This window comes from Mustela nigripes, chromosome 17 (genome assembly GCF_022355385.1).
Source record: "Mustela nigripes isolate SB6536 chromosome 17, MUSNIG.SB6536, whole genome shotgun sequence".
Taxonomy (NCBI): Eukaryota; Metazoa; Chordata; class Mammalia; order Carnivora; family Mustelidae; genus Mustela; species Mustela nigripes.
Window position 1 is genome coordinate 11499500 of NC_081573.1, and position 144179 is coordinate 11643678.

At 45.5% G+C, this 144179-nt stretch overlaps 3 protein-coding genes and 1 non-coding gene across 7 annotated transcripts in view; 1 reads left to right on the plus strand and 3 right to left on the minus strand.

The window, feature by feature from the left end:
• The window catches only part of ZIM2 (zinc finger imprinted 2), a 14797-nt gene extending 13724 nt beyond the window's left edge, over window positions 1-1073 (minus strand). The window contains 1 exon segment of the mRNA XM_059383435.1: window positions 1005-1073. Within this exon segment, the coding sequence (XP_059239418.1) occupies window positions 1005-1073 (69 nt within the window).
• Window positions 1074-3873: 2800 nt separating this feature from the next.
• Window positions 3874-3980, plus strand: LOC132006281 (U6 spliceosomal RNA). The gene has a single exon (XR_009401047.1). It is a non-coding gene; the product is annotated as a U6 spliceosomal RNA (small nuclear RNA).
• An 11733-nt stretch (window positions 3981-15713) lies between these two features.
• On the minus strand, window positions 15714-23947 carry LOC132005922 (zinc finger protein 383-like). Its single transcript, XM_059383436.1, has 4 exons — window positions 23941-23947; window positions 23313-23486; window positions 21817-21948; window positions 15714-19348 (listed from the first exon to the last, which is right to left on the minus strand). Exons 1-4 carry the CDS (start codon window positions 23945-23947, stop codon window positions 18042-18044), a joined length of 1620 nt encoding a protein of 539 aa, XP_059239419.1. The 3' UTR covers window positions 15714-18041.
• A 23876-nt stretch (window positions 23948-47823) lies between these two features.
• On the minus strand, window positions 47824-97871 carry PEG3 (paternally expressed 3). Of its 4 annotated transcripts, XM_059383132.1 has the most exons (11): window positions 97553-97871; window positions 93933-94028; window positions 76715-76801; window positions 65746-65822; window positions 62907-63386; window positions 62200-62289; window positions 61046-61201; window positions 60855-60964; window positions 56584-56686; window positions 55695-55787; window positions 47824-55519 (listed from the first exon to the last, which is right to left on the minus strand). In XM_059383132.1, the coding sequence occupies exons 5-11, from the start codon at window positions 63298-63300 to the stop codon at window positions 51348-51350; spliced, it is 5118 nt and encodes a 1705-aa protein (XP_059239115.1). In that variant the 5' UTR covers window positions 63301-63386; window positions 65746-65822; window positions 76715-76801; window positions 93933-94028; window positions 97553-97871; the 3' UTR covers window positions 47824-51347. The 4 variants fall into 4 exon arrangements, with proteins under 4 accessions (XP_059239115.1, XP_059239116.1, XP_059239117.1 ...); XM_059383133.1 differs by lacking the exon at window positions 93933-94028; XM_059383134.1 differs by lacking the exons at window positions 93933-94028; window positions 97553-97871 and adding an exon at window positions 92293-92367.
• Between the last annotated feature and the right edge of the window lie 46308 nt (window positions 97872-144179).

The window sequence follows — 144179 nt, forward strand, 5'->3', positions numbered from 1 at the left end:
TATTTGAACGTGCAATGTATCACTATCCATTCAGAAATAAGTTAAATATGCAATCACATTTTATTACTGCTTTACCTAAACACTTCACTTCGTCCTGGGTCGGGGGATTTACGGTGGAAGGAGGAAGTAGGGACTGAAGGGGACAGGTGGAAGAGTGGTGGCGAGGCAAGAGAAACGGAGCAGAACAAGGTAAGGCACAGAGCTGGGCCGAGCTGGAGGGGGAATGGGGCAAGATGAAGAAGAGCAGACAGGAGGGGCTGGGCTGGGCAATGGGGGACGTGACCTGGGCAGGGAAGAGACACTGACAGCGCAGGCGGACCTGGGGACGTCGGGAGCTCAAGAGCGGAGAGCCAGGAGCAGTCCAGAGCGACAGAGGCCCAGGGGCCGGGCTGGGGAGAAGAAAGTCGGTGCAGGGGCCTTGGTGGGTGTGGCCCAGGGCCGGGAGGGGCGGGGCTGAAGCTCAAGGCCGGACTCCGGATAACGGTGAAGTAAGAGACGAGGGTCTTGGGGGGCCGAAGCCTAGGGTCGGCAGGGGTGGGGCTTAGGCTGGAGACGGGGTCTGGGGCGGGGCCTGGCTTGGCGGCGGGGCCGAGGCCGGTGGTCCAGGGAGGACGTTGGCCTGAAGGCTGGGAGGACAGCCAACCGAGGAGGCCAAGAAACTGAGGCGCAGACAGGAGCGCCGAGGGCGGGGGAGGCCACTCCTGCACTGGTGTTCCTCAGCTTCCGGGTCTCCACAGACCCCACGTCCGACGTGGGCCCCTTCCCTACAAGGGTCACTATGTCCCGTAGTCTCTTCGCGCGGAGGCACCTCCCAACCCCCACCCAGCCTCGACCGCGCCGGCATAGCCCCTGAAGGACGCCCACGCCGCCTCCCTGGGCTCCTCACGCCCTCAGGCGTGCCTGCCCCTCGCCCTCGCGTCTCCTCCGACCACGTTCGGCCCTGGAATGCCCGCGCCCCCCCCCCACGTGCTCGCCCCCACATCCGCGCGCGCGCCTGCGCTCACCTCGCCCACCGGGCGCCTCGCCTGACTGAACGGCTCGTGCTGGGACTTCACGCCCAAGCCGCGGCGCATGCGTCCTGCTGCGCCTCTGCGCGTGCGCTCTGCCGGGCTGTGGGAGCGGGCGTGTCAAAATCCCGGCCGCTGGTCGCTGGACGGCCGTGGCTGGACAGGGAAGAGCAAAGAGGGAAGAAGGCCCTGGCGCCGGCGTGGCCTTCCTCCCTGAGATGCTCTTATTCGCTGTTGGAAGAGTTAATACACGGTTTACATATTGTTAAGTAAATAGTGTGCGTTGAAAAGTCTTCCTCCCGCAGTGTGGGCACCACCACCAATTTTTTATGTCCATGAACTACACGGTAACCACAGCAATTAGTTTGTGTCCTTCCACGGGTTCTTCATGTGTGTATCTGCATATATCCATAAGTAGTATACACACACGTGTGCAGAGTGTACACACATGATATATTTTATACACCTATGTTCTCACACCTGTTTACATACCTCCAGAATAAATGAATCGTTTAAGACATAAAATTAATATTTTTATAAATACATATTAAATATAATATAAACATGAAATATGTGTAATCGAAATATATAATTCTGTAATTATGCATTGTTATAATACATAAGTTCACTATTGGACATAATTATATATTTGTATAAATGTAAGATGTAAGTTTAGGCCTGTGTGAATATTTGTATTCACATGTCCTCCCATTTTTAGACAAAAGGTGGCACACTTTACACACTGTTCCATGTTCTGGTTTCTTTTTACTTACTTGCATACCTTGGAGAGCTTTCCATAACACTATATAGGGAGAGTTTCCTCAGTTTTTGAACAGCTGTTTGGATGATCTTCTATGGCGCTGACCTCACTTATTTAATCAGTTCCTGACTGCAGGGGGCTGAATTGTGTCCAGTCCTTTTTCACTGAGCGCATACCCTTGACCATCAACAATTGTGCTGGCATGTAAATCTATAGGTGAGATAAATCCCCTGACAAAGAATTGCTGAAGAAAAACACATATTGTAAGGGCCTATTTAGCTAGTGACTCCATCTTGGTTAAAAGCCATTTTGTTGTTTGTGCAGTAAAACTTAAACTGATCCTGTCTCCCCTCCCCCCCCATCCCTCCAGAGAAACTTACTTAGAAGCAAGTCTGGGAAACCAGTAAAATATGGTCAGCCAGTTCCTGATGACAGAGCCCAGAATACAAGGATGAGTCAGGCCAGGTGGAGACATCCAATCAGTAAAAGTACACATACTGTCTCCCTAACCACCAAAAAATGTAAACTCCGCCCTTTGGGCGCCAAACTTGAGGGCCAATTCTGACCAGAGTAATAGGTTAGTTCAAACAGCTACTATAAGGTAAACTGTAATTCAATTGGCCACCTGCATGTGACCTAACATGACTATACAATGTTATAATCTCATTGGCCACCTATGTGTGGCCAGGATTTTGCTCTATAAAAGTTAGTCTGTGAGGCTGGGAGGGGTCACTGTCTTCGGAGGCGGCCCTGACCAGTCCGTTGATTCTTGAGTCTGTAAACTGGGGTTGGTCGCTCTCTTCAGAGATGGCCCTGGCTCATCAGTCTAACTTCTAATACTGATCATAAAATAAAGCTTTAAATAACTTTCACTTTGTCTCAGTCTCGTTTCATTTAATAACGGACCTAAGAGAAGAGAAGAGAGAGAATGGAGAGAGAGAGAGAATCCCAACCAGGGTCCATGCCCAACATGTAGGGCTTGCTCTCACAACCCCAAGATCATGACCTGAGCCAAAATCAAGAGTTGGATGCTTAATCAACTGAGCCACCCAGGTGCAGTAAGGCTTTATTTTTACATAATCTCTACACCCAACATGGGGTTCCAACTTACAATTCTGAGAACAAGAGTTGTGTGCCCCACTGACTGTGCCAGCCAGGTGCCCCTTGCACTTGTCTTTTTTTTTTTCCAATTTTATTGTATCTGGAAAAAATCCTAGGAAATCTACAAAATACTTTGAGGGGCACCTGGGTGGCTCAGTAGGTTAAGCTTCTACTTTCGGCTCAGGTCGTGATCTTGGGATCCTGGGATTGAGCCCTGCATTGGGCTCTCTGCTCAGTAGAGAGCCTGCTTCCCCCTGCCTCTCTGCCTACTTGTGATCTCTCTGTCAAATAAATAAATAAAATCTTAAAAAAAAAAAAAAGGAAACCAAAATACTTTGATAAATAATTGAGCTTTTAACTTTCTTTTTCTTTAATTTAATTTTATTTTTTCAGTGTCATTTTGATAGAGATTTCTAAGTTGCCTTTCATTAGCACTACTGCATCTTAGACCCCCTCCACCCTACGTGAGCATGTCTATTCAGGGCTCTGCTCAGGTGAGAGAGGGAAGCTCTGGCTGAACCAAGGCTGAGACAGAGCCCTGCCTTGCCCAGGAAGGCCAGAATGTCATGACCAGGCTGCATTTCCACAGGCCTAGAGGAACCAAGGAACTGATGGGTCTAGTGATTATTTTAAATACCTCATTGACTTTGTGGATATCAGGAAACTGACACTAAAGTTTATATGAGAGGCAAAAGATCCAGAATGACCAATAAAATATTGAAAGAGAAAAACAAGGGTGCCTGGATGGCTCAGTGGGTTCAGCATGGCTCAGTGGGTTCAGCATCTGCCTTCAGCTCAGGTCATGATCTTAGATCCTGGGATCAAGCCCCGCATTGGGATCTCTGCTCAGCGGGGAGCTTGTTTCTCCCCCTCCCCATTCTCCATTTCATGCTCTCTCTTTCTCTCTCATAAATAAATAAATAATCTTAAAAATGAAAAAAAGAAGAACAGAGTCAGAGGATTTCAGGACTTAACACTAGCTGACTTTCAAAACTTAACAGGTGGGTGCTCACTTTGGCAGCACGTATACTAAAATTGGAATGATACAGAGAAGATCAGCATAGCCCCTGTGCAAGAATGAAATGCAAATTCATGAAATGGTACATATTTTTCAGAGGACCTCCTTCAAAAATCAATAAAAATAGGTCAATATTTTGTGAATTATATGTCAATATGACATATAATAGTGAAAATCTCAAACGTTAGAGACAAAGAGAAAATCCTGAAAGCAGCTCAGGGATAAGAGGTCTGTATCCTACAGTGGTAGAAACATTAGATTGGCAGAAGACCTATCCACAGAGATCTGGTAGGCCAGAAAGGATAGGCACCATATATTTAGGGTGCTAAATGAGAAAAATATACAGCCAAGAATACTTATCCAGCTAGGATATCATTCAAAATGAAGGCGAGATGAAAAGTTTCCAGGACAAACAGAACATACAAGAATTTGTGATAACCAAACCAGCCCAAAAAGAAATATTAAAAGGGACCCTTTAAGCAAAAAGAGAGCCCCAAAGTAATATAGACCATAAAGGAACAGAGACAATATACAGAAACAGTGACTTTACAGGTAATACAATGGCAATGAATTAATATTGTTCAATAGTTACTAGGAATGTAAATGGGCCAATGCTCCAATCAAAAGACACAGGGTATCAGACTGGAAAAAAAAACAACAAAAAAACAAGACCCATCAGCATGCTGTCTGCAAGAGACTCGTTTTAGACCCAAAGACCCCTCCATATTGAAAGGGAGGGGGTGAAAAACAATTTACCATGCTAATGGACATCAAAAGAAAGCTGGGGTGGCAATCCTTATATCAGACAAATTAGATTTTATTTATTTATTTATTTTTAAAGATTTTTATTTATTTATCAGAGAGAGAGAGGGGGAGAGAGCGAGCACAGGCAGACAGAATGGCAGGCAGAGGCAGAGGGAGAAGCAGGCTCCCCGCCGAGCAAGGAGCCTGATGTGGGACTCGATCCCAGGACGCTGGGATCATGACCTGAGCTGAAGGCAGCTGCTTAACCAACTGAGCCACCCAGGCATCCCGACAAATTAGATTTTAAACCAGAAACTGTAATAAGAGATGAGGAAGAGCACTATATCATAATTTAAGGTCTATTCAACAAGAAGACCTAACAACTGTGAATATTTATACCCCTAACATGGGAGCAGCCAATTACGTAAGATGACAAAAGATAACAAAATTAAAGAAACGCATTGATAATAATAATAGTAGGGGACTTTAACATCCCACTCACTGCAATTGACAGATCACCTAAGCAGAAGATCAACAAGGAAACAAGGGCTTTGAATTATGCAATGGACCAGATGGATTTTATATTATATACTCAGAACATTCCATCCCAAAGCAACAGAATACATATTCTTCAGTACTACATAGAATATTCTCCAGAATAGATTACATCCTGGGTCACAAATAGTCTCCACTAGTACTAAAAGACTGGTATCATTCCCTGCATATTTTCAGACCACAGTGCTTTGAAATTGGAACTCAATCACAAGAGAAAAGTTGGAAAGAACCCAAATACATGGACGGTAAAGAGCACCCTACTAAAGAATGAATGGATCTATCAGGAAATTAAAGAAAAAAAATAATCATGGAAACAAATGAAAATGAAAACACAACTGTTTAAAATCTTTGGAATGAAGGAAACGTGGTCCTAAGAGGGAAGTATATAGCAGCACAAGCCTTTCTCAAGAAACAAGAAAGGTCTCCAGTACACAACCTAACCTTACATCTAAAAGAGTTGGAAAAAGAAGAGCAAATACAGCCCACACCCAGCAGGAGAAGAGAAATGATAAAGATTAGAGCAGAAATCAATGAAACAGAAACCAAAAGAACAGTAGAACAGATCAATGGAACATGGAGCAGCTGGTTCTTTGAAAAAAATTAATAAGCCTGTTAAACACCTGGCCAGACTTAGCAAAAAAGGAAAGGACCCAAATAAATAAAATCGTGAATGAAAGAGGAAAGATCACAACCAACACCAAAGAAATACAAACAATTATAAGAATATATTATGAGCAACTATACGCCAGCAAATTAGGCAATCTGGAAGAAATGGATGCATTCCTAGAGAAGTATAAATTACGAAAACTGAAACAAGAAGAAATTGAAAACATGAGCAAACCCAAAACCAGCGAGGAAATTGAAGCAATCATCAAAAATCTCCCAACAAGTAAGAGCCCAGGGCTGGGTGGCTTCCCAGGAGAATTCTACTAAACATTTAAAGAAGAATTAATACCCATTCTTCTGAAGCTGTTTAAAAAAAAAATCAAAATGGAAGGAAACTTCCAAACTCTATTAGGTCAGCATTACCTTGATCCCAAGACTAGACAAAGAATCCACCAAAAAGAATTACAGACCAATATCCCTGATAAACACAGATGCCAAAATTCTCACCAAAATGCTAGCCAATAGGATCCAACAGTACACTGAAAGAATTATTCACCAGGACCAAATGGGATTTATTTCTAGGATGCAAGAGTGATTCAACATCCACAAATCAATCAAAGTGATACACTACATAAATAAAAGAAAGAACAAGAACCATATGATCCTCTCAACAGCTGCAGAAAAAGCACTTGACAAAGTACAGCATCCTTTCTTGATTAAAACTCCTCACAGTGTACGGATAGAGGGAACATAATTCAATATCATCAAAGTCATCTATGAAAAGCCCACAACAAATATCATTCTCAATGGGATAAAACTGAGAGCTTTTTCCCTGAAGTCAGGAACATGACAAGGATGTCCACTATCACCACTGCTGTTCAACATAGTACTAGAAGTCCTAGCCTCAGCAATCAGACAACAAAAAGAAATAAAAGGCATCCAAATCAAGAAAGGAAGTCAAACTGTCACTCTTTGCAGATGACATGATACTTTATGTAGAAAACCCAAAAAACTCCACTCCAAAATGGCTAGAATTCATACAGGAATTCAGCAAAGTGAAGGATACAAAATCAATGCACAGAAATCAGTTGCATTTCTATACACTAACAATGAGACAGAAGAAAGAGAAATTAAGGACTTGGTCCCATTTACAATTGTACCCCAAACCATAAAATACCTTGAAATAAACCTAACCAAGGAGACAAAGTATCTGTACTCAGAAGACTATAGAACATGCATGGAAGAAATTGAGGAAGACACGAAGAAATGGAAAAACATTCTGTACTCATGGATTGGAAGGACAAATGTTAAAATGTCCATGTTACCTAGAGCAATCTATATATTCAATGCAATCTCTATCAACTTTTTTCAGAGCTGGAGTAAATAATCCTAAAATTTTATGGGACCAGAAAAGACCCCAAATAGCCAAAGGAATGTTGAAAAAGAAAACCAAAGCTGGGGGTACCACAATGCCTGAGTTTAAGCTCTATCGCAAAGCTGTCATCATGAAGACAGCTTGGTACTGGCACAAAAACAGACACATAGATCAGTGAACAGAATAGAAAGCCCAGAAATGGACCCACAACTCTATGGTCAACTAATCTTTGACAAAACAAGAAAGAATATCCAGTGGAAAAACCCATCTCTTCAACAAGTGGTGTTCGAAAATTAGACAGCCACATGTAGAATGAAATTGGGCCACTCTCTTACATTTTAATATACAAAAAGAGACTGAAAATGGATGAAAGACCTAAATGTGAAGCAGGAATCCATCAAAATCCTAGAGGTGGACAAGAGCAGCAACCTCTGTGACCTTGGCTGCTGCAGGTTCTGGCTAGACAGGTCTCCAAAGGCAAGGAAACAAAGGCAAAAGTGAACTATTGGGACTTCATCAAGATAAAAGCCTTTGCACAGCAAAGGAAATAGTCAACAAAACCAAAAGACAGCTGACAGAATGGGAGAAGATATTTGCAAATGATGTATCAGATAAAGGACTAATATCCAAAATCTATAAATAACTTATCAAACTCAGCACCCAGGAACAAATAATTCAATCAAGAAATGGGCAGAAGGGCACCTGGGTGGCTCAGTTGTTAAGCCTCTGCCTTCTGCTTAGGTCATGATCCCAGGGTCCTGGGACCAAGCCCCACATTGGGCTCCCTGCTCAGGGGGAGGCCTGCTTCTCCCTCTCACACTACCCCTGCTTGTGTTCACTCCTTCACTGTCTCTCTCTCTCTGTGTCAAATAAATACATAAGATCTTAAAAAAAAAAAAAAAAAGAAAGGAAAGAAAAGAAACGGGCAGACTATGTGAAATACGTGAACAGACATTTCTTCAGAGAAGATAAGCAAATGGCCAATAGACACATGCAAAACTGCTCCACATCACTCATCATCAGGGAAATACAAATCAAAACCACAGTGAGATACCACCTCAGATACACCAGTCAGAATGGCTAAAACTATCAAGGCAGGAAATGACAGATGCTGTCGAGGATGAGGATAAAGGGAAACCCTCCTACACTGTTGGTGGGAATGCAAGCTGGTGCGGCCACTCTGGAAAACAGCATGGAGGTTCCTCAAAAAGTTGAAAATAGAGCTACACTACAACCCAGCAATTGCACTACTGGGTATTTACCCTAAAGATACAAATGTAGTGATCTGAAGGGACACGTGCATCCCTGTGTTTATAGCAACAATGTCCACAATAGCCAAACTATGGAAAGAGCCCAGATGTCCACCAAAAAATGAATGGATAAAGATGTAGTGTGTAGATACAATGGAATGCTACTCAGGTATCAACAACAACAACACAAATTTGAAACTTTGCCATTTACAACGACATGGTTGGAACTAGAGGGTATTATGCTGAGTAAAATAAGTCAATCAGAGAAAGACAATTTTCATATGACCTCTCTGGTATGAGGAATTTAAGAAACAAAACAGGATCATAGGGAAGGGAAGGAAGAATGATGGAATGAGCACTGGGTGTTACATGAGACTGATGAATCGCTGACCTCTACCTCTGAAATCAATAATACATTATATGTTAATTAATTGAATTTAAATTTTTAAAAGATTAATAAAAAACAAAAATTAAAAAAAAAAAAAAACCAAACTTAACTGGTGAGAAAATTAATGCAGGGAAACCTCACTAAAATGGAGCTGGGAGACCACAAGGGGGTGCTCTCACTCCGTACCAGTCTAAATCAAGATTCCTCAGTGATGGAAGCCCTGGAAGAAAGCAGCACAGGGGAAGAATCAATTACAGACCAGAACAGGAAAAGATGGAAGCCGCATCTTCTAGAAGAAACTGACCACCCCTGCAACCCAGCCAGTGAAAAACCAACACCACCCTGAAACCCTGCTTTTTACTAATGGACTTTCATTCTAAACAATCCCTCCCAAATTCTCCTTCTCCATTAAAAAAAAAGTTCCTCTCCTTTGTTTTTTGGACCAGCCTAGGCTTTTTGAAGCATCTTGCTGGTCCCAAAATGCTATTCTCTGTTATTCCCAAATCAGAAAGAACTTTTCAGCCAGTAAAAGGACACTAAGTTATTAAATATAGGGATTACCTAGATTAAAAAGTTCTCCTTGACCCTCTCATGATCGCAGCTGGGGCTGGACATTTAAACCAACAAAGACAGATTCACCGAAGACCTTACAAGTGCAATGTAAGTTTGACGTGACCTGAGAAACTTCATGAGAAAACGAACCCTGAAAGAGACAGACTTGAGTATTCTTTGCTACGTTTGGTGAAGAGTGGACGCTACTGGGTAAGGAGTAGGAGGGAATTGTAATAAACCATAGCAACCCCTGCTTGTTGAATTCTTCTTGAAGTCTCTGTGTCTTCGGAGATAAAGATGCTCCTTCCCTCCTGGTATATGGAGGGCAACGCTCACATGACAGTTTTATAACATGTTTCAGGGAAGAGGTGGGGGATGTTACAGTGACCCTGCTTCCAGTGTTTTCTCACACTCTCTGAGCTCCAATATGCCAAAGGGTCATATTTAGGAGTATGTTATCCTGTACCCCATGACATAACAAGTGATTAAATAGTGTTTAACCTCCCCACCACAGGGACGTTATGTGCTGCCTACAATTTTACCGTTGTTTGTGGATAAGGATCAGAAAGGTCTTTCTCCACCTCCTTTCCTGAACCCCAGCTATCCTGGATCATTGTGCCTGTGGCTGGGTCTTCATCTACCCTCAGATATCAGGTTTCTTGACTTAGTGCGCCTCCACCATGATTCCCACCCCTGGCCTCAGCCAGGACTTATGAAAACAGGTATATTATGGTTGAAGGGAACATAAGATCAGAGAACTTCAAACTTCAGAGCAGCAGAGACACAGAAGCCTAGATTGCTGGTTTGGGGTGGCTGGTGGTAGAGCTGAGCGACACATGGTCATCACTCATATAATTTGTGACCCTCAGGCTCCAAGAGACCTTCCTCCCACTATGAAGAATTCAAATTTAAAAAAAAAAAACAATAACATAACTGCTAAGGTCAAGAAATAGTGGGGCATCTGAGTGCCTCAGTTGGTTAAGCGAATGCCTTCAACTCAGGTCACAATCCTACAGTCCCGGGGTTGAGCCCCACATCAGGCTCCTTGCTCAATGGGGAGCCTTCTTCTCCCTCTCCCACTCCCCCAGCCTGTGCTCTCTCTCTCTCTCTGTGTCAAATAAATACAAAAAATCTTAAAAATAAGAAAAGGATAACAGAATAGTGAATTAAACTTGACAGGGAATATCATTTCAAGACATATGCTATATAAAACCTATTGTACATTTTAAAATGTACAATTTTTTTCACCAATGACACTTCAAAAGATGAAATAAGTTAAATTTGTTTGAGCTTGGTGTAGACAAGAAGGCACACACCACACCCACCATTGCCACACCCTGACCCACCAAACAGGAAGACACCTTTAGGAACAACCAAACACAGACTCATACCTAGGATGGATTAAAAATGGAGACCTGGGGTGTCTGGGAGGCTCAGTCCACTGGACATCTGAGTTCAGCTCAGGTTAAGATCTCGGGGTTCTGTGTTGGAAACCCTCATCCTGCTGAGAGAAGCAAGAGGACTGCTTCTCCCTCTCCCTACCTCTCTACTCTTTCCCCTGCAAGTGCTCTTTCTCTCTCAAATAAATTATTTTCCTGCACACCAGGAAAAAACAACAAAAACAATGACTATTAAAAAAAAAACATAATCTGTTGAACCCTGAGGACACCCACACCCCTCAGCCACAAAGCCGGCCACAGACACACTGTGGGAAACTCGCAGACACGCAATACACTCAGGCCAGCAGGTGTCTCTGGGAGCCCGGGACACCCTCCTCGCACACGCAGCACGGACAAGCATGCGCACACCACCGGGGACCCATACATCTGCAGACACAAAGCCAGGACACTCCAGGTCACCCTGCGGACGCGCACACGGCCTCTGCGTGACACCCAGGGCCCATGCTCAGCCCCATGGGTGGACTCGCCCCCGCCAGGGTCCCCTCCTGGATGCACACACCGGCCATGCTCCCATCCCCCAGTCCCAGCCGAGCAAGCGCACTCAGACTCGCGGGCGGTTCCTTTGCAAGCGTCCTTCTCGACCCCGAAAGTTCAGACGAGTCCATGTCAGGAGCCCCCACCCTGCCTGGCCTCTCTGTCCGAGGCTTCCTGGGGACGGGGTGTCTTTGAGGACCCCGTCCAGGAGATGCCACCCTCTGCCCCAGTCTGACTTCAGGGCGCTCCCAGATTCCTTCTCCTGTGTCCCAGCTGGCCAAGTGGGCCACTGACTCCGCTGCTCCCCAGTTGACCTGTCCACAGTCCCGGAGGGCCCCGAAGAGCCTCCACCTCCGCCATCAGACTGCCATGAGCCCTGGGCTGACCCTCCCGCCTCTAGGAGCCCTCGGCACCTGTCCCCAGGTGCCCAGGCCCTCAGGCCCGTCCTGGAGCGAGCCTGGAGGGTCCCCTCTCCTGGGCCAGCCCCATCCTCCCCTGTCCCCTGCAGTCTGTTTCCCTGCACACGGCCTGGACAAATCCTGGGAGCTGGAGTAGCTAAGCTGTTCACGGGTGTTCAGAGAAGGGCTGCCCGCCGGCACAGGCGACACCCGGCGTCGTGGGCGGGACTCTGAGGCACGTGTGCAACCTGGTCTCAGCTTCGCCTCAGCACTGCCTCTTGTCCCTGCAGCCCCGAAGACCATCCCCTCCCTGCTCTGTCCTGGGGCCCATCTCCTGGGACCCTGCCTGTAGGGTCCCTGAGGTCCTACAGCCCCGACCCCTGAGGCAGGGCCCCACACCCCCATTAGCAGTGCCATGGGCCCTCTGGGAGTAGCAGGTGCTGGCCGAGCTCTGGGCTGGGTCTGATTTAGGGAACATTCCCGGCTGGCTGCTCTCCTCCACTCTGCTCTGCTCTCTGTCTTGCAGGGGCCAGGAGGGCTGGCTCAGGGCATCTCCCAGGAGCTGGGGCCCCGGCGGGCTCACCACCCGGGCCCAGGAAACCCGCTGCACAAAGACAACACCAAGGATGACACCTCACACACGCCTCTCTCCTCTCCCCACCCTGCACACGCACAGGCACACATCTAAGACACGACAATGGCGCAGGAGACAGCGTGTGAGCACAGGACCCAAGGACAGAGGACGCTCGCGTTCATCATTAAAGAGCCTGAGACAGAGTTTGGGAGGCTAAGGTGCCTACAACTTTATTGTTATTAGGGGCTGAGGGTGGTGGGTGGGGTGGCCTCTCCCTCCACCTTCTCTCTGGCCCCCAACTGCCCGGCCCATGGGCCCTGCTGCCGGGGTCACAGAGGACTCTCCCCTTCCCCCTACACCCAACCCCACACCCCTGAATCTGCCCCCATACTGCCCACACACCCAGGAAACCTGCAGCACAAGCCAGTCCTGGGCCCTGGCCAGGCCTTGCAAGGACAGCAGGCAAAGCTCTGTGGCCAGGGGATGTCTGTGGGCCACAGACATGGTGCTCCAGAACAACAGGGGTCCAGGCGCCTGGCTGCGGGGATCCTGGTGGCTAGGCTGTGGGGGTGGGGCACACACGGGAGCCACGGACTCACCACGACCCCCAGGTGTCCACCGAGCCCCTAAGGGACAGCCGCCTGTGCACACGCACGCAGGCACACGCACAGACACACGTGTTCCTGGTCAACTGGCCTGCTTTCCAGAACTCTGACCCACTCCCTCTGCCTGGGAGGCCTACCAGGCACATGGATACCCTCGGGTCAGCGCGCACACACACACACACACACACAGACCTGTGCATCTATGGACGCCCATCCCAAAATTCCAAGTTCCCCTCTGGGACACGCAGACGCCCTGCCCTCTCTCCCTGACACCCAGGGCCGATCCCCCACCTCCACCACCCCCCCCCTCCCCCCCCCCCGGAGCCCCTTCCTGGCTATGCACCCTGGGCTCTCTCCCAGCCCCCACACCAGGCAGGCAGGCCGCGCGCACAGACTCACTGGAGGCGCCAAGGCTGGGTTGCAGGTGACCTTCTCCTCCTCCAGTCTTCAGATGCATCCTCCTTGGATGCCCCCAAAGGCAGCATGCCCCCCCCTCCCCCACCCAGGCAGCCACTCCAGTCTCCAGTCTCACACCCCCGCCCCACCTCCACCTTTCCCCAGGACCCTCCTGGGCCCCAGCGGCCAAGTCTATCCCTTTCCCCCTGACGCCTCAGTGGCCTGTGTATCGTCCTGACCCCTCCAGGGGTGCCTTCCTCCCCCCTCACAGTAGCATGGAGGGTGTCCCCAGCCATCCTCTCTGGGCTGCTCTGGGTGCTGTGTCGCCTTGGTCTTCTCTCCTGCAGGTGGCAGGAGGAATCCACGCAGCTCAGGGTGGCAGGCAGCTGGGAAGTGGCAGGGAAGTGCCAGCTGTCCTGGGGATGAGTCTCTGGTCCTCCACAGGGCTCCAGGCCGCTGGCACCCAGGGCAGGTGCACCTGGGCAGCGGGCTGCTGTCCCCCACGCCCCCGAGAGCCGTGGCTGTGTTGTGCTGCCCGAATCCCTCCACCGCTGGGAGGGCAGCCCCTTCAGCCCTTCCCAAAGCGGCCTGGCAGTGCAGCTGATGGGATTCCTACGAGGATCCTGACCCCCACCCCACCCCCATCTGGGACCTGTCCAGATCCGGATCCCACCGCCACCCGGCCGGCCCCACACCCCCAGATCCGTGGCCCAGCCCTGAGCAGAGCGCAGGGGTCCTGTCAGAGCAGGACAGCAGCCACAGACTGTCCTTCCAAGTCCCAGTCCTGGGTCTGACTTGGCTCTTGCTCTCCCGCTGGGCAGGGGCGGGGCGGGGCGGGCTGGCTCAGAGCCTCTCTGGTTGCCTGCCCAGGGCCCCCTCAACACAGCCCCAGAGACTGCCCCGGACAAAGAGTGTGTGAGAACTGCTCTCCCACAGCTCAGGGACACTCTCCACCCCCACTGCCCCCATGTGCTCTCCCAGGGCCAGTGATCCAAACAGGGCCAGAGAAGGACCTGGGGCGGGCGCCCTGGCCCTGAGGCCAGTGTGCTTGTGTTCACAGTAGGAGGGGGCGGGCAGAGGCTGCTTCCACCACCTCCTCCCTGGCCCCCACCTTCCTGGGAGCGCTGGCCGGGTGGCCGGGGTCTTTTTAGGGCGCCAGAGTAGAGGGGCTCTCCCCCCACCCTTCCCCAAGACTCTGGCCCCCAGTCCTGGCAGGGACCTTCCAGACACAGGCCCATCCCTGCCCAGAAGGAAAAGCCAGGGTCACAGCCCTTGTGCCTGCCAGCTGCGCTCTGGGGAGGGCCCAACCGCGCCCTGCTCCCGCCCCTGGATGCTGGCGTCCAGGGCTGGCCGTGCTCCAGCATCGCACACGCGCTGACCCCAGCACAGGGAGACTCTCTCGGGCACTCACACACACACCAGCGCACCCTCAAAAGCTCAGAATCACCCCCTCGGGCTCACGGGCCTATATGTAAGAATGAAGACCCACAGTCATCCACACATGTGCGGGAACACAGCCCCTGCTCAGACTCAGACACACACACACACACACACACACACACACACACACACACACACACGACCTCCTTAGAAACACACGTGTTCAGATAAAGATGGAGGCCTCCCAGAAGGACGCGCTCAGTGCAGTGGACCTCAGAGACCCCCTCCCGCCCCCACCCCGCTCCCCGCCCAGGCTGGAAGGCCTATTTGTAAATAGATCAGCCTCCCTCACACACACATACCCCGTCCCCATCCCTGCATCCCCTACGGGGGCCCCTCCTGGATCTGCCAGGCTGGGTCCTGGCCCCTCACCTCCAGCCAGGCATCGCAGGTCACCATCATCTCCAGCTTTGGGGAGGGTCTAAGCCCTGACAGGTGTCTCTCTGCCTGTATTCATTCTCCCCTCCAGCCTGGGTGGTTGTTTATTCTTCCTTTATTGTCCTCTCAAAAGTGATAAAAGTGACACATCCTTACTACAATCACCCCAAGAAAAAATTGAAAAGAAGAATCGTTCTTTTAATGGCTCCACCAAATCACAGCAGCCTAACCGGCAAGTCTGTGGGAGAAACTCTCTCTCTGTCCTAGATTAGGACTCTGGGGCCTGGTAGCTGTGCCTCTGGGTTGGTAGAGGACGCTCCTATTTGCTAAAAGGACAAGGCAATGATTTGCAGAGAGGACCAGAAATGAGAGACTTGCTTGTGGTCCAGTCCACGTCATGTTCTCCATTCCAGTCGCTAAAGTTAAAGATAACTTCAAGCAAGGAAGCTTCCCTAGTGTATGAGCTAATACATTCCTTTGTTGATGTTGGTTTCACTTAAGCTTATGGAAGTTGGGTTCCTGTTACTTGCAACCAGGAATGTAGTGAGTATGTTGAGACACATTCTTCCCTTATCCAGGAGGAATCCTCTCTACTCCTCCCACCTCCACAGATGTCTCACTTATTGCCTAAGTGCCAATAAAACTTTATTTACAAACACATGCCACAGAAGACCTCCACAGACAAAAGCAACCACAAGAACGAGCGCCTGCCACAGGTACTCCTCCCCAAGCCACCTAGCCCTACTCCTGAGATAATTTCCAGGAGGATGCAGCCACACTCCTAAAGACGGCTCCCTCTTCCCCCCCACCCAAAGATTTTTGTTTATCTGAGAGAGAGCTAGAGAGACCAAAAGCGGGAAGGCGGTGGGGAGAGGAAGTGGGAAAAGCACACTCCCTGCTGAGGTGGGAGCCGAACCTGGGGCTCGATCCCTGGGTGCTGGGATCCAGGATCAGGACCTGAGTCCAAGGCAGACACTTACCGACGGAGTCACCCAGGCGCCCCAGATGATTCCTTCTTAAAACCCCACTAGAGTCCTTGGAGATCCCCATGCAGGCTCTCTCCATCCTCCCCCTTAGTCTAGTGCCGGGAAGGAAACATCCTGGGGGTTGTGAAAGCAATCCAGAGAACCTGGGTCTGTCTTTCCTCCAAGCTGCTCTGGGAGCAAGCACAAAGTCACGCTCTGAACACGGAGGCACTCTCCACCTTCCGCATTCTGACAAATTCTCCAGCGGTGATGCCAGCCACAGCCCCTCTTGAAGGCCTTCGAGTCCAGACCGCTCAAAAAGGAGGCGATATCTTACATTGTCCCACCACCAAGGCAAGGCTTCTCAAGCTGGGGGTTGTGCCATGTGTTGGTTAGCAAAATTGGTTTAGAAGGTTATGACTTTTTAAGCGAAAGAGAATCGGTGTGTACACACAATAAGGGTAGGTGGTGTGGCATTAAACGTGTCCTTCACATAGGCACAAACATGTGTTAAGGCATACGTAGAAAATACACACGTGTGTGTCTTACTGCAATACAGGGTATCTTTTATACCCTGGGTCATGGTCACAAAAGTTTGAGGGTTTCTCTTCCTTCCCTAACCACTCCCACAGTCCACCTTCATTTGTTTCAATTCGTCAGCTGTTCAGAGCAGGGATCGGTCAGCTTTCTTTGCCGAGGGTCTAAGAGCAAATATTTTAGGCTTTATGGAGCATCCGGTCTCTGTTGTGATCACTCGGCTTTGCACAGAAGTGGTCATAGAGGATAGTTGCCTAAGTGCCAATAAAACTTTATTTACAAACACAGGCCACGGGGTGGGCTGGCCCTGGTTTGCCCACCTCCAATCTAGAGTCTCATTCCGTGCCCGCTCTTGCCATAGGTAAAGCCAAGCTGCTCTCTGCCCAAAAGTGCAGTCCAAACAGAAATGTAAATACCTCTACTTTTTAAAGATATATTTCATGAAAATTTTAATGCTATGAATTTGAAAGCATAGAATATATAAAAAAAAATAGCAGTATTGTCTAGATTAATGTGCAAAACTTGAAAAATCTTTTAAAAAAATCTTTTCTGAGCCTCATTTTCTCAGCCATGACATGGGATGGCATCAGTTCCTATTTTATAAGGCTCCGGAGAGGATTCCAGGGGGCCAGGTAACGTAAAGTGCTCGGTGTCACACATGGCAGGTGAGGTGCTCAGGAAATGTCAGCATATATGAGTAGCATTATCAGTCACTGATTGGCTGTTCTGGCCCAGACAGAGGGGAGTGTCTTGTGGGCACGATGCTGGCCAGCCCTGAGACATCAGAACCATCTGTGGGGGCAGCAGTCTCAGAGCCCTTCGTGGAACACTACACTTGGCCATGCTGCCCTCTGTCTCTGGCTCACTTTCTCGGGGCTATGTTGCAGGAGGATTTTGATAAAAGATCCAAAACGGGGCCCACTCAGAACCTTCTGCAACAATGGGTATGTTCTCCACCCGCACCGTCCGATTTGGCAACGGCTGTCATGTTTGGCCACTGAATCCTGGCTGCGTGCAGCTAATGAAACACTGTACGTTTTATTTATGTTTATTCATTTAAATTTAAATCATGACACACTGTTTAGTGGTTACTGTAGTGGACTATTTCTGAAATCCTTCTTAAATCTAATTAATTATGGTGCTGCTCCTGATATCTGAGGTCAGAACATTCCTTGTAGATGGAGGTGACTGATGCGTCATATGGTTCGGAGGATTCTTTGCCTTTGTCTTTTCTCTGCCAGTGGCAGCAATAGGCTGGGACAACCAGAAATAGCCCTAGGCACTCCCCAAACATCTAGGGGAGCCACATAGCGCTGTCCCCTGAATGAAGACCGCTGGTCAGCTAGCGACCCGCCAGCAGGTGCAGTCCATCTCTGCTCACAAAGTTGACGTCATCGTGACTTCTCCGGGGATTAGGAAGGTGTGGGTCCAGACTGAAGGCTCCCCCACATGCGGAGCTCACTGTCTCTTTCTGGCGTGCACTTTCTGGTGGAGCACCAGGGACGAGAGCCGCCTGAAGGCCCTCCGGCATTTGGGGCACGGGTGCAGCTTCCCTGTGGTGTGGATTTTGCGGTGATTGATGAGTGTGGAGCTGTCAGTGAAAGCTTTCCCACACTCAGAGCACACATATGGCTTCTGGCCGGCATGCATCCTCTGGTGTCTCTCGATGCTCGACTTACAGCGGAAGGCCTTTCCGCACCCCTCACACTGGTAGGTGTGAGTCTCTCTGTGGCCCTTCTGATGCTTGAGAAGGGCTGCCTTGCGCCGGAAGGTTCTCCCACACTCCTGGCACCGCTCCGAGGGCCCCACCTGGTGAACCCTCCTGTGCTCTGACAGGTGGGAGCTATTTCGGAAGTACTTCCCACACTGGCCACACTGGTAGGACTTCTCCTCCTGATGAATCCGATGGTGTTCAAAAAGATGTGAGTTGCATCGGAAGGCTTTCCCACACACTTTGCAATGGTACGGCTTCTCCCCCGTGTGGATTCTCTTGTGCTCCGTCAAGGACGAGCTGCGGCCAAAGGATTTGTCACACTCACTGCACTGGTACGGCTTCTCCCCCGTGTGCACCCTCCGGTGACGAGTAAGCTTTGTGCTCTGCTTGAAGGTTTTCCCACACTCCTCACACTTGAAGGGCTTCTCTCCCGTGTGGGTCCTATAATGGCTGCTCAGCGTGGAACTGCTGTTGAAGGCTTTCCCACACTCCTTACACTTGTAGGGCCTCTCGCCGGTGTGAATCCTATAATGTGTGAAGAAGTAGGAGCTGTGCCGGAAGGACTTCCCACATTCATCACATTTGTGGGGTTTCTCTCCTGTGTGGATCCGCTCATGCTCAATGAGATGGAGGGTCTGGTTGAAAGTTTTCCCACATTCTTTACATTTAAAGTGTGGCTTTCCCCGTTGAATTTTTGGACGATTCTGCTTTGGGAAGCCTGGCACCTGGGTTTTCCCAAGAATATCTTTTTTTAGGGTCTTCTTTTCTGGAGGGGTGCTCCGTGATGTCGTTGCTGGTGGTGGATGGCTCAGACATCTCTTCACAGCCGTGGACTCGTGGTTTTGCTTTGTAGGGAGAACTTTTTTGTCTGAGTCTGCAGCCAGGCTGGGGCCAGATTTTTGTATGCTCCTGGGTGGCCTGTCCTCAGTTTCCGAAGTCCCTTCTGTTCTAGCATTCTTTTGGACCATTTCCTTTGCCTTCCCCAGGGTTGGCTTCGTAGAGATGTCTGGCTTTAGAAATGTCGTGTTCGGCATAAGCTGTGTCTTCTTGTCTGAAAGGGACTCAGAATGTAAATCTCTCTCTCTTTTTTAGCGCCATTGTCTATCTTTGGTTGAAAATGTTTTGTCCGAGTATAAAATACATACAAAAAAAGCTCACAAATATAAATGTTTGAAGTGATTAGAATTCACATCATGCCAGCCAAAAAAAAAAAAAAAAAAAAAAAAGGTGATTTTGCGAGGGGATGAAGGTATTCTCTAAACTTATTGCCATAATCATTTCATAATATATATACATACCACATTATCATGTTATGCACCTTAAGCCTATACGTTATATCACAATAAGCTCACACAACTCTATCCTAAGAAGGCTGGAAAAAGAAAAGACAGCCAGTTCAAATGAGGTGGAAATAAAGACGGGAAAAGAATCAATGAGAAAAGGAGTTGGCACAGTAAAGAGAAAAAAAGGGGCGCCTGGGTGGCTCAGTGGGTTAAAGCCTCTGCCTTCGGCTCAGGTCATGATCCCAGGGTCCTGGGATCGAGCCCCGCATCGGGCTCTCTGCTCAGCAGGGAACCTGCTTCCTCCTCTCTCTCTCTGCCTGCCTCTCTGCCTGCCTTTCTGCCTATGTGTAATCTCTGTCTGTCAAATAAAATAAATAAAATCTTTAAAAAAAAAAAAAAAAGAAAAGAGAAAAAAAAAGAGATCCTGTATCAGAATAATTACTTAAAGACAAAATTCAAGCAACACTCCAGAAATAAAACAAGAGCTGATCTCTGGATTGAAGGGACAGTGATACAGAATGTTCCATACTAAATGCAACTGTATTATAACCTGTTATTTATAGTCCATGAACCCTGTGCAAGTTGGAAGCATGGTCAGTTCTTAATGTTCCCTTATCACTAAAATAAAACTGTGTTTCTATCTGTAAGTAAGAGGAATAAAATTTTTTGGTGAAAATTCACAACGTGAGCACATTCATGAGTACAGTGCCAAGATTAAGATCAAGAAACAGAACCCTCGAAGCACTGTCCCTGACGCAAGCCCTCAGCCCACTCCCTCCAATGATCCTCTCCCTTTCGAAAAATCAAGATCCTGCCTTCCAATGGCATAGAATGGCTTTGGCTCTTTTTGTACATTATGTAAATGCAACCTTTTAGCATACACCCTTTCATCCTGGCTTCTTTCTTTCACTCAACTGTTCTATGAGATTCATCTGGATTATTGCTTGTAGTCACAAATCATTCATTTGCCTTGCTTATAGGGTTCCATAGCACGACTATGCCACAATGTGTTTATCTATTTCGTTGTTGATAGGCATTTAGGGAGTCCCCCCTTTGGGACTATTAAGAACTGAGTTGCTATTAACATCCTGTGCTCAGCGGGGAGTCTGGGTCTCCCTCTCCCTCTGCCTCCTGGTCCCCCTGCTTGTGCTCTCGCTCTGAAACTGCAGAGGTGACACTGGAATGAGGAAGAGGCTTACTGTTATTATGTTTTTTAATAAAAACACCTGGTTACTATTTGGGATTCTTTTCTTTTTTTAAGATTTTATTTATTTATTTGACAGAGGGAGAGAGAGAGCAAGGTGGGGGCGGAGCGGGGGAAGCAGAGGGAGAGGGAGAGAGAGAAGCAGGCTCCCGGCTGAGCAGGGAGCCACATACAGGCCTCGATCCCAAGACCCTGGGATCATGACCCCAGCTGAACACAGACGCCTAACTGACTGAGCCCACCTGATGCCCCTCTATTTGGGATTCTTACTAAATTCATGTATTGTCTTTATTTTTAAAGATCTGTTTATTTATGTTAGAGAGAGAGTGCTCCAGAGCACACTGAGGGGAGGGGCTGTGGGGGAAGGAGAGAGAAACTCTAAGCAGACTCTGAGTTCAGCATGAAGCTCAATCCCAGGACCAGAGACCATGACCTGAGCAAAACCAAAAGTCAGTTGCTTAACCGACTGAGCCACCCAGGCGCCCTTTAAATCCATGTATTTTCTTAAAGGAAAAGCTCTCTCGCTATTCTCCTATATTCTCCAGGTTCAGACGCTGATGGGGGATAGTTGTGCTGCCCCGGAAACATACTGTTGTTTCTCCAAGTCAACGGAGGGCTACTCAACGGTGACGATCTTAAGGATTTAAGTCACGTCCCAGACCAGTCTTTGCCAAAGAACTGCTATAAACATCTTTCTAACCATGAACACATCGATACACACATACAAGGAGGAAAGTGAACAGGTGCTCGCTGAAGCAGTCGGGAAGAGCACTGGGAGGGGACTGCTGGCAGAATTGCCAGATAGTGCAAAGGCCCTAAATTAGGGTGTCAGTGGCTGGCAGCCCAGCTCTGATACAGAGGATGTGGCCAAGGAGAGCTGGAATGAGATCCCAAGAGGCCAGAGGAATGGAAAAGCATTTCTGGAAAGCAACATGCCCTGCCAGGCTTCTCCCTTCTCCTCATACCCCTCAGCGTGCTGGGACTTCGGGGAGAATTTCTTGTGGAGATGCCATGGCATCTCCTCCTACTCACCAGTGGACACGGGGCTCTCGCTGATTCCAGCACTGCTCTGCTGGGGCTCTTGAGGGACGTCTCTCTCCTTGACACAGGGCTCATCTCCTTGCTCTAACCTGGTGATCAGCTTGGGTTTGAAGAACCGATACCCTGCTCCAGAGAAGGGGAGAAGTGCTGGAGGCCTCCCAGACTGCCATTCCAGGCCGATAAAGAAGTGTGTTTATGTTCTGCTCCCAGTTCCAGAATGCTGGTTTTCCCCTACCCCTGCCACAGCACACACAGAGCAATTCTCTCAAACACTGCTGGGGTCCTACAAGTCAGCTCAATTCTGATACCATCTACCTGGAGGTAGGCGTGCATCCCACGGTGGAGGGTTTAGTCCCAGGAGACTGACCAACCCCCAGTTCAGACACCAATCACGAATCCAAGTCGTCACCTGTGCCTCTGACTCACAGGCTATGGGTTGGAGGTTGCAACAACCCCCTTCTTGGGCTTGCTGAGTTTGCTAGACCAGCTCACGGAACTCCAAGAAACATTTTACCCACTAGATCACCAGTTTATTATAAAAGAATATAACTCAGGAACAGCAGGTAGAAGAGATGTATAGCTCCAGGTATGGAGAAAGGGTGTGGGGCATCCGTGCCCTCATACGCCACCCCTCCTCCACAGATCCCCACTTGCTCACCAGTCTGGAAGGTCTGCAAACACTGTCCTTTGGTGGGGGGGGTTGTGGAGGCTTAATTACACAGACAAAATTGATTAAATCACTGGCCATTAGTGACTAATTCAGCCTCCAGTCCCTTCCCTCTCCCTAGAGGTCAGGGGGTGAGACTGAAGGATGGTTCCCCTGGCAACCAGCCCTCCTCCTGAGGTGTTTCCCCAGTGTTACCTCATTAACAGCAAATGACACCTTCATTCCTCTCACTAGCTAAGACATTCAAAGGTGTTGGGAGTTCTGTTCTAGAAACAGGCGGGAGACCAAACAGGTGTTTCTCATCATGAATCACAAAATCGCAAAGACACGAAGGACCTTGTAAGAAGCACAGGGCCACCGCCTCGCCAGCCTCTTCCTCCCCACCGCACCAGCACGAAGGTCTGCGAGGGGGCCCCCCTCGAGGTTCCCAGAGAATGCAGCCCACCCTCAGAGAGCAGGACAGCCAGCCAGCCTCTCCCTGTTGCACTGGCCACTGCGATTGGCTCAACTGCTGTCCAGCCAGCCTCTCCCTGTTGCACCGGCCACTGCGATTGGCTCAGCTGCTGTCACATGACCAAAGCCAGCTCCAATCGGAGCAAAAGTCAGACTTTGGGAGAGAACACCTGGTCCCAAAGGGTCTACCATTTGGGTTGCAAGGGAATTACAATGCTGGTGCCTCCGCGCTGCCGGCGGCTGTCTCGAGACCGCAAAGCAGAGCCAGGCTTAGAAGGAAGCCGATACCACCAAACCTTAGTGCGTGAGACCAGTCCTAGCGCAGAGCTCATCCAAGTCCTCCGAACTGTGGGGACCTTGTCCTTACCCAAGGAGGCCAGGTTCCCATAGTTCTCCAGCATCACCTCTTTGTACAGGTCCTTCTGGGCGGGCTTCAGCAGCTGCCATTCCTTCTGGGTGAAGTACATGGCCACATCCCTGAAGATCACAGGTTCCTGTAACCCAAACCCCCATTCGTATTCACCCAGGGCCTGGTCCTGCACTTGGCCCAGGACAGCGGGTGGAAAGCCAACAGAAGTTGGGGACGTGTTCAGAGTTCTGTGCCGTGTCAGCTTGCAAATAAGGCCTGGGCTCCTTCACCCTGCCCCACATCCACACCCTTTGCTACATGGCTGTGCTGTGTGCTCCTGTTCACTTGGCCATAGAACTTGCTGGGGCCAGTGGGGTGTCGGCCAAGTGTGAGAGAAGCCTGAAAAATGCTTATGCAATCAGCACTGACTTCTCTCTTGGGCCTCCACCGCCTCCAGGAGGAAGCGCTGTCCAGGCTAGCCTCTGGGGATGAAAGACAGTAGAGCAGTGCCAAGTCACCCCAGTCCTCTGAGCAAAGTCACCTCAGGCAAGCTGACAAGGCAGAATCCATCCACCAGGCACATAAAGGAGCCTAGCAACACCCACAGAGGCACACAGCCAAACCCTTATTGCTATGTGCCCCTGACCTTCCATGGGGGTGGTGTTTACACAGCGTTATTGTACACACTCAGCGTGTTCATGGGCTTCATGAAGGGGTGAAGGAAGGGAGGCTATCTATGAATGTTGGAAGCGGCCCTTTCACTCACCAGTTGTACGGTCACCTGGGAATCTGTTTCCAATGAGGTAGATCGATACCTTGATGGTTAAGAGCAAAGGCTCCAGGGCCAGACTCCCTGAGTTCGAATCTTGACTACTTAGGATCTGTGTGACCTTAGGCAAGTGATGTGAGCTCTGTGCCTTCATTCTCTTAAAAATGGGAATAATACAGTACCATGTCCTGGAGCTGTGAGGATTAGGTTGATGAAAATAGGTAAAGAAGTTAGCTCTATGCCTTGTACATGCTCAGTGCTCAAGAAATGTCAATTATTTTAGGGTACCTGGGTGGCTCAATGGGTTAAACCTCTGCCTTTGTCCTGGGTCATGACCTCGGCATTGGTATAGGGCTCTCTGCTTAGCAGGGAGCCTGCTTCCCCCTTTCTCTCTGCCTGCCTCTCTGTACTTGTGATCTCTGTCAAATAAATAAATAAAATCTTAAAAAAAAAAAAAAGAAAAGAAAAGAAAGAAAGAAATGTCAATTATTCTAAATATTTGTTTAGAAGGGGAGAGGATTCTAGTCAATGTGATAGATTAACAAAGCAGAAAAGGTGAGTGCTGGACACAATACCCATTTTCCTTTGCCATAATAATGGAAGCTACAGGTGAGCCCGTGCTTGCACAGACCAAAGACTACATTCCCCAGCATCCCTTGCACTGGGGCAGCCATGTGACTACACTCGGGCCAATGAGGTGCGAGCAGAAGAGCTGCCTGTGTCTTCTGTGCTTTGGCCTTTGAGACTAAGCACCTGTTCCACTTGCAGTGCCCCAGAATGTGGACCGGCCACGCAGGGCCGAATCGCCCTCCTGGGCTGTCCACACACACTGTCACCGTGAGGAATAAGTAATGTCGTCTGAGCGAAGCAGCCATATTTTGGGATGTCGTATTATAGCAACCAGAATTATGTGGCTGGGGAGATCCAGCCCCGGGACAGGCAGGGGTGTGGAGGGTGACAGGTGCAGAGGGACGCAGGAGCACAGGTGCAGAAGGCGCAGATGCAGAAGGGCGCAGGTGCAGAAGGGCGCAGGGGCCGTGGCCACAGAGAACGCCCAGAAGGCCTGGAGTAAGAGCCCCAGCGCGCATTTCCTGAAATGCTAGGAAAGGCTGGAAAGGGAAGGCCCTGCAGAGCGTTGCCACGGAGGAGGAGCCGAAGCAAAGGGAGCGGCTGGAACGGGAGAGAGCAGAGCAGACAGGGAACGGTGTTCGCTCCCGGAGTGGGGTCCGCGCCCCTCAGTGTGAGGGCCGGGCACGGGGCTGGGCTGCCCGCCTGGCCGCGCGCCGCCTGGGGACTTGCCTTCCGGCGCCTCAGTCTCCGCATCTGTAAAATGGGAAGAATACAGAGTAGTGCTGCCTCCTGGCGGCGAGTGTGAGCATTCGACAGGACAGTCCAAGAACAGAATCCGCAACCGCGGGTCGCGCTTTAGTAAGAAAGGGCTGGAACCTCAGCTGCTCAACTCTGGCCTCAGCTGGTTTCTTCAAACTGTCTGCTTTCATACAAATGTAAACTGCTTTTCCAACGGGAACCACCCCACCCCCCACCTCCTCTCCACCCCCAACCCCTGCGCAGCTATGACGGTTTCTGGCAGGGCTGTGACCTCTAGCACTTTGCTCCTCTTTGGGACTAACATCATGGCCCCATTTCATCCTCACAAGGTAGCCTCCGTGCTTTCTGCATTCTACAGACAAGGAAATGGGGTAGGAAAGCACCAGTAACTTGCCCACTCATTACGATCAGATACAGGGGTGGGGGGGCTCTGGGGGCATCAAGTCGAGATGACAACATACCCTTCTTTGAGGGGGGGGTCAGGAATCTGCCACCATTCATGTTACAAACCTTACAGGTCAGATGCTGTCTGAAAACAGCATAGATGTGAGTTCATTTACTCTCCAGAATAACCCCTGGATGGCCCATGGAAAACATAGTAGCCCCATTTTACAGATGAGGAAATTGCAGTGGGCCTGAATTGTTCAGGAACAGACCCGGATCCCACAGCCATGAGTGGCTGAGGGGGGATTTGAATCCACAGTCAGACTCCAGAGCTTTCGCTTTGGGCTGTTCCAGGCTGACATTTGCAGTCATGAGGCACAAAAGGGCCATGGGGATGGCACCCCACATGCGATGCCCCTTTCTTTGCAAAAGCACCCCTTCCCTCTTCCGGGGTTTCTTGGCTCTACAGAGTGAGCCCATCTGGGGACCAGATCATTCCTTGCTGTGGCTTGCAGGCTGTTGAGCAGTGTCCCTGGCCTCTACCCACCCCTCCTGTGCTGACACCCAAACACTGTTTCAGCCACTGCCAGTGTCCTCTGGGGGAACGAACAGCCTCTGGCTGAGAATCATTGTCTTGTCCCAGCCTGCTATTCTCATGGTTGTATCACACAGTGATAACTACTCTGAAGAAAATTAAGCAAGGCATGACATTAGGGAGTGAAGAGGAGGAAGTGAGCAGGGAGGCTTCCTGGAGGAGACAACATTCCAGCCGGGGTAGAAATTAGGAAAGAGAAGAAGGAAGGAAAGAGGCCCAGGAAAACCATCCCCTCTGGGATGGGGCCATATCCTTTTGGGGTGAGGGACAAGGGGAGCCCTGCCATGCGAGGGTCTCCGCCAGCCAGAGAGGGTGGCAAATGCACCTGCCCTCTCCGAACTGAGGGGCCCTCTGGTCAAACGGAGAGGGCTTACCGTGCTCCAGGTGGGCCGGAATCTGACTGGTAGTCTTCCCTTCTTTTTGGAGAGGTTCTCTGAAGTAGGAACAGGGCTCTGAGAAAGCAGGTCTGGCAAGGAAGAAGGAGTAATGAGGTCATCCTGCCCTCTCTGGGTGGGGAAGCTCAATAAAATCCCAGTGATGAAACCCACAAGAGATGGATGAAGACTTGCTGTGTGCCACGCCATCTTCTAACTACTGTACAGGTATCACCGTATTTGGTTTTTCATAATAATGCTACAAGATAGCTACTATCATCATCCCACTTTACAGATGAGGACATGGGCACAAAGAGGTTAAGACACTCACTCAAGGTTGCACAGGGGTGCCTTAAGACATGCATTAAACTGCATCCCAAAGCTCAATGGGGAACAGGCAGGAAATGTCAGTGAGTGAAGGCGCTGGGGTTAGACAATGGCACCAGAGTCTGTGATGGACTATATGACACCCAGGATCTCAACTGCTCCCATCTGAGAGAGGCAAAGAGTCCAAGACCAAATTAATACACTTTAAAATACCAGAGAGTGACAGACATCATAACCAAAATAAGCTAGGTTGGAATGAAGGCAGATCCCTGGATGCTGCTTTAGTTAGGACAGTCAGGGCTGGCTTCTCTGAGGAGCTAAGACTTTGTTTTGACCTTCATTTTGAAAAAGAGATGGCCAAGTGAGCATATAAAGGAAGAGTGTTCTTGAGCAGCATGAACAAAGGCCCTGAGGTAGAATGTTAAAGGTGAAGCTAAGAGGCCAGGGGTGGCCGAAGCCTGCAGAACTGGAGAGGGAGAGATGGGAGTGGTGAAGTCAGGCCAGCAGGGTCCAGTCCCTCAGGGCCACTGGAGCCCCTGTATAGAATTTGTATCATTCTCCAGCTTGAGAGCTCCGACAGGACCTGATCCTCATTTTTTTGTAAGATGCCTTGGCCTACTGAACGGGGAACAGTCTGGAGGAGGCAAGAGTGGAAGCCAGGAGACCACTTGGCACAAGGAGACAGTAGTTTGTAGCTTCTTCCTGGATCAGAGTACATGGGTAATTTCCTGAGGATATGGGGGAAAGTGGTTTCTTAGATTTTAAGACACAGCATCCCAACTCATCTGGTTCGTCTGGCTGATCTATCAGTGAACAACTGCACTCCTGAGCACTTTTACCAGCGAAAGGAAATCACACATTTGTGCAAAAACCTCTGCTCGCGATAGCCAGCAACTGGAAACAATCCAGGTGTCCCTCCAGAAGTAGAGCCATGTCACGGAACCCCACTGAGCAATAAGGTGGGATGAAGCGTGGGTTCCCACAGAAGCCCGGATGGCTTTCCGGGGCACCGTGCCCAGTGGGAAGGAGCAAATCTCAGAAGGTCACCAGCTGCAGGGTTCTACTGATACAAGGTTCTCAAAATGAGAGAATCACAGAGATGGGGATGATTTGTCGGAGCCAGGGGCCAATCTCCAGGGTAAAACTTCCCACCATCGCTGGGCCCTAGAGGCCTGCCTCCCCCCCTCCTGCCCACAGTTTTCCACCCTGTGTTTCTCTTACCGCCTTTGTCAGATGGCTGGGTCTTCACCTCCATGGTCCCCTCCCTCCACGGTGCTGAGAGGCAGGACCCTGTGAGGTGCAGGACTCTGCTAGGGGCGGAGACCAGAGTAGTTAGGGTGTGGGCCATGGTGTCGGGAGCCCCAGTTCTAGTCCCAGCACCAGAGAAGCCATGTGGTCTGGGGCAGGTGATGCCACCTCCCCACCATTCTGTGTCCTCAACTGTGGAGGAGAGGTGTTAGCCACACTTTCTTCATAGAGTCACCTTCAAGGCCAACTGGGTAGTTTATGGACAGTGCTTGCCATGGTGCCTGGCAAGGCCAAGGCCAGGGCTCGTGCGGCCCTGACGGGGATGCTTGGTTACCCAGGCATACAGCAGGCCTCTGGTGCCGGGCATACAGCAGGCACTCAATACATATTGCTCATGGCCAGCCCTGGTGTTGCTGTCTTTCTGGCCCTGAAAGCTGTAAGTCAGCCTGATGTTCAGAGCTGGACCTTGCCTCGCCTGGCGAGTGCTTATACCCTCTTTCCTGGGACTGTGGTGAAGACCAGTCCTCAGGAGCCTGCACCACAGCCTTGCGGGGGAGGCCCGCTCTGCCACGGCGCTGCTGGGAGGGCCAGCCCTGGGATCCAGGGATCTGGGGACCCTGGTCTGACCCAGGCAGGAAGGCCCTGCAACAAGGCAGGACTGCAGGCCAGTCTGTCTGGCGGGTGGAGTGGGACTTCCAGTCTGATGGACACTGGCTGTGAAGCTGAAAGGATCAGGATGGCCTGATCCTTTACTAACAAAAAGCACACAGCAACCTGACACTTGAATTTTGAGATAAAAAATTGAATAATTTTTAGTGTAAGTATGTCCCAAACAATGCATGGGATACGTCTATATTAAAACTTTTCTTTTTACTTACTTATTTGAATAAATTCTTTTCTCTTTTTTTTAAGAAGTAAGCTCTGTATGCAACATGGGGCTGCGACCTCTGAGATCTGGAGTCAGGCTCAAGGAACTGAGCCACCCAGGCGCCCCCCTGAGTCAATTATTTTTAAGTATAACGTGGCAAGTTCCATGCAATAGTTGGAACATATTTATACTAAAATGTAATGCACATTTATGCGAAACTCAAATTTAAGTGGGTGTCGTATAGTTTTTAGGGGAGTCCTATTTGTTAACCGGCAACACACAATTTGGGAGTTTTTAGCCTCCTTGCTCCTTCAGCTTTGCCTGCCATAAAAATGAAGCCATTAAATGATGATATATGCAAACTGTGTGTGATTCAAATCTTGTCCAGCGATGATGCCCAAATGCCTCCTGAGGGGCTCCCTGCTTCTCCACTTTCCCCAAACTCCCCTCAGGACTGCCCCCCGCCCAGTTTTTCCATGCTGCAGCAGGCCAAGTCACTAACATAGCCTCCTGACCTCCATCTGTCTACTCTAACAACCCAGAGCTAACCTGAATTTCGCTGCCTCCCCCATCAAACTAGCATGCCTCAAGTCTGACCATCCTGCCTCCCACATGGACCCAGCCTCCCCAGCAGGTCCTGGAGTGAGTCCCCAGAGGAGCAGTTCCAGCATCGTCTTTCGCTTCATTTTTCTCCCCAACAATGACAGGAGGAACTTTGAGACCCAGGGGCACAGAAAGACCCGAAAATGACAGTGGCTCTGGGGGCTAATGCCTGGTCCTCAGCCTGGCTCTGAGGCATGGGGGCCTCACCAGTGGAGTTTGGGCATCAGAGTGCCCGGTGTCCCGAGGCCCGGATGGCTGACGGCCAGTGCGTAGCCTGAGGGTGCCTCCTCCCAGACCCAGGGTGGCAGGGCAGCAGGAGCCTATGATAGCAGGGTGTCCCTGGGCGCTTTGCCCCAGCACCGCCAGAGCACTGTTGCAGGGAAGCGACAGCCACGGGCTGTCCTCTCTGCCTGGAGTCTAAACCAACAAGGGCTTCCTCCAGGGCAGCCAGTCCTCCGGGCACGGGCTGGGTCCACTTGCCCTGAGTGTCTCCTTGGAGCCCGCGCGGGCGGCTCCGGAGATGCCCAGAGACCGCCCCGCGGGAACCAACAAACTTCTGCAATCAAACAGGTAGAAACACACAAACCCACTTTGGAGTACACACTCGCACAAGCACACACGCACACTCAGTCACAGATACAGATGAACACACTCACACACACCCATATTTAAACAAGACACACACTCAAATACACACACACACACCAGCACACACAGACTCAGATGCACACGAGCCCACTCAACGGTGGACACACTCAGAGTCGCACAAACGCCCACAGCGGCAGCCACACTTACACAAGCACACAGACAGTCTTCACCTGTGTGTTCCCCCCCACACGAGTTCACACAACCACACAGGTGCAGACACATCAGATACATCAGAAGGTACGCACAAACTCGTGCCAGCAGGCACAACGTCCCACGCACAATCATACACAGAGGGAGGCACACAACCAAACCGAGCCACACCCAGGAGTCAGACACGAACTCACACAGTCAGATACACACAGTCTCACAACTGCACAAAAAGTCATGACCCACCAGGATTCACAGACACACAAGCCCACACATTCGGCCACACTCACCGGCGGACTCAGGGTGACACAAACTGACACCCTCCCGCGAAGAAGACGACAGCTACCCCAACTCAGACGCCACAGGGGAGGCAGCTGCAGTGGGACACACTCAGATGCCCGCAGCCGCACAGCCCCGCAGCCGCCTGCACCGCCCGCGGTCGGAGAGATGCGGAGCCGCGGGCTGCGAGGTCCCGCAGGAGCTCCCGCTCTGGGACGGACGCCGCTCTACACGTGGCCACCCGTCCCGAGTCGGGGCCTCGCGCGCGGGCACCCTCAAAGCCACGCGCCCTCCCTCGCACACTCACCTGCGCGGAGCGGATCGCTACCTCGGAGCCCCCAACCCCACACACCCGCCGTCGTCCGCGGTCCAGCGGCACTGGAAGGGCGGACAGGACCGCTCCTCTCCTGCTAAGCGCGCAGCCCAGCCACCCCGCTTCCTCTGCCAGACCCCGAGCCCCCCAGACCCACACACGCTCCCTTCCCGTAGCTCCCCGGTCCTCTCCCGCCGCAAACTCACCGCCCCGCGCGCAGCCCGCGGTCTCCCCGAGCTGAATGAGGCTGAGCGGAATTCAAACCCCGTCCCAAGTGCGCGCCAGCGCCGCCCGCCAAACTACCAGTCCCAGAAGTCCCCGCGCCTCGCCGCTCCCGCCGCTCTGTGTCCGCTAAGGAGCCCAAAGCCAGGGTGGGGGCGCGAGGACCGCTGGGAAATGTAGTCCCTAGACCGAGGGGGGCGGCGCCGGGCGCTCCGCGCTTCAGGGGCGGTGGTGGCTGGGAGGTGGCAGGATGTCCCATTCCTCCCACCCGGCAGAAGGGAAGGTCTGGGTTCCCGCAGAGGGAAGGAGCTTTCGAGGAAGAGTGGACTTAAAGCTCTGCAGTCCTCCCTTTTACCTGGCAGTAGTGGCCCGTAGTGACCCCACCTCAAAATTTTCAGCATCCCTCCGCAGCCGCTGGAGGCCAAGATTCACTCAATGAAAAGGAAATCAAAACAGACAAACTCTACATTCAACAAGATCTCAAGTTTTTGTGACTTTTATATGAGAAGAAAATAAACTTTTAAAACCAGTTTGTTGTTTCTATTGGAGAAATCTGAGCGCTGAGTAGTTAATGATATTAAGAAACTATTTTCTGGGAGTGGCTCGGTGGGTTAAGCCTTTGCCTTGGGCTCAGGTCATGATCTCAGGATATGCGGATTGAGCCCCGTGAAGGGTTCTCTGCTCAGCAGGGAGCTTGCTTTTCCCCTTTCTGTCTGCCTACTTGTGATCTCTGTCAAATAAATAAAATAAAATCGTTTAAAAAAAGAAAAAGGAATTATTTTCTGGCACCTGGAGAACTTAATGGGCTGAGCACGAGCCTCTTGGTTTCAGCTCAGGCCTTGATCTCAGGGTCCTGAGATGGAGCTCACTTGGGGCTCCCAGCTCAGTGAGGAATCTACTTGAAGGCTCTCTTCCTCTGCACTCCGTCTCAAATAAATATATTTTTTAAATATTTTATTATTTATTTGACAGAGAGAGATCACAAGTAAGTAGGCAGAGAGGCAGGCAGAGAGAGAGAGAGAGAGAGAGAGGAGGAAGCAGGCTCCCTGCTGAGCAGAGAGCCCGATGCGGGACTCGATCCTAGGACCCTGAGATCATGACCTGAGCCGAAGGCAGTGGCTTAACCCACTGAGCCACCCAGGCGCCCTCAAATAAATACTGTTTAAAAATTTAAATGTGTGTGTGTGTGTGTGTGTGTGTGTGTGTGTGTGTGTACACACACACATATATATGTATTAGTCTAACAGTAGTATTTGGAAGATAGACTTTTTTCAGTATTTCTCTTTGGGAGATACATACTGGGACACAAGGATGGTTTAACATACACAAATCAATAAATGTGATACACAGCATTAATAGACTGAAAGTTAAAAACCACATGATCACCTTGATAGAGGCAGAAGAAGCATTTCACAAAATTCAATACCCTTTCATGATAAAAACTCTCAACAAGCTGGGTATAGAACCACAACATGATAGAGGCCATGTGCAGTAAGTCCACAGCTAACATCAGACATCAGCAGCAGAGGCTGAAGGCCTTCCCTCTAAGATCAGGATGGAGACATGAATGTCCACTCTTACCCATCCAATACAGTACTGAAAGCACTAGCCAGAGCAGTTAAGCAAGAACAAAATAACAAAAAGCATCCAAATCAGAAAGGAAGACGTAAAATTTTCTCTGTTTGCAGATGATGTGATCTTACATGGAAAATACTAAGGACTCCAGCCCCCACTAAAAAAAAAAAGTTAGAACTAATGCACAAATTTAATAAAGTTGCAGGATATAAAATCAGCATGCAAAAAATCAGTAGCATTTCCATATACTAATAAAGTACTATCCAATAAAAAATGAAGAAATAATTCCATTTGCAATACAATAAAAAATTAATACTGAGAAATAAGTTAAACAAAAGAAGCAAAAGATCTATACATTGAAACTATAAACACTAATGAGAGGAATTAATGACACAGAAAAATGGAAAGATATCCCCTGTTCATCGGTTGGAAGAATTAACAGAATCACCTTGACATTGGTCTTGGCAATGGTTTTTTGGATGTGACACCAAAAGCACAGGCAACAAGAGCAAAAATAAATAAGTGAGGGAAGTGGGGTTGCATCAAACTAAAATGTTGCTGAGAAAGTAAACGATCAGCAGAGTGGAGAGAACCTAAGGAATGGGAGGAGATACTACTGGTAAACCACACAGCTGACAAGGGCTAATATCGAAAATATAGAAGGGACTCATACAACTCAATGGTGAGAAAATAATCAATTTAAAAATGGCAGAAGATCTGAATACACATTTCTCCAAAGAAGCCATATGAATGGTCAATGGGTGTATGGAAAGGGCCTCAACATCATGAACTAGCAGGGAAATGCAAATGAGAACCACAGCAAGATGTCACCTCATGCTTGATTCTATGCCATTACCAAGAACACAAAAGATAACGAGGCTGCAGAGAAAGGAAACACTTTCACACTGCTTGTGGGAATACAAACTGACGCAGCCACTACGGAAAATAGAAAGGTGTTCAGCATCGCATGGTCTCACTTATCTGCGGACTCAAAGTCAAACTCTGAAGTAGAGAATAGAACGGTGTTTGCCAGTGGCTGGTGAGTAGGGGAAATGAGGAGGTGCTGGGCAAAGGGCACAAGTTTTTGGTTATGCAGGCTGAGTAAGTTCGGGAGCTCTAATGTATAGCCTGGGACCACAGTTAGTAATATGGCACTGTATACTGGAAATACGCTAAGAGGGCAGATCTTCAGTGATCTACCCTCTTAGATAATAAAATAAAATGATAGCCACGTGAGGTGATGGATATGTTACTTACCTTGATTGTGGTAATCATTTCACCACGTATATGAATATCAAAACATCACATCGTACACCTTAAAATAATCGATACAATTTTTATTTGTCAATCATCTCTCTTTAAAATCTGGAAACAAACCAAAGGAAACACACAGTGGGTGTCTGGGGGGGTGGTGGTGTTAAGAATTCTGTGGTAAGAATAGCAAAGGTAACTTAAGGAAGAGTAGCCAAGCTACATGTATTTCTGCTTTGAACCATGAAAACAAGCCCATTTTGCAAATGAGGAAGTTAAGGTCAAAAGTTAAAAAAAAAAGTTTAAAAATACATGCCCACCATACCATAGTGGACCAGTGACAAAATGGGGATCCAGTCCCAGGAATAATGGATCCAGAGCCCAAATACTGTTTCCTTGTGTAACTAACATTTGCTGAGAATCTATTATGTATGCCAGGTCTACTTACTGGTTAAGAGCTGGGTTAGAAGAGGAACTAATCCAGGTGCTGAGAATACAGTAGGGAAACAAGTAAGCATAGATCCCTGAATCTGTGGCATTTCCTTGTTAATGCAGGAGAGAGAAAATTAAACACTAAGTAAGGTAAGTAGTAAATCAGATGGTGGAAAGTAATATTACAGAGAAAAATCGAATGGGGGGATGTGGTGGGTGGGACATGTGCTTGGGAAGTGCTGCAATTTCAGGGTGGCCAAGGAAAGTATCCCCAAAGAGAAAACATTTGAACAGATCTGAAGGAGCCCAAGAAGTGAGATACATTGATACCTGAAGGAGATATCTTCCGGGCAAAGGGAACAGCTGATGCAAAGGCTAGAAATGGGCACATGTGTAGCGTGTTTGAAGAATAGTGGGGATGACACTGGCTGGAACTAAGGGCAGAAAACAGCTGACTCTAGGAGGCCTTTGGGGATTTGGTTCAGGAGGGTCCCTCCACCCCTTGTCCCAGATCTGAGGGACTGGGGGGAGGTGGGTATCCCTTCCCTTCTGGAGTTGCTGCCGCTGTCACCCAGGACCCGCCCAGAGTGGGGGCAGGGAAGGACTCCTGTCTCCGCTCTCACAGGTTGGTGGAATGATAGTTGCAGACCACTGGGACCCCCTGCCCCTGAGACAGTGGAGAGAGAGGAGGACCTTCGCCCAGGGCCCACTGTGTCACCAGCACCCCCAACCATGGCCAAGACCCAGAACATCCCCTTCCTGGGTGTCGGAGGTGGGATTGGAAATGTGTCCCTAGGTAAGTTTAATGCTCTCCGTGTTTGTCTGAAATTCTTAATTTTTAAAAATTTTTTAACATGGGCTCCCACATTTTAATTTTGCAATAGACCTCCCAAATTACATATCTGATCCTGGATAGATATTAGTTCTGATCTATAAGAAATGAAAGAACAGAGCTGTTAGAAAAAGCAACTAGGAAATGGGAAGCTGGGATTTGAAGCCAGAGTCAGCTTGGCTCAAGGGTCGCTTAACCACGGGTCAAAGCAACACCTGACATTAGTAGACCTTTTTAGTAGAAGGAAAGCTTCTCCCCTTCTCACTCCAGAAAAATAAAGCAGGCAACACCCTGTCCTTTCCCTCTTTTCCAAACTAAGGGAAGAAACTTTAGGTAGAATAATGGCTCCCCAAAGATGAAAGATGTCTGCACCCTAATCACCAGAACCTATATATTATCTTCTGTGATGGCACACGCACACACACACACACACACACACACTGAGAAACTTTCCTTCTTCCTTTCCAATTTGGATTCCTTTTATTTCTTTTTCTTGCTCGATTGCTCTGTCCAGGACTTCCAGTACTATGTTGAATAGAAGTGGTGAGAGTGTTCATCCTTGTCTTTTTCCAGATCTTAGAGGAAAATCTTTCAGCTTTTTTATCATTAAGTATGATGTGAACTGTGGGCTTGTCACATGTGGCCTACATTATTTTGGCACTGAATTATCCCTGTAACCCGTGGATGATCATGGTGTATGAACCTATTTGATCATGGTGTATGAACCTTGTAATGTGCTGTTGAATTCAGTTTGCTAGTATTTTGTTGAGGATTTTTGCATCTATGTTCATCAACAATACTGGCCTGTAGTTTTATTTTCTTGTCCTTGTTTGGCTTTGGTGTTGGGGTAGTGCTGAACTTGTAAAATGAGTTTGGAAGGGTATCTTCTAGTTCCTTATTATTTTTTATTTATTTTTTTCTAGTTCCTTATTATTTTTGGAGGGGGCCAGATTTCGGGAGTATTTGAAAAGGATTGGGGTGTCTGGGTGGCTCAGTGGGTTAAGGCCTCTGCCTTTGGCTCAGGTCATGGTCCCGGGGTTCTGGGATCGAGCCCTGCATTGGGCTCTCTGCTCAGCGGGGAGCCTGCTTCCTCCTCTCTCTGCCTCTCTGCCTGCTTGTGATCTCTGTCAGATAAATAAATAAAATCTTTAATAAAAAAAAAGGGTCAGTGATAATTCTTTGTTATATATTTGGTAGAATCATCAATGAAGCCATCTGGTCCTGGGTTTTTCTTTGTTAGGAAGCCTTTGATTATTGGTTTAATCTCCTTATTCACTATTGGCCTGTTCAAATGTTCTATTTCTTCATGATACAGTCTTCTGGTAAGTTGTGCATTTCTAAAAATGTATCCGTTTCTTCTAGGCTATCTAACTTATTAGCATGTAATTGTTCACAGAATTAGCATGTAATTGTTTATAGCAGTGTCATAATTTTCTTCTGTAATTCTGTGATTATCAGTTGTATCAATTTTTTTCATTTATAGTTTTGTTTAGTTGAGCCCCTTTTCCCCCCTCAGTCCAGCTAAGGTTTTGTCAATTTTGTTTTTATTTTTAAAAGCCAGCTCTTTGTTTCATTTGATCCTTTTCATTGTTTTGTATTGTGTTTGAAAAACATACTTAATGTGGTTTCCATATTCCTAAATTATTTTAGCCTTGTTTTGTGACCTAACATATCATGTATCTGAGGGAATGTTCTGTGTGCATTTGAGAAAAAGGTATTTCTGCTACCTATCTGTTGATGGAATGTTCTGTACATCTATAGGTCCATTTGATAGTGTTGATTCAATCTTCTGTTTCTTTATTTTCTGTCTGATCTATCCATTGTTGAAAGTGATGCACTAAAGTCTCCTACTTTTATTGTATTGCTGTCTTTTTCTTCTTTCATTTGTGTTAATATTTGTTTTGTGTGTTTAGGGACTCTGAAATTGGGTGCATATATAATTTTTATATTCTTTTGGTGAATTGATCCCTATACCATTCTATAATGACTATTTTGGACTCTTGTAACAGTTTTTGACCTAAGGTATAATTTATCTGATATAAAAATAGCCACCGCTCTTCTCTTTTGGTTACCATTTCATTTACATGAAATCTCTTTTTCCAACCCTTCACTTTCAGCTTATGTGTATCCTTAAAGCTAAAATATGTCTTTTGTAAACAGCATATATTTGGGTTATGGTTTTGTTTTGTTTTCATTTTTTACCTGCTCAGCTCTTCTATAGTCTTTTTTTTAAAGATTTTATTTATTTACTTGATAAAGATTACAAGTAGGCAGAGAGGCAGAGAGGCAGAGAGAAAGGGAAGCAGGCTTGCTGCTGAGCAGAGAGCCCGATGCAGGGCTTGATCCCAGGACCCTGAGATCATGACCTGAGCCCAGGCAGAGGCTTAACCCACTGAGCCACCCAGGCGCCCCTCTTCTATAGTCTTTTGATTGAGGGATTTAATCCATGTACACTTAAATCATTTACAGAGGAGCATCTGGGGGGGCTCCCTCCATTAAGCATCAGCTATCAGCTCAGTTCATGATCCAGAGTCCTGGGATCAAGCCCCAAGTTTGGCCCCCTGCTCAGCAGGAGCCTGCTTCTCCTTTCCTTCTGCCCCTCCCCTTACTCATTCATTCTCTTTCTCTTTCTCTCTCTCTCTCTCTCTCTCAAATAAATAAATAAAATATTTTTTAAAAAGCACTTACTGATAGGTTAGGGCATATTATTGTCATTTCCTTAACTGTTTTCTGACTTTTAATTTTTTTTAAAGATTTTTTATTTATTAATTTGACAGAGAGAGATGACAAGTAGACAGAGAGGCAGGCAGAGAGAGAGGAGGAAGCAGGCTCTCTGCTCAGCAGAGAGATGTGGGGCTCGGACCCAGGACCCTGGGATCATGACCTGAGCCAAAAGTAGCGGCTTAACCCACTGAGCCACCCAGGCGCCCCCTGACTTTTAATTTTTTAGTTAAAATATTTTTAATGTCACATTTCATTTTTAAAATTTTATATCTTCCTTTTATATTTAGCAATCTTCCCTGTTATTATTGGTGCCTAAGTTTTTTTAAAAAAGATTTTATTTATTTATTTGACAGAGAGATATCACAAGTAGGCAGAGAGGCAGGCAGATAGAGAGAGAGGAGGAAGCAGACTCCCTGCTGAGCAGAGAGCCCGATGCGGGACTCAATCCCAGGTCCCAGGACCCTGAGATCATGACCTGAGCCTAAGGCAGTGGCTTAACCCACTGAGCCACCCAGGCGCCCTGTAAGTCTCTCTTTAATAGCTACATATTTTCACAGCATGGGAGACTATCAAAATGTCTTCAACTCTTCATCTATTATTGGACAGTTTCATTTTAGTCTGTTTCTATTCATCACCAATAACTTTAATGCATATTTCTATACATAGATATTTATCTGTATTTAATAACTTTGCGTTTTATTGTTAGAAAGTCATATAATCTTTGTTTTGTTTTTTGTTCTTATTTAAATTCAATTAATTAACATGTAATGTATTATTTGTTTCAGGGGTACAGGTCTGTGATTCATCAGTCTTATATAACACCCAGTGCTCATTACAACACATACTATCCCCAACATCCACCACTCAGTTACCCCATTTCTCACCTCTCCCCTCCAGCAACCCTCTGTTTATTTCCTGTGATTAAGACTCTCTTATGGCTTGTCTTCCTCTCTGATTTCATCTTGTTTTTTTCTTCCCTCCCTTCCCCTGTGATCCTGTTTTGTTTTGTAATTTCCACATATCAGTCAGGTCATATAATTGTCTTTCTCTGACTGACCTATTTTGCTTAGCACAATAACCTCTAGTTCCATCCCCATCATTGTAAATGGCAAGATTTCAATTTTTTGGTGGCTTCAGAGTATTCCACTGTGTGTTTGTGTGCATTTGTGTGGGTATACACACCACATCTTCTTTATCCATTCATCTTTTGGTGGATGTGTGGGCTCTTTCTATAGTTGGCTATTGTGGACATTGCTGCTATGAACATTGGGGTGCATGTGACCCTTTGGATCACTGCATTTGTATCTTTGGGGTAAATAGCCAGTAGTGCAATTGCTGGGTCATAGGGTAGCTCTATTTTCAACTTTTTGATGAAAAAGTTGTTTTTCCTCAAAATACTGTTTTCCAGAGTGGTCAATCCAGCTTGCATTCCCACTAACTGTGTAAGAGCATTCCCCTTACTCTCATCCTTGCCAACATATGTCCTTTCCTGACTTGTTCAGTTTAGCCATTCTGACTGGTGTAAGGTGGTATCTCATTGTGGTTTTGATTTGTATTTCCCTAATGCCGGTGATGTTGAGCATTTTCTCATGTGTCTGTTGGCTATCTGGATGTCTTCTTTTCAGAAATGTCTGGTCATGTCTTCTGCCCATTTCTTGACTGGATTATTTGTTCTTTGGGTGTTGACTTTGATAAGTTCTTTACAGATTTTGGATACTAGCCCTTTATCTGATACGTCATTTGCAAACACCTTCTCCCATTCTTTCAGCTGTCTTTTGGGTTTTGTTGACTGTTTCCTTTGCTGTGCAAAAGCTTTTTATCTTGATGAAGTCCCAATAGTTCATTTTTGCCTTTGTTTCCCTTGCCTTTGGAGACGTGTCTAGCCAGAAGCTGCTGTGGTTGCTGCCTCTGTTCTCTAGGATTTTGATGGATTCTTGTCTCATATTTAGGTCTTTCATCCATTTTGAGTCTATTTTTGTGTATGGTTTAAGGAAATGGTCCAGTTTCATTCGTCTGTATATGGGTGTTCAATTTCCCGATACCATTTGTGAAGAGACTATCTTTTTTCCACTGGCTATTCTTTCCTGCTTTGTCAAAGATTAGTTGACCATAGAGTTGGGGGTCCATTTCTGGGTTCTCTATTCTGTTAATTGATCTATGTGTCTGTTTTTGTACCAGTATCATACTGTCTTGATGATGAAAGCTTTGTAACAGAGCTTGAAGTCTGGAATTGTGATGCCACCTGCTTTGGTTTTCTTTTTCAATATTCTTTTGGCTATTTGGAGTCTTTCTGGCTCCATACAAATTTTAGGATTTTTTGGTCCAGTTCTGTGAAAAAAATTGATGGTGTTTTGATAGGGATTACATTGAATATATATATCGCTCTAAGTAGCATAGACATATTAACAATATTTGTTAAATCCAATCCATGAGCATGGAATGTTTTTCCATTTCTATGTGCCTTCCTTAATTTCTTTCATGAGTGTTCTATAGTCTTCTGAGTACAGATACTTTGCCTCTTTGTTTAGGTTTATTCCTGCGTATCTTATGGTTTGGGGTACAATTATAAATGGGACCAACTCCTTAATTTCTCTTTCTTCTGTCTCTTTGTTAGTGTATAGAAATGCAGCTGATTTCTGTGCATTGATTTTATATCCTGTCACTTTGATGAATTCTTGTATGAGTTCTAGCCATTTTGGAGTGGAGTCTTTTGGGTTTTCCACATAGAGTATCATGTCATCTGCAAAGAATGACAGTTTGACTTCCTCTTTCTTAATTTGGATGCCTTTTAGTTCTTTTTGTTGTCTGATTGCTGAGGCTAGGATTTCTAGTACTATATTGAATAGCAGTGGTGATAGTGGACATCCTTGTTGTGTTCCTGACCTTAAGAGAAAAACTCTCAGTTTTTCCTCATTGAGAATGATATTTGCTGTGGGTTTTTCATAGATGGCTTTTATGATATTGAGATATATTCCTCTATCCCTGCACTGTGAAGAGTTTTAATCAAGAAAGGATGCTGTACTTTGTCAAGTGCTTTTTCTGCAGCTGTTGAGAGGATCGTATCATTCTTGTTCTTTTATTTACATAGTGTTATCACTTATTCATTTCTGGATGTTGAACCACCCTTGCATCCTAGAAATAAATTCCATTTGGTCCTGGTGAATAGTCCTTTCAATGTACTGTTGGATCCTATTGGCTAGCATTTTGGTGAGAATTTTGGCATCCATGTTCATCAGGGATATTGGTCTGTACTTCTTTTTGGTGGATTCTTTGTCTGGTTTTGGGATCAAGGTAATGCTGGCCTCATGGAAAAAAATTGGAAGTTTTCTTTCCATTTTGATTTTTTGAAACAGCTTCAGAAGAATAGGTATTAATTCTTTAAATGTTTGGTAGAATTCCCTGATAGAATCCATCTGGCCCTGGGCTCTTGTATGTTAGGAGATTTTTGATGACTGCTTCGATTTTCTTGCTGGTTATGAGACTATTCAGGTTTTCTATTTTTCCAGTTTCAGTTTTGGTAGTTTATTCATCTCTATGAATGCATTCATTTCTTCCAGATTGCCTAATTTGTTGGCATACAGTTGCTCATAATATGTTCTTATAACTGTTTGTATTTCTTTGGTGTTGATTGTAATCTCTCCTCTTTCATTCATGATTTTATTTATTTGGATACTTTCTCTGTTCTTTTTTGATAAGTCTGGCTGGGGGTTTATCAGTCTTATTAATTCTTTCAAAGGACCCGCTCCTTGTTCCACTGATATGTTCTACTGCTCTTTTGGTTTCTATTTCATTGATTTCTGCTCTAATCTTTATTATTTCTCTCCTCCTGCTGGGTTTAAGTTTTATTTGCTGTTCTTTCTCCAACTCTTTTAGATGTAAGGTTAGGTTGTATATTTAAGACCTTTCTTATTTCTTAAGAAAGGCTTGTGCTGCTATATACTTCCCTCTTAGGACCACGTTTCCTGCATTCCAAAGATTTTAAACAGTTGTGTTTTCATTTTCATTTGTTTCCACAAATTTTTAAAATTCTTTAATTTACTGACCATTCATTCTTTAGTAGGAAGCTCCTTAGCCTCCATGTATGTGAGTTCTTTCCAACTTTCCTCTAGTGACTGAGCTCCAGTTTCAAAGAATTGTGGTTCAAAAATATGCAGGGAATGATTCCAATCTTTGGTACCGGTTGAGACCTGATTCGTGACCCAGGATGTGATCTGTCCTTCAGAATGTTCCTTTGTTTCTTGCTATTTTCCTTTGTCATTTGATAATTTTATGTAGTGATATGCTTTGATTCATTTATTCTTTACGTTTTGTGTATCTGTTTTTTTAGAAGCATTGGATTTATTTTTGTCTTTATTTTATTAATTTTTAAGATTTTATTTAGTTATTTGATAGAGAGAGAGAGCCAGAGAGTATAAGCAGGGCGAATGGCAGAGGGAGAGGGAGAAGCAGGCTCCCCACTGAGCAAGAAGCCCAATGGGGGCTCAATCCCAGAACCCTGGGATCATGACTTGAGCCGAAGGCAGATGCTTAACCGACTGAGCCACCCAGGTATCCCTGTTGTGTTTTCAATGTTATTTATTTGACAGAGATAGTGATAGAACAGCAAGGGAGAGCATGAGTGGCAAGGAGAGGGAGCTGCAGGCTCCTGCTGAATAGGGAGCCCAACATGGGACTCAATCCCAGGACCCTGGGATCATGACCTGAGCTGAAGGCAGATGCTTTACTGACTGAGCCACCCAGGTTGCCCTTGTTTATCTATTAAAAAAAATTTTTTTTTATCAAGAAGCTTATATAAAACATCTTATAGTTTCAACAGTCTACTTTAAGCTGAGCACAACTTGACTTTGCACAGAAAAACTCTATACTTTTGCTCTTCCCCATGCATTTTGTGATTGATATTATCATTTACATCTTTTTATATGGACTAAGTTATTGTCATTATAATTATTTCTTAATGCTTTTGTCTTTTAACTTTTATACAAGAATTGACAGTGATTTATAAACCACCATAGCAGTATTAGAGTACTCTGTATTTAACTAATATACTTACCTTTACCAGTGAATGGTATGTTCATGTGTTTTCATACTGCTAATTTGTGTCTTTTTTCTTTTAGCTTGAAGAACTGTCTCTGGCATTTCTTGTAAGGCAGGTCTAGTGGTGAAGTAAGGCTTATCTTGGAAGGCCTTATCTTTCTTCACTTCTGAAGGACAGCTTTGTCAGGTATAGCAGTCTTGATTGGCAGTTTTTTCCTTTCAGCAATTTTGACTCTGTCATCCCATTTATTTCTGGCCTGCAAAGCTTCTGCAGAGAAATCTGGGATTATGTAGTTAATGGCAAGTCTCTTTTTCTTTGGCTTTGGAGAATATGATTATTTTGTGTCTTGGTGTAGGTCTTTTAAAATTCAACCTATTTGGAATTCTTTGAGCTTCATGAGTCTGGATGTTTATTTGCTTCCCCAGAATTAGGGAAATTTCAGCCACTTTTCCTTAAAATCGTTTTCTGCTTCTCTTCTTTCTCTCTCTTCCCTTCCCTTCCTTCCCATTATGTGTATATTTGTTCATTTTTGAAGTCCTATAAGCCCTTTAGGCTGTCTTCACTCTTTTTCATTCTTTTTATGCCTCTGAATGAATCATTTTGAATGACTTTATCTTCAGGTTTACTCATTTTTTTCTTCTGTTTTTATCAAGTCTGCTTTTGAACCCCACTCATGTATTTTTCAGTTCAGTTATTGTATTCTTCACATCCAGTGTTTGGATTTTGACTGTTTGTTTCTACGTCTTTGTTGAAATTGTTTGTTGTATCATTTTCCTGATTTCATTGCGCTATCTATGTTCTCTTCTCACTGAAAATTTTTTAAAGGTCATATATATATATATACATATATATAATATATCTTATATATTATAAAATATATAAAATATATAGAAATCATATATATTTGCAAATATATATATATATTTTCTTTTATTTTGTAAATATTTTATTTATTTGACAGAGAGAAAGCGATCACAAGTAGGCAGAGAGTCAGGTAGAGAGATGGGGGGAAGCAGGCTCCCCGCCTGCAGAGAGAGCCCGATGTGGGGCTTGATCCCAGGACCCTGAGACTGTGACCTGAGTGGAAGGCAGGGGCTTAACCCACTGAGCCACCCAGGTGCCCCTATACTTCTATTACCATAAGGAAGTAGTCCACTAGTTTTAGGAGGATAAGAAACATGTAGCTAAGGGCCTCCCACACCAACTATAACTAGCCTACATTAGCTGACAGCCAGCCAACCCCCAGGCATAAGAACAAGCCTAGCTAAGGTAAGAAGAGTCTCCTAGCCAATCTTGAGCTGATCCTAGATGTATGGGAAACAAATATTTATTGTGTGTTTTCAGGTTTGTGGTTGGTGATTATGCAGCATGATTGCAATCGATGACTACTACATATAGTACAAAAGTGGTGTTTAAAGCATGCAGCAAGCCCACAGATGTTAAGAGGTGGGTGGGCAGAGAAAGAAAAGTCTAAATCCAAAACAAGTTTCTATTCCATTAAGGATAAAACATTGCCTCTCAATGATAAAAGGGGCTCAGTGTGATGCACCTTCCCCCAGACTTCTGGTTGGTGTGGGGTGGATATAGAACCAGTCCTGGGTTCTTTCTCATTCATGCCTTCACGGGGGAGGACTGACTTAAACCAAGTGGAAGAGTTTGGAAGGTGTAACTAAGATGTGCAGAGCCCAGTTCTCAATAGCCGGCTTCCCCACAGACAGCATGTTGTATTTATAATTGTTCTTCAAGTCACCAATGTTCTGATCCCTAATAATTTGTTTAGGTGCAACATCCACTAGTCCTTGGAATTTTTCTTTGTCAACAAATGACTTATCTATGTAAAAGGCTGCAGGTCCCTTTGCTAGGTGGAAGGCAGAAGTATCAGACATAGCAGAGTCCTTCAAAGGTGTCTGGACTCTCCCTTAAGTGTTTACAAACTGACCCAAAAAAGTTCTGACTCCAGTAGGGTGGCCCTTGACCACCTCTTTTGAACCTACATTTTTGCTTATTTTGTTATATGAATTATTTGGGGAGCATCACACCCAATTTTGTGTGTCTACTCCCCCCAGGATCACATTATACCAGCCATCTTCCTATGGGAAGTGTCTCCCTTTTCAACACTCAGGGACCTCCCATCACTATGGAGATCGTAGAACATTTCAACTGCTGCCCCTCCCACAGGCACCCCCTCAACTTTCTTTTGTGTGGGAGGGAAGTGATAAAATGAGGCATGTTTCAAAGGGTTGGAGCTTCAGTTGTCTCAAGTCTTTCTAAGCCTCCTATGTACCATCACTACAACTGCCAAGATCCTGTTTCTCCAGGGCCACCCAAACTTTTCAGCCTTGCTCTATAAACAGAGCTAGGCTATCAATTTAACTGAATAAGTCAGTGACCTGCAGGATCAAGGTATATATAAAAATCCTTCCATACCTCTGATCTTGACACTCAAGTTTCTGAATTTGTCTATGATGATAGCTATTAAAGCCCTTCACCCCAAGGAGAGGTGAATCCAGAAGGCCAATCACAAGCAGTATTTAGATATTTTACTACCACATGCCTTGTTCTTCTAGTTTTCCACCCCAAGGCCCAAATTTGAATTCAAAGTATCTCATATTTCCCTCATGTTTATTATCTTCAACCCACTCTCTGGTATGAACTTCTCTATCAGTTAGGGCTCTTTTGGGTTGCAAATAACAAACATTGGCCAAGTAAAGCAAATAATGAGTAGATTGGGAGGGTACTGGGTAGCCCAGAAAATCAAAGGAAAAACTAAAGAGTTCTCAAGAAGGACAGTTACCAGAACAGCTCTATCCGTGCAGAAACAAATGAGTCAGTGCTACCACTGGAATGAGGCATGTTGTGTCCTTCTGCTCAGGGAGCCCAATAGACACCAGGCTTAGCCTTTAGTTGAGGTAGGGGCAGGGCACTATGGAGTAGTCTCCAGAAAGAGGAAGAGATTTTTGCTTGGTGAAAAGGGCAAAAACTGCCTCAATAACAAAGCTGCTTCATGTGAAAGGAAGGTTAAAGATACAGAAGTTCTTAGGAAACCCAAAAGGGGGCAGTTCAGCCAGAATCCACAAGGTACTGGGGTGAGTTAGGCACCAGGAGCCAAGCTTCCCTTCAGTTATATGGCCTAATTCCAGACTCGTTTGTTCATCAGCACACCCAGCCCCCAACCTGTGAGCTCTCAGGTAGCCCTTAGTCTGAGTCTGACTACACACTGGGAGCCAAAGGGCACCTATCAGCTGAGATCAGGGAGGAGTCAAATATCATGGAATAAATGTGGGGCTGGAGCATGGTTACTGCTACAACAGAAACACAGTGGAGGAATTCTGGAAGTGTGAAAGTGCTGGTCAGGCAACCCCAGATGACCTTCACTGAATTTCTTTTCTCTACTTCCTTTTGTAATATAAACTTCAGGAAATCAGTCTTAAGAGAACTGACCCTCTCACCCTGACCTATGCTGATTACCCCTCACCACAGAGGGGCCATCAAAGCTGTGACTGAGGAGTCAGAGTTCACAAGAGATAACCATAGTGTGGTGGGCTTTCATTTTAATATAAATAAGCTAATTTCTAATAAAATGAAAGAACCCAGGACTCTGCCACTGTCAAATTCCAGAGTAGTTAGAATTAAATGAAAATCACATTTTTATATCCTGAAGAGTAGAATCCAATCATGTGACATGCAGATTAGAAGGAGTCAAGTATATAAGCACCTCCTTTGTGTCATGGAGTCAAGGACACAGCAATTTCAAACTGGCTAAGATGCAAACCACAGTCCTAACCAACAGGGATCCAGCTAGCAACCTGGCCAAAAATCTCTGATCATAACAGAATTACAGGCATGTTTAAAAATTACCTCCCAATTTACCTGGGATGGTAACCCACCAAATTGCATGAGATCCTTGGGTGGTAAAATCAGGTTAAAATAAGAGAAATGACCCCCCTGAAGACTTTTAACTTCAAGGAAGAATTAGGAATAGACACTTTAAAGAGATTCTAGGGGACCCGGATGGCTCAGTCAGTTAAGCATCTGCTTTCTGCTCAGGTCATGATCTCCAGGTGCTGGTATTGAGTCCCACATGGCGCTCCCTGCTCAGCAGGGGGCCTGCTTCTTCCTCCCTCTGCCTATGCCTGCTGCTCCCTCTGCTTGTGCTGTCAAATAAAATCTTAAATAATGATAATAATAATAATAAAGAGATTCTAAACCATAGTACTAACATTTTTATGTTAAGGCATTACTCGTTTGTAGTTTTGCTTGAAAGAATCTCATATTTGAGATTAAAAATTAAAATGCTGACTCAAGTTGAGTGAAATATACTTGTGTTTATTAGCAAAGTTTAAAAACACTACTGGAATATACAGAAGTGCAGTTAAAAATGAAGAATCCTGTAGCATTTAAATATCTCTTAGAAGGAATTATTGAAATAAACACTTAAAAATGTAGTAAGACTTGTAAGCCAAACTTAAAGGCCTAAGGAGAAACTAAGTTTTTGGATTTATAGTTGTAACAAAAAACTACACTTACCAACCCCAAACACTTAGAATGGACAAAAGAAGAGACTGACAAATACCTTCTTTTTAACTTTATTTTTATTGTTGACACTATTACAGATAGATAGAACAACCACAACCATATTATCAAACCAAAAACCTGTGCACAGAAACAAGATGAAGAAAATATATCAAGATGTTAACCACAGTCTTTGGATGGTGAAAATATGGGTGAGTTTCTCTTCTACATTTCTGTAACTTCAAAGTTTCTATAATGAACACATACAGTGTTTATAATGGAAATATATGTGATAAAGGTGGATTACCAAAACACTATGATAAAGACCATTCGAAGAAACCAAGACAAAATATTTAACCATAATCCCACAACCACATAACTATTTAAATGTCTTCCATATTTCTTCCCATCTTTTACTCTATGTATACTTATCATTAACACCCTAATTATAGATTGGTGCACAGATCAAGATGTTAACAGCAATTGTTGGGTGTTGGGAATATGGGTCAATTTCTTTTCTTCTAGTTTACTGAATTTTCCAAAGGTTGCTATGAGTATGTATTATATTTGTAATGGAGAAATACATACATAAGATTTAATACCAAAACACCAAAGGTCATTCAAGGAATTTGAGACAATATATTTAACCATAATCCCACAATGACAACACTATTTTAATTATTTTCCATATATTTTTTTCATTTTAGACTTTATGCATACATATTTAACACTGTTATAATCACAAGCGTGTGCACTAAAACAAGATGGAGGAAATAGATCAAGATGTTAACAGTAGTTGTTGTGTGTTGGGAATATGGGTGATTTTTTTCTCTTTTCTAATTTAGTGTATTTTCCAATATTTTCTCTGGGTATGTATTATGCTTGTAATGTAAACAATCATAATAAACTTTGTTATCAGAACACTATTATAAGGAACATTTGAAGACATTAAGATGAAAGTATTTAACCATAATTCCACAAAGATAACATAACAGCTATTTTGAATACACATTTGACACAGTTATAATCATAAACCTGTGCACAGAAACAAGAATAAACAAGATGTTGAAGAGTATATCTGTCTTTGGATGGTTGGAATATGGATTTTTTTCCTCTACTTTTCTGTATTTTCCAAGTGTCTGATAATGAGTTCAAATTATGTTCACAATGGAAACGTGATTATAAACTTTTTAGTAACACTACAGTAAAGAACATTCAAAGAATTTAAGAAAATAATGCTCAACTATAAGCCTACAACAAGAACAACACAATAGCTTTTGACTATAAGCATACATTTTTAATCAGTTATAACTGTAGTATAAATATAGTTCTGTGTCCTGCTTTTTCCACTCAATATTCCGTAAATATACTTCCACATTGCTACATAACTCTTCATGATTATCATTTTTAAACAACTGCATGACAGTCCATGGATACCTTCTTGTAATCATTTTCCTACTGTTTGGCATTTATGTTGTTCCTAATTTTTCACTAACATAAGGTTGGAATGGGCACCCTGAAGTCTGGCAAGTTGTTTAATACTGCCAACAGTGATAAATCCAAATTCACCCCAATAACATCAATGCTGGTTCCCATCTAAAGGGTCCTCCTGTTTTGTGGGGCCTCAATGCTCCTTGGATGTCCATTCCAACCTCAGGTCTTTCCATGCAGCTGGCCCTCACCTACATTGAAAAGGCCCCTTCTTAACTGCCCAGGACATCCTGCTCAATTCATTCCCACAAACCTGGCCTTCTAAGCCTTGCTTTCCATGTTTCCTTCTGTCTGCTTCCTTACCCTCCTAGATCTGGTGATGTATTAGGACTCCCTTCTTTGGCTTCCTCATTTCTGCTTCATGCTTTCAACAATACAACCTCCCTCGACTTTGGCATTCCCTGCAGCTCTGACATACACTCTCTGAGCCCCAACCCTGCAGATCCAGGAGAGTGAGATTTAGACGCATTCCCCCAGCAGGTGTATTAATTTTGCTTGCTCAAATTATCTGCTGTTATCTTTTGCTCACTTAATCTATAGATCCACTAAGTTTTTTTTTTTTTTAATTTTTTTTCCCAGCCAACTCAAAGTCAAAAAATTTAATAGTTATTATGCAAGGGTAGGGGAAGCAAAAGAGCACAGGTGGTCCACAGAACAGGACACAGAAAACCTCAAGCTATAAGGTCAATTTGTGATTAAGTGGAAAACTGAGGTGATCAGACGAACGGGACACTAAATGGATAGCTCAGAAATACTTAGAAGGGCTGAAAGAGGGAGGAACAAATGTTAAGGAAAGAAATTAAGGCTGCTGGGGAACCTGAGTCCATGTTAAGCTTAAGTTGACTGTAAAGAAAGCTTTTTTTAAATTTTTTTTTAATTTTTTTTTAAATTTTTAAAATGCAAGTTAGACATGGGTGGAGGGTCGGACAGGTGAAGACGAGAATTAAGCGATAGAAAGCTCTAAGGATACTAGCTCCTGGGCATCCAGGGGGCAAACTGACTCGTGGCCATATAATACTAATGAAGCCACGCTGCTACTTGTCACTTAAGGCAGGAAGCGCACAAAGGAAGTGATGGAAATTGTAAGCCTGCGTCCTTATTTACAACATGAAAGCCTCTCCCTCTGGTTTTCAATCATCAGTAGGCACTACTGTGATCTAGTGATGGTTGCAACCCACTCTTCAAAGGCAAAAGCATAAGATTTATAGGGAAAAGCTTCAGCTTTTAAAAATTCACTATCAAATACACAAGTTGGTTAAAAAAAACAAAAACAAAAACTTGTAATATATTTGCATGAGAATCACTGCAAGGTACAATGTGGCAACCAACTACTTTGGGTCACAGAAGGCCAATCCACATATTGTAAAGGCTTACACAGCATTAGGTTCCAAAGTGTTGGTGTAGACAAAAAGGCTGAAAAGGAAGTTCCAAGTACTTCTCTTTTCAAACAGCAAAGAATAAAAGACATTTTACTTTTCATGCTTACACTTTTACAGGAATACTTAAGGGTAAGGAACAATACACAATTACTCAAAACGATACTGATGGGGTTCAAATAATGCACAATAAGTCTTTCTCAGAATCTAAGATACTTAGAAATATATTCTAATTTGTTGCTCTCTTCCTCCTCCAAAAAAAAAAAAAATCAGAGTACCAGGTAAGGTGCCTCTGCACAGTAAACTGTATTATCATATTAAATCCAAATATATGTAATTACTGCTTTTGCTACCATATGCTATTTTATATACATCGCAGGGGATATTATATATAGGTTACAGAAGTGTCATTTACATTTGACTGGGGCAATTTCTGTAATCTCAAAAACTTTTAAAATTTTCCCTCCAATAGATTACTCAGATAAAAGGTATGTGCTATAGCTTTCCCACATACATTCAGTGATGTGTGATGGGGGAGAGCTAAAACCAAAGAAGTTTCCACTTCGTTCTCTTTAGTCTGAGTTGTCTAATACTACAAGTCAGGTGTGTACATGCCGGGGTAAGTTTCCTTCTGACGCTATTATAGATTGGTTTTAAGTCTCCGGTTTAGTGGTGGTCAAGTTCTAATTGAAGATTTTCTAAACTTTATACTTGTGTTCTCAGCCAGTATGAGTATTCTGGTGTCTAGCAAGGGACAGGCGATCACTGAAAAGCTGCCCACAGACATCACATTTGAAGTACTTGTCATCGGCCCTATCGTTGTCACTAGTGCTGGTGCTGGCATGTTCAGTGTAGCGTGAGCTTTCCCCATAGACACTTCCAGGCTCAAATATTATCACCCTGGCATGGGTTTTCAGGTGCTCACCATAGGCTGAGTTGGAGGTGAAGGTTTCTCCGCACTCCCTACAGTCATAGTATGGTTCTTCAACCTGAATCTCCTGATCGTCACCTTCTTCTTCAGGGTCTTCGATCCCTGCCCCATCTGGCTCATCAGCATCTCCCTCTGGCTCTTCAGCCTTTCCCTCCGGCTCCTCAGCTCTTTCTTCTGGGTCTTCAATCCCTGCACCATCTGGCTCATCAGCATCTCCATTGGGCTGTTCAGCCTCTCCATTGGGCTGTTCGGCCTCCCCATTTGGCTCCGCAGCCTCCCCATCTGGCCCTTCGGCCTCTCCATTGGGCTCAGCGGCCTCTATGTTAGGCTCAGCAGCCTCCACCTCTGGTTCAACAGCCTCCACCTCTGGCTCAGCAGCTTCTACATTTGATCCCTGGATCCGCAGAACTTCTTGTGGAACAAGGACATTGGCTTCCACCTCCTGGGCTCCTTCTTCTTCCTCTTCAAGATGAAGCTTCTGATGTTTTGTGAGAACTGTGTTGTGAATGAAGGACTTCCCACAGTCCTTGCATTCATAGAATGGTGAATCTCTCTTAGGGGGCTCAGTGAGAAATGAGGTATGAACAAAGGAGGTCCCATAATCATAGGGCTCATCTTTCTCATGAACTCTCATGTGCTCCGTAAGGTCTGACTGATTGAGGAAGGATTCTCCGCATGTTTTACATTCATAGTGTTTCTCTTCCGTCTGACTTCTCTGAAACTCAGTAAGGGCCAAGCCTGGACTGACTGCATCTTCACTTCTCTGGTCCTGCTCCGGTAAATCCTCACCAGTGTGAATTCTCATATGTTCACTAAGGACAGAGCCATGAATGAAGTCTTGTCCACACACGTGGCACTGAAGGGATGTTCCTGCAGGAGGATTCTTCTGTGGGGCACGAGGCCTCCGTGGGTTAATGACCAAGGGTTGCATAAAAGGTTCCTCATACCTTCTATGGCCAAAGAATTGATCTTGCTCATGGATTTTCTGATGCTCAAAAAGGAAAGAGCTGTGAACAAAAGATTCCCCACAGGCAGGGCATTCGTAGAGTTGCTCCCCAATATAATCTTTCTGATATTCGCTGACAGAATGGGTATGGATTACAGAATGTGTGTACTCACGACTATCAATGAGATACTCTCTGCCATGAACCTTCTGATGATCCTTCAGGTCTGCACGGTCTGCAAAACCCAGCCCACAGTCCTTACATCCATAGATTGAGTCTTCAGTCTCATCCTGCTCGTCCTGCTCATCTGGGTCATCCTGCCGAGGGTCATCAGGCTGAGACTCTACCTGCCGAGGCCCATCAAGGCCTATGCCCTGAATAACAGAGTTTCCAAAGAGCTTCCGGCCATGGAATTCTTCTCGGGCATAGATTTTCTGATGTGCCCCAAGCTCTTCAATGGTGGCGAAGCAGTCCCCACACTCCTTACATTTGTTGCGCACCTGCTGTTCAGCGTAACTCGTCTGTGCTTGCTCTTCAGTGTAACTCAGTGATGCTGGCTGTTTAATAAAACTCAGTGGTGCTGGTTCTTTAAGGAAACTCAGCGCTGCTGGGTCTTTAATGAAACTCAGCGGTGCTGGTTCTTTGATGAAACTCAGTGGTGCCGTTTGTTTAATGTAACTCATCTGCATGGGGTTTTCAGGGTAACTTATCTGCACTGGGTGTGCAATGTAATTTGTCGGCCCTATTTGTTTAGGGTAACTCACCGGTGCTGGGGGTTTCGTGGAACTTGCTGATGCTGGGGGTTTAGCGTAACTAGTCTGCGCTGGTTGTTCAGAGTATCTCGCCTGCCCCGGGTGTTCAGCGTAACTTGTCTGCGCTTGTTCAGCATAACTTGTCTGAGGGTCAGTAGAAGCTAAGCTGCGAATTACAGATCGTTCATAGTTTTTACTTCCAGAGGGCTTCTTTCTATCATGAATCTTTTGATGCTCGGTGAGGTCGGAACTACGAACAAAGGATTCTCCACACACTGGACATTCATAGAATCTCTCTCTAGGGCGAAATGTATGAGGTTGACCAAAACGTAGGGAGTGAATTACAGAGGTCTCATGGTTCCTACGCTCAATGTTTTTTTTTTTAGCACGAGCCTTCTGATGTTCGCGGACATTGGAGCTGGGAACAGACGACTCACTGGACCCCTGACTAGTCAGACTTCTCGGAGGTTCGATACGGGACACACTTTGTATAACAGAGTCCTTGTAGTTGTTACTCTTAGCACCTTCATAAGGGTTCTCTCTGGCAGGAGTTTTCTGTTGCTTATCACGAGGGTCGGAAATGTGAGTGGAGGATTCTCCCTTCTCATCACATTCAACAACTTCATTTCCGTTGCAATTTTTGGGAGGTCTGAAAGAAGCTAAGCTATGGATAACAGATCTTTCATATTTCTTTCCTTCGGAATTCTCTCCAGCATGGACCTTCTGATGTTCAGTAACACCTGAGCTCTGGGTAGACTCTGCAATCACTTGTGGTTTACTGGGCCCCACTGCACTGTTACTTTTCTGAGCTTTAGCAAAGGCTACACTATGAATAACAGACCTCTCATATGGTTTTCTCTCACAGGCATTTTCTTTAGCAGGAATCTTCTGGCCATCATCAGGGTTAGAGCTGATGGTGAACGCTTTCTCATCCTCCTCGCTTTCAGGTGGTCTTGTTATAGTATGACTCTTCTGAGATTCAGTGAAGGGCACGCTATGAATGACAGACTTCTCGTACCCTCTGCCTTCATAGAGGTTCTTTCGAGAATGAATTTTCTGATGCTCACCGAGGTCTGAGCTTTGCCTAAAGGCATCCCCACCATCTTTAAAGTCATAGAGCTTCTCTTTGGAGTAAGATTTCTGACGCCTTTTAAGGGACTGACCAGGAATAAAGGTTTCCTCACATACTTTACCCTTATTTTCAAATAAGTTTCCTCTAGTATGGATCTTCTGATGTTCTTTCAGGGATGAGCTATGATGGAAAGTCTCCCCGCACACCTTACATTCATACATTTTCTCTTTACCATACATTTTCGGAACCTCATTAAGGGGTGGGCTAGGTTTAAAGGCTTCCCCACGCTCATTATCTTTGTCATCTTTACCATGGGTTTTCTGGTGTTCGATCAGGGCAGAACTATGAAGGAAGGTTTCCTTACATACCTTACATTCATAAAATTTATCCTTTCCGTAAATTTTCTGAAGTTCACTGAAGGTTGGGCTAGGCATGAAGGGCTCCTCGTACTCTTCATCATTACATTCTGCAAGATGCTCTCGAGCATGAATTTTCCGGTGTTCGGCAAGGGCGGCACTCTTATTGAAGGTTTCCCCACACTCCTTACATTCGAAGCGTTTCCCCCCAGCCTGGCTTTTCTGAACCTCACTGACAGCCACACTGTGAATAAACGATTCGCCATACTCATAGAGATTCTCTCTAGTATGCATGATCTGATGTTCGACGAATTCTGAAATCACACTGAAAGATCTCCCACACTCATCACACACATAGGACATTGCCCCAAAATCAAGTGGGTGCGACTCAGTGAAGGAAGGGGCACTAAGACTGCTCATGCTCATGGCTTTCCTCATTTCACTACATTCAAAAGGTCTCTTCCTTGCACAGCCTTTCTGCTCATGAACGGAGCCCTTCCCATCTGTGTCAAAGTGATAGCGCCTTTTTCTTTCAAGAACTCTCTTTTTGGAAACAAGACTTGAATTACAATTATAGCTTCCCCCAAAAGCATTCCCTTCATAGCCCCTCTCCTGAATCACCGACTCCCTCTTGTTGAATGAAGCTTCTTTCCAATCATTGTCTGGCCTTCTGGGGAACCTCTGTGACCGATCATTAGAGTCCCTGGCCCTTCCCGATTTGGAGTTTCGTGAAACATCCTTGATGAATTTTTCCATTATCACCCCGTGGGAAGATTCATCTTCACAAATTCCCCGCCGATGGGTTGACTTTTTGGTTTCAGGCATGGTTTTCAGACCTGAAAAGAAACCCCAAATGTAAATACTCCCTAGTCCCTATACATGTGCAAAGTAACAGTGGGCCTTCTGAGATGATGGTGTGAATACAAAATGTAAGAGATTTACCAGTGTGTAGGTACAGCTCCCATCTCACTACCTAAAGTGGCCACTAGCTGGGATCTGCCTAGTGCTTACCTCGACTGGTGCTCGGGTAGGCACTTCTCTTTGACCTCGATGAATGGCCTTGTGTCATATGGGAATGACCATCGTCTTCGGCAAGCTGAACCCCTGTTCACAAGAATAATATGAGTTATGGCTTATATAGCTGCAATCAGGTTGGGTACAAGACTCAACACAAAATAATGCCTACCTTCCTACAAACCACTAAAGGAGGTAGCTCATATCCAACTCCGTGAACAGTCCCTGTCTGTGAACAGTCCTATGTGCAGTCCCACATCCTCACTGTCCACCTCTCAGTCCATTCTAGCCTGCATTTTAATTAATTCTCCCAACTCCACCTAGAAATCTGAGACAATCCCATGTCCTTAAATCCAATGCATCCTTTTAGTAACCTTTTCATAACCTTTTAAATCCCCACACCCTCTTTTTCATCGGCCTCCATGGTTCTCTTCTTCCTTGACTCTTTTCTCTAGCTGTTCTCTGAACTCCACTGCCTCGCACAGCTCTCTCCCCAGCATCAGACCTGCATAGCCAAGTGCCCGCTATGACTGGAGCTAGAGGACTTCAAGGACAGTCCAAACGGGAACTCGGGATCCCATTTTACTTTTGTATTTAAAAATCTTCACTGCTACCTCTCTAGAAAAAAGTGCCAACTCTTGTGGCAAGAGACATCACCCCATTCTCTTCTACCTTGTACAATACACTCTTTACCCAAAGCCAGAATGATTTCTCAAAAACATAAATCTCATCATTTACTTCTCTCCTTGAAATATTCAAAGCCTTATTATTGCCCTTAAAGTCCAAATATATTAACATCAATTCTAATATCCTGCAGCTTTAAGAATAAGGTGACAAAAAGCTTCAATGACTAGGTCTGGAGTAACTGACAGAAGCACTTGCTTACCAAGGGAGAGCAGCTTCCTATAGTTCTCCATGTTGTCCTGAATTGGGTTCTGAGGCTTCCTGTCCTCAGTCAGGTTCACAACGTCCTGGTATGACACTGCATCCTAAAATACCAAACACAGACCTCTCAATGGAGTCTTTCCACAGGCATCCAAGAGAGAATTCTGGCAACATGGGTGCTACACATACAAAGATATGTAGAAAGTGCTTACAGTGTTTGGGGTTCTGAGTGATCCCAGGCAAGTTTTACTACGGACCTACTTTGTACCTACCTTGGCGCTATACTCTGAGGAAGATCCAAAAGACGTATGACACATATTCCTTGCCCTCATGCAGCTTATAATTTGGTTGGAGAGAAAAGACTCATGAAACAATTAGAGAACAATGAACAATAAAGTGGGGTACAGATAATCAGTGTTAAATAGCTTTGGTAGAAGGACAGCTCAGGGTTTTGTAGGACTTGGGTGGAACCTTAAGTGGTTAAGACTCCAAACACAGAGAAAAGGGACTGGTGGGAGAGCTTCAACAGGCCAAACATCAGTTATGTGTGGCATATGCAAGGACAGAAGGAAAACATGTTTCAGCAGACAACTAGTCAGCAACTGTGACTTAAGACTCCCTCCAAGGTCTCACTGTGTCCTATGCTCACCTTCACTGTACAACACAGATACTTGGTGGGCTCTTCTAGGTGTGGACAAGTTCCAAATCCCAGATATAACTTTAAGTACTGAATGCCTTCATTTTATAGCTGCCTCTTCCACTGTAACAGCTATGCCTCTAAAAGTAATTTTTAAATTCTTCTACTCAGAAGAATCTTCTATGCGGGATCTTACAGGATCTTTCCTTACTGCTGCACCAGAACGTCAATGGTCTCACGGAAGTGTGGTCCCAGGGAGTACGGCACCATGGCCTAGAGATAGACTTAAGGATGGACACAGCACCATGGAAAACCTGCAGGTTTTAGAGCCAGAGAAAACTCGAGGGTCAAAGGAGAACTGTACCATTTATGAGCCATGCAACGTTGGGAAAAGAAATCTTTCTGAGCCTCAGGTTCTTCGTCTGTAAAATGGAGAGTTAGGCCCAACCTGCCATGCAATATTGTGGGTGATGATTTTCTGCAATGTGATGTGTTGTTTAAACACCAAGAAAAACTACATAAAGAAAATGTAAACCACCAAATTACTATATAAAGATATTTTGGTATTAAATTTATTAATTTCTCTGGGAAGTGGCATTATAGCCATGTGAAATGTAGCAAAAAAAAAAAAAGTGCATTCACAATTAGGTGTATCTCCTATGAAGAAAGATAATAAGCACACACACTACGAGTTAAGAGGAAAGCTTCATTTATGCACCTGCCAACATCCAGTGATACAAAGCAAAAAACACAACCAAAACTAAGCCGAGTTCAAAACTGAAATCCTTTCTAGGTCCAGGCTGAGAATTCCTAGAATAATGAACAAGCAACATAGCTCAGGAGGCACTGCAAACTGGGTACAACTGCCACTCCAGAAAGCTGACTTTCATTGTTTTTGCTGGGTGCCAATCTCCTGCCCAACAGCAAGTTCAAGAGCAAAAACCATGCTATGCTCATGTCTGTGACAGTGCATCCTAAGTCCCAGCACCAGTTTATTATACTACAAAGGAAAGTGTGGGTGGGAACAGATGCATTTCTGGTGAGAGAAAGGGAACCAGGGCTCTTAACTTGGGGGATTAGCAGAGAAACAGATGCAGTTAAGAACTTGGGGAGCACAGGGAAGTCAGAAGGGTCACCACCCCTGGTGTTGACAGACACCCCCAAGGACAATGGCAAAAAGCAATGGCTGTTTTTCATATTCTTCTCTCCATTTGATTGAGTAAAATAAATACATGTTAAATTTTTAACTACATTGTTCCTATGAAAGAAAAATGGTGCTCTGATTTAAAGTGAAGTTATAATCTATGTAACAGGGCTTCTCTAAAGCAGTCCCTGGCATTAGATGCCACCAAAATGGCATCCTAAATTTGCACAAGCAACAATCAAACTCCACTCAAATGGGCACCGCCCAGAGGGCAGCGTGGCACCACTTCACTTTCATGGCAGGACCCACACGCCAAGTGATTCAGAGATTTACACACAGTGTTAAAAGAGGGTGAGGATTTTCTATTGTGTATACCCTCACAATATAATTTACATCTGCTGCAGCTGCTACTCCTACCACACTGAGTTAGCAGCAATCAGTGGGTTCTAGACATTTAAGAAGACACAGACATGCAGTTCTTCTCAGAGTCAAGGAAGGGCATTTTTGTTTTTTTAAAAGTAGGCTCCACACCCAGCATGGAGGCTGACTTGGGGACTGAACTTAAGACCCTGAGACAAGACCTGAGCTGAAATCAAGAGCTGGGATGCTTAACCAACATGCCATCCAGGCGCCCCTCAAGGAAGGGCATTTAAAAAGCAAAATAAGACAAAAGTCAATTACCAATATCCCATCATCTTCGTCTCATAAGAGTACTCTAACACTCCCAAAATAAGGACACTTGCATTTCTCATTTCCCCACATATCAGTGAAAACTTAGTGACCATCTGGCATAGCAGTGCTCGGGAGCCACTGATCTTCACTGCAGACCAGCTTCATGGGTGGAAAATGCCTATCAATGAGACTTTTTTTTTTCCCGAAATCAAATTTAAGAAAGAGTCTATGATTTAGTATTCTTAACTAGGTTCCTAAAATTTTGGCTACTTTGGTTTCTTCAAATAAAGCATCAAAATTAGTGAAAAACTAAGTGTGTCACAAACTTAGATTGTTTCCCTGACACAAGGGCTGGAGGGCCTGAGTCACCTCTGACCCCATCTACCTTCCTCCACATCCTTCTGCTGCTGCAAGAGCTCTGCTTTCAATAACCAGACACTACCCATCCTCCCTTCTCATACACACCTGTGGATCCTTGCTTGCCTGGGACAGAGGACAAATGACAGACCTCTCAGGGTAGGACACAAATCCCTCGTCAGCTGATCCCAACTCGTAAATCTCACTGGCACCATTACTAATATATCTCAGTGCACTGGCGATAGACCTGAGCTCTCCACTTGGCTACAGGACACCAGCAACCAGGCCTACCCAGGCTTCAGGATGTCTTGGGTCTCTTGTCCTCTGTGTTCTGGCTAACCTTCCCTTTGTTTGGTTCCTGCCTCAGGGCCTTCGCCTGGGATCTCCTGAACCCAACACTTCACCTAGTCAAGTGTTCCTGTCCTTCAGCTGCCAAATGTTACTGCCTTCAAGAGATCTCCTTTCAAATCCAAACCAAGACGTCCATGACAATTTCTTGTTGTAACTCCCAATTTTTCCTTAACAGCACCCTGTATAATTAACATATATGGTATTTTTATGGAAATTTATTTGTGGGATTATTGAATACCCTTCTCTGTTATAAGCCTCAAAGTTTCCAGGGCATCCAGGGACCCTAATTACCTCAGTCACTACTGCACTCCTTGACCTGAGGGAGGTCCTTAATAGTTAAGAGAAGACGCAGGCTCCTCACACTCAGCTACCCGCTTCTTCTCAAAGCCCTTTCAATGCTATGGCTGCCCTTTACGATGCCATGTTCTAAGTGACCCGTCTCCTTAAAGGTCAGCTCAAATCCCAAGTCCTTTTACCCTTCACCAATTGCCCCAGCATACCGCCTCTTAAAATTACTGCCCATGCCAGGCATTCATGATAAGCACTTCATATACACACATGAATCGCACTCATTCCTCCCAGCAGCCCTGCTGAGCCAATCACCACATCCATCCTACAGATGAGGAAACTGAGGTTCAGCTTGCTTAAGTAAATGTTCCAAGGCTGCACACCCAACAGGTGGCAGAGCTGGGCTTTAAACCCAAAGCCCAGCTCTGGTTGGCTCCAGAGCCTCTGGCTCTCACTTGCCAGTCTGCTGTATGACCTGGCCACTTCCTTGGCTCCCCACAGTGGGCCGGCCAGAAAGCTCTCCAGAACAGTTCTGCATCCCTGGCCCAAAAGGAACAACAGACGTGACCAAAGCACGACTCAGATGCTGAGTGGAAAAGTATTTCCTCTGACTATGTGGATAAATGGGAAAATAGGCAGGAGTCGCCCCAGCCACTTGTCTCCTCTGGGGACGGGCCTGGGATCCTTGCAGGGAGTAATTACCCCCTCCCTACAGCCAGCTGGGACGCTAGGGAGCAGATGAACATACCCTCTTGGGAAAGAAAGGCATCTCTGCCATGAAAAGAAGATGGCCTTTCCAGAAAGAGAGGAAACCTAAGCATACCTGGGATCCTGACTCATAATCCATCACGGAGTCCCTACGTTTGCGCTCCCTTTCCATCGTGAAAGTTGTTTTCTCCATCAGAGGAAGGGAAAGATCCCGTTGAGGAAGTCCTGGGAAGAGAAAAGACATCATAAAGGACAAGGCCCAGTCTAACCCTACACGCTCATCAGGACGTCAAGCAGGTGACTTACTGCTTCTGGGATTCCTGGTATATGGCCAGCGGTCTCGAGACTCCAGGTCTCTGCTTCTCCCTCTCCATTCCCGCTCCCGGTCCCAGTCCAGCCCCCAGTCCCGATTCCGGTCCCGGTCCTGATCCCAGTCCTGGTCCCATTCCCGGTCCCGGTCACCTGAGAAAGCCAGACATTCCAGAAGTTAACAGAAATGTTCTGACACGTGTGTTCTCCCTTCATGTGCACACATACCACTTGGGAAAGGAACACTCTCCTTGCTCCTCCCTTGATGAAAGGGATCCCACAATGAGGTTTCCAGACTCCTAAGCATGATCTGAGTTTTTCTTATTACCCTAGACCTGGAACACCATTTCTGGAGGCTTTGCTCAAGTGGGACATACTGTAAAGCAAGTTCCAAAGGTTGGCTTAGAGGTTAGTTCCCCTTCAAACACTTCTGTTGGTTTTCCAGTTCCTACATACTCAAGCCCACACTCAGGACAATAACTTGAGACTCTCTGCTGTTGGACTTACCCCTGATTATGTTAATGGACACATTATACTACTCCAAAGAAACAAAACACATGCCCTTCCCAAAAGCACTCTTGCTTTTAGAAAGTTCACTGAAGAACCTTTAACAGATAAAATAGCTTTTAGAAACAAAGTAGTAATGGACTTTGTCCCTCTTTGGTAGGGTGTGGGCATACCTTCAAGTAGCCTGCTGCAAATTTCCAACGGCTTTAAATACTATCTTGAAAATTGTAGGGGTGCCTGGGCAGCTCAATTGGTTGAGCGACTGCCTCTGGCTCAGATCATAATCCCAGGATTCTGGGATCGAGCCCCAGATCAGGCTCCCTGCTCACCCTCCCCTCACTCACTCTCAGATAACTGAATAAAATCTTAAAAAAAAAAAAAAAGAAAATTGTATTTCATGCCACATACTGCTATCTGCTTTAATTTTTTAAAAAAAAGTCTCACTATGTCATCAATTAATTTACTTTCCACTCAGATCTTGAGTAGCAGCAGCTGCCCTGGGGAAGGCGCTGCTGTCTTCCCTGAAGACTTCATGCCCACCATGCACTTTTATACCATGCAGCAGGCTTGGTGGAGGGGAAGTTAGGCTGAAATCTGGAAGCATGCCGAATGCGGGGGGAGCATAATCGGACAGGGTTACTCACTGCAGAAAGAAGAGGCGGAGCGGGGCGGCGGGGACTCTGCTCCCTTCCGGCTTATGCTGTCTTCGCTGAGGAGGTCACTGCTGTTGTCGTCTGAGAGGACACCAGACACTGACTTAATGCTTTATCACCTCTTGCCTGTGTTCTGGAAATCACTCCCCCAAGTGGAGTCTGCTCTTGCCCCTATTGCACTAACCCCCAACCTCAACAGTTTGGATCAGGAGTGATCAGATCCTCTCATTCCTCAGCTTCCTATTGCTCCTGGGCTGGCAAGTGGCTGCAACTGCCCTCCCACCTCCCCTCTAAATAACAGCCACGACAACTTTCGGGGGAAATACACCCTCTGTTTCACGAAAGGGACTGGACCAGGGTTGTGAAGCCCACGGAGGCTCACCAATTCCTCATGGAGGCCCTCAATGAAGTGTTGCTTTTCCTTCTCACACCACTTAGGGTGGTGGTTCTTAACCAGGGCATTCTACTCCCCAGGGGACATTTGTCAACATCACGTTGTAGTTGTCACAGCTAGGGAGGGAATGCAACTGGTATCCCGTGGGTAGAGAAGGGCCAGAGATGTCACTGTATGTCCTATAACAAGCCGGCCCCCCACGAAGAGAACGATCTAGCCTTGAACCCCAACAATGCTGAGGCTTCAAACCCCCAGGAGCTCACAGCTCCATGACGGCCTTCACCACGCTTCTACAAAGTCTCACCTCCTGGCTCATACATCCCCTTGTAATTTTCCAGCAGAGTAACTAGCTTCTCACAGTTCTCTGGGTTTTTTGCCCGCACCCAAGGCTTTATCTTTTCTGGAAGGATGGTCAAGTACTGCTCAAGGACCAAGAGCTCAATAATTTCCTCCTTGGTGCGAGTCTCCGGCTGCAGCCAATCAAGGCAGAGGTTTCGGAGTTTGAACAGCGTCTTCCGAGGCCCGACAAATTCCACGTAGAGGAAATTTCGAAACCTCTGATGAAAGAATTCAGGGTCAGTTGCACCTTCTCTTACGGTGGCATCCGGCTCCTTAGTCAAGTCACTGTCTAGCTCATACAGATCTGGGGCCCAAGACTTCTTGGGTTTGGTGGCAGACAAGTACTTTGGAGGCAGCATTTTTCTAAGTAAAATTTTCACTTGAGGAACCAAACATGAGTCAACAGGAAAGACGCAGCAGCCTGTGACAGTCAGTACTCAGGGACCTGTAGATCATAAGGAAATATACACATGTCCCAAAGTTGAGGATCAGGCAGCAGAGCAGGGCTGCCCTACATGGTCAAAGGGACAGAGATGCATAAACCCACAACATACAGACACACACAGCACACAAAGTTGGCTTCACAAAGGACTTACAAGCATGACCTCTGGGCACACCTGTTTGAGAGTTAGCTCTGCTACTAACCGGTTTTGTGACCGCGGGCAACCATTCAATGCCCTAGAGTCTGTCCCCTTATCTACACAAGGGGAAAAATGCCCTCAACCCTTTTAAAACTGAGATTAAACAAGTTAGTATTTCTAAAGGCCTAACTACCCAATGTCCACACATGGGAAATGCTCAAGGTGCTAGCCATTACTGAAACTGGAGGTCAATTTTCTCTTCAGCAAAAATGGAAAAGGGAATATAGGGAATGATGGCCAAGCCTGCCATTTCTGATTATTTCTGAACATCTCCATCATTGCCGAAGGTTCTACTGGCCAGAGTGGCAGAGTTTGCTAGTATACTTAGGACCCCTTCCCTCAGCACTGCACACCTTTCTGATGAGTGCCTGTCCCAAAACCCAGCCTCAAGGCTCTGCTAACACCACATCCTCAGGTATGTTTCCTGAGCTGCACTTGATCTTTTTTTTTTTTTTTTAAGATTTTATTTATTTGACAGAGATCACAAGTAGGCAGAGAGGCAGACAGAGGGGCTGCAGGGGGGGGAGGGGAGCAGGCCCCCCGCCGAGCAGAGAGCCTGATGTGGGGCTTGCTCCCAGGACCCGAGATCATGACTGAGCCAAAGGCAGAGGCTCAACCCACTGAGCCAGCCAGGCACCCCTGCTGTACTTCATCTTTTAAGTGTTGCAAGTACTCATCACATTTATTTTTAAATACTGGAATTAACATGCTCCTCTCCCCACAGCAAACTATAAACTCTATTAAATGGATTAGAGATTAACTTTTCTATCCCCATGTCCTCTAGTGCCAGCGTAACACAAAGTCAGGTGTCAACAGTGCAATAACGTTATAAAAAATAACATACATAGACCCATCCTAGAATTGATTTTAGACACAGGCAAGTATTACTATGTGCCTGCAGAAGCATGGAAAAGTTTCCAGGGATAGAGAACATTCTAGGTTAACCTCTAGGCCACTGCTTCTAAAAGAGCATTCTGGTGTGTCACCCTCCTCACCTGCCAACTGTTCTACCAGCCCCTTCTCCATATCTCCAGACAACTGGGTGGGAAGCCCTGGTGGGTATATGGGAAGCCTCTGTCCTGCCTAGTACACTGGAGGGAAATTAAACACAATAGTGGTGAAACCAAGGTGATAAACGTATGTTATTCACATGAATAGTAAGAATATGATGCAGTGGCCGTCAGGCTTCCTATTACACATTCTTCTGCCTTGATCAATATTGCCAAAGTTTGTCGTGAAAGAACCAGCTTTGATAATCCTCTGTATGGTTTCATTTATTCCCCTAGTTCTTTATTTTTCTTTTATTATCTGCCCCCTCTTTTTAGAAAAACGCTTTAGACAGAGTAAAAACGCTGATATTCATCTTTTTTCTAATGTAACCAATTAAGGCTATACATGTCTTCCTGTAGACAGCCACAAATGGTACAAGGAAGCAGGCACTATGGAAACAAAATCTAGCTTTGGGTGGGTCAATTAACTCACCCGACCGTTCTGTACTTCTGGCTTTACTTCCAGAGAAGAACAAAATCATATGCAGCAAAAATTCTCTGCTTTTTTGGTTTTGTTTTTGTTTTAAAAGGAAACCAAGTATGTTTAAAATTAAGGTTTTATTTTTTAATGTCTAAAGAGAAAATGAGGTGTTTCCTTTATTATTTGGGAATAAATGTAGCAAACTCTGCCACGTTAGGTTCCCCTGGCAGTGATGGGCTTGCATGCTACTCATGCACAAACTGCCCTCCCATGCCCTCTCCCACCACTATCTCCGGGAGTACCAAGCCTCACAAACACACATCCATCATCAAGACCCTCATGAATGAAGCACCGTCTCCCTGACTGCCCTGCCCTCCTTGAGGAGGACAAGCAGTAACAGAGACAAAGGCACTTCTGGACAGAAGACTTCCAAAGCAGGGAAAGGAAAAGAGCAAAGGAAAAGGCTCTGGGGAACTGGTATGATAATCTGGATGAGAGAACAGTCCATTTTATCCAGGATTTGGCTAAGAGGGACCGCCTCTGATAAGAGCAGAGTTCCCAAAGAGCGGCATGCCTGAATGGCAAGGACAAAAGGGCAGAAAGCCCAAGTCTGCTCTTTGGCATCCAGATTCCAGAGCAACACTCCAGTCCCCTAGCAAACACTAGTCCAACTTCTCGGAGGCAACAGGGTACCTGTTTGGGAACAGGATCCTTTCTGGAACTTCAGAATAAGCAGCTTTCCAGAGGAAGTGAGCCAAAATGAAACAAACCTGCAGACAGTTAAAAAAAAAAAAAAAAGACAAACGTGGAAAAAAATGTAAAAAGAGTGTCAGAGAATTAACTCTCCAAATGGCTGCAAATTCAGATAGCATTAAAGGTGAGAGTTTTATATATCATATTCAAGAAAAGGCCAATTCCCATGTCATGTAAACCAACCAGAGAGAAATAACTTTCAAATTGTAAAAACCCAAGATAGAGCTAGCACTAACAAACCACAGACTGAACTCAATTATAAAAGCAGACACAAATCTTTAACACTATCACTGTTGAACATGATTCTACAGAGTTCTAGCCAATTAGAACAAGGTAAGAGAAACAAATCTGAAGCATAAAGATGTAAAACTATCATTCACTTATATAAGACTATCCACTCAGACACTGTGAATCAATGCAAACAGACCTTATAAGATATGAAAAACACTTATAACAGACTTCCTAAAAATGTCTCAGCAATTATAAATTTTAAAAAATGGGAAGAGAACTCCTATTATAAAGATAGGAAAGATTTAATAAAAGACAACAGCAACCATGTGAATAAAATTATAAATTATAGTAATAAAAGGCAATAACTGGAGAGACACAATATAATCATGGGAGATGTATAGATCTGGTGTATCAAAGTTCTAAAACCTCCCCCAAATCAATCTATAATACATGGAACTTCAAAGAATATTAACATTGGGTAACTTGGCAATGGTTCTAAGGTTGACCTGGAGGAATTCCATTTGGATCAATATTTTAAGAATTCATATATCAAAGGTCAACAAACCAAACACAACATTTAAAAACTATTTTAACATAATCTCAGGTAAGAAAGTTCTTTTATAATATGCCTAAAGGCAGAAAGACTACAGAAAAATAACAAATTATGGTTTTGTTTATACCATCAAAGAAATAAAACAACAAAAAAGATGCACTTGTAACTTATGACCAAAAAAATGAATTCATTTAGGAATCTTAGTCTGAGTCGACCATATGTAGTCAAGTATCCAGTAGTAGCATGAAAAGTGGCATTTCAAACTAGTAAAGAATGTATAAATTACTTTGGTGATTGGTATATAGGAAAACTAGCCTATCATTCACTTAGGGGAAAAGGTCACACTATATACAAAAACGCTAAAACTAAAATAAAAATAAACAAAAGTTTAATTTTTATAATTATGGAACAAGGGCAGGCTTGTCTAACCTGACAATAAAATCAGGAGATATAAAGGGTAACTCCCAATCCACATAGGTACTTAATTACTATGTTAACTTTTCTTCCCAGTAGGCACGTATTTGAAGCATAAAGCACCAGTAAGTGAACTATATATAAGAACTCTAGGGTTAAAAAGTTTGATAGGGAATCAACAATTTTTCTAAGAACATAGAAACAGACAAATCTGATCAGAAAGCAGAGCAAAAAAAAGTTCCTAGGGAAGGAACTTTAAAAGATGAACTGATTTAAGGAGCAACCTCCCATAAAATTTCCATGAGCAATGAATCTACCATGTTATAAAAACCCTCCCAGAACACAGAAAAGAGATGAAGGACTTCCTATTCATTAATAATTTGACCACTTAAATGTCCTTATGAATCCTATCACAAGGTAGATGCCGAATTCTATACAAAAAATTCACTCATTTCTTTTCTCAAGAAATTCAGGACTAGAGCAAACAAATACGATCTTCATTAAATGTGTTCATAAATTTTTCTAACCAGGGGAATAAATAGCCCTTGGTGAGTAAGACCATTTTTTTTTTATTTTAACAGGAAAACCTTTAAAAAAAAAAATAATAATCAGACCCTAACAATTCCTTCCCACAATGGCAGAGGAAAGTCACTTGAGATCTGAGAGTTTGGGGCCTTTAGAACAGAGTAATCATAAAGATGGACAATATATACATCTGTATGAGGAAACTGGGATACTCACATAGTGCTTATGGCAATGTAGATTCTATGGAGGGCAATCTGGATAACATCAAAATTTTAAATGCACATACCGTCCTCTAAATTCTATTTCTATGAATTTATCCTAGATATATGTAATGACATGTGCAAAATATATTCATTGAAGCACTGCTAAAATGCACAAAAAACAGTACATATTCATCTAATGATTATGAAACCTTTTAAAATAATGAGGCAATTGTAAATAAATGGCTATGAGATGCTCTCTAAGGTAGTTAAGTGACAAAATGGGACACAACAATGTGTATAGCATTCTAAGAAACTATAAAAACAGATGCATTTACCTAAACAGATGATTTCTCTAACGATATAGATGAGACTGCTATTAGTGATCAATAGTGACTGCCTCCAGGGAAGGGAACTGGGGGCCAGGGAGAGAAGAGAAACTTACTTTTTCACTGTATATTCTCCTTTTATTTTTTACCATGAACATGTACTACCTAGTCCAAAAAATATATTCTAAGTTAAAACAAAACAATAAACAAAAGCACTGGAGGCCTTAGAGACTGTGCTGCCCACTGCATAGGTAACACAACACTGACACCTTAATGCTGATCGGGGTCTTCTCCCCTCCCTACCCATCCCACCCTGCTGGAGTCAGGTCACACACTAAACCAGATGGCAGTCAATTTAGAAAAACGCCAAGAATCAACTGTGGAACTTCTGACACCCAAGAATGACATATGGAAATTGCAGCTCAAAATTGAATATATTCTTCAGATATCCAACAATTATTATTATATAAATGCAATGCCATCCCCTACTATGCTAGTGTTTTCGCATCTGAAATCTAATAGACTTATCTGTCCACTGCACAAAGACAAGAGTTCACCAGTGTGTTCACAGAGGCACTCTTTACAACAGCAAAGAACAGGTACAGAAAGGAGAATGCTCAAGCAGAATCTCAACAGCAGAGACTACTGAAAGACCACTACTCAGCAGACCTGAAACTAAAAATGGGTTAACAAATTTTCTATAGCACTATAAAAAGCAACCAAAACAAAAACAAACCAGAAGAGGAGGGGGAAAATATTTCACAATATAGATGACAGTTAATATTTGAAATGTGAAAAGCTCTTAGAAAATAGTAAGAGAGGGGCGCCTGGGTGGCTCAGTGGGTTGGGCCGCTGCCTTCGGCTCAGGTCATGATCTCAAGGTCCTGGGATCGAGTCCGGCGTCAGGCTCTCTGCTCAGTGGGGAGCCTGCTTCCTCCTCTTCCTCTCTCTCTGCCTGCCTCTGCCTACTTGTGATCTCTCTGTCAAATAAATAAATAAAATCTTAAAAAAAAAAAAAAAGAAAATAGTAAGAGAAAGGTAAGTGTCTTAACATGAAAATAAAAACACACAGTGATAAGATCCAACAGTTACATTAGAAATCAAAGAAATGTGAAATATGACGGTGAACATTTTTTGGCTTATCAAATGGGCAAATATTTCAAAAATCAAAATAAAAAAAAAGAAAACCTGATGTTGGTGAGAAGCTGGCTGGTGCAGACATGAACCATATTTCTGAATGCTGTTTCAGCAAATGGCTTAAAAACACTAAAAATACCCATTCCTTTTGAACCAGCAAGTCTCCATTTAAGGATAGTCAAGTAAATAAAATATTAGTAAGATAAAAATAAGAGCTAAAAATTTGGCTGCCCACTACAATTAAGTCTTTATATGGATATCTAATTTCCAGTTTATAAAAGCTAACACTTGCAGTGCTAAAAACCTGTGGCAGTAAACGACGGCAGGTGACATCATTTTACACACAAAGTCACAGGAAGGGACAAGCACATGTCAGAGAAGTATTCTGCTGTCGGTGTGTTGTTATATAACGCAGTCCTACCAGAGTCATTAAGAATCAAACTCAGGGAGACAAAACACTGGTCAATATCCTCCCACTGGGATACCTAAGAGCAGGTGAGCCCTGTGAGATGAGGTAAGGTGCTCCACTCGCTACGTGACCCAGCCCTTAACCCTGACTCACTCTGTCCTACATCTGTAGCCCAAAGGGCAACTAAGAATGGGGCCAGATATGCTTAGTACCTGCCAGGGCCCCATACTCACCTTACCCTCGGGAAGACCCAGATCCCAGGTGAACTCATCCTGTGACAGCACCTCTGGCCAATCAGAAGCATAACTGCTCTACCCACTTCGCCCCCACTTCCCCAGTCCAGCCTACAGTTAAAGAAAACAGAAGATACAGGTGAAGAAGTGGCTGAGACCAAAGCATCAAAAAGGAGTCGAATGAAGGTTTGCCTGATATGGATCACATGAAATGTTAAGGCTGAGGGGGAACCCCTCCAAGGATGCTCAGAAAGGCCAACAATAACAATTTACCCATATAATGAGATGTGCTTGAAGATGCATGAAGCCAGTAGAAATGAGTGCCCACACTTATACCCAAAGTCCCTGAGGGCAAGGCCTCTGCTACCTTTTCCATCATTGTATTTTATCTTCACAGGACTGGCACAGAAAAGGTGTTCAATAAATATTTGTTTGCACTTCAATGCAAAAAATGTTTAATAAATCCAATCTAGAAAAGTCTAAATAGCCCATAACCATGAAAGCCTATTCCAGGAATACAAGGAAGATATCCCAATTCCAGTGGACTATTCTATATGAGCTATTAAAGGGGGAAGGGAGGGAACCCTGTGAGCACTGTTACACATTGAAAAGCATTTGCAAACTTCAATAGCCTCTCCTTATTTTGTTCTTAGCAAAAGTAAAAGTAGAAGACCATTTAAGAATAAAGATTTAATCTCAAATAAATACAAGAAAGCACGTGAAACACTAAAACTATTCCAACTAAAGGTGAGGACAAGGAAAGGAGGTCTTCCACCAAACTACCATTCAACGGTATTCTGGAAAAAACCTAGTAAACACAACAGAAGAAATGAAAGGTGTGATGTGAAAAAAGAATTATTTTGAACTGAAAAACCTCATCAATAAATACAAGAAAAGAAGCCCATTAATAACAAAATAAATTCGCATAAATTCACCAAAGTATTTGGAACCTCAAACAAAAATTTTAAACGTACAGAACATAAAACAAGTCCTAATAAATGAAAACATATGTTTTCAGATGAGAATGTGGAAATTTTTGTCAATCCTTCCTTGAAAATAAATTAAGATTCAGTAACAGGGTGCGGAGTTTTAACAAAATGAGAATCCAGTTCCTCTAGGTAAATAAATGTACAAAAATATCAGGAGAATTTTGAGTAAGGTATGTGTGTGGTGGGAGGAGGGAGTTGTCTATAAAATGACCCAAACACATGAAAACATAAAGTATTCTTTCCAACACAATGATCCAAGTGTTAAGACAAATACACTAACAGAGCTAACGCAATCGAAAAACTGACTTGCAAGGAAGTATATACACATGCGGGATTTAGTTTACAATAAAGAAATGTCTCTCAATCAAGAAAAGCATTAACTGTTTAAATACAAACTATAAACTTTCTGAGGACTAAGTAGTAAAGTAATTTTAACAAACATGGTAAGAGGCGACAGCCAACACTTTAATTTCTGACCAGTTATTCAAGTATGCTTTCCAAGGAGGCTGGAGATAGCCTTTGACATTAGGAAAGAATAATAAAACCAGTGTTGGTGTCTGGCCTCCTCACAAAAAATTCTTTATTTCAAAACATCGCTAGAAGGCTAAGACCACTAAGGCCAATAACAAACATACTTTGTTCACACCAAAATAAATCACTGTACTCAAAACACAGCATTCTTCCAAAATTTTCGAACAGGAAGGAATGAAAACAGATAAAAATCTTTAATAGAATGTTATGTAGCCATTAAGTCATGTTTTCAAAAAAATTTTATTTCTGATTACAAACACAGAAGATAGGGCAATGTTCAGTTACAGAATATTTGATGGGGAAACTACAAGCCATACCCATTGATCAAATTTGTTGCTATTCTAAACCTTCCAACATCCATATATAGAATAGGATCTCATTTTTACCTAAATGAGATCACATTAGGAGTTCTGCAGGAGTATGCTTTTTTAAAAATTTGTTTTTTTAAATAAACTTTCCACTCAACATGGGGCTTGAACTCACAACCTCAAGATCAAAAGTCACATGCTCTACCCACTGAGACAGCCAGGTGCCCCTTATGTGTGCACCATAAAACTTAGTAATTTTTGATGGTTATCTTTCTGTACTAGTACTTACAGATCTCCATCATTCTTTCTAAAGGCTACAAAGTATTCCATTCTACAAACACACTGGTTTATTTAAACTTGACAGAAACCACTAATGTAAAAAAATTTTGAAGCATTAAGTTAAAATAAGGTATAAATTTGTACATACACATGACATTTATATGTTAGAAAATGATGAAAATATCCACACAAAAGAATATAATGCAATTTTTAGAAAGCAAAGCTTTAAGTGAAAATGTATTTATATGAAAATTCTTGTAGACACTATTAAACAGCGACAAAGTAGTACATGTACACGCATAAAAAACCACATCCTTGTAAATGGAGACTGAAAATGTGGTGGACACATTCTGAGCTCTCCAGAAGGTATATCACACCTTCCTGCCAACCACTGTCTCACATCCTACAAACTTGCACTCTTATAACTTGTCTGAAACATTAATGAATTGGGTATGATCTCTCATTTGTGTTAAAATAAAAATTATAAAAATATTTAAACATGGAAGTAAGTATAAACTAAACCAGAAGAAAACTTCCACATAAATCATGAGTAAAGATTTCATAAACCTGAAACATTTTTAAAAAAACATTTTTAAACATTTAAACATAAACCTGAAACCTTTTTTTAAAAAGTAATAAAAGATACTTCCATTTCTTTTTGCATTTTAGTTTAAATGTTTTCCTAAGTTCACAATTGAAAAACATTTTTTGAATATAAAAATCCAAAGTAAATTTAATTGCTATTTGTTCTTTTTCTTTCTGCTTGTTACTGTTTATCAGCACTCCCTCTGCTGTGGTGGTGCTTGGGACATGGCCTCTGCTTACTCTGACACTTCCCCCTCCTCGTCAGGCCACCTCACGTTGCTCCCATGGAGTCCTCCACTCACTATCTGTAATCCCCCTCGAGCCTGTGCACCACTTGATGGCACTCCTCACGTAGGGCCTCCCCTCTGTCCTGTTTAGTGCAAACTGAATTCTGGCCACATGGCCCACCCATCACCTTTTCTGACTTGGAGGTGGGCCTTCACATGCCCCTAGTTACTAAAGCTTCTGCATTTCCCTGTTCTCTAGAGTAGTAAGTGGGTTAAGCACTAGCCAAAGGCAGGATCTTAAAAGGTCTGACCACATTCTGCAGACAGGGGCAATGGTGGAGACACAAAGGGACCAGGCCAACTCTGGTCCTAGGGGCCAAGGGAGACCACGAAGTCCAAGAGAGGAGACATATGAGGGAAAACCAGTCTCGATCTCCACACCAGGTAGAAGAGCTTCCAGATTTCTAACTGTTCTTTAACCTCCAAATATCTGTTCTTACACACACTGGACGTCTGACCATGAAATGTTACGTGCAGTACAAACATTTTATATGGAGTGAATTTCAGACATGAGCTTGACTACCCAAAACCACAGGACAGTGCTGCTGCCAGGACAACAGTGTTGCCATTGTGGTTTATGCTGCCGTTTTAGTGTTATTCTTTAGAAGTTTTAAAGCACTTCACTTCTCTATTTCATGAATAGAAAACAAAAATATGGGTCTCAACTGAAACAAAGATGGAATTCATCAGGCGTCCCTGCTATAAGTCTCTGGCCTCAAAGGATCACTGGGTCAAGAATTTAACTGAACTTGGAAGAACTCAAAGAACACATACCAGAGGCTTGGAAACCTAAGTGGGATGTGTAAGGAGAGATTAAAAAAATCCTGTGACCCCACTGTTTGACCTCAGGCTCCCCACATCCCATCAGTTGAGAAAGAAGCTCCAAGAGAGCTTCTTTTTTTTTTTTCCCCCCAAGAGAGCTTCTTTATCCCCATCTCTACTTACTTACTTTGGTCCCTCAGCACAGTGCAGCTAGATTTAGCCCCCTTACTCATTCTACCTACCTCATCCAAGGGGGCTGGAATGGAGTACTTTAAAGTCAGGAAGCGAGGCAGTTACTTTCTTCATTTCTCAAGGACAGCATGGTGTGCAGTCTACTCTCTCTTCTCATTTGCTCCATTCTCCTGCCTCTTTCTGCAGACCAACAGTCTCTACTACAGCATGCACCTGGGTAAATGCTGCCCCCATCCCAGTCCTACCTCACCTCCCAGTGAAGTGCTCAGTGCCGAGAGACTAACAACTCAAGCTCTCCGAATTTGCAAGTGCACACCATGGCTCAAGTTCTTCTAGGGTAGTGGTTCTCAAATTTGGGGGTGCCAAAAGCTATCTGAGGTACTTGTGAAATATGTAGCTGCCTTTCCAGGTATGATGACTTAGAGGTCTGTGGAACTCTAGGCAAGAGGCATTCAAACAAGCCCTACAGGAGCTATACAGTGAGAACCACTGCTCTAGACTTAGATGTGTGGTCTTGTCCAACTGACCGTGAACAGCACCATATGGCCAACAGGAGCTGTTGGGCAAACAATTTTATATAAGAATGTCCGCAAAGAGTAAATGACCACTCTCCCTACCACACTGGCCTTAATCTCTACTATCTGGTCTTTTACATGGCTCCTCTCAGGTAATCTCCACATCACTATGGGCTTACCTCTCTCACATAAGCTCAGCACTTACCACACTGCAGCAAAATTTCCTTGTTGTTGTCCATTCCTGTGGGGTTTCCCAAAAAATTTCAGAAGAGAGGAAACAGTATCTCAGAGTTTAATGATCAGATTCCAAACAGTTCAAGATGAATAAAGCTACCTTAAAGAAAATGTCTTCTGAACCAGTATGATATATCTGACCATACTTAAATGTCAATAATTAGCTGATCAGACTTTTTTCCCACAAAAGAGAAAGAGCATGGAAAGGCAGGCCACAAAGCATGGTTCATTTAACCATGTACAGAAAAGGGCTACTCTGGTTAGACCTAATCTGAATGGAAATTGGGGAGGAAAGGGACTGTAGACAAAGAGCTTCTGGTGTCCTAGTAATCCTACCAAGAGCTTCACTGTACCAGAGGGTAGCACCAGCCTACTTTACAGGCCAGTGCTATTAAACCTTGTCTGCATCCTCTCATCATGATTCCATACTCACCAAGCAACCTGCTCATTATGGTTTCACTTCCCACGTAGGTCTGCATACAGAGAAAGAATTTACTGATCATACTTTTTTTTTTTAAGATTTTATTTGTGTGAGAGAGAACATGAGCAAGGAGAAGGTCAGAGAGAGAAGCAGACTCCCCATGGAGCTGGGAGCCTGATAGGGGACTTGATCCCGGGACTCCAGGATCATGACCTGAGCCAAAGGCAGTCGTCCAACCAACTGAGCCACCCAGGCGTCCCAATCATACATACTTTTGAGTATTTGGGTCCCTGTTGTACTTATCTCCCACCAAAAACTGATAAACCAAAATTGAGAAAACAGGAACGTCGTACTTTAGCCACACTATTTTTCAACATAAATTATTATGTCAGTAGGGTTTCTAGAAGTCTCCTGAGCTTCAGTCACGTGTACCTACTAACATGAGTAAAATAAGGTTCCTGAGTCTCCACAGGCTTCAGCATCAGACATTAGCTACTTGGAGCATTCACTGAGGCCAGGAATAAACAAATCCATTCCCAGGGGCCCACCTGGGACAGCACGTAAGCCTTTCTCCAGATGGTAACACCATCAACATGGCCACCTATCTTGGTGAGCATGTTTTCTTACTCTCCATCTAAATAGAGTTCTCATTCAGAAAATACTGATGTCAGTGACTATGTTACCCACTTCCAGAGACAAAGAATCTAACATGGTCCTATCCCATACTGGGCATATAGTGTCCATGTTTGCTGATGGAATGAACAACTTTTGCTATTCTTCTCTCTTTTCCACATAATGTGATTTCTTGTACCTTATCTGAAACAGTCAGCAAGCCATGAAAGAAGAGTACAGGCCCTCCTGAGTCTCTTAGAACCTCTCTCAAATCCATCCACTTCACTTAACTCCATGCTCTGATCTGAATCCACGCCACCACCTCTCACCCAGACCTGAGGGTGCAACCAATTTCCACCCTCCCCTTCTAAACCTGACAACCAGATGGTATATTTAAAACACAAATCTGATTCCCATGTTACTTTCATGGCTAAAACACCTCAATGGTTTCCCACTATGCTTCATATCAAGCCCATATACTTACCATTGACTGCAAGGCCTTTCACAATACAGTTCCTATTGACCTTCAAAATCCACACTTTGCTCAACTGCCACTCAATTCTTTCCTTTGCTCCAGGTATCCTAGACTTTTGGTCTTTATCTCTGGATCCCTCAGGAAATGTCCCATCCCCTCTTCTTAAGACTACACTTCCTAAAGTATACTACTGTCCTCCTTTCTTCAGGACTCTCAATGACTTTCCCAGGAAGGCCCTATGTGGCCTTTCTCAGGTTAACTGTTGTTCATAATGAATGTTCTGTCCCCAAAACATGAAAGATACAATTGTTTTTTCAACATTTCTCATTACCCAATAGAGCAGGAGCTCTAAGAAAACACCTCCTTTTCCACTCGGGGTCACGTTTGATAGATGAACCAATGAATCTCTCATGCTTCTTTAATCACCCAACAAGAGAGAAAGAGCAGGCCTGAAAGGTGCAGCTGAGTGTTGCAAAAAGAAGTAGGAAACTGAAAAGGATAGCGTGGAGCCAAGGAGAATTTCTGGTGAACACACAAACTCACCAGGAGAGTCTGTGAGTTTTCAGAGCACAAATGACATTTGCATGGCTATATGGAACACCTATGCAGTAGGAAAGTGTCAGGATGAGGAAAAAATGTGTTCGCTCCAAGGATGAGTGTAGCACTGTGAGAAGGGAATTCAGCTCACCTGGACCTGGCCACCTAGTGTTTGGACCTAGTCCCTTGTCCTCTTGCCAGCTGTCTCTGAGAAGGGTAGAAGCTCGAGAAGGCAAAGCTGGAGAAAGAAAAGAAAACATGAGATATCAAATTTACTTTGTATATACATTACTCAGGCTGAAAAGGACTGCATAACAGATGCATCTCCACTTCTTCCAGTGACAGAGGTCAAACCAGACCAGGAAGAAGAGCTCTTCCTTACAGGATGGAAGGGCCCATGGGCATTGCTCCCTGAGGCAGATGTACCTTGGACTGTAACCACAACCCTTTTCCAATGAGGTTATGTCAATGGGTGTGCAAGCCAATTTCTGAGTATCTCAGAACCCTTTCTAACAAACAGAGCAAAATAGTAAAGACACAGTGCTTTGGATTAAGAAATCAAGTTAAGAATTCAACAGAAGTTATTAGCTATGTGACACTGGCTGTCCCTCTAAAAGCAAAGGATGCATGTTGCAAGCAAAAATCGGAGGAAAGAATAGCTAAAGCAGTACAGTGATTTACTAGTTACATGCCCTATATAGTGCTTAACATCTTACTTTTATTATTTATTATTTGTCACTCCTTACCACAACACTATTAATTTTCTAGTTCCCAGTTCACAGAAAAGCAGATGCTCAGAGAACTCAATCTCAGACCTCATGGCAGACTATTATAGATCATCGTAATGTCATTTTGGAAAACAGAACATTTACTGACATTTTCTATGAACACCACACAGAGCAGCAACAATATGCACCCTTTAGAAAAGTGAATTAAATCCCAATTTTGTCATTTAACAGCCAGTGATGCAGGGCCAGACATTTAACTCTACTTTAAATTTAAGTAATATGAACTTAACTTAAAATTAACTTATATGTGGACCTCAGTACTATCATTAAGTAGTAACATCATTCCTTAACCTTATGTAACATTTTAGAGATTATCAACACCCTTCCAATGGATTAATACTTCCTATTTCAAGTCCCTCTGTGCCTCAGAGCATGCATTCAGTCAACGAGAAGCACCTGGGGGAAGCATCTTCACCATTACACTCTACTATATATTGAAACATTGTTGACCAGTGGATGTGAAGAAACATTGTTCACCAGTGGATGTATATTCTTAATTTTCTCTCACCACCATTGGGAAGGAAGAATGCAACGTGTTACCTTCCTTACTACCTTAAATAAATAAATAAATAAATAAATAAATAAATAAATAAATAAAGGTAGGGACTTACAGGCTCCTTTGTTGGAGCTAGGACTAGAAGCAGCCCCCCCTGGAGTCCAGAATAGACTTAAGGAAACATGGTGAAAGCTAATTCAGTGTTGGAAGCATCACTGCCCTCCAGAGGACGCTGTGACAGTGCCCCAAAGAGCTCTGCGCAGGAGCGGCTCCATAATCTCCCATACCACGCCCCTCTTGTAACGGTCTGTAGCTCTGAATTGTCTAGTTCATAGGCTTTTAGACCTTTTTCTTTGCATAACCTCCATACTGCCCTCAGAGCTTCCAAACCCCAAACCTTACATCCACAGCCTGCCATCTCCGTTTTCTTGAGACCCTGCCCTTCCCCAAACATATTAAAAGATCTAAATCTGAACCCCAGTTTTCCAGACTGACCCTCCGAGCTGTCCGGGTGAGCCCTGTCCCCCGCATTCCCCTGAGAGCTGGCTTTGGTATCCTTCCAAGGAAACGCGCCTCCCGCCATGCTGCATGACCACTGCGGCGAACACTCTGGGCCTGCCAAACGGGTGCCTGCACAGCAAACCTCACACTCCCTTTGGCCAGCAAAGGTGAGCAGAGCTACAGAGGTGCCCTTAGTCACTCAAGACACGGCAACACCACCTGCAGGCCCACCCTCCAAGTCCATGGCCATTCCTGATGGTGCCTGCGCAGTAACTCTCGGAGTCACCTACTGGCCAACATGGCACAAGAACAAGCAGGAGTCTGCAGTCCCATCAATCAGGACAAGTCGGCCTGTCCTTCACAACTGCCCCGTGTAGTTCTGCCACTCACTCAAAATGGCACCTGCGCAGTGAGCCTCGGCAGCCATCTACCCGCCAACAAATATACCGCTAGGGTGGGTATGGGTCTGCAGATCCTGTCTGTCATTCAGGACAAGCCAGCCCCTCCCTCAGAGCCGCCCTCCCCCACAGCTGAGGCATCACTCAAGATGTTGCCTGTGCAATAAACACAGGGGGAGGGGGGGGGGGGCGATCCCAGGCCAACATGGGGTCTACAGTCTCCTGTTAGTCACTCAAAACATGAAAGCCGCCCTTCGGTAAGCTCCCAGAAATAAAATCACTGATGGTAACATCTGCGCAATAAGCTCTAGCTGTCACCTGTTCATCAAATGGGTGGAGCTCCGAAGCCCCCCCTTGGCCTCGTGGGGACCATACCCCTAGCAGGAGCAGCCAGTCCCACTGCCACTTAAGATTGTACCTGCGCAGTAAGTCTTGGCCGCCATGTGGCAGCCAAAACACACTGCTAGGGTGGGCGGAGCTCCATAGGCCCTCCTCTTGGCCCCACCCCACCCCAATGTCACTCAAGATGGCTCCTGCGCAGTCTCAGCTGCCACCTGTTGGCCAACAAGCAGTACTACAGAGGGCCGAACTCTGCAGCCCCTCCCCTTGGATTCATCCCACTCCTCCACAGCCATCCCCTCGTGTCACTCAAGATGGTGCCTGCGCAGTAAGTCTCAGCTGCCACCTGTTGGCCAACAAACAGTACTAGAGTGGGCCTTGGCCCTTGGACCCGCCCCCCCAGGCCAGTCCCACTGTCACTCAAGATGGCGCCTGCGCAGTAAGTCCGGCTGCCACCTGTTGGCCAACAGTACTAGAGTGAGCTGAGTTCTTCAGCCCCTCCCCTTGGATCCACCCCATCCCTCCGCGGCAGCCCCACGGTCACTCAAGATGGCGCCTGCGCAATAAGTCTCGACTGCCACCTGTCGGCCAACAGTACTAGAATGGACTGAGTTCTGCAGCCCCACCTCCTTGACCGTCCTCTACGGCCAGCCCCACTGTCACTCAAGATGGCACCTGCGCAGAAAGTCTCGGCTGCCACCTATGGGCCAACGAAGAGTGCTAGTCGGCCGAACTGTGTAGCCCCTCCTCTTGGGCCCACCTACTCCCCGCCCCACCTCCGCCGCGGCCAGCCCCACTGTCACTCAAGATGGTGCCTGCGCAATAAGTCTCGGCTGCCACCTGTCGGCCAATGAAGAGTGCTAGTGGGCCGAACTCTGTAGCCCCTCTTCTTGCGCCCACCTACCCCCCCGCGCCCCCGCGCCGGGGCTAGCCCCACTGTCACTCAAGATGGCGCTTGCGCAATAAGTCTCGGCTGCCACCTGTTGGCCAAACAGCGCTAAGGTGGGCCGAGCTCTGCAGCCCCTCCCCTTGGATCCTCCCCCTGCAGCTCTGCAGACCTGCAGGATGGCGCCTGCGCAGTAAGTCTCAGGCTGCCACCTATCGACCAACAAAAATAGTGCCAGAGCGAGCGGGGCTTCACAGGCCAGGCCCCACCCCAAGCCCACCAACAGAAACTGCGCAACACACTTCCACCGCTCCCGCACCCCCAGCAATTCCCCTAGCCAAATGATGGGGCCAGACACACCCAGGGCACCAACTGTCCCCAAACAGTAGGAAAAGGGTGGTCTAGGAGAAAGAGCGGGCACGCCAACAGTCTGTAGCCCTGTCCCTCGGAACTGATGGTTTCATGACGGCCGCGGTCGCCGCGGCAAACTTCAGGCACAACGCCTGGCTTCAGTAGACGCTGCCTCTCCAGACCACACACATGGGGCAAGCCAATAAAAATGGCCCCCAGTCACTTGCCGTGGCCCATTCTCAGAAGTCAGAGTCCAGATCCCACGCTAGTCGGCCTCTGCAGCCAGACCCATGACTACCAAAGGAGCTGCGAAGTAGTCGAGACCCTGCAGCCTTCAATCACTGCGTGGAACACAGGTTCGGAAAAGCCACTACAGCCCCTGGCCCCGCCCCCTGCTGCAGCCAGACACCACCACGCCTGCGCGGCAAACTTCGGCCACTCCCCCCCAAAGATGGCGCCAAGGTAGGCGGGTCTCAGCACAAAGCGGTAACCCAGCTGAGCCGCAGTCTTGACAGCCCCTGGCCCCGCCCAGCCTGCAGCCAACCAATCAGGACAGCGCCTGTGCCGCTACCGTCATTGCCCACACCGAAGAAGGCGCTAGGCGGGGAGGAGGGCTCCCAGCCTCTCACAGCCAGAGAAACTACCCCACAGGCATGAAGCCCTCGGCCCCGCCCCTTGCAGCCAGTAGCTCCTCCCGCCGCCACTGCGGCAAAACAGGCCCCTCCCCCAAGGACTAGCAGGGATGCAGGGACAGCCGGAGCGAACCAGCCTGTCAGGGACACCGTGGGATGGACGTAGCGGTCTGCAGCCCCCAGACCCAGCTGCGAAGGGAGGGGGCGCCCTGAAACCCGCCAGCCCGCCACTTCCCCAGCGCCCACTCTGGTTGGCTCGCTGGACAGGAGTCCGCGGCCAACCCATCCCCGTTCCCCACTTCCACAGGCAAGATGGCGCGGCAGTCCCCCAGCTCCGGGGCCACCTCAGAGGGATGACCCGTCCCCGGGACCCTGGTGGGCCACACAGGATGGCGCCTGCGGCAAGCACGGCAACCCACGCCCGAGACCCATTGAGGGAGGACCCTGCCAGGCGACGTCTGCCGGCCCCACCCCCCGGCTGACCAGGGTCCCGGACTGTGGCGTGTGACCGCTGTGCCGCCTCACGCTGCATCCTGACACCGTCCTGATGTGGCTGTGCAGGACGAGCGCCAGCCTGACTCACCTCCCCTCACCACACGGCCTGGGGCCCGACCAAGGTGCAGCCCCCGTGCACGGTCTAGCACGCCCACAGGACCCCTGGCGCCCGGCGGCGCCACCAGCCCAGGGTGGACATGCCAGTTCCTCTGCTCCGACCTCGTCCTCCTGCAGCTCCCGGCGTCTGCACCGAGCCTCTGCGCGCGACTCCTTGTCAGACTCTCCGCAGAGGCGGGGCTCCAGCGCAGGCCAATCAGCGGCCAAGTTTCCCACCCCGGGCCCCTTTGCCACGCCTCTGAACCCTGCCAATCAGGCTGTGGTTGCTGTGCCTACAGCTTGGCGCGAAGGCTGGAGGTTGACGTCAACTGAGCTGATACTAGGGGCCCCTGAGAGGGGTCTGCTAAGGGGGGAGGGGGCAGTGGGCGGGTGTGTGTGACCCCCACACAAAGAAAGGGGGGTGACACCGAGAAGGGCCAACTAATGACGCCCAAACACAAAACCAACTTAGAAAAATAACGTACATTTGTCCAAAATGTGAAAATCCAGCGGGCAAAACCGAGTATGTAGAAGTGCAAAGACAAGCGAGAAGGTGGGAGACGACACTTCTCCGCCTGGGACACAGGAAAGACGCGGGCCAGCTCCCTCAGTAAACGAGCCGCTCTCGGAACCAGTACGGGAAACACCAGCCGCACCAGAAAGCTGGGCGGCCACGGAGATGCTGGTACCTCATGGGAAGACACAAATGGCTGACAGACCCGCGGCAAAAAATCCCGCGCTGCCTCAAAGCCCGGCGAAGTGGGCACCACGGACGAGTGCGGTGCACGGATCCCCGCACGCATCCCCGCCATTGCCCGCCACAGACCTGCACAGACCCCCGCAGACCCTGCCAGTGTCCCGCACAGATCCCTGCAGAGACCCTCGCAGACCCCGCCAGTACCGGGCACAAACCCCGGCAGACCTTACCGCCACCTGGCAGACCTGCACCGGTCCCCATCCAGACCCCACAGCACCCGCACAGATCCCTGAACAGACTCCCGGAAGACCCAGCGCCCCGCACACACCCTGCAAGCCACTCCGCAGAACCCCGCCGCACTGGGTGGCAGACCACCGAACCGCAGATGACACCAGGGAGGGGACCGGTAGCTCAGGACAACAGTGAGGGGCAGCTGTCCGGGACTAGGAAGGACCAAGGACTCCCAGAGTTAGGTAAACACATAAGTTGCTCAAGTTTGTAGGAATGAGCTGGTAAGTGTTTTCATTTGTTTGTTTGTTAAGGATGAACACATCTGCAGATAAAACTTGCACAAAACAAGAACTCGTTAACTGGTTACCTGGAGGGAAAAGGAATGGAGGGGGCAAGGGAGGAGGACGAAGGAAGGATTTTTCTTCCCTTCTCCAACCTATACCGTCTGAATATCCTTGATAGAAATACCAATTTCTTTTCTAGCAATAAAATCAATGGATTTGGTGAAACTCATTGATCCAACTATTCTACTTCAAAAGACCAAGACAAAGAAAATAAGCAGTGATGTATGAAAGATAATACGCAAGCATATTCATGGAGCATCATCTTTTATTAGAAAAGTGTACTCCGCAGGAGAATTAAATGGTATTCTGGTAAATCCATACATTGCAATTTTATGTGACCAATAAAAATGTAGGATTTTAATTTTAGAGGAAAAAAATTCATGAGTTAATTATAAAATGCAGGTTACCTACAAGCACATAAAAGATGATGCCCCAAATTAAATTTTCTATTTATACTTAGTAAGTATAAATAGAAATCAGTGGTTGCTTGTTACATTAAGAAGTTACTGGCGTGGGATGGAGGATGTTTTAAACTCCCCAAGTCTTCACCAGTCTCTTCTCAGCCAGCCAGCCGCACCACAGTAAACATAAAAACTGAATGAAAACATTGTGCTTGCTATGCACCTTTGAAACATATTCCCCAGCAGCCTCTACAGAAATTCTAGAGGCACCAGTGCAAGTGAATGGGGTACTACCCTTAGGTCAGAGGTTTTCACATCTGGCCACCCATTAGGATCACCTGGGGAACTACTAAGCACTCTAGCTGTTTTGGAGCTCCCGGTGATGTTAATGTCTGATTAAGGTTTTGGAGGTGATTTTAACACATTCTATGGACCCCATCCTCTCTCTCCTCATAGTCCTCTATCTGCTTCCTAGATCATTCATTCCGTTCAGATACCACATCCCCTCTGAGCTCCTCCAGCTATTACCCCTTTCCTCAGCACTCCTTCCTCCCACGCTCCCCAAAATCCTCTCTTGATGGAGTGGTCTTCTAACTCAAAGGCCTTACTGCACATTCTTTCCCTCTACTATGCCATACCTTCTAGCCAAAGAAATTGCTGAGCAATTCCCTATGCAGTTAGGACACTTGATCTTAATTTCACTGGATCTTTCAGTGATATTCAACATCCTCACTAAAAGAAACAATAACAAACAAGAACACATACTATCTTCTTTTTGGTGACCCTACACCATTCTGATTTTCAGTGGCCTCTTCTCCATCATCTTAGCTGGCTTCTGCTCTGTTCAACTTATAAAAGCTCATAACTCAGTTAGTCACTAGACTTCTCCATCAACATCTGCTCCCGAGGCAGCAGTTTCGGCTAGTAGCATGGTTTAAATATCACCGAGATGCCAGCAGCTCCCACGTTTATACTCTGCCACAGAACTTTACACAGAAGCCCAATCTCCTTTATCTGTAGGCTGAACAGCTGACTGCTCCTTGATATCTAACAGGAACTGAAAGCATTTAAAACAAATATTTTATTTTCCTTTTCCTCATTCTATATTTCTATATGCTTCTATAAACAGCACCCGTTGTGGTAGCCAAAAATCTCACAATTGTTCTTGAGTCTTCTTTTCCTTAATAACACCATCTAATTCATCAGCAAGTCCTGCTGACCCTACATCTAAGCCATCCCAAATCTGTCCAATGTTTTCCCTCTTTCTGACAATCCTAATCACCATGAATTCCCTTGGTCATTAGCCTACTCACTTGGAAAAACTGCTTTTAGTCCAAACCCTTCCCTCCCAACATTCTCTACAGAACATCCAGGGTGATCTTTAAAGGCAAATAATGAATTTGAATTACCTCCCATTTCCTACCCCAGTTGCACTTAAATATAAGTCTAAAATATGTACCATAAACAAGTTTAAAGAAAAGCCATCAAAATCCTTTCCTATGGGTGTTAAATACTGACGCTGTAAAATTTAACAATCTCTTCCTTCATATTTCTGCTTTTTGTACCTTAAGAAATCCCTTTCCACACTGAAGTCATAAAGCTATTCTAAAAGTCTAAAGTTTTTATGTTTAATTTTCTGTATGTTTTGTGATTGGGATCTGATTTTTCTCCTGACATGTTTCTGTATGGGCAGGCCTGTTCCTAAATTCTCTCATCTGTCCCACTGGCCCATTTGTCTATCTCTATGTTAACACATCATAGTAATTGTTATAGCTTTCAATATCTTGATACCTGAAAGGGCATCTGCCCTACCTTGCTTTCTGAAAGTGTCTTTGACTATTCTTCACCCTCCATCTTCAAATGAGTTTTGGAATTAGCTTGTCAAGTTTGATGAAACACACTACTGCAAGGGTGCCTGGCTGGCTCAGGCAGTGGAGCACGCGATTCTTGATGATTCAAGGTTGTGAGTTCAAGCCCCTTGTTGGGTACAAATATTACTTAAAAAAACAACAACAACCAAAAAAACACCTGAAGAAAATATATCCTATTGGAATTTCAATTTGATTTTAGGAGGTCTTTTCCCCCTATTACTTAATCAGTTATTTTGGGGTTACAATGTGGTACAGCTTTTTTTTTTTTTTTTAAGTAACTTCAGGTTTATAGGAAAATTGCAAAGATAAAGATTCCTCACCCAGTCTCCCCTGATGTTAACATCTTGCCTAACCTTGGAATGTTGTGAAAATGAAAAAACTAACATTAGTACAGAATTATTAATTAAACTACAGACTTTATTTTTATCTTACTGGTTTTTCTGTAAATATCTTCCTTTTGTTCCAGAATCCTATCCAGGACACATTGTTACTTCTCCTTAGGCTTTGGGCTGTGACGGCCTCTCAGTACTTCCTTGTTTTACATGATTTTGGCAGTTTTGAGGTATCAGTAAGATTTTATAGAATGTCTCTCAAATGAGTTTATCTAATATTTTCTCATGACTTGCATTAGATTATGAGCTTTTGAGAAGAATTATCTGCTATTGCTTTTTTGATTTCATAGTCAGTGAATTTGTTTACCAGTCCTGTTAGCTCTAACACTTGTTAGTTTGTCTACAAATTTTCCTGGTTTTTGGTAATGTCACTATCTTTATTAATGACAATTTTTTTCTCTTGACAATCATAACTCATTCCATTATCATAACACATTGGTTAGGATCTTTGAGGTGGGGATACATCTTACCTTTCGCTATCAAGTAAAAATGTTCACAAGCTTTTTTGTAGAGCCTATTTATTGGGGTTTAAGGAAATTCCTTTAAGCTCTAATTTCCTAAAAAATTTACCGTGAATAAGTTTAATTTCATACAATGACTTTTCTATATTTTGGGGGAAGATTATACTTTATTATTTTATATAATCTGTTAATGTGGAGAATGAAATCTAATTTTCTGATGCTGAAACATGTTTGCATTCCTAAATCCTACTTGAGCATGACTACAAGAGTCTGATTTATATATATATGCAGCTGGATACTACTGGCTTATATTTCATGTTTGTTTTTTACATCTAAGTTCTTAATTATACTGTCCTTGCCTGGTTTCCTTATCAAGGTTATGCCAGCCTTATAAAATGACTTGGATTGTTATCTTGCTGCTTATATTCTCCACAACAGTCTATAAAAAAAATAGGGTTCTCTGCTTTTGAAAGCTTAGTATAACTCACCATAAAATTATGTAGATCTGATGTCTTCTCTCATAGAATATTTTAGATTTCGTTTCCTTGTAAGTTTGGGACTTTTATTTCTGCTTCGTCTGGAGTCATTTTGGTCATTTATATTTTACAAGAAAACTGTTCACTTCACTCAAATTTATTAGCACAGAACTATTCACAGTATTCTCTTTGATTTATAATCTCTTCTGCATTGGTAAAATGTCACCTTTTCTAGTACTAATACCATTTCATCTACTCTGATGTTACCAGTTTTATTAAAGATTTGACAATTTTATGTTTTTAAAGTGACTTTTGGCTTTTTTAACCAAATTCCTTTTTTCCATTTAATTTCTGTTCATTTTATTATTTCCTAGCTCCTACTTATTTGGGTTTCTCTTCCTCGCATCTTGAGTTGCATATTTAACTCATATATTTTAATCCATTAATTTTTAACAGATATACTTAAAACTGTTAACTTTCCCTCCAAGTATCACTTGACTGGCTTTGCATGTATTTCACTGCTGTTCAGTACCATGTTATATTGTTTCCATCACACTTCCTCTTCATGACATTTAAGAATGCCTTTAGGTTTCTAAGTTCTGCAAAAGTCTTTAATTACAGATTCCTAATTTAACTGCATTATAGCCAAATGACATCACCTGTATGTTATTATTTGATGTTTTTGTTAAAACTTCCTTTGTGATCTTGATATAATCAATTTTTAATTGTTCAATGCATTAGAAAATAATGAGTATTCTGTAAATACTAGCTACCAATTTCTGTTTGTGTTCATAGACAAGCTTATTAACTATGTGTTCACATTTTCAGAATTCTTACTAATTTTCTCTCTGCTTAATATATCAGTCCTAAGTAATTATCATGAAACCGTCCATTATGCCTAAGGTTTTAATCCACTGCTCCTGGTTAATTCTTTACCTTTTGCTTTATGTTTCAAGGCCATATTTTTAGGTAGAAACAAGTCCATGATTTCCTCTGTTAAGTTGGATATCAAAGAAATTACTCTGTGAGTTTATTCTTCACAGAGGAGTTAATTTGTTTGCATTATTAATTTCTGATATATTTGCTTGATGATTGTGCTTTTTCCTCTGTTTATTTTTTCCTTTCTTACTTTCTACTGAGTAGATCAAATTTTCTTTACCCCCCTTTTTTCCCATCTGCTAATATGGAAGCTCTCAATTATATTTCAGTTATTTTATTGTCCACCTTAAATTCCTAATTTGTATACAAGTATATATTTAACAGTATAAATAATAAAAGATATCCTGGAATACCTTAGCAATTTTTGAATTTCCTATTCCCCCTTTCTAGTTATTGTCAAGAAATTTAGCCATACTTTTTAAATAAACCAAAAAGTTTTTTATATTCAATGACTAATTTTATATTTATTGATATTTTAATAATTTATTCATTCATTTTTGCTTAAATTTTACTCCTCTCTAGATTCATCTTTGTTAATGAAATAAATCCTTAAATAAAATTTTAGTTAGTGTGTAAGACAGTCTTTCTATTTGTATTTCTAAAAATGGCTTTAGGAGACATTTCTAAATGACAGTTTATCTAGGTATGGAATTCTAAGGTGACCTTTATCTTCTCTCCTTATTTTGAAGATAATATTCCATTGTCTTCAGACACTGCTGAGAAGAAGGTCTGATATCAATTTAAATGTCCCTGGAGCTTTTAGAATAGGTGGTGGGATTTATTTCTGTTTATCCTGCTCAGAACTTGTGTGCTTGATGAAGGTATTTCTTCCCATTTGGAGAATTCATGCCAGTATGTCTTGGCCAAAATCACTTTTCTGCCATTCCAATTCTATTTTCTTCTGTACTGGAGTATACTGGCCTTTCTTCATCTATCCTCCATTTATCTTAATTTCTCTATTTTTCATATTCTTTTCTGGGTTGCTAATTCCTTTTTTTCCTTTTTAAACACACACACATTTTTTTTTATATTAAGTCAACTCTATACTCAACATGGGACTTGAACACAAGACCCCAAGATCAAGAGTTGCATGCTGTACAGACTAAGCCAGCCAGGTGCCCCTGTAATTCCTCCTTTTATCTGCATCCAGTATAGTATTTCACTTTATGTGTTTTATAATGGCTATATTTTCTTTTTGTCTATGATTTTTAATTGGTACTCTTTTATGACCACCTTTCTCAAATGGATGAACATGTTATGAATACTATCTTTCATCTTTTAAGAATCTTAAGGTCAAGGACAACTAGGTGGCTCAACTGGTTAAGTGACTGCCTTCAGCTCAGGTCATGATCCGGTGTCCCAGGATTGAGGCCCACACTGAGTCCCACATGGGCTCCCTGCTCAGCGGGGAGTCTGCTTCTCCCTCTGACCCTCCCCCCTCTAGAACTCTCTCTCATTCTCTCTCAAATAAATAAAATCTCTAAAAAATAATAATCTTAAGATCACACTGAAACTATCTAATTTGAATTGCAATTTGTCAGGAGTGAATTCATGTCCTATCTGTTGATTTTATTGTCTTACTTATTACAGGTTTTCCTAAATTTAACTCAATGCTTTGCAATTTTAGTTTCTAAGTGTTTCTCCTGTGGATTATCTTTTCCCCTCCTCTCAGAACTTCTCTTCCCTCCACATCCAGCTTTTTTTGGGGGGGTGGGGTGGGGTTAATCTCTACCTGCCAGTGAGAAACTTAATCCCAAGACAAGTTTTATATTGTCAATTAGGGAATATATGCCATGTGAAGAGAGAGTATATTATTCACTGAACAAGACTTCAGCTTAGGCTAGGTACTCTCTACATGGTCATGTTTTTCCCCACTGCCCTGAGTATAACCATCATAAGCTGGAGGCCTGAATAACCGTCACTGCCTTTTTCCAGTCTCATTTTATGTCAGGACAACTCCACCCCAGCCCGTTTGACACAGTGAACCTGGGACCTCAGTGCGCATCAGCTTCTCCTGGACCTCCTTACTCCACAGCAGTGGAATTAACTTCCTCTGCCTATTTTAAGAGCAAAAGTCCTGCAGGTTTATCTCTTTGAACCCCACATATCTTTATGTCTTTCTGTTCAGTTTTTGATCCACAGAGATGTCATAAATATCTCTATCATTGCAAGTTCGTATTAAAAAGAAGTGGAAGTGTGAAAGCAAAAACTCCCAGCACCATCTCAAAAATAGTATCTTCTAAGTTATCTACATCAGTAATCTCATTTCTTTCCCAAGTGTATAGTGGAGTTCTCCTGAGGCTGACAGAGGGAATGCTTAAGCAGATGAGCATTTAGCTATTTTCATTCAAGCCAGATGTTAAAGAGATTAGCAAAGATGTAAAACAATGCTGCTCTCCTCAGTAATCTTTTGTTTTAGGAATTAAGACATTTTCAGTTTAAAAAAAAAGTTGCTTATATTAACATGTATTGGGATTTACTACAATTATTTTTTTTTATGTTTTTTTTTTAAAGATTTTATTTATTTATTTGACAGAGAGAGATCACAAGTAGGCAGAGAGGCAGGCAGAGAGAGAGAGAGGAGGAAGCAGGCTCTCTGCTGAGCAGAGAGCCCGATGCGGGACTCGATCCCAGGACCCTGAGATCATTACCTGAGCTGAAGGCAGCGACTTAACCCACTGAGCCACCCAGGCGCCCTACTACAATTATTTTTAAGTGAACTAATATACATTTATAATTTTTGTTTCAATTTCTAAACCTATATATAGTGGCAAGTATAACCCACATTAACAGAATTCTTTGGAGGACTCAATCATTTTCAAGATTGTAAATGGGTGTTAAAACCAGAGTTTGAGAATCTCTGGCATGCAATAAATCTGCAATAGATTGGACTAACTGGGTATTCTGATCCCATAGCTTATACAGATCTTAAACACATAGAAATCTCTCAGTAAATACTTATTCATCCATTCTTTCAACAACTATTTGAGTGCCCACTACATATAAGGACCAATGCTAAGGCCAGGTTCATGGTTCATTTTGAGTGCCACTAAAATGACCCCTGCCCTTACTCATTTGATAAATGTGTCTTCAAGCTTCAGTCTAGCTAGGAAGATACATACAGTAAGTAAGTTGGCAAAATAAACCTTTAAAAACTGTGCTGAGGGCTCTGAACAACAACAACAACTAAAAACAAACAAACAAAAAAAAACAGGATGTGGAAATGAGGAGGGATGTGTTTGTATGGTGGTTACAACGTAGTCAGGGAAGGCTTTTCTGACAAAGAGAAGCAAAGACTCAGTTGTAGGAAAGAGCCAGCCAGAAAAGCAAGGGGAATGACATTCTAAACAGACGAAACAGCAACATACAAAGACCATAAAGGGAAACAACAGAAAGACATCTGAATTGATGGAGGGTAGTTAGGATGAGGTTGAGGTACACAAAATGAGGTTGTACAAATGTGCAAGAGCCAGCTCTTTAGGAACTGTGGACCAAGATGATCTTGAATTTAATCCTAAATATGATGGGAAGCCATTAAAGACTTATACATAAGGTCTGTCTCAATCCATCCTGAGAAGATTCATGTTGCTGTGTTGAGAATGAGAGATGGGGAAGAGAGGAAGCAGCTGTCTAGCAAAGGATGACGGTGCTCTGAACTAACCTGGTGGCAGTGGAGACAGGGAGAGGCGAACAAATACAGTGTAATTTGGAGACAGAAGAGAGAGATCTTGCTGGCAGTCTGTGTGCACATGGCCAGGAAAAAAGGTGTCAGAAATGATTCTTATGTTTCTCATTTGGGCAACTTAGTAAATGGAAGTGTAATTTAGTGAGTTTCTGAATTACATGTTTAGGGAAGAGCCTAAAATCAAAAGCGCTCTTTTGGACATGTCACCACTGAAATGCCTGTGCTCCTATCAAGTGGAGAGCTTAAGCAGGGAGTCTTGAGAGGCCTCTGCTGGAGAGCTAGTGCTGGAAGTCCTCTGCTCCTGTTCCCAGCTGGGTCAACACACGAATAGGTAGGTTAAAATAAACACCACTTTACAAGATAAAGAAAGAAATCATTCTTCAGTATTTAGGGCTCTTACATACATATTCATTGCTGAATGGGTAAATATCTTAGTATACAAATTTGTATAAAATTCCTCAGTAATGCAGTTTTCCTTAAGGGTAAACTTACTTTTATTTTTTAACCCTCTCAAAGGATGTCAGGACAACTGAAAACCAAACATTTATATTAAAGGCATTGGGACACCTGGGTGGCTCCATTGGTTAAACCATTGCCTTCAGCTCAGGTCATGATCCCAGGGTCCTGGGATTGAGTCCCCACATTGGGCTCGTTGCTCGGCAGGGAGCCTGTTTCTCTCACCGCCTCTGCCTGCCACTCTGCCTGCTTGTCCATTCTCTCTCAAATTGGTGTATCAGCCTGAAAGCCCTAATCCTGAACTGGCAACATCCTAGAGGCTTATTTATTTAATCATTCAACAAACAGGCAGGGAATATCAACTACATCCAGACACTTGCGGTACAACGAACAAGGAAACAGTCTCTGCCGTCATGGGCCATACGGTCCATGGTGAAGCCCAATAATCACATATAACCACACAATGTGAGTGACAAGCAGTAAATGTCATGAAGATATACATGAACAATGGGAGAGTCTGACCTGGATCGGGGCTGAGAAAAGACAGCCGATGCCTAATTAATGGTGCGTATGAAGGTTAGGAGGCAGAGAGGAATCTGGAGAGCCACAGAACTGGAAACAGACAGGCATAAGACAAATGCTAGAAAGAGAAGTCAGACCATACAGGTCCTGTAGACCATTTAAAAACGAGATCCCCAGCAATCACACCCTCCAGCACATCCTCCTAGGGGCAACCAACACTCAAATCTCACCCAAGTCTCCTGAAAAATGGCACGATTTCCACACATACTCACATGTCAACACCTCAAATGTGACAGCAGGCCAGGCAGGCCTGGCTGGTTTTGCTAAAGGCCCATCACAAGATACATCTAAAGAGAACAAGAAAAGACCAATCAGGGGTGCCTGGGTAGCTCAGTCAGTTAAGTGCCTGTCTCTGGCTCTGACCCCATGATCCCAGGGTCCTGGAATTAAGCCCCCCATCAGGCTCTTGCTCTGTGGGAGCCAGCTTCTGTTTCTCTCTCTGCTATTCTCTACCCCTTGTGCTCTCTGGCTCTCTCTCTCTCTCTCTCTGTAAACTAACTAAATAAATAAAAATCTTACAAAAGAAAGAAAGAAAAAGACAATCATTGAGATAAAAGTAGAAAATGACTCAGAAAGCAGAAAAACAGCTGGAAATAAAGATTTTACAAATTCTGTATGTAATAGAAAATCCCATAGTATATTACCATCCAAAGGAGAAATATTTTATCCAAAAAAAATCCAAAGGAGAAATATTTGATGGAATGATGTCCAAGACACATTATTAAATGAAAAGTCAAGGAGTTGAACACTTTGTTAAGTTAAAAGGGAAACATATCTATATTTACCACTATATACGCAGGATAACTTTTGAAAGACTATTCAGAAAACTAGTGACACTGGCTATCTACAGGACCAGAAACTGGTGGCTGGAGATTGCATGTGGGAAGGAAATTTTCACTACATACCCTTTTCTCCTTTTTAATTGCGAATCACACAAATACGTTAATAATTAAAAGTTAAAGCAAACACATTAATATTAAATAAGACTTTAAAATGATATATATGAAAATTCAATGAAAAGGAACATTTTCAAAGAAAATAAAAATGACCAAAATTGACTACTAAAAGGATAGGGAAAAAAATTGGGAAAGATCTTCTTACAAAGAATACTATGTTAAAATGCTCTCCAATATATTTCAGTAACCCAGCAGAGGGATTTTCAACTGCATAAGATCTATATGATTAAAAACTAATCTTTATTTAACACTTCTTGGGCTCTCCATACTGCATCGAGCATTACATGTTTTGCAGCTCGTCCTTACAATAGGTGAGACAGGTGTCCTTATCTGTTTTATATACAAGGAGACTGAAGCTCACAGAGTCTCACTCAAAATTGCATACCTCATAAATGACTCCAAAGGTCAGGCTCTTCAACCACTATGCCATGTAATTCTATGCTAACACATTGGAAAAACTTAAAGAAATGCTATCATTTTCTAGGGAGGCAGCAATTACTTGAAATCTCAGTTTGACTGGAGTGTCTTTCAAATGCCCAAGAAACTAATTATTCTTAGTCTGCACAAATTGTTACAGGGCGTTAAAAAAAAGGCAGAAGGCTTGCCAATTCCCTTAACTAAATTAGGAGAGTGGCTTTCAAGAACATTTTCTGACAAAAACAATCTGGGTACCACTTGGAAAAGTCTGGCAGTTCCCTGAGAGGTCAAACAGTTACCACAGGACCCAGCAATTCCATTTCTGGAGGAAATGAAGACGTATGTCCTCATGAGAACATACGTGAATTATCAGAACAGCCAAAAGTAGAAACAACACAAATGCCCATCAGTGCTGAGTGGACAAATAAACTATGGTATATCCATACAACAAGAGTATTGGGGGGAAAAAAGATATATACCACAACACGGATCCATTTTGAAAACATTACACTTTGTGAAGGAGCCAGTCGGAAGAGCTCTCTTCCATTCATGTAAACTGTCCAGAACAGGCACACCTGTAGAGACAGAAAGTAGATTAATGGTTGCCCAGGGTTGGGGAAGAGAGGAATGGAGAGTGAGATTTCCCTTCAGGGTAATGCAAACGTTCTAAAATTTCTTGTGATGATGGTTGCACAATTCTGTGAATATACTAAATGCTACTGATTTGTACACTTTAAATGGGTAATTAGATCTAGATGAAGTTATTGGCAAATTTATGTATCTGGGTGTATTTTCCCAGTAATCATAATGAAACTAGAACTAATATATTTGTTTTACAGATGAGAAATCTTCAGCTCAGAGAGGATGTTATCTCCTCAAAGTCATAATCTGACCAGTTGAGAAAGCCAGATTTCAAACCTAGGTCTTTTTGTCTACACTGCTTTAAATTCCCAATACAATGATATGCAAATACAATGAAAATCTTCAAGAAATGGCCCCCTTTATGAGAAGTAAACTGGTGACTAATGGGTTCCTGAAGGCAATCTCCTAAGACCAAAAATTCCTATAATAATACTAAGCATTCCAAACCTAGAAGAAGAGGGAAGGCTGTCCATTTAAAAACCTAGCAAATGGTTTTCAATCTCAAATGCGTCTTACATTAAGAGTGCCCTGGAAGATAATAAAAGTAATAGCTATCATTCATTAAATTCTTACAATGGGCAAAGCCTGGCACCAAGCGTTTATGTGCATTATGATGGCTAACCCACATCACAACTCTATGAAGTACATGCTAGTATTATCCAAGTTTTATGCATCAGAGGCAAGCCTTGAGAAGTTAGTTATCTCATCTCAGGTACATGCTAGTAGGTGGTAGAGTCAGGAATCAAACCCAAATTCGTGAGACGCCTGAACTCTCAACCACCATTGGGTACATGTCTAGGCTATTAAATTTGAAAGCCATAATGAAATATATCATTCTTGAAAGGAAGGCAGATAATAAAAATTTGGCAAATATCAAGGGAGTACTTTCTTGAAATATTTCTCTAAGCCCTTGCCTTTTTCTGGCAACTTTCTTCACACTTCCAAGGAACAAATAATTCCTCTGCTTTATAAACTGTACTTCAGTGAAATGAAAATCTTTCATTTTAACAACACAGCACAGGGATTTTCAACACCAAATATATCGTATTGTGAAATAATAACAGCTAATGCTAATTGAAAATTTATATGTGCCAGGGATTTTTCTAAGTACTTTATAAATAAAGTGTTAGCTTATTTAATCTTTAGGACAACTGTTTGAAGTGGGTACAATTAAAATCTCTATTTTAGGGATGAGAAATAGGAGGGAGAGTGGCTGAGTGACCAGCTCAGAGTTACATGGCTAGTAAGTGGCCAGGATTTAAACTCAAGTTATCTAGTGTCAACCTCTACCACTTAATTCTATTCAACTAAGTCTCAGAAATGTGAGATAGCTAAAATGTGATCACTTGCCTCCCAACACTAAGACCTTTCATATATATTATCTCAATATATATATGAGGGAGGGAGGGAGGTAGATTAGTATAATGCCTATCTGACTCCAGATCACACCACTAGTCACTGTGCCATGAAATCCTATGGCAGGGTCAGCAAACTACACCCAAATTCAGCCCTCTCTCTGGACAGACTACATACAATATAGTTGAATTAAAAAGTGGTTAAATAGCTGAAAAAATAATCAAATGAATAATCAAACACAAAAGTCACATGAAATCCAAATTTCGATGTCCATAAATAAAGTCTCATTGGACATAACCATACCCATATTTACATACTATCTATGGCTGCTTTCATACCACAATGGCGGACTTAAGTAATTTCAACACACATCAAATACCCCACAAAGCCTAAAATATTTACTATTTGGTCCTTTACAGAAAGGGTTTACTCACCCCCATTCTCTAGTATTAAATTTAAAACTCTTAGCAAAATGAAAGGGGAGAATATAAAAAATACGTCCCAAAAGGAAGAAAAAGCATGACTTTGAAGGGTGACTGGAGTAGGAATGGGAACTTCCTTCCAACTTTCAAGGAACATGTAATTTATCTGTTCCATAACATGTTCCAAGGCCTAGGAAACAGTGGAGGGCTTCCCAACTTCTTTTAATTAACTAGTTCACAGAGGTTTACAATCCCTAAGCTGTTTTAATTGGAAAGAATTCTGCATAATGAAAATAACAACAGCTGATAGTTATGGAACTTTCTCTATGCTGCCAGGTTTAGTGTTAAGTCAAAGGTTTCCACTTAATCCTCTCCACAAGAGAAGGTAGGTGCTATTGTTATCCATTTCTGAACATGAAATTGGAGCCTCAGGAGGTCAAGGACACTGCTCAAGTCACCAAAGTTGGTAAGGGCTCAGGCCTCTAACCCTTGTTTCTACCTTCAGGGACTACACTCTTTAGAGCAAGCTATTTAATTTTAACCTAATAAATCTGCAAAGATTAAGGAAATGCACAATTTCCTGAGAAAATAAAAGTACCCAAACTATCAAAACAATACTGGTGGTTGGGGGGAGGTGGTTATAAACTTCCTATCAACTCCCAGGGAGCAAATAATTATAAGCCACAAAAGGGTCTTAGTCATAAAAAAAGAGTTTCTCAACGAACTTTATGCCTTAGCCCACGGGTGGGTTGCAGTAGCATCCATTTCTTGACCCACCACCCTTGCTATCCCAAAAAAGGAATCTGTAAAAGTTAATAAGAGCTAACATTCTAATCTGGGGTATGCACCAGTGCACGAAGACTTTCTATGCAGTAATTTCAGTCTAGTAACAATGATCTCCTGCAAACAGAGACGCAGAAAGATTGAGCGGCTGTCCAGAGTCTCTCCACCGACGAGTGAGAGGACCTGAATTTTTTAAATTTTATTTATTTATTTGACAGAGAGAGAGAGAGAGATCACAAGTAGGCAAAGAGGCAGGCAGAGAGAGAGGGGGAAGCAGGCTCCCTGCTGAGCAGAAAGCCTGATGTGGGGCTCGATCCCAGGATCCCGAGATCATGACCTGAGCTGAAGGCAGAGGCTTAAGCCACTGAGCCACCCGGGCGCCCCCAAAGTCAGCATCTTTAATAACTTCCTAGGATTCCATGGTAATAAATCCGAATTAAATATGCTTGACCCAGGGAAAATAGAAATTGGCAAAAGTGGTCCAGACTTTCAGGGGGGTTGGGGGGACGGTGTAGGTGCGGCCGCATTCCCACAATGTCTGAACAAGTCTTGACAGTCCGTCTCGACTCCCGCAGAGCAGTTCTGAACCAAAGCTACTTTCCTTGAAGGGATGTGGGACCCCATGCCGGGTGAACGTACGACACGTGACCAACACGTGGACCCCCAAAAGCATTCTGCTAAGTACGAGAAGCCAGCAGCCAAAGACCACACATCGTACGACCCCATTCTCACCAGAGGCCCAGGAAAGGGACGTCTGAAGAGACATCAAGGACATGGGTGGCTGCTTGGGTGCTGGGACCCCTGCCGAGGGAGAGCACACCGGGGGCAACGCGGCCTTGGAGCCAGGATGCACAACTCTGACACCTGCTTCAAACACCACGGGGCTGTGCACTTACAGCGGCTGAGCTTCCGAGGACGGGCGCTCCCATCTTCGGGAAGCTGCTGTGGACACGGCAGCAGTGCTCCTCTGAGACCCCTGCCCGGGCGTGCTCTCCTGCGGGCGCACGGCCCTCCCCACAAATCCCGGGCTCAGAAAAGCGCGCCGCTCCCGACTGCCCGGAGGCCTTCCGGGGGCTGGCCACAACGACGGCGCAGGATCCCAGGCTGTGACGGCGGCCGGGGATGCCACAGGAGTCACGCGAGGGACGCGAAGCCCTCATCTGCAGGAGTCCTCGCGGCCAGAAGGAGAGGGAGACAGCGGCTGCCCAAGATGGCGCCGCCCCCAGCCCGGCTGTCTGCGCAGGCGCCTGCTCCGGCCTTTGGGGTTAGGCTCTGGAGCCGGGCCTACAGAGTTCTGTGTATTTACCCAAGGCTGCAGAGTGTATTTACCCAAGGCTGCAGAGAACAGTCGGTAGAAGCACGGCATCGGTTTGCTAAGATCCTACCGACGCCGTGGGTCTGCTAAAGTCCTACCGTCGCTGGTCTCTAGGCCTTCCCCCGCTCCCCGCGGAGGACGGTGTGAGGCCCTGAAAACAAGCATTAGCGTGGTGGAGCGTGGGTACTGAGTGCGCAGGCGCACCTGGAGCCCCTGCGCAAGGGCGCCTGGGAGACCCGCCGTGGCGGGAGAGGGGCCTTGCAGTCGAGGACCTCGAGGGTGGCGCAGATGTATGGCCCTTCCCTGGCCTGAGGCACCTGGGGTAGGGCCTGCGCTACGTGTTTACAGACCCGTTACCTGTGTCTGGTGCGGGAGGCAGCGTGTTGGCTAGCCCGGAAGTAAGCTCCCGTTTTAGAATTCCATCAGGGCACGTGTTTACTGGATTGAATACGTTCTGGTGGAAAGAGAGCGGATTCCACCCGTCCTAGAACGACTGCCCCGGGGGCTGGCACTTGTCAGAGGTGAGCGTCCTTGGTGGCTGGCCCGGAAGGGACGTTCCGCGACGGCTTTTCAAAGGCGGGGCCGGAGCCCCTGAGGAGCGGCTGACGCGGAGCCGCGGTCAGGGAGCAATCACCTAGGTGGGCCGACAAGACCAGCGCTTCGTCAGTCGCAGAGTAGCCTAGGGCAAGGAGGGGGCCACGGCTCCAGCAAACGCAGGTACCAGCCCACCCGCTTCCATCGCATTTCCCATAAATACCAGTCTTCTTGGCACTAGGTAGTCCCGTTGGGGTGCACTGCGGCCCCTGTATTTAATCCGGGGCCTTAGGGACAAGGCCGCGCGGTAAGATAGAGAGGGAAGGGGCCTGCATTCCTCTTGGAGGAAGGAAAAAATGGCGTCTGGAATTTGGGCAGATCTGAAGACCATCCTGGAGATGCTTGAGGTTTCTAAAGCGCGGGGCCCTCTGCTAAGGGCTGTGTGCACGTCATCTTAACTGAAACCTCCCGTGCAGTGGGGTAACCATCTCACTTTACAAATGAGGGAAGAGGCTCAGAGATGCAGTCACTTGTCCAAGCTCCCGATTTTATTCCGTCGCCCCAAGAATATTTACTGAGAACTGTGTACTGATTCTGCTTTTCGATTCCAAACACACACAGTCAGCCTCTGGAGCTGGAAAGTTCCAGTCCCCGCCCACTCCTCAACCTCCCTCCTTTTCCCCACTCCAGCTGCAGTTTCCATGGTAACAGACTGAACCTGCCTCTATAGCTAACAAGAGCTAAGCGCTCTTGAGGGGGAACAAGCCAGAACGAACCATTGACGTCATCCTGGCTGACTGGGGGATGGGGAGGACTGCCTGAAGCCCTAAAACCTTCTCCATCAGTGGTTGATGCAAGACTTTTCTGTGTGTTAAAAGCTGTTGTTGAGAGGGGGTCTCGGCAGGAAAACAAAATGTCGACCGTGTGAACCTCTGCAGAGTCCACAAAGTCATAGGTTTCCGGTTCAGAAGCTGCCGCAATCCGCAGTTACATTAACATTATGCATATTCACCACTTACTGATTCACTTAGTCTATCATTCAGAAATTGTAATTGGACAGGTGGTGGCATTCTGTGTGTCAGACAGTGCTAGATCCTAGAGACATAATTGCTGTTCAGACATTCAGGGTCTCTGCCTTTCTGTTCCTTAGAGCCCAGCAGCAGAGACGTGTCCTTATTCATTCATTCTTCAGTGTATTCTGAGAGACTGGGTGTGTGAGACCTACACTGGAATCTGGAGGATACGGAGGTGAGTTTTGAAAACCAAACACTCTGCTGCATGGAAATGCTTTTGGTATGGATCAAGGTCAGTTGTTGAACAGAGAATCACAAACATAGCAAGTATTTACTGAGTACCTGCTATGGTCTCAGGAACTGTTGTAGGCAAAGGAACTACAGCAGTGAGCAAAACAGACCTGGTATCAGTTCTTATGGAGCTTACATTCTGGTGGAAAGAGAGAAAAAATATGTAAATGAATCAGTGTCCTTTCTTAACAACAAATAGTATATTCAACTTACATTAACTTAAAGAATTTTTTGGCCGAATTCATTGAAAATGCCAGAGGCATAGTTGGTCTAATCAATATTTGTAAACATGATTTATATTATTGCAGACATCCGTAGTTTTTCTGCCCAGTACTCTGCCCCTGCTTCTTGCTACAGCCCTCTATTGTATGGGGAACTGGTGAGTATCCGACCCAGCCTTGGGAGGTCAACTCTGTTCCTGGTTGTTCCCATAGTGATTTTGGTTCAGGGATGAGCACATGACTCCAGATGAGCCTCTTGGAGAATTACTTGGTATTTTTCCCTGGGGGCTATGAGGAATGACATTCTCTTTGTTCGGTGCTCAGCTGGTGGGAAGTGTGCCTGAGCTAGGACGGTCTTGTCTGCCTACCAGCGAATAAAGCCAGAGCTAGAGCCCCCTACTCTTTCTCCTGCTGCTTAGGTTAGATAGTGTACCTAAAGCACTTAGTGCAAAGTAAGCTCTCAGTAAACATTAACCAGTTTTGTTAGTGATTTACAAAGGGAGCAGTGGGAAGAAATTCTTTGTAGGGACTGGGAGACTGTGGGTTTGTTGACCACTTCAAAGTCCATGTGAATCAGGAGGTTTCTTGGAGGAGGACATGGAATGAAAACAAATGGAGGTACACAGTGTAGAAGAATGTGTCCTCCAGGCCACAGTGAAGTTTGATGAGCTGTCCCGGATTCACTGCAGAACGTAATTCCCTGGATTCAGAATGCTTGGACAAACCCATTCAAACTTCCACTGACGTGGTCCTAATACATCCGGGTCGCTATAACGGACTATCATAAATTAGATGGCCTATAAATGACAGATATTTCTTTCTCACAGTTCTGGAGGCTAGGAAGTCCAAGATCATGGTGGTGGCAAATTTGGTGCCTGGTGAAGGGCAAGTTGGAGGGGGATGCAGTTTGACTCCCAGTAGCAAGTGTACCACCCTCTTTTCTGGTTCCCCTGCTTCCACTTCTCTTTCCTTCCATTCATTCCCCAACCTAGGCCAGGGTGACCTTTCTAAAATGGAGACAGGATCAGAGGCATGCTGTGAGTTTTGGGACTCATCTGGACCCGTTTCTTCCTGTATTTCAGGAAAAAGAACTATCTCGGTCCCCCTCTGCCTTCTTTCTGGGTGATAAACATGGAAGCCTTGAGAAGGCTAGAGCTGGGTGGGTGGGTCAGGATGTTTTAAGTCAATGCTTGTTCTTACCTGTCTCCTTTCTCCTCCTCTGGCTTTTCTTTCTCAAGGACCCAGTTTTTCTTGGAGAGGAGAGAACAAGGGAAGAGGGGAAGAGATATATTCCCAACACTATCTGAGTTGGCCTTTTTCTTCTTCAGGTAGGGCCAGCGTAGAGGGTGTAATGGCAACCCCCAGAAAGGTTCCTTGTCATCTAAATCCACAGAACCTGCGAATGGGTTCCTTAGTTGAAAAAAGGGTTTGCTGATGTGATTAAGAGTTTTGGCATGCAATCGTTATGGATTGCTCGAATGCACCCTAAATCCAATGACAAGTGTCCTTCTGGGAGTGAGGCAGAGAGTTTAGGTAGAAGAGAACGTGGAGGAAGGTACATCCAGGCGGCAATTTGACAGGGGCGTGACTCTCACTGCCCCCGATTCAGACCTTCGGGAATCGGTCATCCCCGCAATGTTGGATATGATGAGGGAAATAGTTGGTTTGCATCCCTGCCCTGCCCAGGGCATGCTGCTTCACCCTGGCCCAGAGGGGAGGAGGAAACTAGCAGCTAGTGGGCTGCTGATTGCACTGACAGGTCATGAGGGGGACCTTGGAAAGAAGGGAGAAGCATTATATTTTCCGGCCTTTGAGGCACACTTTTCCAGTGTTTTGGACAACTTTCCTTTTGCACTGTCCCCGCAAACCACGCAGCCAGGCCTGCTTTTAGGAGTTAGTGTCTTTCCTCCCAGAGGGTTGATGCAAGCAGCTCTGCCTCATCCTAGAGCTCCCCCTCCCAGAAACGTCCACTTAAACATGATCCTGGTCTTGCAGAGGACTCGCCATCCACTGGCACCAAAGCGCGGCTCTGCTAGGAGGCCAAGGCAGAAACTTGGCTGTTGCCCTTGGTCAGTCTCCTCTGCACACCTGGTATATCCCATCAGTCACCAGCCCTGCCAACTCTGCCTCCTGAAATAGCTCTTTCTGCAGGCCTGAGCTCATTGTTTCCAACACGGTGAAGACCACTTCTACCACGTGGTGGTTGCTACAATCAAGTACTAACTCTCCCTCATTTTTACCCCCTTTGAATCCATTCTCCATGCCTTTTAAAAATGCGAATCAGACGGTCATACCTCTACCTAAAATCCTCCAAATGATTCCCACAGTTCTTTGACTAAACACCCAACTCCCTACCAAAGCCCTTGTGGAGTGGAGACTCCCGAGTTCTGTCCGGAAGGTCCGAGGAGTGGCAGCTGGCTTAGAAAATGGAATGTGTCTGGAAGCTACTTTTGCATCATCTTATGAGCAATGTGCATCAAAAGCAATGTTCATCAATATGTACTTGCATTTTGTATGTGTGTTGCGTGTGTGTGTGTGTGTGTATACATACCCTGATGGAGGTACAGAGGGGTGACAAATAATGACAGTAAAAATATTCCCACTCTGTTATGGTTTCATTCAGGATGTATTTTTGGAGTTTTGGAATTTAGTGCAAAGGACAATAATCAGGCCATTTCTCTGTACTTTCGTTGAGAAAAGGATTCAAGACACTAAACTGTTTTCTTAGGATATGAAGGGGAATAGACTGTCAGCCCCTGAAAATGTGGCTAACACTGGTGAACACAAGGATCCAGGGATAATTGGCGGGAAAGACTATTCCCAGGGACATCTTTTTCGGTTTGGAAATGTGGCTGGAACATTGGACATGTGCCCTTTCTAAGAATATCTTCCATCCCCTCTCTTCCACACCCACACAACCCATAGACTGTGCTGCATGCATTGCTGGGTCTCTGCCTGGCATTTGGCTCAGAAGTCAAAGGAACATTCTGAGGTGGGGCATTGGTGGAAGGCCCCTGTGGACACTCAGCCTGTGTGAACTTTCTGAAGCTCCCTTTCCTCAGGGAGGACAAGCCTCTGCCAGAATGTTCCCTCTTGCCTGTCTCCAAAGTTCTCTACCTGTGCAAAGGTTGACTGTCTCTCACTATCTCAAAATCTCTCAGCTGCATCCTTCTGTACCTGTTCCATCTCTGCGTCTGCATTGCCACCACGTCTCTCTGGACAATTGTCTCCTAAATGTTCTCCCTCTTCTCTCAGGTCACCTTCTGCCCATTCCACACAGCAGCTGGAGCGGCTTCCATTGCCCTCCAATCAGTTCCAAGCCCCTCAACCTGGCTCACATGAACACCTCTGACTGGGTGCTCTTGGTCCCAGACTTTGGCTTCATCTTCATACTTATCTCATAGCTCCCCACGCCTCAGCTGTGATGATTTTCCTCCCTGTTCTCTGTGGAGCCCCCATTCTCTCTCAAGATTTGCCTGTGCTCATTGCCCACCCTTCGTGCCTCACCCTCTATTTTGTGCTATCCATGTTTCTAGCTTCTGTAAATGATATGCTTTAATATCTGCCCTACAGGCTGACATGGACACACCTTTTCTGCACAACCCAGCAGTACCTGCTGTCACCTTGCTTGGCCTCCTGCCTCCTCCTTTGCACCCCCCACCACCCACAGGAGAAGCCCTCTTTCTGGGGGCATGCTTCAATGCAAATTCATCAATCCAGAGTCTACACATGCCTCACCCTTACCTGCCTTTCACACTCTGGACCATCTCCTGCTCTACTCGCCCCAGAGCCAGGTACTAGAGGACTAGGGACATCCCCTAAGTTCCAGAGCCCACTGAGATTATTCAAACTAGCCAATCCCAGCCTGGTTTACTCCGCCTCATCTGTTCCTTCTCTCAGAAACCACAGTAAAGGATCTTACCCATGGTTTCCCCCTCCTCTCTCTGCCTCCTGACTGGCCCGGGTAGACCTGCATAGTGTGGTGGACCCTTCTCGGGAATTATGAGTAAAAAACAGTCCTTTTAATGACAGTCATCTTCGGATCTGTTGGCCTTGCTATACGTTAAATTTTCTAATAATACACTATATTTTAGAACACATTCTCCTCAGTTCCTTATAAATAGGCTTCCATTCACCCTACACTCCTGAAATTATTCTGCTCAGAACTTACTCTGTTGTTAAATCCCATGTTCATGTCTCTGTCCTCATGTTATATGGCTTTACTGTGGCCATCAACAGAAATGACCTCTTTGTCCTTCTTAAAAACACTTTGTTCTACCGCCTTCTTTGAACCCCTGTTCTCTTGGTTTCCTGGCCCCACCTCATTCCAGCTCCCCCTCTTCTGCTTTTATCAAAGCTGAAGTTGTGCACATGCTTTGACCAGGCCATTCTCATTCAAGGAGCCTAGATCCAGCATTTGCTGCTAAGAACATGTCATGTTCTTAGGCCCCAGGATATGTATGGATGAGCAACTCAGGTCATGTTACTCTTTTCACTGGGCTGACAGTCTTGTGGGGCCAGAGTCCTCAAACGAGTTGAGAGTAAGGAAGTTCCCACAAGTTTGGGAAAAGATGCACTGGTCCCCAGCCAGGGAAACAAACAGCTAGCGGAATCAGTTTTAAACTCATTCAACCGATCAATGACAACGCTCCTCAGAGAATGCACTTTTTGCAAGCCAGACAATCAGTGTCAGCACTTTGCTTTGGAAAGTCAGCCACTGAAAGAGCCCATCAAGGATGGACTCACTCCGGTAAACACGCCTCTGAGCGCCAACCAATCAACAGGGGTCTCACTTGAGAGGCGACAGTTCTACCGATGACGTCAGCCTGTTTGTGTCCCGGAAGGCCTGCCAACCCCTTAACTCCAGATTCTGTATAAAATCAGTCCTTCTGCACAGAGATGACCCAGCTAGTATCCCTCTCCCTTCCCATGGTAAAGAATCAGTTCAGCCTTGTCCTTTGATTTCAGATACTGAGTGGTGTTAGTCTTTGAGGGCTGCTATAACATGGCACATCGCATTACAATAGAAATTTATTGTTGCCCAGTTCTGCAGACCAGAAGTCCAAGATCAAGGTGTCTGAGGGGTTGGTCTCTCTTGAGTACTCCTTTCTCTTTGGCTTATAGACAGTTGTCTTCCCGCTTTGTCTTCACAAGGGCTTTTCTCTATCCCCCATACATATACAAATGACCTCTCCTTACAAGGACGCTGGGCCGATTGGATAGGGCCCACTCTAATGACCTCATTTTACCTTAACTATCTCTCCAAAGGTCCTATCTCCAAATAGTTTCATTCTGAGGTAGGGTAGTTAGGACTTCAACACATGAATTTGGGAGGGGTATATAATTCATCCCATCACAGAATAGTACTCTCATTGCGTTTTGACAAAGTAAATGCAGAGCTCCGTATATAATTACAGATTATTCCTGCATTTCTGAGTTTTCCGCACGTTCCTGAGAATGTGTCTCCTTCCTCCAATGGGAGCTACAATGTCCTTATTATCCCTGGTTTTTGGTCACATGCCACGAGTTCTCTACAGGAGCAAAATTCACATAAATTCTCTATATTCTGGATTGCCCATTGTTTGCCTGCCTCTCCTATGTGGGACAACATCAACTTGGGGAATTTAGTGTTCCTCAAGTAGAGGTAGAGTGGAGAATAGTGAACCTAGGGGTAAATCATGCTGTGGCTTTTGTCTCTGGGTGTTAATTAGTCCGAAAGAGTTGGTGCCATTTCTCCCTAGGTGTCCCATGCTCCCACTTGGAAGGTAAACACCTACATGGTAAATTGGACAGAGCTAGGACCACTGCTCTCCACTTCTCACTGCCTCAGGGTCTAGGCTGGGTGAGCAAGTCTCCTTAAGTTTAAGAAGGCACCAAAAAAATCAGTGCTCAAGATAAATAATATTTGAACACAATGTTTTAAAGAACCATAATGAATGCAAAACAATCCATGATGAATGGTACTAACATTTTGTTTAAGATTCTATTTATTTACTTGAGAGAGAGTAAGAGAGAGCATGAGAAGGGAGAGGGTCAGAGGGAGAAGCCAACTCCCCGCTGACCAGGGAGCCCAATGTAGGACTCAATCCCTGGACTCCAGAATCAAGTCCTGAGCCGAAGGCAATCGCCCAACCAACCAAGCCACCTAGGCACCAACATTTTAAACGAAGCCAGTCAGTATTGCTAATTTTTCCTTTTCCCTCAAGCTCTGACATGATGTGTCAGGGCCCTGTGACTCATCTTGTCTTTAGAATTAACAAATTTAAATTAGATTTTTAAATCACAAATCAAAAGTCTTAATTAAATTAAACATTCAAATCTAAAATTTAAATGAGATAAAAAATTTCAATCCTAAAATTTGAGTGAAATTAAGATTTTAAAAATCTAAAAGTTTGATATTTTGGGCACCTGGGTGGCTCTGGTCATTATCTCAGGTTCCTGAGATCAAGCCCCCAGATGGGCTTCCTGCTAAGGGGGAGGTCTGCTTCTCTCTCTCCCTCTGCACCCCTCTGCCCCTCCTCCCCCCCTGCACTCGCTTGCATGCTTTCTCTCAAATAAATACATAAAGTCTTTTTAAAAATAAAAAAAGGGGCACCTGGGTGGCTCAGTGGGTTAAAGCCTCTCCCTTTCGGTCGTGATCCCCAGGTTCTGGGATCGAGCCCCACATCAGGCTCTCTGCTCAGCAGTGAGTCTGCTTCCCCCCTCTTTCTTTCTGTCTGCCTCTCTGCCTACTTGTGATCTCTGTCTGTCAAATAAATAAATAAAATCTTTAAAAAATAATAATAAAAATAAAAAAAATAAAAAGTAAAAGTTTGGTATTTTGTTCACCATGTGTTCTTTTGGATTCATTGATTTTTCAAAAAACAATCCACCAGGCGCCTGAGTGGCTCAGTGGGTTGAGCCGCTGGCCTTTGGCTCAGGTCATGATCTCAGGGTCCTGGGATCGAGCCCCGCATCGGGCTCTCTGCTTAGCAGGGAGCCTGCTTCCTCCTCTCTCTCTCTCTACCTGCCTCTCTGCCTACTTGTGATCTCTCTCTGTCAAATAAATAAATAAAATCTTAAAACAAACAAACAAACAATCCACTGAAGTGTTCTTTATCTCCACTCAGGAGCTTCTGACATGCCCTTAAATTTTGCATGTCCGGGGAATGCCTCACTCACCTCACCCTGATCCTGGCTTTGTTCATGCTTTCCCATGGCCTCCTTCTTCTCCAGCCCAGCCCTCTGACAAGAGTTCTAGAAGCTGACTTCTGGGCTTTCTTGCTTGGAAGGCGTTTAGCACCTACAGTGCAGCAAAGCTTATAAGAAATCCAACCAAGTGGGGCGCCTGGGTGGCTCAGTGGGTTAAAGCCTCTGCCTTCAGCTCAGGTCATGATCCCAGGGTCCTGGGATTGAGCCCTGCATTGGGCTCTCTGCTCAGCGGGGAGTCTGCTTCTCCCTCTCTCTCTGCCTGCCTCTCTGTCTACTAATAAAATCTTTAAAAAAAAAAAAAAAAAGAAAGAAAGAAAGAAAAGAAAAAGAAAGAAACCCAACCAGGTGTTCTTTGGACAGGACCTTCTTTTTATAGCAATTCCCAGCTTGGCAACTGGGCCATCATCCACCTAGTTTCCAAGCCACAGAGCCAGGAACGATTCCTGACTACCTCTCACACCTCCCGCTCAGGGGCTGCACCTTCAAACACACTTTCTTCCATCTGACCTCCTCCCCTCTACTTCTCTCTCAGCTTTCCCATTCTCTTCCTCCCCAGCACTGCTCACCCTTTGTCAACTCTTTTTTCTTTAATACTTTTTTCCCCCAGTTTTGTTGAGATATGTTGAAAATCCCAAGACTCCACCAAAAAAACCTCTTAGATCAATGACGTTAATAAAATTGCAGGATACAGAATCATCATATAAAAATCAGTGGCAATTCTGTACTCTACTGAGGAATAATCTGAGAAAGAAAGAAAACAATCACATTTATGATAGCTTTAAAACCAATAAAATACTTAGGAATACATTTAACCAGGGAGGTGAAAGATCTCTGTGCTGAAAACTCTAAGACACTAGTAAAGGAAATTGAAGACACAAATAAATGGAAATAATGCTGTGTCCGTGGATTGGTACAATTAATCTTGTAGAAATGTCCATACAACCCAAAGCAATCCACAGATTGAATGCAATCCTTCTGTCAACTCTTGCCTCCTCAATAAGGCTTATCCTGCCCTCCCCACTTAAAAATGCGACACCTTTTCCCTTCCACAAAGACCCCTTCCTTGACCTGCCTGGATTCAGACTTTCTGATGAGGCCCCCCAGCCTCAGGCTCTGTGATTAGCCTGGGCCAGTTCGGCAAAAATTCCCTGCGGACCGTCTTACCACTTTCAGCCTCTTGTCACCGGGTTTGCCTTCAGCAAGAGTTTCCTCTCCCTCTGCCCCATCCCCTGCTCACACTCAAAGAAATAAAATAAATAAATAAAATCTTTTTTAAAAATTTTTAAAAAATTAACCTACTTCTTAAATATTTCTCACCCACTGATGTCCACCTTACTCCTTGGCCATAAATTTCTGCTTTTCCTTATTGTATTTAGAGGTGATCCTTCCCTACTGTGAAACCCCATTGTGATAGCTCTCTTGAATAAAGTCTTCTTTACCATCTTGGACAGGTGTTGTGAAAGGATGAATGGAGGTATCGCCTATGGTGGTAACCATCCTGCAACATATAAGAGTGTCAGATCAACACATTGCACACCTTACACTCACACATTTTATGTCACTTACATCTCAGTAAAGCTGGAAAAAAAGTGTCATAAGTTTTTCTCTAACACTGCCTAGCATTCTGTACCCTCTTTAACGTGATTGCATATCACTTCCCAGAACACTGTATAATTTCCTTAGTGATTCTCTTTATCTTTTCTGGCTGTCCTCTCCTGCTCTTGTTAGAACAGTGATATTCAGCTTGAGGCAATGTTACACCCACAGGACATTTGACAGTGTCTGGAGCTGTCTGGGGGTTGTCATAACTGAGGGGGAGGGGTGTCATAGGCGTCTAGTGGGCAGAGACTAGGGATGCTGCTAAACCAGAGCAGACCCCTACAACAAAAATTATCTGGCCCAGGGTGTCAGTCCTGCCAGGTTGAGAAAACCTGCACTAAGCCTGGGCTCCGGTGAGGGCAGAAATTTTGGTGTGTTTTGTTCACTGAGTCAGAACAGTGCAAGGACAACATTCTCCATTAGTGAATTGCCTCCCTCAAGGCCCCCCTGCCTCCATGTTTCCTCCTTCCAACCCACTCTTCAACAGCAGCTAGGATGTCCTGGTGCAGACTGGGACAGGAACATGCCAGGAGTCCCCAAGTAATTCCAGCCTAGGTGGCTTGGCAACAGGAAACTGGCCCCTTTAGTGACCCAGAAAATGGAGTGGCGGCCCTGGCTCACACTTCCAGAAAAGACTGATTCTTGCCCATTTCCAATCTCATTTTCCCAAATGGGCCTCCTGGAGGGCCCACTCCTTCCTCAGGAAGGGAGTTGAGGGGAAGTAAAGGAATGGAAATGGCCCTGAGCTACTTCCCAAACCCACCCTGTCTTATCTGGTCTTCCTCTGCTGTGAGGAACTAATTTTTTTGTTCTCGGGTAGTAAAATCTTGGCTGGGTCATTAGCCTACACATCTCCTGGGAAGGGAAATGCTTATTATAGTTACAAGGCAGAAGCAGAGATATCAACGCAACCCTCCCCCTAATCACAGTCCCCATATACCAGCAGCCGCAAAGTCCTGTCCATGATGCCTCAGAAGCACGTTCTTCTTCAGACAAGATCTCTTCACCTCCTCTGCTGGCCCCCGGACCTCTCCCACCCTCAGCCTTCCCTGTGATACTCCATTGGTCTCCTGATGGTATCCCTGCTTCCATTCCTGCCCACCCTCCAACGGATTCCCCACACAAATAAGATTTTACCACTCCCTTACTTCAAACCAACTGCCACCACCACCCCCACAACTGCTATTAGAAAAAGAATTGAAGCCCCTTTATTAAAAACCACTGGGCATGTAAGCAGTGGGAGCTCTAGAATTTCTACTTGGAGGATTCAGGGGAATAATTTACTTACATAGTCTGGGGTGAGGAGAGGCAATTCCACTCTCCTTGAAGCTGTGTTTGTACATTTTTTTCCGACTACGATGCAGTATAACTCTGTGTGAAAATGATGGCAGCTGTGAATACTGTGGGGGCTGCGGCTAGGGGCCATGTGTGTGTTTAGGTAACTAGCGCACTGGGTTTCTCAACGTTGGCGCTACCAACATTGACATCTGATTATCCTTCAGTGTGTGTGTGTGTGTGTGTGTGTGTGTGTGTGTGTGTGTAGCTGTCCTCTGGATATCAGAAGTTGAGCGACATGCCCAGCCTCCACCCATTAGATGCCAGGAGCACTGCCCACCCCCAGTCAATGTGACCAAACTTTCCTCTAGACATTGATCACCAGGATCTCTGGGGGGTCCAGATTGCACCCCCCTACACCAGCTGAGAACCAATACTATTGAGTGAGATACTAAAGGAGTGAAAGAGACATTTTTTATTGCTTTATAGTAAAACATGGCTTTTATTCAGCTCAAGAAGCATCCTCTATAGATCTGCTTTGGTGAGGTGATAGGAAATGCACTCAGAGCTGCAAAGCGCAAGAGACGATCAGTATCCTGAGTGTTAGGGGACACTCACTAAAACCAGGAACCAGGGATATATTTGAAAAATGGACAGTGGTCTTTTACCTTCTTCCATTTCAGAAATGGGCATTCTCCGGAATGTGTGCACAGTGTGCACTTCCAAGAAAACGGGTCCCTTCACTGATGCACACGGAGCTCAGCCTCCGGCAGGTGTTCAGCTCATAGATCTGGGTGATTCCCGGAAAGCTGTTGACTTGAAATTTTCATCTGGACAGTGGGCCTTGTGTTAATGTTCTGATGAGATTTCCAGATGTAAATTTCTCTCCTAACTGCCATCTTTTTCCTATCCATGCCATTAACATCACTTCCAGGTTTCTCCACTTCTCTCCATCCCCCTTGTCCTACTCTAAAGCCAGCTGCCATCTTCTGCCAGTGATGGCTTCTGTGGATTCCTACGCAGCAGCTTCTCTCATCCCTCACAACCATTCTCCAAAGTGCAGTCAGACAAATGTGAAAACACAGATCGTTCTCTCCCAGCTTGGAACCCTTCCATAGCACACCTCTGCTCCAACACATCACACCATCGGGATAGCTACATCGACACAAAACAAAACAGACATCAGTATGGGCAAAGATATGGAGAAATTGGAATCCTTATGTCAAAAAGACAGGACTTTATCATGCAACTTATATGGAGTACTTACAGTTGTCACATTCATAGAGACAGGAAGTAGAATGATGGTTGCTGCAGCCTGGGGAGGGAAGAATGAGGCATTATTGTTTAATGGGGACAGACTTTGAGTTATATAAGATGAGAAGAGTTTAGAGATGGATGGTGGTGATGTGTACACTACATTATGAATGTATTTAATATCAGTGAACTATACAAACAGCTAAGATAGTAGCTTTTGCTATGTGTATTTTACCACAATAAAAAAAAATGAGAAATAGGAGAAGAAAGATCTAGCCTTCAGTCATCTGAAGGCTTGACTGGGGTGGGAAGATCCACTTCCAGGATGACTTGCTCAAGTGCCTGGCAAGTAGAGTGCTGGCTCTTGTCTAGAAACCCCGGTCCCTCCCCTATATATCACCCTTACAGGACCGTCTGAGTGTCTTTAACAACCAGGGTCCATCTCATCCAAGAAGGAACAAGGCAAAAATTACAGTATCTTTTATTACCTATCCTGAGCAGGCACACACTGTCACTTCTGCAGTATGCTGTTGGTGACACAGGTCACCGTCCCTGCTCAGTGTGGGAGCGCCTTCACAAAGTAGTAGGGATCACTGAGCACCGTCCTGGAGGCTGGCTACTGCAATCTGTAATGGCAAAAGAGGGGTATGAAAGTTATTCTTGGAAGAGGATTCTTTCCCAAAGCCTCCAGATAAGAGCATACCCCATCCTACACCTTGATTTTGGTCTCCTGAGATCCTAAACAAAGAACCCAGTAGAGCCTAGACTTCAGGCCTATAGAATTTTAAGCCACTAAATTTGTGGTAATTTGTTACATGATAATAGAACACTAATACAGGGCACCTGGGTGGCTCAGTGGGTTAAGCCACTGCCTTCGGCTCAGGTCATGATCTCAGGGTCCTGGGATCGAGCCCCACATCGGGCTCTCTGCTCAGCAGGGAGCCTGCTTCCCTCTCTCTCTCTGCCTGCCTCTCCGTCTACTTGTGATTTCTCTCTGTCAAATAAATAAATAAAATCTTAAAAAATAAAAAATAAAAAAAAGAGCACTAATACAGAGTTATTGTCAGAATGGACCATGGACTGTAAATTATACAAGGAGGTACATGAAGTCAGGTGTAGCAGACTGAGCGTGCTAATAGTGTCACAGAATCGTGTGAGTGTTGGGGGAAGGGGGAACACTGAAAGGACAGGAGCTAGTGATGAGAACAAAGACTGTTTGATATCAAGATTTCAGAAATGATGCAGTTTCTGATAATGACAAAGTCTAGATGGGTAGGTAGGTAGAAGGACACAGGGAGGGAGGGAAGGAAGGAAGAAGGAAGGAAAAGGATGGATGGATAGAAAGAAGGATGGATGGATGGATGGATGGATGAATGAGTGAATGGGGGTGGGTGGATGAATGGATGAACGGATAGATAGGTAGATAGATAGATAAATAGATAGACGTCTATGGAAAAAAATGAAGTAAATATCCCTAAACCTTAATGGTAGTTTTCCCCATGTTATCTGATGATGGAGAATTTTTAAACTTTGTAGAGAACCTTCAACTATTTGTTCCCACTGAACAAATACTTGTACTCCTGGGGATTTTTCAATAGGAAGGAAGCAGCAAGGCACAAAACAACATGTGTACAGGGATTTTCATTACAATTCTGTTTACATTTACACACAAAAATACTGGAAATGAACCAAAAGTCCAAAAATTTCTGAATGGCAAGTGTATTTTGGTATGTCTAGACAATTAAAATGTAAGCTGTCATTATAAGGTATGTCTCTAAAAATTGTTTGATGAAATAGTGGCATACGTTTCTGGAAAAGGAAAAAGTGGGGTGGAGGAAGGGCACATAGATCAGGATATCAAGTTCACAAGGCAGGGAATTAATTTTGTTTTGAACACCACTATAGCCCCAGACCTGAAACAATGCTTTGCACATAATAGACACTCAGTTAAAATTGTCAAATGAATAACACCCTCATGGTTTCATTAAATGTGGCTTTCATGAACATCTTTTCACAGGGAAAAAAATGTGTGAAAATATTCCACAGTGTTTCCAGAATTCATCTTTCATTAGTCTTGTGGATAATTTTAATTTTTTCCCTTTAATTAATTTTTTGTAATTTTGGAAATAGCCACCATGGGCATATGTTCCTTTTAGCATGGGAAAAATGAAACAATCCTGCGTGAAAGAGAAAAAAACTAGGGGATAGGCCAGCCTGGGCAACATAGTCCTTTCAAAGCCAGAACAACTGTGGCGGATTAAGTGTAGGCTCTGTTCTTCTTGCTTCTTCCTGCCACTAGCCCTCCCCACCCCCACAGCTGTCATTTGATCCAGACACATCTGCGGGCTCAGCAAAGGGGGAAACACGGGCTGTCTTCCCTCGAGGAGATCCATGCCCAGCAACTACTAACCATTCCTATTTAAACGTTGTCCCATTTTTAGGGAAGGTTTATCAGTCAGCCATATGATACGCAGGGCAAGAGCGGGGAAGCCCATGTCTTGCCCATTACTTCGTGCCCAACTATCCTTATAGATGTCTTCCTAACCTTTCCTCTTTTCCCTCATCTCCATGACCATACATTAGCTCCAGGTCACTTTGGATTTGAATGGCTTCAGATGCACTCTGTTTATAGTCAGAAGGATCTCCTCTAGAGAAAAGTCTGGTCACATCACGCTCCCTGTTAGAAACCAGGCAGGCCCCTTAGGATGAAGACCCGCCTCCCCTTAGCATTGATTGGAAATTCCAGTAGACCGAAGGCTGTGCCCCAAAATCCTGCTTCTCTTGCAGCTTCTCCCACTCAAGTGGTTTTCCTTCTCTACTCCTGTACAATGGGTATCATAACAGACCCAACCTTAAATGAAATAGCTTATATGGAGTTCTCACTATATGCTGGGCATATGGTACCAAGATAGTAGGATTCTGCCCAAGACCTTTCTCTAGGCATGGTTTGGTATCTCCCAAGACCCTCGTTACTGCCATACATTTTGCTGGGGCAAGAGGAAGATGCAGAACAGGCTATTTCTCTCCTCAGCAATTCTGCTTCTTGCTATATTCCCAAAAGAATTAAAAAGTAGGATCTCAGAGAGATGCTTGCATACCAGGGTTCTCGGCAACTTCATTCACAATAGCCAAGTGTCAGAGGCAACCCAAATGTCAATCAATCGATGAATGGACAGATAAATAAAATGTGCTCTCCTCATCCGGTGGAATATTATTCAGCCTTCCAAAGGAGGGACCATCTGACACTGGCTATGTGAGCAGACGCTGAAGACATCATGCTAAGAGAAATAAGCCAGTCACAGAAAGACAAATACTCCCGTGATTCCCATCCTATGAGGTCCCTAGAGGAGTCCGATTCAGAGAGACAGAAGGTAGAAGGGTGGGTGTCAGGGGCTGGGGAGTTGATGTTTAACATTGGGGACAGAGAGTTTCAGTTTCAGATGGAAAGAGTTTGGAGATGGACGGTGGGGTTCGCCACACAACAGTGGGAATGTATGGAATACTACTGAACTGTACTTAAAAATTATTAAGGTTTTGGGGCGCCTGGGTGGCTCAGTAGGTTAAAGCCTCTGACTTCGGCTCAGGTCATGGTCCCAGGGTCCTAGAATTGAGCCCCACATTGGGCTCTCTGCTTGGCGGGGAGCCTGCTTCCCCCCCTCTCTCTGCCTGCCGCTCTGCCTGCTTGTGATCTCTGTCTGTCAAATAAATAAATCTTTTTTTAAAAAATTATTAAGGTGCTAAATTTTATGCAAATGATTTTCACAATTACCAAAAAAAAGCCAGACTGGGTCTGTCCTCTCCATGCTTGTCAACACTGCCCTTCTCAGAGGCCATGCTCTCAAGGGCCAGACTTGGAGGTGCGGATCTCTTGGCCTGAAACACCTTCCTTCCTGTTGCCTCTCCTTCCTGGTTCTGTCTCCACTTCTCAGGACACTTCTAGGAGCCCTTCTCTGCCCTTCCCAGAAGAAGGGAAGCCCGGGCGGTAGACTGGTGCTGGCCTTCACAGGCTCCCAAGAGCCAGTGGTGTTCCTCTCCTCCCAACTCTGCCACATTCGGGTCCGTGACCTTGTTAACTTGCCGTCAGCCTCGATGGGAGTACTGGCACAGCAGAAATCGGCAAATGCTACAAACTGTGGTTCTGGTCCCCTGAAGGGCTGGTTGTGAAATGTTCACCCACCTTCCACGGGGTGGTTTCCCTTTCTCGTTGTTTAGGCATCCTAGCCTCACCTCCTCGCAACCTCCAGCTCATTCACAGGCTGTTGTTATGTTGTTATAGGCTTTTGCCCCGTAAGACGCTTCTCCCAGCCCAGAGTGACCTCTTGTCACCTTGTGTGTCCTGCGTACTGCTCTAGCCACAGGAGGCTTCTCCCATACCTCTCTCCAGAGGCTCACACTTGCTCTCCTTCTCTGTATCCTCTTCACACAGCTCTTCCCTTGACTTCTCCTTTAGGCTTGGGGTTAAATACTGTCTCGTTAGGGAAGTCTTTTCCCAAGAGCTGCAGCTAGCATAGTCCCTTTCACCCTCCCCAAATGCCTGTCACCTCCTGGATGGCCCCCGCTCCACCACTGATGCCCATTCTTTGATGCACACATCTGTGTCTTCTCTAAGTAACTTAACAATGTGACGCACAGCCCTGTGTCAAAGTCCCTCCTCGTCCTTCTGGAGCCTTTGCTCTGTAGAAATTCCTGAGGAACCAGCAGATTACCCTGTTCCCTTATCTCCAGTCTTTAAATTGAGGTAAAATACACAAAACATAAAATTTACCATCTAAACCATTTTTAAGGGTACAATTCAGTCACATTAAATTATATAAACACTGTTGTGAAACAGATCTCCAGACCCTTTTTATCTTGCAAATTTGGAATTCTATACCATTTAATCAACTCCCCACTTCCCATTGCCCTTTGTCCTTTGATTTCTATGAAATCAAACACTCTAGGTACCTCAGGGAGTGGAATCATAGGACATTTGTCTTTCGGTGACAGGCTCTTTTTCAGTCAGCATAGTATCCTCGAGGTTCATTTGTGTTGTCGCATGTGGCAGGACTTCCTTGCCTTTTAAGGCTGAGCGATATTGCATCATACGGACGCCACTTTGTCTGTGTACTTACCCACTGATGGACACATGTGTGGTTTCCCCCTCTTGGCTGTTGTGAAGAATGTTGCTGAGGACATGGGTGTGCAAATATCTCTCCGAGACCCTGCTGTCAACTTTTTTGGATGTATACTCCAAAGTGGGATTGCTGGATCCTGGGGTAGTTCTATTTTTAATTTTTTGAGGGACCCCCCCCATCCTCTTTTCCATAGCAGCTCCACCATTTTCTAATCCCACCAACAGGGTGCAAGTGTTCCCGTTTTGCCCGCCACTGTTATACTTGGTATTTTCTGTTTCTGCTTGGTTTTGTTCTAATAACCACTCTGATAGTTGTGAGATACTGTCTCACCGTGGGTTTAGTTTGTGCTGTCTGATGATTAATGACGCTGAGCACCTTTTTATGTACTTGTCGGCCATTTGCATATGTCTTCAGAGAAATGTCTGTTGAAGTCCTTCGCCTATTTTCAAACTGGGTTTATTTATTTACTTGTTAAATTTAGGAGTCTTTTATATATATAAATTGAACATTAACCCATTGTTAGCTCTACCATTTGCAAATATTTTCTCCCATTCCACAGGTCGCCCTTTCATTTTGTTGATTATTTATTTCCTTTGATGCACAGAAGTTTCGAAGTTGAGAGTAATCCCACTGTGTACTTTTGCCTTTGTTCCCACATTTTTGGTGTCACATCCAAGAAATCGTTGCCTATTGCCATTAATTTTTTTTTTTTTAAGATTGTAGTTATTTATTTGTCGGAGAGACAGAGAAAGCACCAACGGGGGAGGGGTAGAGGGAGAGGGAGAAGCAGACTCCCTGCTGAGTGGGGAGCCCCACACCACATGGTGCTCGATCCCAGGACCCCAAGATCATGACCTGAGTCAAAGGCAGACACATAACCAACTGCACCACCCAGGCGCCCTGCCATTAATTTTGAAAGTTATCTTGGCTTTGTCCAAGTTCCTGTTCCCTTCTGTGCCCCTTCTGGGAGGAAAGGGACACATCTCCTTGAGCTCCTGTGACTGCCCCGAATTTAGCCCAGTGCCTGGGACACAGTGTATGTTAAAGTACTTGTTGAATGCGTGAATGCTGCACTGTGGGTGTCTGATAGAATTTTATTTATAGTTTACACCTCACTGTCCCAAGCAGGGTCTCAGAATTCCTCTCCTCGGCACCAGGGAGGGAGAGCAGGGGCTCCCAGAGGGGAAACGCCTATTGCTGTTCTGTAATCCGGCCTTGGAGGGATAGACAGTGGTTCCTGGTGCCCCAAAGGACTCTGTACAAGGACTGGGAGCTGGGAGCCTTCCTGCTCTTGGATTTGCAAGGTGGATGGGGTGAGCCCCTTCTGTCGCTCCCTCCCATCTCCCCTCCTTAGGGAAGGTTGAGGCTGAGTGAGATTGGAAAGGAGGGCGCAGGAAGTTCTGGTTCTTCCTGAATCCTTCTCACTGCAGCTGGAGACAAGCTTTACTGGATCACCCACCCCGAAGTGAATGAAAGCAGAGACAGGGTCTCCATCTACCCCATTCCTGGGCATGGAAACATTTACAGGGTCTGGGCTTACCCCATCCTGATATATGGAAACATGAAGAAAGCCAAGGTGGGGTCCCGTTTTCCTGGATATGAAAACAGTAACCCATTGTTTCCCTTCCAAACCAGATAGCACCCCCTAGATCTCACTGGTATATAAATCCTGTCGCATGGGGGTCAGGCAGGGGCTCTGGGAGGCCCTCTCTGCTGTGGTACAAGCCTTCCACCAACCATGGTGGCCAGAGCCTCCAGCCCCAGCCGGAGGGATTAAGGAAAGAAGGCTCCTGGCGTCCCTCAGTCTGGTGTGGCTGCCTGGGAGCGTCCCAGGAGACACTGAGCAGCCCAGAGGGCTTGAGGCTCCAAATCAATCAGCGACCTGAAGGTCATTAGAGCTCTGGCCTTCAAATTAGGTTACTTGTAACCCTGGAGGCCTGTACACCCTGCAGGGCAGGGAAGAAAGGCGGAAGAAAGGCTGATTGTTTAAGGGAAGCGATTTCCCAGAGAGGCTCTGTGTGGTTCCCCTTTCACCGAGGCCCTTCTGCACTTGACAAATGAATAGCATACCTCTCCCCTGCCCCCCAGTCTCACCGAGGCCCATTGTCCAGGGCTAAGAAAGCCCTTGAGATCCCAAACCCAGCAAGTGACAATTAGAAAGACTGCTTAAAGCAGGAGGGAGTGAAATGGCCAGAATTTGCTCTGACAAATCAAGGTTAATGCATGAAGAGAAAGGAGTATGTTGGAAACAATGCGGTGCCTTCTGTTCTCCAGGACACTTCCCATACTTATAGCAGAAAGGCTTTCATTAGCTTTTGCTGAAAGATGATTGCATATTGTAGCTCGGTCTTTGATAGGCAGTAAACAGTTCACCGTTAATCATTTCTCTGCTAATTTATTCCTTCCAAGCCGCATTTCAGAAGGTAAAAATATATAAACTTAAAAAAATAATAAATGGAGATATAGTTCTTTTCTAGGCCCTGCACTTTCCTGATACCTTTCTTCTTGCATTTCATTGAATACTGTCTCATTCTCAGCAGTAAGTAACATTGAGCAAAGATATGTGAGCTAAGTTTTGTCACAGTGGGTGCTCACAGTAACCTTCTGGCTGGATACTTTCAGAGAGCTTTTTTTTTTTTTTTTCTTCCATGTAGGGAAACTGAATCAGGAAAGGGAGAGGTGGTTTGTCCAATTGCCAAGATCTTTACACCGGGTGCTTTGGGAGAAATCATACTGCTCCTGGGCTCCGCACCTGCAGCTTCATTCCTGGAGACTTGCCTGAGTAGAAGCCAAGGTCAAGGCGTGGCTGTTTGGTGCTTCACTTGGTGCCACAACCTTCTATAGAAATGTTGGAATCAAAGGGGGGAACGGCCACCTTCTTCCAGCACTACCTTCACACCTGTGTCTGGGCCCCATGGCCTCCCTCCCCTTGCTGCTGCATCTGGGTTGCTAGGCTCCTTCCTGAGACCATCCTCCCCACTTGGATCCCATTCCCCTCTCCAGTCAGGGGCACCATTTTCACCTTCTCCCCCTCAGCGCGAACTCTGCAGCCCCCTGAATGGCTTCACTTGACCCCCATGATGAGGCTTTCTTCTTTCTTCCCACCGTGGGGACTGGTGACGGCTGGAGGAGCCCAGCCTCCAAGACGGCCCCGAAGTCCTCGCCTTCTGCTCTTTGTTCCCTGGGGAACTTCCTTGGTGATAGGCCCATCCCTGAACCAGTCACTGAGGCCAAGGGGGATATCCGCTCTCTGGGCCACACTGGGTCTGGGGCCCCTCCTGGAGTCAGCAGGGTGGGGATCAGCCACACCTGAACTGCAGGACAGGCCAGTAAGAGCCAAGGGGCCACCTCAGAAGAGATGTAGCGAGCGCTTGGGGGGCAAACACAGCACCTGGGGTGGGACACGAAGTAGCTATTACAAGGAAAGGGAGGGATGTGCGTGTGTTCAGCAGGTTCATTTCCCCTCTTCATGCCCACATCTCTGGTGGACTCGCCACTACTCCCGCTTGCTTCCTTCTACGCCACATTCAGCCGGTGGATCTGTTGATACCTAAACACAAGGAACAGTTTGTGTACCTGGTATAGATTTTCTTTCTTTATCCTCTGCGGTCCTATGAGGTCATACTTTTTTTTTTTTTTTTTTTAAGTCATCAGCCTCTGCTTCACAGATGAAGGAGCACATACGGAGAGGCTAAGTAACTTGTTCTAACGGGGCAGTTCAGGAAGCATGAGCTCCTGTCCCCACTATACAACACTCTGTGTCTCAGGAACTCAATCCATTTTGAATGGATTTCTCATCCAGTGTGGCGGCCCAGCACAAATGTCCCTGGGTAGGTGACCCCCCCCCCCGAAAAAAGCAGCAAGTGTCATAGGAGCATCCGTTCACTGAGTGTGTCTGAGAGCCCATGACTGGGATGGCGCTTCCCACCGCAGGGCCCTACGGGACCGTCTTGGTTGCAAGGGAAAGGAGCCTGGTCTAGTCCACCTTCAGCCTTCTCCTCTGGCACATGGGGCCACCCCGCAAAATGGCAGGGGTGCAGCTGGTCTGAGAGGGTTGCCAACAACAGAAACAACTCAAACTAGTTTAGGCAAAGAGGGAGAATATCTTGGCTCCGGTAACCAAATCCCAGGGAGGAAAGGGGTGTAGCCGTCCTCGGGGTGTGAAAAGCAGCCAGCAGCTGTCTCTCTACCACTTGAATCTGCATGTTGGCAGCAAAGTGTCACACAAGTCTTCCCCATGAGGTCAGAACGGTGCTATTCCTAGGTTATCCCTCTGCAAGGAGGAGTCTTACTTGCCTTGTCCTTAGAAGGCTCTTTCCAGGCCTGGGTTGGGCCACACACAGAGAATACTGTAATATGTCACCTGCGATGGGAATAGCGGTAGAGGAGAAATAGTCCCTAAAATAAGAGGCAGGGTTAATATCCTCCAAGAAACAAGGAGGACAGCTACCTAGAGTAATATCTGGGCACCAAACCTCATTCATGGGGTCTCAGGACCTCCTTCCTTGAGGAAGTAGCCTTTGAGGCCTCAGAGCTGAGCAGGAAATTGTTGAAAAGATGGCACACCTGGGTGGCTCATTCGGTTAAGTGACTGCCTTCGGCTCAGGTTACGATCCCAGGGTTCTGGGATCGAGCCCCATGTTGGGCTCTCTGCTCAGCGGAGAGCCTGTTTCTTCCTCTCCCTCTGCCTAGCTCTCTGCCTACTTGTGTTCTGTCTGTCAAATAAATAAATAAAATATTTAAAAAAGAGAGAGAGAATGAGAATGGGAGGGACAAGTATTGGGATCAGGTGGATGTGTGCAGAAGGCTAGGGATGAGAGAACTGAGGGAACCCAAAGTGATTTATTCTAATTAGTGTGTGGAGGGGGTGGTGGGGGAAGGTGAAGCGTGGGTACGGAGGAGAACACAGGGAGCCTCGTGGAGCTTGCAATTGATCTTGAAGGTACTGGAATGCTTTGGATGGATGTAAGATAGTACTAACCAACGAAACTCCCTTCTCCTTTTGAAGAGCCCCCTCCAACCCTCCAAGTGTATGGGGCTCCTGGGACCTCTACCTGGTCAGTAGAAACCACTGGAATTGGTTCCAGGACAGACATGTGTCTCAGTCTGGGCCAATGAAGGACAGCCCTAAAAGCTCTGTGGGAGGCGTTAGGGAAATCAGGGCCAGGGGACAGAGGGAGATGGATCTCCATTGAAAGGTTTTGAGGAGGGGCGCCTGGGTGGCTCAGTGGGTTAAGCCTCTGCCTTCGGCTCAAGTCATGATCCCAGGGTCCTGGGATCAAGCCCCACATTGGACTCTCTGCTCAGCGGGGAGCCTGCTTCCCCCTCTCTCTCTGTGCCTGCCTCTCTGCCTACTTGTGATCTCCATCTGTCAAATGAATAAATAAAATCTTTTTAAAAAAAAAGAAAAAAAGAAAGGTGTTGAGGACCTGGGTCCATTTATACCTGAGGCCAACCAGCCCTGGACTTTTCAGTGACCTAATTCAGTGTACAACCTCTATTTCCATTTGTTTGGTTTTGTTTTAGCGATTAATATTTCTTTCTCTTGTCACTGAAGGAACATTGTTAAGCAGGAGAGAGAGTTAGATGAGTGTTTTGGAATGATTGCCTTTTTGAGATTGGGCAGTGGAATGGAGAGGGCCAGCGTGGAGGCAAGCAGTGGGGAATTGATGGTGGAGTGGCCTGGAGACTTGGGACATGTGTCCACATGAAGGGGGTAAATTAAGACATATGTGTGCAAAATATTAGCATGATGGGACACACATATATGCGGGAGGTGTCACAAGACCTAGCAGCTCTGCGAATGTGGAGAATGGAGAAGAGGAAAGAGGCAGGGATGATTTTAATGTTTTTAAACTGAGTGGTGACAAGGGCATAGGATCAGGTTTTATCTGTCACAGATATTTCAGATGTAAGCGACAGAAAAATGAACACTTGAAGCGAGTGGTAATGTATTGGCTTGACATCTGTAAAGTTCAATGTGCTTCAGGTAGAGTTGGATCTAGCATTTCAAATGATGTCCTCAGGATGTGAGCTTTATGTCTCAGGCTCTGGGGCCTGCTTTCGGGGTCTGGTTCATTCCGCCGTAGGCTCTTCCCTCACAGTGGTGCCATAGGCTCCGTGCGCAGGTGATAATATCTTCACAGTGGGGACAGAGAGCATCCCTCCAAGTAGCTCCTCCCAAGTCCCAAGTCCGTCCATGAGATGTGGCCGCCCAGACCTGAGACGTGGATCCACTCACTCCTGGATCAGACAGTGATGTCATTTCCACTCAGACTGCACAGGCTGTGAGTGAGAGTGGCCTGGCTCCCCAAATGAACTAGAAAGCTTTATGACCAAAGCGACCAAGTTTGTTGGGTGGTTGGTTTGTTGGAAAACCCATAAGCACCCAATTATATGAGCACAAGATAATTTTGAGTAACCCAGCGTCGGGGTTGGGGTGGATTTGGGGATCTACAGAATGTATGGGGCAAGGTGGTGTGGCATCTTCAGCGAGCCTGGTGGCATTGAGGATCTGGGGTTGAGGGCAGCATTTAGAGGCTTGGATATGGCTGCTGGTCTAGATGGAGCAACTGGGGAAAGCCTGGGTGACGAGAGAGTGTTTGATGTGAGCCCTGTGGCAGGGAAAGCAGCCTGTCCTGATCTGAGCCTAGGGTGGCTGGCAGGTGGGAATTACCAGGGTCTGATCGAAGAACCAGACAAAGGCCAGTGAGGCAGGAGTGCGGCAAGCGGTAGGAGCTGGGCGGCAGACCCTTGTGGGCCTGATAAGTTCCTTGTCGAACATTCATCCTGGAAGCCAGACCAAAGCCATAAGCAGAATTGGCCCATGTGGTGTCACGGGAGCTGGGACAGTTGCCAGCAGGCGGGCAGACCGTTCGTAAAGATGCTAAAGAGAAGTGACGGAGGGAACAGCAGCAGGAGTTCTGTATTCACCTTCCTTAAGTTGAATGTTCCACCCTGCGCAACCCAGCCCTGGGTTTTCTGATGAGGAACCTGTGCTTAGGGTTGTTAGATCAGCATCTCAAAGCCACAGACCTTCGGGGCTCAGTGAGTGTCCCACTCAGGACGTGTCTACATAGGAAGACCGTCTTCCAGATGCCAGGTTCTGGACATGGCAGGCAGGTTAGGAATCTCCTGGATTCTAGGAGCCTACCCCCAAGCTGGGTCTCGCTAAGCCTGTTCTGCAAGGAAGAAAACCAAAGATCCTGGAACTCTCACTACTTGGCTAAGGTTATCTGGGCCCAGAAGGCCCCTCAGCTTGAGCTCTCTGAAAAGAAGGGGTTAAACCTTTCGGCCCATTTGTCCTTGGAACCTCAGCTTGCATCCCACCCTGGAACTTTCCTCTGAGCTCCAAAGCCAGGACAGCTGCCAAGTCCTATATACATTGCGGGTAGCCAGGCAACACGGAGCTTTTTCTGGGAAGGCTCACAATGTGGTCACTGTTTTGTAGACGCCAGGTTCCAGATGGAAGAAAGACTTTAATCCCCACTTTCGCGGCTGTTTGGCACATTTCACTTCTGAGATCCTGCTCGGGCCAGTTTTCATTCTGACTCTCCAGCGTGGCCATTTTATCCCATTCTGTTTCTGATGTTTAAAACTTTAATCCTTTGCAAGTTGGTTTGTGTAGAGTGGGGAACTGGAGAGTAGATTGGAGGGAAGTTTACGCACAAAGAGGGGCAGCACCTACCTCTTAAGGTAAGGACATGAGAGCAAAATAATCAAAAGGCAGAATAACAGAAGAAAGAGAAAAGTCCAGGAAAGTTAGTACAAGAGGCTCAACTTCTCAGTTGATGAGGGAATGCAAAAAAAAAAAAAAAAAAAAAGAAAAAAAGGACAAAAAGCCAAACTTAACTTTAAAAGAAAAAAAAAAAAAAAAAAAAAAAAAAAAGACAAAGAAGGACACAACGCCAGACTTAACTTTCAAACAAATCCAAAAATTAAAATATTGATAAAGGCCAGGGCTCTCCTACACAGTGATGAGGGTTTTAAGGACACAACCTCTTAAAGGGTGATTTGCTCAGATTTACCAACATTTTGAATATGGGGCATCCAGCTGGGGCAGGCCTTGGAGCATTCAACTCTTGATCTCAGGGTTGTGATTAGAGCCCCATGCTGGGTGTAGAGATTACTTAAAAATAAGATTTTGGTGGGGGTGCCTGTGTGGCTCAATCAGTTGAGCGTTTGCCTTCAGTTCAGGTCATGATCTCAGGGTCCTGGGATCGAGCCCCATACCAGACTCTCTGCTCAGCAAAGTCTGCTTCTCCCTCCCTGTCTCTCAAATAAATGAATAAAATCTTTAAAATAAAATAATATCTTTTTTTTAAAGATTTATTTATTTATTTGACAGATAGAAATCACAAGTAGTCAGAGAGACAGGCAGAGAGAGAGGAGGAAGCAGGCTCCCCACCAAGCAGAGAGCCCGATGCGGGGCTCGATCCCAGGCCAAGGCAAAGGCAAAGGCTTTAACCCACTGAGCCACCCAGGTGCCCAATAATAACCCTTTTTTTTAAAAATAATAACCCTTTTTAAAAGATTTTATTTATTTATTTGACAGACAGAGATCACAAGTAGGCAGAAAAGCAGGCACGGAGGAGGAAGCAGGCTCCCTGCTGAGCAGAAAGCCCAATGCGGGGCTTCATTCCAAGACCCTGGGATCATGACCTGAGCTGAAGGCAGAGGCTTTAACCCACTGAGCCACCCAGGTGACCCTAAAATAAAATAATATCTTTTTAAAAAAAGCATTCTGAATATGCATAACCCCTGACACAAAAAACTTATTTTCAGTAATTAATCCTATAGAAGGATTCACAGAGGTGCACACTGTAGTTGGGAATAGTGTTGCAAAATAGTGCATTAGTTTGAATTTGAGTACTTTAGATCTCTCACATAAACAGTTTGCAAAATAGTGGAGGTACTCTTGTCAGTTGGTTGATAAGAGAATGGCAAGACAAGTTATTTTGCCATCCATGCTGTAGAATTGTAAGCAGTTGTCTGAAAGTTTAATGCAAAGCTTGCACTTCGGCACACTGTTGGGTCAAAAAGGAAAGTACACTCAGGTTGGTAAATAATATGTAGAGTCTGAATTTGATCCTCTTTTAAAAATGTATATACCTGTATATCTGTATTTATTAATAGTTTTGTACACACAAAGGTAATTGCTGAAAGAAAAAAAATATTGGTAGTGGTTAGCATCGTGGGATAAAATGTTTTCCAAGAGAGACTATTGGTTCCAAAAAAAGAAAGGTACAGTGGTTGTACAATGTATAGAATATGATTCCATCCCTACAGGATAGGAACTCTGTGTGTACATGCACACACGTGTGCACACACACACATACACTCCTTTATTATAAGAAAAATTCAGGAAGGAAAAAAACCAAGAAAACATTAATTGTGACTGGTCCTGTGGAATTGGGTTGGGGGGTATTTTTAGTTTTTCTTTCTACATTTCTGTATAGTTTGAAGTTTCTTGAAGATTTTGTACTATCTTTTTAATTGAAAGAAATCTTGGGGTGCCTGGATGGCTCAGTCAGAAGAACATGCGACTCTTTGATCTCAGGGATATGCATTCGAACCCTACATCAGGTGTAGAGATTACTAAAAAAAATAATAAAATAAAATAAACTTTAAAAAATCCTTTAAAAATATCTTTAAGAAACTGTCATAATCATATCATCCTAACACAAGTGTTTTTAAGCAATTTTCTACATGACTCTCTCTCTACACACCTATGTCACACATAAATATTATATATTTATTTATAGAAAAGGTGTATGTGCACACACGTATAATGTTTGATCATGATAGATGGAGACAGAGGTATAAGTGCTAATATTTTTAAAGGCTTGTTATGGGTCAGGGCCATCTTAAGTACCAAGGGGAAAATGGATCGGTGTTTGTAACTGCGGGTTCAGGAATCTTTGGGGAGCTGCTGGATGTCATGGCTGTCCAAAAGCCAGGAGCAGGAAGGCCAGCCTAAACTGGGAGCCATGATGATGGGGAGACAGGAGTGGCTCTGAGAGAAATTCAGAAATTCAGCTCAAAAAGGCTGAGAGGAAAGGGGGCAGGAGGAGGAGACACTTGTGGCCAGAAGCAAGGGAGCATGGCTGCTTGTTGGAGGAGGGGGGAAGGCAAGAAGGGAACAGGGCTAATCCTGTGGTTGAAGGGACAGTGACTCTGGGTTGGGGTGAAGGGAGGCGCGGCTGCCTTCGGGCTGGGGCTTGTTGAGTGGGTGGACAGCCAGGCTAAGAATTAAGAAGGGAGCAGTATGGCAGGTCCTTGAAAAGTTAAACATAAAATTACCCTATGAGCCACATGGTTCGCTTCTGGCGTGTATCCAAAAGAATGGGCAGCAGGATCCAGAGAGAAATCTGCACCTCCATGTTCCTGGGGGTATTATTTACCATCAGCAAAATGTGGAGGCCGCCCTAGGGTCTGTCGGCAGAGGAGTGGGTAGACAATGTGTGGTACGTGTGTGCAAGAGAACATCCATCAGCCTTGAAAGGAAGTCCCGCCACGTGTTACAGTGTGGATGAACCCCAAGGACGTCGTGCTCGGCAAAGAAAGCCAGCCGCAGAAGACGCCCACTGCATGATTTCATTTGTAGGAGAGATCTCAAGAACTCAAAAATCACAGAGACAGAAAAGGACCGGTGGCTGTCAGGGCCCAGAGAGGGAAGAATTGGGGCATTATTGCTTAATGGGGACAGAGTGCCCATTTTGTAAGACGTTCTGGAGATGGTCAGTGGCGCTGGTTGCAGAGCTGCATGAGTGTGTTTAATACTGAACTGTTCCCTTGAAAATGGCTGAGACGCTAAATTTTGTGTTCCGTGTATTTTGCCCCCATTAAAATGAAATCAAACAGAGTTCAGGAGAGAGGTCTGGCCACAGCAGAGCTTTGGGTCTGTGAGAGACAAAGCTGCTCCAAACGCTCACGAACAAGTCTTTGTATGGACACAAGTTTCCTTGTCTCTGGGGTGAGTACCTGGATCTCACTCAGGCGGAATGGCTGGCCCCTGCTGCAGCGTGGGTGGCGATGGAGCAAAGAATTTGATCGTTTTAGTGTGCCCCAAATTGTGCATGTCTTTGTTTATTCAAAATTCAACTTGGACTGGCCGCCCTCTATTTTTATTTGCCGAGTCCAGGGGTGCTGTCCTGCTCTCTCCTCTCTGAAGTCTTTGCCCAAAGGCCATCTCCCCAGCGGGCTCTTCCCTGTCTCCCCTAGCCTGCACTTACCGAGGAGCCCCGCCACCCCTCTCTAGCGCCTTCCCCCACCCCATTTGCTCCCAGCAGCCTCACCCTGAGCCTGTTTGCTCACTGTTTCCCCCTTCCTCCGATAGCATCAGCATTGAAGCCTGAAGGTAGGGATTTGGACTGCTTGTCCATGGTTGTATCGTCCATGCTTAGAACAGTGCCTGGCACATGGTAGACATTCAAATGGTACGTTGAATAAAACTAAACCCCAGCTTCCTCTTGCCACATCAAAGCCCACAGCCCTGCTGATAGTTTAAAACTAAGAGGGACGTGAGCCTGCCAAGATCATGTGCACACACGTGTATCCAGGCAGCTGCGTCCAAGGACATGATTAACTGTTAAGCCCCTCTGGATCAATGCATCGCTCAGTCAGCACATTCTCTTCCCAGTAAAGCGGCTGGAAGCCCAATGATATTATATAATTCTCACCACACCCCGTGTGAAGCTAGCCCCCATCCTTCCCATTTACAGATGGAGGATTTGAAGTGCAGAGCTGTTAAGGACAGATGCAGGTTGAACTTGGGGTTGGCTTTGTTTTGTGGAGTGAATGGTAACCGGGACCCGAAATAGGGATGGGAAGAAGTCCGGCTGTGGTGGAGGGAAGGAGGCGGTGGCCTGAGCGTGAGGGGTCTGAGATCCATCAGTCCATGGTATGTGGGGCCGGGGGTGAGGAGAGGATCTGAGATTGAGTCTTCCCACATTGGTGGTGGCTGGGCTGTGGCCCAAGTTGAGTCACCTTTGAAGGAAGGTAAGTGAGGAAGATGGATGAGGACCCCCGCTCCTTTGGGGAACACTCAGCTTCCCTTGGAAGCAAGATCAGCTCAGGCTGCCTCAGATGTGCATGTGAGATCAGCCTACTGAGATCATGAAAATGAGGAAGGGCTTTGTTCTTCTTCCATGAGTGAGGCCAGACTGTCAATGGCTTCCTCAAAGACCCAGGCTCATTTTCTTTTCCTTCCTCACCTTTCATAGTGTTAAGGTTGTCTTCTTGTCATAGATGGCTGCTGTACTTCCAACCATCACATCCACATTCCAGGCAGGAAGTAGAGGGAAAGGCAAATGCTTTCTGCTCCCGAAGCTTTGCTTTTTATTCAGGAATGGGTGCCAAGATGGGCTTCGCCTCTATCTCATTGGCCAGAACTGACTCACCTAGCCCATTCATGCAGCTGCAAGGGATTTCTGGGGAGGCTGGCATTTCTAACCAAGCCACATTGCTGAACAAAATTAGAATTTGTTATTATTCAAAGAGAGAGAGAGAGAGTAGGATGGATATTGAGTAGGCGAACAGAGTGCCTGGCACAGTTAGAAAAGCATGGGGTATGAACAGGGGCACCGAAAACAGGTGGGTCTCTAGAAGGAGAGCTGAAGACTTTTCATCTTAGGGGTCAAGATGTGGGGGAGAACGGGGAAGGAAATTTAAATACCACTCTGCTTTACCAAGTGCCTATTACAGGCCAGATGCCAAGCCAAGCCTTTCCCTAAGCGGCCTTCTTAATGGAGACCAACGGACTGCCATCCGTTGACGTAGGCATTCTCATCCCCTTTTCACACATGGCAAAAGGAAGTCTTATAGGCACTAAGTCTTGTGGCTGTTGCAATTTCTTGAAACCGTTCTTTTATTTATTTGAATGTGTAGTAAATACACCCAACACAAAGATCAAGAAAGTAGACAAGGATATCTATCAGACAGTGAATTTTCCTTCCCATCTGTGTCTCCCTTTCCTGGCTTCTCTCCCCAGAGACAAGCACTGGTCCGTCTTCCGTCTTCATCACTTGCTGATTTCTGTGTTTGTGAATCCACCCTAAGATGTATTTTACCCCCGATGTCAACACCTGCTGAGTGTTCAGTCACTCATGGATGTGCAGAGGAGTGAAAAGTGGAAGACTGACCGGGACCGTTCCCGGCTGAGGCTGCACAAGGCAGCCGTGCTGGCTTCTCACTTCAGCTTGGGTGCCCTAAACAGTGTCCCCTCTGCAGCCCCGTTAATGCCGGTCACAGGTCCTGGGGACCACGGTTGCGTTTGGCCAACGCAGTATGCGATCACGATCTTTCCTCTGCCTGACTGCTGAATGGGAAATGGTGCGCTGAGGTTTGCTTTGGGGTTTCTTTCCCCGGGGCTGAGGTTGACCCTTTTCTCACATGGAGAAAAGCCTGTCCTGCTTCTTTTTTGGAGATATTTGGTACTGCCGTTTGCTTGAAGGATTAGTTGTTTATTACCATTTGAAGTAGACTCTAGGAGGAGAAGGGCTGGCATCTAGAAGGGCTGGCAGCTCAGAGGGACCTCACAGGTGGTACACGGCACTGCTGGAGATCAGAGCCACTCTGCTGGGTCCCTGGATGGCTGCCTTCAATACGGTGAATGCACTGCTGCACTCGAGGCCCTGCTAGGTGGTCTCTATCCAGCATCCCTTCCAGCTGTCACTGCCTCTGCTTGGACTGGCTTCCCCCTCTCATCAATGACAAGACTCTGGCTCCGAGGTATCAGCCTCAATATAACATGACTCCTGAGTGGAGGGAAATGAGTTTGAGCTAAGGATGGGTGGACTGGAAAGTTGGTGCAAATCAAGACCGAAAGGTTTGATTTTTCACACACGGCTCAGTTTCCAGAGGCAAATCAGCTCATGAGCCTACCATGGGATTTTTCCCTCTGGGCTGCAAGGCCAGGTTTGATTCCAAGAAATATATACATCGTGGTGTAATTAAGCCAGGGAACGATGTTTTTGGAGCCGGGGTGCCATGTGGTCAGTATTTGGGAGACATCTACTTCCTGACGGTAAACAGATCGAAATACACCATCTGTTTTGTAGTTACTTCCCTGGACCTGCTTTTAGTCAGTTTCTCTAATTTTGAGGTTCTGACAACCTTGTTTTCTTTCTCTTTCCTTCTTAGAAAAATGACATAAAACAGTATTTGCTCTTATTTTTTCATGTGCCAGGGTTGATTATTTTGAGTTAATTTACATGCCTTCATTTGTTCCCTTAATGTAAAAAGTAATCTTTTTTTTCTTTTTTTCTGTTTGCTTTGTCATCAGTCACAGTGAATAAGAACTTACAAAATAGTATTTGGTTTCGTCCTTGAACTGGTGAAGGGTACTTTTTTTTTTTTTTTTAAGCCAGATAGACAGGGAAAAGAAAATTGACAAGCAAGAGATGTGTAAAATGTGATACTTTTTTCTTAAAATTCTCTTAACTTTGGATCATCCCATTTCTATTCTTTAGAACATCAGAATATCCCTCTGGGCAGATTCTTACATGAGGGCCGTGGACTCCAGGCTCTGCTGTAGGAGTCTGCAGTTCCTTACCACTGCTTACGGCTTTAGGACAGAGATAAGGTCTTGGAAATCTCTTCTTGTTCGCTGTGAACTTGGGTGTGTGCTAACACATTACAAATGAGGATGGAATAAATTAACTCAGTCTCGGGAGATCATTCAAAGCAGCTTTATAAAACTTGAAAAGTTGATTTTTAAAAAATGTTTCTTTTTGTTTGTTTTTATTTTTAATTATAAAGGTATTATACAGGGAAAATTAGTTTCCCTTCAATGTTTCAAGTCAGCGTTAAGAGACTGGCTGTGTGTTCTTCGACATCTTTCTTTTTCCGAGTCTTTAGCTGTCTTGTGGCCTGGTGTGGTATTTCTAATTATTTACTTAAAACTGCTTCTAATCCTCTCTGCCTGACCTGTTTTTAATTTGCCAAGTGCTTGCTGATCTCTACCCAACAGCTATCAGGGCACACACAGTTTGATCAGCCTGGGTCTTTCATGGATATGATGAGCAGGTTTCCACCAACCTCTTTCATTTATGCCAACCGTCAATTTTTATTCCATGTCTACTATGTTTCAGGCCAGTGTCTCCCAAATTTCTGGAAGATTACATCCTCCAACTGTCAGTCCTGACCTGCCAAATCAATTACATCCTCAGTCACTCGGTTGGAAATTTCTGCACAGCAGGTCGGATCACAGCCCACACTGGTGTCCGATATCTGGTATAACCCCAACCAAAACACCCCTTTTAGGGAAACCACTGCCTCCCCAAATTAACTTACTGAGCTCTATTTGCTGAGAACCAGTTCTTCAAATGATCACATTTTTTAAACTTCCCAATTTGCTGTTTTACCCCAGGGTTTTTTTTAGAAAATCAGCTTGACACATTTCACTTATTGGAATCAGTTTCCCTTAAAACACATTTTTGGGCATTTACTATTGACCAGGTGCAGTTCTGATATTGAGATTGAGGTAAGAAAGCAGAAGGTCTCATCCTTGTGGAGCTTCCAGCTGAGTGGAGGAAACAGGCAAGAGGCATACAAATAAATATATAATACATCAGTCGTCGTACAGACATGTAGTGTGAGGTAGTGAGAAAAGGCAGACAAATGTTATAACATAATATAATAAAATATATAGTGTGGTATAACATACATAGCATATACACAACAATATGTAATAATATAAAATACAATATATAATGTGATATGATATGTAATATAACAGTACTCTGGCACGGCAACACATGGGGCAAGAGCAGAGGAAACAGAAGCACAGAACTATATGCGGGGATGTACAGTATGTTCTAGAAATGGAAGGTGGTTTGGAGTGGAGGGAGCCAGCAGACAGTGGGTGAGGTGCGTGCAGATCAGAGACCAGCAGTAGCTCCTGTGGGACCTCATGGGCAAGTGTGAGGAGTCTGGGTTTTATTCTGAGCATAGAGATGTTGTTGTGAGCACAGCAAGAAGCACCAGGATGGTTTTATGTGGCATGGTGAAGTCCTGCTTGCATTTTGGAAAGGCAGCTCTGGCCATAGTGTAGAGAATCATCTGCAGGGCGAGCACAGAAGCAGGGAGAGCAGCCGTGAAGATTTGGCAGCCGCCTGGGTGAGAGATGTGGGACCTTGAGCCAGGGTGACATCTCCTCCTTGCAGGAGGTGAGCCCTGGTTGGACGGAGCCTTGACGTACTTAAAATGAAAAGTCAGTACGATGGCCTATTGATTGCCCCTGCGAGTGTGACGGAAAGAAGTCAAGGATGACCTCTGGGCCCATGACCCCGACAACTGGATGCATGAGGTTGCTGTTTACTAAGGTGGGAAGACTGGGTGTGATCGGGGGAACAGGGCATCTTATCCCCTGGAGCTGCTATAATGAAATACCGCCAACTGTGTCCCCCTACAGCAGACATTTATCTCTCATGCTCTGGAGGCTGCAAGTCCCAGATCCAGGTGCTAACAGACTTGGTTCCTGGGAGAGTTCTCCTCCTGGCTTTCAGAAGGCCCCTTTCTTGCCAGGTCCACACGTGGCAGACAAAGGGAACAAGGCCTGGTCTCTCTTCCTCTCCTGATAAGGGCACTAACCCCATCACGGGGGCCCCACTTTCATAAGTTCATCTCAACCCAAGCTCCCCTCACGGGCCCCAGCTCCCAGCCCCAACACACTGGGGATTTGGGCTCCCACAAAGGAATTTTGTGGGGACACAAGCATTCAGTCCGCAACCCAGGGCTAGGAGGATGCCAGGAGCCCCATGGTAGTGATACCAATTTTGAGGTGCCTGTGTGATATCCAAGCAGACAGGGTAGGTTATGATAAGTGGCTCGTGTGAGTCTAGAGCTCAGCCGAGAATTGGAATACAGATGCCAATTTGTCAGTATTAGAGTTTTCTAGGGTTGCTGTAACCAATTGCCAGAGCTCACAAACAGCAGAAATTAATCTTAGCATGGTCTGGGAGTCTGGAAGCCCAAAAGCAAGATGCTGGCAGGTGCTGGTTCCTTCTGGAGGCTCCATCTCATGCTTCTCTCCCGGTTTCCGCTGTTGCCTATCAGTTGGTGCTGCTCCTTGGCTCGTGGCTGCTCCACTCCAGCCTCTGCCTCAGTTGTCGCGAGGCATTCATCCCTGGGTGTCTCTGGGTGTCCTCCCCTTTTCCTGTAAGGCCGCTGGTGTTGGTTCCAGGGCCCACCCCCATCCAGCATGATCTCCTCTCAATGAGTTACACCTACAGGAGCCACGTTCCAGCTAAGGTCACATTCTGAGGTTCTGAGGGGACATGAATTGGGGGCACTGTTCAACCTGGAACTGTGGGTCACTGGCACCGTGGGTCACTGGCACTGGTGTGGTACTGAAAATGGGGAGGCTGGACATCACCTGGGGCGCGAGTACAAGTGGGGCCGTGGCTGAGGGTCGAGCATGAGCTCCACGCTGCCCAGTCAGATGGTGACGAGAAGGAGGTGCTCACTGCTGTTGGGGGGAAAACCCAGATCGTGCGGGGTGTGGAAGCCAAGTGAAGACAGGGCTGCAGAGGGCAGGCTTCCACATGCCCGTGGTGTCTAGAGATTGGATCAGAGGGACACTGAGAACCAACACTGGTTTGGGCAAAATGGGGGATCCTGGAGAACTGGACAGGAGTGGGTCTGGGGGTTGGGATCGGAGCCCAATTCCAGTGGGTTCAGGAGAGAATATGCGTGGGAGGAACCAGGGCAGGGGTGAAAAGGTGCTCTGGGTGGTATGCACTGCCTGTAAAGGGGCAGAGAAATGGGGCAGTGGCCAGAGGACTCGGGGTTAAGGAAGCATCTGCTTTCTAAGATGGGAGCTATCGAAGTGCATTTGAGTGCTGGGGAACGGTTGATACAGGAGACAGAAGATGTCCAATCAGCATCCTTGAGCAGGCGGCTAGTGATGGAGGCAACATTCTGGGCAGGGACCTGGAAAGTGACTCTGCCAAAAAGACAGTTTACTGAATTACCAGTTCACTATAAACTACTTTCTGTTAAACATTTGCAAGCGTGACACCAGACCCTGCCATGTGGCGGGGTGTTATTGAACTTCAAGTATAATTTATTTATTTATTTGTCAGAGAGAAAGAGCACAAGCATGGAGAGCAGCAGGCACAGGGAGAAGCAGGCTTCCCGCTGAGTAGGGAGCCCGATGCTGGACTTGATCCCAGGATCCTGGGATCATGACCTGAGCCAAAGGCAGATGCTTAACCAACTGAGCCACCCAGGCACCCCAAGGGTTTTGTTTTTTGTTTTTTGTTTTTTGTTTTTTTTTGACGATTTGGTTTCGTTTCTGTTGAAACTCATTTTGGTTTTGTTTTAGCTTTTGTTTCCCATGGGGCAGGTTTATCTCAGTTTTGTAGCCTGGTTTGGCAAATCCAGCTCGATCCCATGTCAGATTGGGTGCAATTCTCATTTTAGGCACGGAACATCTCTTACACAGTTAAAATATGTCAAAATTGTTATGTGATCATGGGGTTAACATAATCTGTCATTCAAGAGAATTTCAAAAGGCAAAACACAGTCATAAAAAGGGGTTCTTGATAGAAATCTGTCCTGTCATTTGTAACGTCCCTGACTTCCCAGACCAACAGAATACTCCTTGCTGAAACACCGAGAAATTCTCATTTTAATATATAAAGACCCTCAGAACACGCCAAACTTCAGGTTGCCTGCAATGAAACAGCTGCAGCTGAATGTGAGTCTAACCTGAGTAACCTGCGCTGAACTGAAACTAAAATCTCACAGCATAGTCATTCAAACGTCCCAGATTGCTGTAACTGTCAGAAAAAAGACAAACACATTTTTTGTTCTCATGGTGATTAACTAGATGAATGTGGTAAATCTGGCCAGGAATTAACCATGCAGCAAAAATGGTCATTTGGAGAATTGATTTTCAGTGAGTCAACATGGAGCTGGTGGTGTCTGATAGTCGCAGGGCCTGGGACTGGGCACCGGGTTTCAGATTATCTTTAAAATGTTCAGATGCATTCTTCTCCATGGGCAACTTATTTCACTGTGCGATAAGGAAAGACATTCCAAGGAACCACGACCAGATTTGAATTCGGTTGTTTGGAAAGAGTTGATAAACACGGAAACAAGGTCCAAGCGCCAGTTAATGTCCCAGCACACTTCTCGGCTGAGGACACTTGCCGTAGGATGGAAGCAAGCTGCCATGCCCCCAGCACACACTCAGGCATGCAGTGGTGTTCCTGAACACATGGCCTCGTGCCAGTGGTCAGAGTCCCCCTTTGTCTTCAGCAAACACACTTACCTCCACTATCCGTTGGCACACCCTGTCCAGGCAACCTTTTTTTTTTCTTTTAATTTTTTTGCTTTGCAGTTTCACACTCTGACAAACTCATCCCTTCTTTAAAAAAGACACAACACAAAACAGGGGCTACATTCAGTGGTTCTCACATTAATTCATATACAGTCACGTGTTCCGTTAAAATAAAAAGCATCATCTTTTGGTTCTTGTGGTTACAGCCCAGAGGTTAAGAACTTTCTAGATAGAACTTGACTTTATTTTTTTGGTAAGGAGATATCTTATCTTATTCTGCAGTGTTTCAGGTGGATGGACCCAAGAGAGCTAGTATGCTGAAGTTGGTAGAATTTTATTATTATCGGGCGCCTAGATGGCTCGGTTGGTTGAGAGGGTGCCTTCAGCTCAGGTCATGATCCTGGGGTCCCCGGATCCAGTCCCGCGTCAGGCTCCCTGCTCGGCGGGGAGTCTGCTTCTCCTGCTGACCACTCTACTCTCATGCTCTCTCTCTCAAATAAATAAATAAAATCTTTTAAAAAAAAAAGAATTTGATTATTATACTTAAACTCTGACAAACAGAAAGCCATCTGATAACTCCATTTGTTTCCCTGTTTAGAACTTCTGGCAGTACGAATTCCCTTGAGTCTTTTATTTTATTTTATTTTTTAAAGATTTTATTTATTTATTTGAAAGAAATAGCACAACCCAGGGGGAGAGACAGAGAGAGAAGCAGGCTCCCTGCAGAGCCAGGAGCTCTACCTGGGGCTCAATCCCAGGACCCCAGGATCATGACCTAAGCCAAAAGACACTTAACCAACTGAGCTACTAAGGCAGCCCTTTTCTTAAATTTTTAGGTTTCATGAGCATTCAAGTATGTTGAGACCCAACATACTAGGAATAGAGACAGGACTTACAGGGGTCTTCACGCCTGTGCCATGGGGTTCCCTGCAAATTGTACTAACTAATTCCAAATGAAGCTGTGCACCAGAAGAAATTAGCTCCATGTTTTTTATTCAGAACTGCTTGCCTCTCTGCATTTATTCAAAACTTTTTTGTTTCTGGTTTTAGTTCAAAGTCAGCATGTGCTTGTTGTAACAAAAAGGACTGAAACAAGATCTCTAAATACGGTAATGCAGCCTTGCCTTCTCTATACCGTACCGGCTGTGACACTCTGGAAGATTCTCTGGGTGCGCTTCCCCTTTCTGGAGAATCTCACGTCAGCCTCATTTCTGATCTCCCCCCCCCCCCCCCCAGAAATGAGGCTGATTCCTAACTCATTGCTTCTTTCACTTAAACCTGATTTTATGGCAATTAAAACTCATAAGAATTGGGGGGGGGGGGTAGTTGTAAATACTCACTGTCAGCCCAGCATACAAGTTTTCCATTTTAAATGTTTCCTTCCAGTTTTTAACTTGTCTGCGTACACAGTTGCAGTCTGTGCTGTCATTTAGGAAGGCTTGTTGCAAACCAGGCACTGTGCTAAGTGCTAACAGACCTGCGATTTCTCAGGCAAAGGAGAGGGAACAAGGAGAGGAGGGAGATCTCCCTCTCCTTTCCTAGATGAGGAAGGTGAATTTCGGGCCATGACTTGACCTACCTCACGCCCCACAGAGCAGGGACTCAAACCGTGGTTTGCATATACAAGCATAAAACTCAATGTTTCACCAGATTTTTGCCGTTTGTTTAGATTTTTGTTTTGCTTTGTGAGACCTCGTAATCCAGACACCTGGCTGGTGTTCAGCCTGTGGAGCCAGGGACGCCTCACCTCAGGGTCGTAAATTCGAGCCCCACATTGAGCGTAGTAGAGATTACTTGAAAAGACAAACAAACAAACAAAAAACCTCCTTAGCATGTTTCTAGTTTTTACTAATTAATTTCCTCATTAAAAAATATTGATGACAGGACTACCATGTGCGAGGTATGGGGTCTCCTCACTACTGTAGGGCTGTGGCCACAGGGGGATCAGATCATGCCCCCACCCAAATATACGTGTCGGGTACATGGATTCTTTTGAGCTAAAGGCCATCAAGACCTGGGAGACCCAGGAAAAGCTCTAATAACAGAGCATGAATGTACGGTCTCCCTCTTACTCGGTCTTCTCAAGAGAAAAGGCATTTACCAAAATGAGCACAACAGACCTCACTACACCCCCATTTGCCATACCTCCACTAGTTTCCTTTCCATAACTTGCCTCCCCAGCCCAGAAGCCACAGACCCTTTTTTTCATTAATATTTTCTTAAAGATTTTACTTATTTATTTGAGGGAGAGAAGAAGTAGAGGGAAGAGGCAGAGGGAGAGAGAGAAGCAGGCACGGAGCCTCACTCGGGACTCGATCCCAGGACCCAGGATCAGGACCTGAGCTGAAGGCAGACGTTTAACCAACTAAGCCACCCAGGTGCCCCCCCTTGGTTAATACTTAAACCCAAGTTCTAACCAGGCCTCTGGGCTCCTCATCCATCCCTGGATGTTTCCATGAATACGTACATGCGAGACGCACAGTCAGTAAACTTCTGTGTGTTTTTCTCTTGTGAACCTGTCTTTAGCCAGTGTCATTCACGAGGCCCCAGGGAGACCACCGTCGATGGGTAGAGAGACTTCTCTCCTTGCCTTCACTACAGGCGGCCCCTGAGCCTTTGAAATGTGGTTTATCAGACTCAGAATTGCCTCAACCATAAGGATAAAGTGCACCCCAGATTTCAGACTGAGAATGACAAAAACAATGTAAAATATGCCAGCAAGGTGTTTTATATGGAGGACATACTGAAATGCTGGGAGACGCTGGGCTTTTTTTAATGCAGTATTAAAAATTAATCTGACTTGTTTTTTTGAATTCTTTTGTTTTTATTATTTTTTTGAAGTTCTATGTATTTATTTGAGGAAGAGAGAGAGAGCTCAGAGAGGGAGAAGTAGACTCCACTCTGAGCAGGGAGCCAAACTTGGAACTTGATCCCAGGACCCTGGGATCTCTGCTGAAGGCTGAGGCTTAAGCTACTGAGCGACCCAGGTGTTCCTCTTTGAATTCTTTCAAATGTAGCTACTGGGAAACTGAAAACCAGAGACGCAGTTGGCATGTGTTTCCTGTGGACGGCACTGCTCTGGCCTCTGACTGCTCAGGGAAACGCCTGGGGCAGGTTGGCTGTGCTGACGGACGGGGGTGTCGGGCACATCACTGCAGACCCAGGACAGGACATGTGTCCCCACACTCTCTGTGAGAAACCGTTTGCTGGGCTGTAACCCTGAGCACCATGTGTGAACACGCCAGCATCACCGCCTTCTTGCCCACGGGAGGCTTCTTGCCTTTTCAGTTTGCTCTGGTTTGACGCAGTTCCAGTGAGAGGCAGAGGTGAGTTTGCGGAGGACAGTGTGGCGTCGTTAGTGTGTCTGCAGGGCTGTGCGACCATCTCCATCGGTGACGTGTTGAGAAACACATCCTGCTGTGACCTCCCATTGTCCCATCTCTCCAACCCTGAGCAGTCCCCACCTACTTTCTGTGTCTGTAGATTTGCCGATTCTGGGCCATTCCTTCAAATGCAAGCCTAGCTACCACGTGTGGTCTGCGCTGGCGGGCTCCCCCGGCCCTGCGTGCTGCTGTTGAGGGTCACCATGTTCTGGCCCCACCATACGGCCGAGTGATGCTCTCTCGTGCAGAGAGACCCCGCTCTGGTCATCCCTCGTCCATGGCCATTGGGTGCTTTGCACCTTTTAGTTACTGTGAGCAGGGCTGCCAGGAGCACGCAGGAACAGATTTGTTGGAGCACCTGTGTTCAATGATTTTGGATTTTAACATTTTAAAGAAAGAGAGAAGTGAGGAATGCATGCGCATACACACACGCACATGCCCCTTGTCTGTGAGAGCCTGATCCGAAAATCAAGCAGGTAGGCTTCAGACGGGTGATACCCACGCATGTGCCCACTGATTCACGCCACATCTGCCAAGTGACCACCCACTGTACAGCGCCACGAAGGTGACAGGGAACCAGACGGAAAGGGGCCCAGCCCCAGGAGCACCCCCTCCAGTGGGGAAGGCCAAAGAAAACCCTGCAGTGAGGCAAGGGCAGTGTGATCTCACATGGTGGTGGCCTCTGAGCAGGACCCAACATAGGTTCTGGGAGCAGGGTAGAGGAGGCGTAGGGAGGGCGTGGCTTGTCCTGGGCAGTGGCTGGGGCTGGCCTCTGGGGGAGGCTTGGATGCCTATAAGGAGACAGGTGCATGTGTGCGCGCACGTGTGTGTGTGTGTGTGTGTGTGTGTGTGTGTGTGTGCGCGCGCGCCAGGAGAGAGCACTTCTCCTGGCATGTCCTGAAGGGCCAGGACATGTCCTCGGGGAAAGAGGATGTTCTCAGCCCTACAGCAGTGGGGCCCCTCGAAGCCTGGTGCTGCTTGTGGGTGGGGTCCCAGGCGGAGCAGCAGGGGGGCTCAGAGGCCCTGGGGCTGCTGTTGTTTTCTGGAGCAGAGAGGTGGGTCTGGGCGGTGAGCAGGTTGTGGAGGTGTGGTGGAACAGTGGGGACAGTGGGGTCCCGGAGGTAATCAGCTGCCACCCCCCTCCCTCTCTGCAGGGGCCTGAGTGGCTGAAGAGGCCAAGCTGATTGGAGAGGGAGTTCTGGAAACAAGCCTCACCGGGCACAGCCTTTCCGCTCCGCCACCCACCTCCACCCTTCCCAGGGCCCCTCCTCACCCCCATGCATTCCTCCTGCCTCGATGAGGCAGGGAGCCCTTTCCCCGACTGCCTCACGCTACATGTATTTACTTTTATGTCTGTTTCTCTCACTAAGATGGAAGTTTCCAGAATACGGGAAACTTGCCGTTTTTTGCTCCTGCTGTATTCCTATGTCTCCCAGAGTTCTTGGTGCACAGAGTTTCTTAATAATCCCTCATGCATGGCCAGCAAGCCCTCAACAGATGGCCAGTGCAACATGTTGAAATAGTATGAGTTTGGATATCCTGGTTTAGGTGAAATACATCATTAAAATTATTTTTACCTGTTTCTTTTTGTGCTTTTTTATTTTTTTAAGATTTTATTTCTTTATTTGAGAGGGAGGCAAAAGAAAGTATGCGAAGGGGAAAAGGGTGAGGGAGAACCAGACTCCCCGCTAAGCAGTGAGCCAGCACTGGGCTGAGGGGAGCTCGGGGCTCAATCCCAGGACTCTCAGATCATGACCTGAGGTGAAGGCAGACACTTAACCAACTGAGCCACCAAGGCACCCCCCTTTTTACACTTTTTAATGTAACTGCTGGACAATTTTAAAGTACGCATGTAGCGTGCATTGAGCGTGTCGTGTGCAGCTGGAGGACAGGTGCAGGAACGCGTGGTGACTCTGACTCCAGACTGCGGTTAGTGTCTTCAAGCAGGAGAGATCGTACCCGCCAGAGTGCAGCTGGCAGCGTTGGGGAGGGGAGTGCAAGGAGCATCTAGAGGGTGGCTGGGGAGAGCCCAGATGTTCTGCACCAGCCCGGGGCACCTGCCCCCCATGAAGAGTGACACAGCCTGGGACACAGCCAGCTGTCAGCGCCAGCAGCCCTGACACAGAGCCACTCTGCGCTGTATAAGGGAGTGCTCTACTTTGTCCCATTAAATACACCTTGATACCACGTGTTCTTCAAAACACAATATTTCTTTTTATTTTTTTATTTGACTTATTTGTTTTTATTTTATTTTATTTTATTTTTTAATTTGATTTATTTGAGAGAGAATGAGAATGAGAGAGAGAGAGCATGCTCACAGAGGCAGGGGAGAAGGAGCCCACAGAGCAGGGAGCCTGATGTGGGGCCCAATCCCAGGACCCCAGGATAGTGACCTGAGCCGAAAGCAGACACTTCACCGACCGAGCCACTCAGGCACCCCCACAACTTTTATTTTTAAGGGAAGACTCTGCCTTTTCCTGATCGTGAACCCACCTCATCTTCGCCCTCATCTTCACTGAATAATCCCCAATCCTCACGCCCGCCCCAGTTTCCCTGAGTGCCCTTCGCGGGGGGTCGCTGGGCACCAGAAGGGGGCTGGTGTGTGCTGGTTTCTGCTTTCCCTTTGATGGCTGGTGCGCAGTGCTCTGGGAAAGAGGCAGCCATCCAGCCTGCCCCCGCTGGCACCGCCAGCCTGGGGCAGCGCCTTGCACTGTGCACCGTTCACGACCCTCCTAGCGTAGTTTGCCTGTCTTTCTCAGTCTGATGGGAGCCACAATCTCTTGTTTTGGTTTTGACGTCCAGTGTTTTGGATCCCAGATGAGGTGCTTTTCAACATTCAAGTTTCCCCCTCCTCTGTTCCCTCTCTCTCTGAATGAATATCCTTGTTCTGCATTTTTATTTTAAGGGTTTTTCCCCCTTTTTTTCCATCTCTTGGCACTCTGCAGACTTAGTGCTTAAGTATGTATGTTTTGAATGTACGTTTTGTGATGTTTTGACTCAGTCTTACTCATTATGGGCTTTTCCCTGCACCTAACTTTTCAGTGTTTGTGGAGACAGATTTATTAATGTCTTCTTTCATAGCCACTGGCTTTGTTGGGTTGAATGGGACACTTCCCATCCCACAACTATGAAAGTGTTTACTATGCTGTCTGGTGCTGAAATGAGCAAAGGAGCTCTCTACCTGTTCCAGACACTTCCTGATGTCCTTCAGCAAACAGCCCCTAAACACAAGATCTGGACCAAAAACTGAACACAAAGGAAGATTTTGTTGGAGGTGATTATTTCTGAGGGAAAAACTAAACCATCTCTGAAAACTGTTAGGATGTCAGCTTGGCTTCAGTTGCCAAATAAAACCATAGGGCAGTCACCTACCATGGACTTCTCCCCTGATTAATGACCTCCGAATGCCAGGCATGAGTCCAAGTTCTATAGACGTTGACATCCAACTCAGGAAGGGAATGGTTTTCCCAGAAACAGCACAACATGGCCAGTATTCTGGGGACATCCATTTCTAAACCATAACAAGTTTGAATACTAGCCTTCTGTGTATAGATAATATCTCTGGGTCGTGTTCGCAGCTCTGGTGTTCTCGGTGGGAAATCTTGTGTCCCCATTTTGAGAAGAGTTGAGTGCTTGTTCCAAATGCCCATCATGGCCCATGGTCCAGTTTTCCTTATGGATGAAGGGTTTATATATTGGCATATCAAGGCAATCTTCTTTCAGGCGCATTTGTTGAACTAAGTACACAAACCCTGGAATACTAAATAGTGAGTGTGTTTTCACTCTTACTCCTCTATACCGAACTCTGTAGGTCCCTAAATACATGGGAGTGTGGGCTTCTTCCCAACAACTGCCTCGTTTGATGAGGGATGATTGCACAATCATGGCTTCAACGCAAGTCCCATAATCCTTCCAACCTCCCACTAGACTGTCCCTGTCAAGGCCCTTCTATGTGGAAATTCTTGAGTCCATCTGCTCATAGATCCTCATAAAGAACTTGGTATGTATTGAAAGAGCAGTGTCATCTGCTGACCAGATTTCCCTTTGCGAAATCTAGCCTGACACTTGTCAGGAAAATTAACTGAAGACTAGAGATGGTGGAAGAGACCCATGAAGAAATGCCAGCAGGACACAGGAGAGGAAGGATGGAGAAGTAGTTGAGATGTGGAAGTCAGGGAGATGGAGAGATGTGTCCATAAAGAAAGTGTTATTGGAATGCGGCCATGCTCACTTGTTACTCTCACCTACATTTGCTCTCATGCTCCAGTGGCAGAGGTGAGGAAATGAGTCAGAGTCTGCATGGCCCACAAAGTATTTACGGTCAGCTCTTTACAGAGAAAGACCCAGTCTAGGTGTACAGTCCAATGGTTCAGGACTTTATGTGGGACAATTCCATGTTCACCCTTCCAACATAGCTGGCACCCCCAAATTCCTCTACAAAGAAAAGCTGGGATCACTGTGATGGTTTATAGGCTGTCATGGAGAGGTGGAGTTTTTTTTCTTAGGAATCGCATGAAGAGGGATTGGTAGGAAGTGGCTTGAGGGTTGATTCTTCCTTTGAGAAGGAAGAATCTCTAGGGTTGTGTTTGCGGTGACCTGAAGGAGAGATCAATAGGGCAGGCGGATGGAAAACCTGTTTCTGAGGCAGAATCAACAAAACTTGGGGAACGATGGCTGGCTGGCTCTGGAGACAGGAATTTCACACAGACATCATGTTTTCTCCAGGACAGACGCAGGACAGTTTTGAGGTATGGTGAGTGAAATAAAATATATTGTGTTATTTGGATTAGTTGTAGCTCTTTCTTTGTTTCCTGGGAAATGTCCTGTTTACTGGAAAGTTCTAAGTTATATGCATTAACTGGACTATATTTCTGTTGGGCAGCACTGGTTTAAAGAGAATCATGCCCCAACATTCTGACTGACCAGGTTTTTTATAAATGATGGGACCAAATTTGAAATGTGTTGAATTCAAAGTGGTTTTTGTTTTTTAATAATTTTATGGAGGTGAAATTCAGGTATTATAAAATTAGCTATTCTAAAGAACA

What these genes read in the sequence shown, in the direction of transcription:
- LOC132005922 (XM_059383436.1), bottom strand. An exon ending in TGGGAACCTGGCCTCCTTGG is followed by an intron (nt 21,949 to 23,312) that starts GTAAGGACAAGG and finishes TCTCTGGAGCAG; the next exon opens with GGTATCGGTTCTTCAAACCC. An exon ending in CGAGAGCCCCGTGTCCACTG is followed by an intron (nt 19,349 to 21,816) that starts GTGAGTAGGAGG and finishes AGTCCCTTTCAG; the next exon opens with ACAAGAAGACACAGCTTATG.
- PEG3 (XM_059383133.1), bottom strand. Translation starts at nt 63,300, where the DNA reads ATGCTGCCTCCAAAGTACTTGTCTGCCACCAAACCCAAGAAGTCTTGG. An exon ending in ATTATGAGTCAGGATCCCAG is followed by an intron (nt 56,687 to 60,854) that starts GTATGCTTAGGT and finishes TTGGTATTTTAG; the next exon opens with GATGCAGTGTCATACCAGGA. An exon ending in CTACCCGAGCACCAGTCGAG is followed by an intron (nt 55,520 to 55,694) that starts GTAAGCACTAGG and finishes GTTTCTTTTCAG; the next exon opens with GTCTGAAAACCATGCCTGAA.